This window comes from Xenopus tropicalis, chromosome 6, assembly GCF_000004195.4.
Source record: "Xenopus tropicalis strain Nigerian chromosome 6, UCB_Xtro_10.0, whole genome shotgun sequence".
Taxonomy (NCBI): Eukaryota; Metazoa; Chordata; class Amphibia; order Anura; family Pipidae; genus Xenopus; species Xenopus tropicalis.
In genome coordinates, this window is record NC_030682.2 from 22,716,574 (window position 1) to 22,860,752 (window position 144,179).

General features: G+C 41.3%; 1 protein-coding gene across 1 annotated transcript; it reads left to right on the forward strand.

Annotated features, from left to right (window-relative positions):
- Positions 1–3,067: 3,067 nt before the first annotated feature.
- On the forward strand, positions 3,068–103,463 carry nrp1 (neuropilin 1). The gene is made up of 17 exons (NM_001100222.1): positions 3,068–3,588; positions 6,796–6,970; positions 37,131–37,312; positions 42,440–42,667; positions 55,729–55,884; positions 56,546–56,712; positions 76,205–76,360; positions 78,370–78,514; positions 82,930–83,264; positions 84,123–84,267; positions 87,330–87,434; positions 91,116–91,175; positions 96,519–96,656; positions 98,300–98,571; positions 98,920–99,016; positions 100,214–100,276; positions 100,968–103,463. The coding sequence occupies exons 1-17, from the start codon at positions 3,522–3,524 to the stop codon at positions 101,252–101,254; spliced, it is 2,778 nt and encodes a 925-aa protein (NP_001093692.1). The 5' UTR covers positions 3,068–3,521; the 3' UTR covers positions 101,255–103,463.
- Positions 103,464–144,179: the final 40,716 nt, after the last annotated feature.

The following is a 144,179-nucleotide window of genomic DNA, read 5'->3' on the forward strand; positions in this document are numbered from 1 at the left end:
CCAAGAGTCAGAAACCTGACATTCTTACATGTCACTGAACTACATTTCCCAGAATCCCCTTGACCCTATGCTGGGAATTGTGTTATAAGCCCAGCTGGGCTTTTCTAGTTTACAGCTTCCCCGGCTTAATTTAGAAAAATATAGAAACTGCGCAGTGCGAAGCCCACCGGCCAAAATAAACTGTGGTTAAATCAAATCCTATCCCATGAAAAGTCATGTGGCAGCTATACAGAAATATAGGCACTACTAGACAATGAAGTGTTTCATTAGCAATATGGGTGGGGGGGGATGTAAAAAAAAAATGCCTTTTAGATTTGGAGTGGTGGTTAACCCATCGGGAGCAGATTAGGCGCTAAAATATCATGTTAATAATGAGATCAAGGTTTTGTCAGCTGGCAGGGGTTGAGAAGTGCAAACGTCCTGCATTTTTAGTAGAAATGATATTTTTAGTAGAAATGACAAGGACGGAATTAAGCTCCTCTGCTGTGTGTATCTGGAGGGGCATAACCTGTATTGTCTGTAATCAAACCATGCACAGTTTCATACATGGTATATAGGGCCTATGCCCAACACTGGGCACATATGGCCACTCACACTGTATCCATTTACTCAGGGGGGTACTGACCAGAGTATGGCCATTTTAAGTCGGTGCTGTCCAGTTTACATTTTATTAAGATAATGGTGTCTTACAAAGAAGCCCATGGGCCAATGGGACCATAGGAGTGACACAGAGGGCATATGTGGCCTGGACTCTAAACAGTTGCCAATACCCACTGTTATCTAGCAATGGACATTGTCTGGGCAAGTAATAGTTTACACTGTAATGGCCCAATATCTACTGGTTAGGTTAGAAAATTTAATTGGACCAGGGCCACACCAAGATTCCCCTTTTTTAAATCTGAAAATCTCATTGTTTTAGGTCTAGGGACTTGTGCAGCTAAGAAAGGGTTAATACATTATACCTTTCCAGGATTCTTATCCTATGGGTCCCCCTGAAGTTTAGGGAGGGACACTGTGATCTCTCTGAATACAATGAAATGTATTACTATAATAAGGTATAGCAACCCATTTGTGGGGCCTGAAGCGGGGGCTTTACATTCGGGATATTCGGGTCCCTGAAATATAAGGTTAAGAAACAGTTGCTTATTCTTTCTGTTTATGTGAAGCGCAAAGGACCAATGAAAGTCAATGAGAGATAAGTCCACATATTACAACTTATGTAAGTGCCCTGCGATTCCTTTATTTACTGAACCTTCTGCTAACAAGGGATATCCAGTTCCCAAATAACGTACATACAACAAGGGAAGGAGGCACAGGGTTGTTTATTCAGAGCACAAGGGCGCCCCCCATCTGCCAGAAAGCGCAACAGCATCCAGACGCACATCCAAGCAGTCTTGAAGCTCCGGCGAGGAGGAGGCGATCTGTCAGCCGAAGCGATTAGGTTGCCCGTGTCCTGCTGTCTGTCCCTGACCCCCTGAGTCTAGGCTCTCAATGCCTTTTGTTTTCTCAGATCAATCAATGGGCTACTAGTATACAAAGTAAACAGCTCGCCCCCCAGGCGGTGACCTGGCCAAGCCACAAGGCACAGTACTTCTTTCCTTGGGAGCCTCTTGTGTCTCTGCCCGGTGTTGCCCCGGTCCTGCCCCGGTGTAGCTGCTGCTGTGGCCCCCGGGCCCATACAATCCCATCTCTCTTTGCAGTGAGACGGGCGAGCAGCGGGTTAGTAACGCACAGCCCAACGCATTTCACTTCAAGCAGAAAGAGCTGAGAGAGAAGTGAGTGCTCTTCTTGCACAGTCATCATAAAGGAGAAGATCCAGCCGCCTCCTCCTCCTCCCCGGTGATGGCTCCCCTCCTCCTGCCCTCCCCTCCTTGTACTTCGCACCCTCCTTCCTGATATCATCACACACACAGGCTCTGACACTGAGCCAGGGAGCGCTGCCTTCCCTTCTGTGCTGCTGCTGCTGCTGCTACTGCCGGGGAGCTGGGATCTGTAGCTTCATCCCCCCCTCCAGGAACCACAAACACTGCAGCTCAGCAAAGGGCAAGGCACCCTGTGTAACCATCACACACCCCCTGCCACCCTGTCATGGCACCTTCTTCTCCATAAGGGCACCCTGCTTCACCTGCACAAGGTAAACTGCATTTCTCTCTTTATGTCTCATTGGAATCATCATCAGGCAGCATCTGGTGGCTGTTACCTGCTCCAAAGCCTGGGTACAGAGGATACTACCAATCCCTGAGCCCCCCAGCATCACACTAGTGGGGGGGGTCCAACCAAACTTTATACCTGTTGACTTCTGGTTTGCCCCATTATTTGGGTTAGTGACATAGTTTCCTTATCTTAATCCTAAGGGGGGTGTGACTGTGAGTAGAATCTTGCTGACAGATCAGTGCTCAGAGTGGGTGCTGGGGTTACAGCTGAGAGGGTGCCAGATGCGCCAAGCTCTGCTGCTGTTACTGCTGGGGACACATTTACCTCTCCTGCCTTATTCCTGTGCCTGGTTATGGCAGACTGGGGATTTGGGGACAGGTATCTAGGAGAGGCAGGAATGCAGCAGGATGTGAAATGAAGGTAGGAGCCTTTAATTACAGGAATTGTTACCTGGTACAGATGGGCAGGTCATGCCTTGTCAGTTCCACTTCTGCTCACCTGGCACAGGGGGCCTCCCTTTCCCTTGTTCACAATAATGGGGCTGCTGGCACCGATGCCCACCTTTGCCTGTTAAATAGTTTCAAGAAGGAGGGTTGCCTTTGTGTTGGTCGTTTCACTAGGTTTGGCTAGTGATCCTTGGAGAGGCAAGCTGCTGTACTGACAGCTAATGTAAAAGGGAGGGGAGTCTTTGCCTGGAGGGAATGTGGATCTGCTCCACAAACCAGGGGATAATAGCTGGCACACAAGGGGTTAAAGTATAAGGAATCTCAGAGCACACCTGGCACAGCATCTCTATGAGGAGCAGCCACCATGTGTATGTAGGGAGGGTGGGCACTTGTGATAGGAGCTCAGCATCCCCTCCAGCCCTATATAAGAGAGGAGGGGTGTATGTATATTAGATAGAGATGTAAGGGAGAGAACTCATTGCTTCTCACTTCTCAGGGGGCTCCAGCCTTAGCGGTGCAGCTGCTCCAGGGGGTCTCTGGGCACTTCTGTCCATTCATCATATTTCTGTCCTTCCTTCCTTATTTCTCCAGGAAAGCGAGGGCTCGTCTGGTTTCCTTATCACTTGCCAAAGTGGCTTGAGGAGGAGCCTGTGTGGTTCTGTTATTTCTGGCTGTTTGGGGATGGTAACAGCACAACTGAGCGCAGACACACGGCTCAGGAGTCGGAATCGGCGGAGGAGGGAACCCTAAAGTCAATGCCAGGATATTGGGGACACCAGGAGGCTTCGGTTCCTTCCATCTGGGGCACTGCCACTTGGTCTCTTTGCTGGAGCTGAGCTGTGGGATATACCGTTGGATATATACATTATTTCATTTCTGCCTGCGTTGTCTGTGCGATTGTGTCGCGGCTCCAAGCCCAGGATGCTTCTCCGGCTGCTCTCCTGCTGGCTCCTCTGCAGCCTCCGCTCCTCCTGGGCATCAAGGAACGGTGAGTCCTACTGTCACTTCTGCCCACCTAGAAACCAGCAGGGCAGCTCCATTGCGCACAGCTTGTGCGGAGAACCGCCGGTGTCGGGCACTTGCACTGCTGCTTCTCTTAGTGCTACAGCATCCCAAGCCTCTGCCCTACACTGGATTATTATTATTACATTATTACATATTTGCACAAGTGAACTCACTAGTAACACACACCTAATATTAGTGCTAAAGGGCCAAAGCATAATGGATCCACTAAGGAGGGGAGTTATACTTACAGCGCCCAGTTATTATTATTATTAGTATTATTCCTATTATTCATAATAATATGTCATTATCACCATGACCTTTATGACTGTTTCTGTGAATCTGTTTTTTGCTATTTGAACGATTTCTGGGAAATATCCGTTTATTTGGGAGTAAATAAAGTGACAAGTGTGGAATTGTGCAATGGAAGGCAGAAATGCTGCTGCTCTGTGGGAGTATCTGGAGATATTTGGTTTATATAAAAGTCTGATGGAAGATTTCCTCTGTACATGTGAATTCCATTAGCTTGTCCATATATCACTTTATTGTTTCTTATATTTGGGGGAAGCTGGATAATATATAGAGGCTGTGTATAACATTTGTCCCTGAGCTGAGCACCTTTCAGCAGGGAGGAATTAAGGGGAAAGCGCTGGAAGCAGCCGTTAAGCCTCCGCTGCTGTAGGGACTGATAAACGTTTCGGCCGCTGAATCTTCCCCTGCCAGATGCAGTTTATATAGGCGCATCGCACCTAGAAAAAATGGTATATGGGGCTTATTGACTTTCAGCTCTACAGAAACCGTGTAATAAACATGGAGAAACAATTGCAAGGTTTCCTTTCTTCCATAATAAGCGAATATAGAAAGGAGTGACAGGAGCTGTTTGTTGGAACAGATCTGTATGTGAATAAAATGCATTAGAAGCAGACAGTATTAGCCAGACTGGACCAGTTTAATGACCCTGTTGGAGTCACTGGGGCCATTAACCCAGAGAGCGCAGAGCAGGAAACCCAAGGTACAGTCTCCCAGCTCTCCGGCTCATTCATTAACCTCTCCAGGCCTGGTGGGCTGCACTCATTGGGGGCTGCACTCATTGGGGGCTGCACTCATTGGGAGCTGCACTCATTGGGGGCTGTTTATACTAATCAGAAGGGCTGGGGGCATGTGAGCCTGTGAGTCTGACAAGTCTCTTTATCTTATTATACTGTCACTTTCTAACAAGTCGCAGATTGGTACAGGGATTGTGAAGCGACTCAGTCAAGTGACTGGACGCAAGTCTGTTTTTTGTCGGCCCCTAACAGAAGCCAGATCTTCTATGCCTTGCACTGTGTAGGGATATTGCGTATAACGCTAATATTGCGTTTAAGCGCAGCTGTTTAGACTCAGCTCGGCTTCCCAAAGAGAGTTGCACTTAAGCAAGTTCTGGAGTCTGCATATCCTATAACCCCTTATATAAAACTGCATCTTTTGTTTACATACTCCCCCAAAAAATCAGACTTTTTATCATTCTCAGATCTAGAGAATCAATATTTTAATTGGAAATGGTGCCCCTTTATGCCTCATTAAGGCCCCACTGATTAGATATAGATCAGCACCATCCATAGCAGCAGAAATCTCCCTTTTGTTAATCCAACCTTTCGCCATTCGCGAATTCCCTTCATCAGAATAGTAGCGATCAGGGCCCCCAAGTGCCAGTCAGGCCGGAGCTATCAGAAATAATAACGATTCTCATGTCGTTTCCCATTTTCTCTCCGGCAAGACTCTAACTGCCAGCCCTATGCATATTTCATGCGAATTTCATTTTATTTCCAGTTGACCTGGTTTCTCCTGTAAAGAGAAAATGTACATTTAGGGATACCCCTGAGAGCCTAGAATCCCATTCGCTTTCCCCCTGGGAGTCTATTAAGGTAGCCCACCCCTTCTATCAGCTATCACCCCCTGTATATCAAGCTACACCCCATTCATTATCATTGCGCTTTGCCCAGTCCAGCTGAGCTATAGATTAGTATATTGTACATACCCAGTAACATTCTCTCTCTCCCCCATAACAAATCACTGGAATATGGCAGCCCCCATTGTTAGTGTTCCTTGCTGTAATGGGCTCATTGATGACTTGTGTGTTTACATTCCCAGTCCATGTGTGTAAATGTTCACACCATAAATTCTAGAGTGCAAAGCGGACCTGTAGCTCAGGGAAAAGTGCTGAAAACCTTCTCTGCTGCTCAGCCTGGATTATTTTTCTTTCTACCTTCCCTCAATGCATCATTTCATTTATTTTCGCCTAGATGTCAGCATCCCACCCCTCACAGTTGGAACAGAGGAGGCTGGGGCTGCGCAGAGCAGAACTGATCCCTGGGTGCTCGGCCGAGCCCTGAGCCGTTCCGCTCCCTGTTCCTTTGATCCGCTCAGCTCAGAGACAAGCAGAGAAAACACAATCTGTCCTGTAACTTTTTTTTCTGCCTCACCAAATTGTGCTTAAATCACGTCTAGTCAGTGAACATACAAGTCCACATTGCTGAGATTTATGGGGCAATGAAACAAAAGATGGGTCTGAAACAAACCCTCCTGCCCCGACCTCTGAATGTCTTATCATTCCAAGACTTTGCAGGGGGGCAAGCTGCATGGTTTAGTCTAAAGCCACTTAAAACGTGTTACTTAATAAGATTACACTGCTCAGCAATAATTTGAGACTGCCTGTAGAGCCCAGAGCACACGTTTTGCATTCACTCTGTGGGTTTAATGTGTCTGGAGCTGGGCTCTTTTCTTTCTTTGGGAGATGGAATCCTTATTAAGTCGGAGAGCTGGTTCATTTAGATCACAGGTTCCAATTACACTCAGAAACGAGCTCCCTTCAACGCTGTTATTTTATCACTGACATTTAAATATACCCTATTAACTTTCCCTCTAAAAGACAAGTACAGAATAACAAGTGTGACTGCACTGGTTTCAGAACAGCCCTGTGCCCACATGAAAGTATATGTGTGTGTGATATATAGATATAAATGTAGCTACTTAATAAATAATGTCTATTCAATATCAACGTTTCGGCTGACAGAGTCTTAGTGAGCATGAAGGCTTGCTGTGGTTATTCTATGTCTATATATATATAGCAGTACATGAAATGGTTATGCAAACAGATATTACATTTATCAAAATGCCATCTCTCATGTGTCCCTTTTTTTGTACTTAAATGCAGACAAATGTGGAGATACAATAAAGATCACGAATCCCAGCTACCTTACTTCTACTGGGTACCCTCATTCATATCTGCCATCCCAGAGATGCGAATGGTTAATTCAGGCCCCGGAACAGTATCAGCGGATCATGATCAACTTCAACCCTCACTTTGACTTGGAAGACCGGGAGTGCAAGTAAGTCGCAGATTTTTATAAATCAGGGGCGCCATCTACTGGCCAAGTGTCGGCAACTGCAAGCGTTTTCTGCTTCCGCGGAGCGTTGCCAGTGAGTGTGTGCGTATGTATGTGTGTGTGTGTCTGTATATATGTGTGTGTGTCTGTATCTGTCTGTATATGTGTGTGTGTGTCTATGTGTTTGTGTGTATATGTGTGTGTGTGTGTGTATGTGTGTGTGTGTGTGTGTGTGTGTGTCTGTATATGTGTGTGTGTGTGTGTGTGTGTCTGTATGTTAGTGCGTATATGTGTGTGTGTGTATGTGTGTGTCTGTATGTATGTGTGTGTGTGTGTGTGTCTGTATGTGTGTGTGTGTGTGTGTGTCTGTATGTTAGTGCGTATATGTGTATGTGTGTGTGTCTATGTGTTTGTGTGTATATGTGTGTGTGTCTATGTGTGTGTGTCTGTATGTGTGTGTGTCTGTGTCAATGTGTGTGTGTTTGTGTGTATATGTGTGTGTCTGTATGTGTGTGTGTGTCTGTATGTACGTGTGTGTGTGTCAATGTGTTTGTGTGTATATGTGTGTGTGTATGTGTGTGTGTGTCTGTATGTATGTGTGTATGTGTGTGGGGGGGGTCACTGGCAGACTTCTCCTCATTTGGGGATCGGGGTGTATATCAGATCATTTGCTGAAGGCACTTATACTAAATCTAAACGTTCGCTGGGCTCACACTAACCTGTGTTAATGATGTTGTTAACAGGGCCTGGCCTGGTTTTCATCTCATTTATTGGCCTGTTCCCATTTCTTCCCCCCAAATCCTAGCGCTGAGCCCTATCCAGAGACTGAGTCCATTTCTGCGCTGCCAAATTAGACTGAAAGCTCCATTTACCTACTGAGTCGCTTTTCAGTTCTTTTTATGTATGAAATCTGTGTGCTGAATACACCGGGCTAATGTACAGTGCTGTGATATATATTGGCCATTTATACATATATGTTCAGAACAATAAATCTGATCTACTGGTGGAATTGTTGTACCTTTTGGTGGGAGGGATTTCCCAGGAAATTCCAGGTTACAATATACAGATGGAATTTCTTGTGGCTTCTGGTTTTGGAATGTTAGCCTTTGTGCCAACTCACTGGCTGGGAACATGGTACTGTTGTGCATCAGGTGATCCATAGTGCTCCCATTATCAAATGGCTGTATAGTATCATGGTGCTGTTCTATAGCAGCTTGCAGTTGGTTGCTTCTTTAACTTAAACTGCAACCAAGGTGGCATGCTGGGAGTTGTAGTCCAAGAACAGTGGGGGGGGGGGGAGAGGATGCCCAAGTGCTAGACCTTTATAACAGGCATGATATATATATATATATATATTGTTTATCTTCATGGGGTTTTGTGGCCATTCCTTTCACTTCCAGGCAATTGCTGTGGGTATCCTGTGGGATTTTTGGAATTTCTTTGGTGCTAATGGCTTTCCTTGGTATTCCCAAGGGGATAGGGCTCTTGCTGACTTGTACGGTTCAACCTTAACTCCTTCTGTGCCAGATGAATTGTGTTTAGTCTAAACATTCCAAATTACATTTTAGAGGCAACCTTTAATCCAAAAATGAAATGTTGCCCAATGACAGAAAATATAATTCTTAGTAATTTTCCATGATATATTCATTACACAATGCAATGGATTTAAAGTCATGTGTAAATACAATTGCTATTGAAAGCTGGGTTCCTTTAACCCTTCCTGTTCTCATTTGAAACAATGTAAGGCAGGTCTGTCCCCTGGGTCTGTTAATCAGCTGGCTTCTGCTACAGATTTCAATTGCAACTACAATCACAACTAACGTTAAAAGAATTGAATATTTTTTGAGTTTTGGGGTGGAGTTGCCCTTTAGGGATGTTCCATCATCTGCTGTGAATCTCAGCTCCCAGCATCCTCTGCTAGCCGGGACTACTGGGAATGGTAGCTGAGTGGTTGTGCGTCAATAAACAGATTTGACAGAACCCAGCGAATAGATTGCAAGGCAGGGAGTCATACTAGTGGGTCGGTACTGGGTGGGGAAATTCCAGGCGAGCCGCTGCTTAACTTCTAATTAGCCCCTAATGTTTTCTTTCCTGGAAGTGCTCTATTGGGCAGGAGATTATAGACTTACTCATTTGGGTTTAGTATAACTTGACATAAAAGGAATGGAAGTGAACAAAAAGGGGTCATATAAGCCCCCCCCCTACTGCCCCTCCCCAAATATAATTCCCAGACGTCTGTAATCTGGTTCTGCTGTTTGCTTTTCTGGGTCGGCAGCCAGAACCTAGAATTACGGAGCTTTAATCTACTTACCTTTTGTTTATAATTGCTTGTAATTTAGGGATTGATTCTGAAAGATGTGTTTTTATCTGTTCTGTGCCAGCAGCTAGTGCCATTAGCAACTGCCAATTTACCCCTTTAAAACTGCACACATCCGACCCATATTTTGTATGGCTTACTAGAAATGGATGCATGCTGCAGCCTACACTGATTTCTGGGCTGCCCTGCCTTATGCATTCAATATAATTAGCAGCTATGCAGTTTGATTCTGCTCAATGAACAGGATAACCATAGTCCTTCAACCCAGCTGTTTCAAAACTACGAATCCCAGCATGCTGAGGGGGTCTCTGGAGGTTAGTGGCCAGCGATATATGAAAGTGCATCTCCTTTTTAAGTGTAGCACAACTCGTTTCCAGACTTAGCCACACTTTCAGGGTCAATATTTAGTCAGGGGGCCCCATAGCTGTATCAGCCTTTTGTTTGGTGGCTATATATGTTTGGTACCTTTCTCCTGATATTCCCACCTAAGGTCAAAACCTAGGGTATAGGAGCTGTCAGGGTGAGGACTGCATCACTGAGCCTTGAAAATCAAGCCTGCCCGTTGACATTTGGGGAATTTTCGTGGAGGTCTTTTGAGGTTCCCCATTAGGGCTGGAACTAGGGGTAGGCAGAATAGGCACCTGCATAGGGCACAACAGTGAGGGGGGCTAGGCAAGTACCTCTGTTGCCAACCCCTAGTCCGAGATCTCTTACCCCCTTTGCTCATTTCATGGCTCCCCCACTCCAAGACGTCCCCGCAGTTGTGTGCGTTTGTGCACGACTGGGGGGGGAGCAGTGGGGGCGAGGTGGCCCATCTATGGTCCCCATAGGCAGACAAGTAAACTGCTAAATTTGTCCGAAGGACTTGAGTTGGCAACTTAAATCTGCCGATGAAATCTAACCCTTAGTAACATTTAATGTAGGGAATCCTAAAGAGCCAGTAGGTACTTCCCTTATAAATATCCCCCCCCCCCCCATTGCTCTAGCCACTGTCTAGGACCCCCTCTAGGAAGATTAGCCACACAGTTTATGGGTCACTGATACAAAGTGCTAAAATAAATTCCATAAAACATCTATGGGAGCTACATGTGCCCCCTAAGCCTTCAGTTCATGGGCCCTGCACTGTTACAACATACACATTTTCATCACTAGGAGAGGGCAAGTTTAGTTCACATCCCCTGTAGACCAATTGTAGACCAATTAAATATGTATATGCGTAGCTCACACCTACACGCTTTATGATTAAGCTCCCATTCCCTACGCCCCGGGGCGAGACCGGGCTGGAACATTCACTGTACTAGTTACTAAACATGCACAAAACAGGAGGCGTCTGGCCATCCCAGCTCTTTTACGATCTGCCCTGACAAGCACATTCAGCAGAGACTTTAATCACTTCTATCATGTTTTGGCTTGGAATTCCTCAGCCTTAGCTCATAGGGTGCCCACATAAAGCCTTTCAGCAGGCCCAGCGTGTGAATGGGAGCAAACAGCTGGCAGTAATGAAGTGCAGGCTTTATCCGAGAGTTTCCTCGTCCCTATCAGTGACACAAAGCAAACAGTGTACAAAGTGATGTCACAGCTAAAGATAACACTGGATTTTCTTATCAAAGATACTGGAAAGTGGACTCAAGTATCTGGCTTCTGTGCAGTAATGCCCCCCCCCCCCCCCCATAGAAGATAACATGATCCTTTCCATATGAAGGTTTTTTCCGCGAACTTTGCAATTGCTGGGGGGGGGGCAGGAGTTAATATTTTACTCCTGTATATCGCTCAGGGCCAAGTCAATTCTTCGGGTTAATCATTAAAGAGGCTGTGAGGTTATGAGTTAATATGTCAAATGTTAAGCAATACATGTTAAATAGAATTCCATTTTTTGCAATTTATTTATTATTATTTAATACATTCATTGGATTATTATGTACAGGTATCGGACCCCTTATCCAGAAACCCATTATCCAGAAAGTTCCAAATTGCAGAAAGGCCATCTCCCATAGACTCCATTTTAATCAAATAATTCACATTTTTAAAAATGGTTTCCTTTTTCTCTGTGATAATAAAACTGATCCCAACTAAGATATAATTAATCCTTATTGGAGCCAAAACAATCCTATTGGGTGTAATTACTGTTTAAATAATTTTTTTAGCAGACTTAAGGTAGGAGATCCAAATTATGGAAAGACCACTTATCCGGAAAACCCAAGGTCCCAAGCATTCTGGATAAAGGGTCCCTATATCTGTAAATTAGAAAGCAAAATATTATCATGTTACAAGCAGAGATGACTAGACATTACTTGGGTGTTCTACCAGCCATCCTTGAAATGTCTTCCATGTCGATATCTTTATAAGTTATTCCGATTGGCTCTGACTACTGATATACTCCATAAGTTGGCCCCCACTGCTGATGTTCTCCATTAGCTTTTCTGATTGGTTTCAGTTACTGATGTTCTTCATAAACTAACTTCATTGGCCATGGATTTGTGGTTCATAACATAATCTAGACAAAGGGTCCCCAACCTTTTTTACCCATGATCCACACTCATATGTAAAAGTGTTTGGGAGCCAATCAGGCATTAACAAAGTTTCTAGGGGTTGACAAATAAGAGCTTTGATGGGGTATTTGGTAGTCACATGTGCATTGCCAGCGTTTAGGATATTCTTGGAATAAACCTGTGTCTTAATCCTCCCCAACTTGCCTGCAAGCCAGAAATTTAAAAATAAGCACCTGATTTGAGGCCACATGTTGCTCACGTGTTACTGGCTGGGGGTCTCTGGTAGAGACCATTTGTCTACTTGGAGAAACACCAAAATGGCTGAAACATTACTATGGTTTCTGCCAGGAGCTGCCAGCCTCAGATAGAAATATCTAGTCTTTACTTTTTCACAAGATCATTTTGAAGGTTCTGGAATGGGTTTAGAGTATTAGTTCCCAGATACTGAGGCTGACCCTGTTGGGTTGGCCTGGAGCAGTGGCAAGGGGGGCTAGGGTGAAGGCCAGTTAGGGCGAGATTTGGGGAAAAAAGCCTTTTTGTTGTTCTATATGTTCCTGAAAGCCCAGCATGAAGGTCAGATTGAGTGGGATGTGGAGGCAGCACTTGTTTGCTGGTTTCCAAACTGATGGGCTGACCCTGCTGTGGGGCCTGAAGCAGTTGTTGCAGGGGGGGCTCCGACTGAAGGCCTTTTTGTTCTTCTAGATATTCCTGGAAGTTTAGCATGAAGGTCAGATTGAGTGGGACTTGGAGGTGGAATTTATTTGCTTTAATGAAACTGTGGCTGAATGGCTGATACTCTTTTTATATGTATTTTGATTTAAATGGGCATCACCAAAGTTCTAACCTGCAAGGAGGAGGGCAGCTTGAAATAAAAGCACTAGATGAAAGAGTCAGGGCCATTTTTGAACTTTAATATCCCTTTTTCCCTTTCCCTATGAGGTGGATCTCACTTGTTTGTTCTCTAATCTTTACTACTTTTCTAATTAACAAACTAAATGCAAGTTTCTATAACACAGAAAGAATGTCACAGCCAGCTATAATTTGTAGTGTTTTGTGCCCCTATTGTTCTGCATATCTAAAGCGAGTTTATGGTATGGGGACTGGCAGGACAAAGGAAGCCATAACTGCTTTTTTTTTGTTACTGTAAAAACCAGTCTATGTAAAGAAAACGAACGGTGATGACAATAAGGTCTATTATTAGTATTTTAGCTTCAGAGAACCTTTTATAGGTAAGACGGCCCTCGGCTATGCCCTCACAGCAACTTTTATATAGAGGAGCTGTTCAAGCTGGCCCCAACTGCTACAGTACAGCCAGGCTGCCCCCTGCTGATTTTATTGTGCTTCATCCCGACCTACAACCTGGTATAGCAGGGCTGATTATTTCCATTCCCTTCGGGAAACATGCCTATTTGTTTTGTAACTTTTTCAATGCGACACGGTTATTATCCTGTGAGTGCCAGAGCGCTGCATGCCCCCTCTGGCTTAGAAAAGATATATGAGCCTGCTATTATTTAAGTGTCTAGCTGTGAATGTAGTGCTTGTTCAAAGCAATAAAATATATATATATATCCGTACAATAAACAAGAATGCCCCTGATACCCGAGCTTTGCAGTTATAAAGCTTTCCCGGCAGAGTCAGCTGATGGTGTTTAAGGGCTATGTCACTAAGCAGATAGGATGCGCCGTTACTATCAGATCAGATATCACCATCTAAGGAAATATAAAAATGTCATTGCCGTTGCATTAGAGACGTTGTTGGAGTAAATGTCAAGTTGGTTGTTAAAGTGGCAGAAATATCAGAATATTGAATGGTTTTGTGCAGAGTTTAAGGTGGAAAATAATTGGTGCTACTTGGGGAGGAGGGAGTCAGGCCCCCCTGGAGTGTCTGCCGAAGACCTTGTATTGGAATATAATTCTATATAAATTATAATAAGATAAAAATGATGCTGAGACAACAATGGAGAGTAATAGAAAAGTTGAAGCTCAGGAACTCGATTAACTGTGCCATAATAAATGGGTTCTGCGTTACTCCCAGCAGTTTGTTTGGCTGATATATATAAGCATATACTTTTTCTGAAATTCTGCTTCCCAAACGGGCTCCTGTCATGAATTATAGCACAGATACAGCATTTTTATCTCCCTTCTAGACAGGCATCACAGAACCGTTCCCAGGAGGTGTCATATGCTAGCAGTTATACTTAGCCGGGCAGCCATATCTCTGCCATCTTGATTTGGTGGGTGACAAATGCCTGGGTGCGACAGAGCTTCCTTTCCCCAATCACAAAGCCCAGGCTGATACATTGGTGGACAGAATGCAGCAGTTTCTAGGGCAAAACGACTTGATGTGGTTGCTAAATTTAGCTGTAATTCTCACATTCTGCGCAAGCTAACACTGCATCTGATGAGGCTGCCGAATCGCTTGCTGTTGGATGGAGGCTGGCTGGCAGTTAAATAAAGGGGAAAAATGCCATCTTTTATTTGAATATAAATGCAATGGCACACCAAGAGTTGTGACAGCTGAGGTCTTTTTGATGTTCAGATCGCAGGTGTAAGAGACTCAAGTTGCCTTTGGTATAACCCTTGGGATACTCTCCTGTGTGCCACAGAGAATGTACTCTATAATAAGTCCAGGCATTGTTTTAGCAATTATATTTCCATATGTGTCCGAGAACATTTACATTTATAGATATGACCAGGAGCTGCCATGGTGCCTCTGTAATGAACAGAGATAACAGAAGAGCTTTTGCGTATGGCCACTAGGGGCACTCATGCTGTTAAACATTTGTTCAGGCCCTAATTAGCTTGTAGCAACATTTAGAAACCTGTGGCCACTCTGTTAGTGAGGGCAAGGGCCCAAGGGATGATTATGGGCATTTGACCCTAACAAAAAGATCTCAATATCCTCCTCCATTACTCCCTAAGAGAATAGAGTGAATATGGCTGTATAAATAATTAACAAGCATGTATGTGATTCTCAAAGCAGGGTGACATGGCTGTGTGCCATAGTCCTACCACATATCATTGCTGGATATCCAGAAATGATGCACTTCCATATAGAGTTTAGCAGCCAGTACAGCAATTGGGAACCTCCAGACTTATTGATCCTTCCCCAAAATAGTCACTCGTTAACTGTCTCACTCCGTAGTGACAATCGACTTTGTCTTATTTGTAGACAGTCCCCAGCAGTCTACCATCATGCCTCCCTTCCCTGGAATTTAATGTATGTTGAATCTGGGAACAAATTGCCTATTTCAAATTGCAATCAATTTGAATTAATCCAGACTCTGTAGGTTTACATAAATCATCTCAGACTAAATATATATCTATACACGGGCGCAGGCAACTGTTTACAGCAAAGCAAATTGCGGCGCTCGCTCCATCCATTTATATGAATCACTGGCAGCTACGTGCTATGTAACATCTGTACTCTGTTCTCCCAAAATGCTTATTTTCGAACATTATAATCATAGGCAGCCGCAGAATGGTAAAATCAAGTTACTACAGATATGGTTTATTGAACATCAGGCTTTCCGCCGTGGCTAATGATGTTCACATTCAGATTATAGGCAGCGTGGCCAAGTATTTATTATGAACGCATAGGGAGAGAGTTTTCATGTTGGATAGGAGAATAAGGATGAATAGATAATGTGCATGGGCCGGCCTCCTTGCCAAACCCCACCCCCCATGTTCTGATGACCAGGGAGGGGCGAATTAAGTAGTCCGTATTGGACAAGGGACTGGACCACCAACCACCGCCACTGCGCCCTCGGCACGTGCCTCCCCTGCCTACCCTGGGCTTGAACAATGCAATTTATTTATGACCATTAATTACTTCAATCATTCCCAAGGGTAGATTTCAGCTGAGAGAGCAATATGGCAGCATTCACTACACACAGATATGGAGCGGAAGAATGTATTGTACATTTCTTGTACATCAACATTCTGACCTCCCTATCTCCCCAGTCAGTAATAATCACTTTCCATTTACTTGTACCCGAGGAATCCAGTATGGTCTCTATAAAGAACAGTTGTTGGGTATGGGCAATGCTGATGGCAAAGGCATTTTGGCAGTTAAATGTGATACCTACTGTATTTGTGATACAAATGAACTGCAATGGGACCCAGTGTATAACAGTCCTACACATTCTGCTGCAGTGACTAAATGCAGTTCTGCTGTGCGTAATGGAAGAACTTACTACAGAGCCAATCAGACCTCAGTGGTCAATGATCCAATCTGAAAACAACTATTTACATCACTGCAGGATTTTGAGCCCTTGCCCTTATTGAGCAGAGAGATTCAGAAAGCTTAGCAAGGCAAAGGAAAGAACTCCATGTGAGATTTAAAATGTGATTTATCAAACAATATTTAGTAAGAGAACGCTGCCAGTTAATTAATGAGACGTAAAACATAATTATTTAATAAGGGAAATGTGGGGATAACAGTGTCTCTTTAACTCACTTTTGATAAGTATTGATTAAAGCTGAGTACAAACCCTATTTTAGAATAGTAGATAGAATTTCACATATATTTTTCCCTGGAAACCAATACCGTACGTATGTCACACAACACCACATTCAGCCCAGTTTATACAGTACAAAGGATCAGACAGGATGACCCACTAATATCCGTGGGTCTATTTATAGGTAAACCATTTCCATTTACTGTTCTAATATCCAGTTTGAATGAGATTCAATGATGCTTAGACAAAAGCCAGGTTTATGGCAAAACAGTGGCCCCTTAGGCTAGAGGTGACCACTTCCGCAAGTCCCTTCTCAACTGAATCCGTAATTAAAGAAATTCCCTATAAACACGCTAAACATCCCTTCCTTCGAATAGGATGCCTGGGGTCATTCCAGTTGCTGAACCTCTAGCTTCTCAAGGGAAGACGAAGGGAATGTTCCAGTCTATTACAACAGGACTATTTGCAAGTAAACCAGTCCATAAAGTGGAGTGAAATGGGCATTTACTGTGGCTTTGAAACTGTAGACGGCTTCCTAGGGAGGATGGAGATTTATGAGGAGGTCATGGTGGATCACCAGCATTAGTGACCAGATATCCAGTGTGTGGCAACATTATCCCAATGTAACAGTGAGACCAGGGCTGTATTACGACTCACGTTTTTGTACATTATATTAAAGCCAATTATTTTGGGAAGTTTAATAGTCACTGTGTTGTATCTCAGATTCCCTATGAAGACCTTAAGTCTGCCTTCAAAGAAGAATGTTCAGTAGAAGGCTTGTGCTGGCCTATCATGCATCTCGGGCGCCGTGCCAACTGGAAAGAAAGGGGGGGGGGATTCATTTACCAGTCATAATTAATTACACCGAGTTAACAACAAATCGTTTAAGAGCTATTTATCAAGTGCTAAACTAGTTAAACAATCTAAATAATTAAGACAGGTAACTGTTCAATAAAATATACTGCTTAATGGAGTGAGTTAAATGAACCCTTAATAAACCCAAAGTGTTTTCATTTAAATATTTATCTTTGTAACATGGCTAAAAATGAATCTTTAGATTAAAAGGAAAAATGGATCCAAATGTATTTTTCTATTTTTTGTTTTTTCCTGTTTATTTGCCAGACATTAGCCTTTGAAGACGTAGATACTGTAATTCACACAAAAAACTGCTTGCTAACAACAGCACCTCTTGTGGATATAAATAGGTAGTGCAGCTGTTGCTATAGTCTTGTTACCTCCTATAGAACATTCTGTATCATTGTTACTGGCTATGAAGACATAGGGTGTATTCTATGGTATTGTTACTGCTTGTATAGAAATATGCTATATTCTGTAGGATTGTTACGTCCTTATACAAATAATGCATATCTGTAGGATTGTTACTGGCTATAGAGAAATGGGCTATATGCCATAGAATTGTTACTGCCTGTATACATATAGGGTATATTTCATAGGACTGTTACTGCCTATATATAGAAACAAGTTATCATTTTTAGGAGTCCTGTGACTATGTTATTTGCTTTCACTTGGGAGCCCGGGCTATTTAGACTTTGATGGATGGATGTCAGTTTTTTTGGGAAACAATTAGGCCCTGTTCAAAGGCCAACAGTATTAATGACAGCACTAAAGGGGCGTCTCTTGGGTACTGCTACTATTTGAGTTAATTAGGCCCAATCCATCAAGAAACTTCAGATGTGACCTAAAAGGACACCTTTCCCTTAGAACTGTGCCCCCCTATTGTACAACTATTCTTATTTACAAATGACATGAAAATGTTATTAGCTGTTAATGCATTGATCCCTATGGGTTACTGCTATTCTACCTATTAAAGGGGGCCAGTACTATCCACTTGTTGGATAGATTTCTCTAATTGAGTTTTGATAACGGCAAAGCATAGAAGTTAGCTCCTTGCATTCATTGGTGCACATTGCCCACCAAAGTAGACATTTCTTATTTATTTGTCAAATAATTGTTAGCAGTGTCGGACTGGCCCACCGGAATACCAGGAAAACGCCCGGTGGGCCCAGGTGTAAGTGGGTCCTCCTGCTCCTGACCATTTGGCTTGCTTCATGGTCATTCCCTATTTCTGAATGGGAACAAAGTAGAGAAATAGTTGGAAGAATAAAAGGTTGGGTGAGGAAAGGAGGAAAAATAGTTTGGAGAATGGGCCTAGGGTCTAAGGTTTTCTGGTGGGGCCCTGGGTTCCCAGTCCAACACTGATTGTTAGATATTTACATTTTTGGGGAATGCATTGGCTGGTGCAAGCACTATGGTAGCCCCCACTGGTATATAGAAGAGACTGAATGTTCCTTGCACACAATATACTCTCTCACTTAACTGAAAGCAAAATTAAGGCATATTTCCCCTGTAATACAGATCAGATGTCCCCCCCTTCCTAAGATCAAGAGTATATGTCACTTTCTGTGATTGATCCCTGACTCCCACAGCTACAAAACAGCCCCAGGAGGATAATTGCCCCAAATGTATATGCCCCCTGGCAACTGGGAAACATTCAGCAGTAGCTTTTGTCATTTAGTTAACTCTGTGTAATGTTTCATTAAATCTAGTTATAGTTCGACGACTCCTGTATTGTCTGTGTTTATACAACACGATGTGCTAGGCATTAGTATGCAGTATCCAGTTGCTTTAGGCAGGGAGCCTGAGACTAGATGAAGGGAAAAAAATATGGAAAGATAAGAGCGAAAGAAAAAAAACTTTTAAGGTTATTTTGCTTATTGATCCCATACTTTCATAAATGCCCCATGCTGCTCACAGCGGGGCCTCCTTACAGCTTCCATGTAGCAAAAGCAGCAGGAGCCGACCATAAAGTGGAGAGATCACAGCCATTCATTACTAGGTAGAAGTCTGATCTAAAGGGAAAGTTATTTAAAAGAACAGTTCATTTTCTGACCCAGAACGTGAACTTTCTGTAGACTGTACTCTTCGGGTTCTACGGATGTCCCCAGGCACCCTCCTACTAGCGGAAGGGCTACAATGGAGTATTTAATCATATTAACGGCCTCTTGAAAATCTGTTCTGCAAGGAAACAATATCATCTGCTATTTTGTACATCTTTTCCCTGATATTTCTCCTTATTTGCATTTATTTGCACTTTCTGGAAAGCAGAAGAACATTCCTTAACTTTCAAACTGCAGCACAGACAACTGAAAGTACATTTAGAGACAAAACACACTGGTTCTACAATTATTTCATAGATAATTATTATGTTTTTTGTTGTGAAACAAAGATGCTTTCTGCTCATGGAGCTCCCTTTGATTCTGGAGGACTGGCACAAATCTCCTGCCCGCTGTAGACAGCCAGTCGTGCAGAACAAGGGGCATTAGGGGGCTCTTTGTGGCACAATCAACGGAAATTTCTCTTGCAGCCCTGGATACAGGTAAAGGCATCCAGACCACTGTGGCCATTGGCCGTTTGCCCTCACCTGTCTCCAGGGCTGCAAGAGAAAATTCTGCCAACTGCTTGCCGACCCTTCTCACGCACACTCAAGGCTGTCTACAGTGGCAGAAGGAACAAATCCCCCTTAGGCTGTTTATAATGCTGTCTGCAGTGGAGACCTCCAGATGTTATCAAGCTACCATTGGTTTCTGATGGATGATGGAGAGTCCTAAGTAAGGAGAAGGTGTTACAGACACTATGTCTACTCCATATCTTCAGCCTCTTCCAGTAAAAGATTAATATTTTCAGAGAGTTTCTTTTCAAGAGCAGTTAAACTCTCACTAAAGACATCTGTGGGCATGTTGTACCCATCCCTCTCAATGCCAACAGAGCCGAGTCTAGACGAGCTGTTCCATTAGTGCCCCCGAGTTCCGTATTAGTGTTACGGCATGTAAGCCAGTTAAAGTCAGGCAAACAAATCAGATTTACTGCTTGCACAATGGCAGTTACTTAGCCTTAATATTCAAAGAAAAAGTCATTGTGATCATTAACAAAGTATTCCGTCTTCATCTTGTATCTTTATGAGTATGAACATATTGAATAATTAAAAAGCAGGGTTATTTGCAATTCCCTGTTAAATTGGGTCTAAATGAACCTGGATTCTGAATTATTCCCCTTATGCCATTCTTGTCATCTGTCTACAATAGCTTCCAAATGCTGCCTTTTCTGTCAGAAAAAAATATCCCCATCTGAGCAGACAGCTTGTTTACTGCCGTCTCCAGACAGATTAAAGGAGCTCATTCACTAGATAGCGACTTTCAGCTCGAAATGAAACAAGTCCTCGAGTTCCTTCGGGCGAGGGAATTAGACAAGTTTCTGTTGGAGGCTTAACTACAATTCCCACTGTCCTTGGGAAATCTGGCAATAGTAGAGAGTTTTAGTTCAATCACAGATGGCAAGCAGGGATGTTCAGATTACCAGCCTCTGGCTGTTGCTGTTATACATTTCCCTGCAAATCCCGTGGGAAACTGCAACCAGTGGTTTCAATTCATGTAAATGCACGACGGGTTCAGAAATCCACCTGCTGTTTTAAATGAATTTTTGTGACTATTACTTGAACTAAGTGACCCAGTGTGGCCCGAGCTATCTCCTGTGGGATGGTGACCTGGAGTGGGCAGAAGGAATCTGTTGGTAGACACAACTGTCATCACAGGAAAGTTCACTGCCATAGATTTCAATACTTAGTGCCACCATCACTCATTTGTTTGATGTGCAGTTGTAGCCTTTGACCATCAATGGACATCAATGCCTCAGTGTTTCCAAAAGGCATGTTTTCTAAAGGGCATTTCTTACAACATTCCCAGATCAGAACGCCCAGTAGACTTAAATCAGTGTTCATCATTTTTAATTCCTGGCATGAAGACAAGTTTTGGAGGCATAAAGACACAAATATTCTACCAAGCAAAGCCTCCTGCAGGCTGGCAGTCCACATGGGGCTACCGAAAAGGGAAACATAGGCGTTATTTGGCTACCCCTAGAAACTTTCTATCAATGCTTGTGTGGCTTTTTAACCTTTACATTCAATGTGGCTCACAGGTGAAAAATGGTTGGGTATCCCGGTCCTAGACTGTTTCTTACCAGGAATAAGAGGATTTGTAATCATTGTATGAAAGCACCTTAATTCCCAACCTTCTCCTGTAGGGTGCAATTTTGACTGTAATGACCAAATTGTATTTTTGCCACAATGCATAATTTTTCCCCAGAATTCCAGCACCATTGTGGGTGCAAGTGGGCAGTCTATCTGGTTCAATTTCCAGTGTTTGCTGTTATGGTGTTCGGCTTACAAGTAATGTGTGTGCCATATTCTTTTGCTGTAGCTAAACTGTGGTGATTGATACCTATTGACACAGGGAAACTCTGGAGCTACTGTCACCTCCAGACCAGGGGTAGGTCCAGGGTCCCCCTGCATTAATAGGCACACCAGTATTCAATTCGGAACAGAAGGCAGGAAGGAACACAAAAACACATTTAAGGCCCCCATACACGGGCCGATAGAAGCTGCCGATATCGGTCCCTTGGACCGACTCGGCAGCTTATCGGCCAGTGTAGGAGCAGAAACGAGGGGCCTGGCTGACCGATATATGGCCTGAAATTGGGCAGATCTGGATCGGCCAGATTAGAAAATTTAGTCGGATTGGGGACCGCATCGGCACGTTGATGCGGTCCCTGAACCGACTGCCCCATTGCCGCGTGCAGAATTCACCTACATGCCTCCCCGATATCGCCACCTGTAGGTGGGGATATCGGGTGAAGATCGCACACTTGGCGACATCGCCAAGCGAGCGGATCTGCCCGTGTATGGCCAGCTTTAGTTTTTAACTTAGTACAGGGGAATATGTGAATTCCTAGGTATCCCCTCTACAAATTACATCTCAACGGTATTGTAGAATCTAAAAGCCCTATAGCAGAGACCTTGTGTAATGATAAACATGGCTGGAAATATTATTTCAAGCCACTCACTGCAGGGGTGAGCAAGGTGGTTAGCAAATAATATCAGGCATATGGAACGTACCAGATTCATCGCTCTGGTCTATTCCCATCACCATGACTTCCACAAGACAATTTAATAATGTACAGGTGGAACTGTGATATCTGGGGCTCCTTTAAACTATTGATTCATGTCAATGAGGTGCTAACTGGATTCAGAAGGGCTTTACGGGGCTTTACGCCATTAAAACTCACCTCTGGGATACCTCCTGGGGAAGAACTATGCTTTTGTACAGCTGTTCTCTTCATGCATGAAGCAATAGCCCCTGCCCGTGACAATGGGGTTTAAATGCCAAAAAACCTAGACAAGTAAAGAGGCTTCAAATGCACTTTCCAGATGTTACCATCATCCCTGTTGTTTTAATATTGGCCATATTTAGGGGTGGACAAACTTCCAAACATGGAGAGACTAATAGGACTATCCACTAGGGATCATTTCTCTTCTGGACCTAATAGCAGTAAAAAGGGCAATAATAAACAGCAAGAGTTAAAAAAACTAAGAAATTGATATAATGTTAAGCCAGGGGCCGGTAACCAAAAACATATTCAGAGAGAAACAGCAAGAAGGGAGTAATCGCTGGCTGAGGGCCTCTGGCTGGAATATAAGTTTGGGGAAGGGCGGATTGTTTGATATAAATATAGCAGTATATGATGGACTGGACGTTTGCTAGGTAACATTTCGAGATGTTGAACAGTTCTTGAGTTATGGCTCTCCTGGGGTGAGATCATTACTGTGTTACAGTGCAGTAGAGTCAAGCACAGGCAGAATACTGTGTTGTGGGAGCGTCCGGCATTCACCCTACACACAGGAGATGTCTATCAGGAGGTCATGTTATTTTCCAAAAGTTCTCAGCTCCATCCTCCATATTTCCCAGCTGTTAATAATCAGCCCAAAGCCCAGTATCTGCCAAGGCATACACGGACAATAAACTGCAAGACATTTTTAGGTACTGATTTTTTTTTCATGTACTGTTTGATGTTCTATTGCATCTGATTATCAACTCTGTAGCACTGCTAAGTGCGTCCAAGCTGAAACCTATATATCAAAGTTAATAATATTGTTAGCCAGATATCAGGCCATCAGCTCTTGTTTGTTCAGCTGGTCAGGGTTTATAGATGTTGTAGCTCAACCAAACTGGTGTGTTGCTGTTTGGGCCTCCCTTTCCTCCTAAAGAGGCCAAGTGTTCCCTTCAAAAGTGGGGGCAGATACCTGGATTCTGCCACCAAGAAACTTCAGTCCTGCCATATCAAGAGGTGGTTTTGGGTGTCCAAGCTGTAGCAACTGCCCTGGGCCCAAGTGCCATAAGTTAGACAGACCCATTGTATCTATGTTGTGGGGTGTTCAAAAAAAATCTGTTTTGGCTGATCCCTATTACTTCAATTGGACTTGGACCCATCATTATATATAAAGGCTTCTCTGTATCAGTCAGCTTGGAATTGCATGGTCAAGTATGTACAGTTGATAGAGGCTAGCTGTGAAATATAACCATATTTATGCAGGACTCTTGTTATGAAATAGGCCAAGCAGTGATTTACTGTAAAGAGTTTCATATTCTAAATGGTTACTGCAACCTTTAACAATCCTGTAATAGCCTCATCACTATAATAGACACCAAGGGATACCTCTCTACCTTTGTAATTCCTCCATAGTCTGGACGAAGCATTTATGCTACACATCAACCATTATACGTTCCCTCAGGTCACATCAGTTGTGTTGATTTTCTGGAAATCTAAACATCTGAATCTGCCTGCACTTACTGAAACACCAGCTCTGCTGTGAATTTACTCACAATGCACACTATTGTGTTATGGGCCAAAGTCATAAAAGATATAAAAGGGTTAGAATGCAGTTTGCCATTAAACAACTTCTTTTTACAGCCAATGTACCTGTATATCTAACCCTTGTTGACATGTTGCTTTACTTGATAGCATTAATCTTGTCCCATCATTCAAAAAATTGCATTTATTGGATTGCTACAAGTTTTATCAGGTGCTAATGAACCTGTTTTAATGTTTTTGGAGAGCTGGAGGGCATGGGGAGAATCCTGAAACTTCCCACTGAGCCATCTTGCTGCCCATTTTTTTTAATAGCAATACAAATAATTCTCTACACATGCACTGTATAACCCTCTGATTGGCTAGATGTTGGTCTAGCCCCACCTATTTCAAAGTTGATTACACACTGAGGCACTTACAATAGGCAGTCACCCATAATAAATGCAGGGGTCCCCAACCTTTCTTACTTGTGAGCCACAGTCAAATGTAAAAAGACTTGGAAAGCAACACAAGCATCATAAAAGTTGATGGAGGAGCCAAATAAGGGCTAAGATTGGCTATTAGGGGCCTCTATGCACCCTATCAGCTTACAGGAGGCTTTATTTGGTAGGAAATCTTGTTTTTATTCAACCAAAACTTGCCACCAAGCCATAAATTAAAAAATAACCACCTCCCTGGTGCATTATCCAAAAGGTTGGTGAGTAACCAGTTGCTCACGAGCCATTAGTTGGGCATCACTGCTCTAATGGATGATTTTTAGAATGCGATGCAAGGACAAAGCACATGTTCAAGCCAAGCCATTGCATAACATACAATGATATTATTTTATTTTTGGGTGATTTTCAGAACACTAATCAAAGAGTGGGGAAAAAATGAGCATCTCCAGGGGCTTTCAGCATTAAGCATCGATGTTAGGTTTTAGTAAAACCCAACTCCTTCTCGCTATACTTAATCCTTTTTATTCAATCAATCTGCATTGATTTCTTTGTTTGTTTTAGTCAATTTCATCTCAAAGTAATTTAATTTCACTTTAACAAGTAGCGTGTTCAATAAACCATTGACCTTAAGGGTTTTTCTTCTTCTTTTTTTTTTTTAAAGGGGAATTTATAATAATAATTGTCTTGGTATCACCCTATTGTGTGCAATACACTTCCTTTGGTTTCATTACTTGCCTTTCTTCTACAGCCGACTATTCCAGGTAGTGACAAATGGCAATCCGCTGGGTTTGCTATAGGGAGGGAAGTGCCTGCGCCAGTTTGAAATGATTTCCCTCATAGGGTTACAATAGCTTAGGCTCAAATCCTAATTAGCACGAGGGTAGAATGTCAAATCCACATAACGAAATACAGAAGAATTATTGCTCCGGTAATAGCTAAAAATTTGAACTTGGCAGCTTTATGGATCGCTCGGTGACTAAAGCGCTGCTGGCTTTTAAAAGCTTTGTAAAAAGGTTACTTTCCGTAGTCACCCGTAGAGTGCCTATTTATAAAAACATCCAATCATTTTTTTGTTGCTATAAGTAATATTGGCACGGGGTAAAAATGTAATATTAAATCCATAGCCGTCCATGTACGGTGGAATGTATTGAACTGCAGCTCAGCGAATAAGAATGGCACTGAAGAAAAGCTTTTAGAGAGTGGGGTCTGTGCTCGAATAGTCAGTTGGAAACTTCTTGCTATTTACAGCATAGAGCAGTGGTTGTTGGATTGTTTTAGCTGAAGCCCACCTTGGCGTTGCTTCTCCAAGGTGGACTTGAGCTCAAACCATTTGTTCAGGGCCTCCTTACTGCATAGTAACGTTACAGATATAGGAACATTCTGGCCACTATTCAAGGACAGCAAAGTACATTTTCCCCCTGAATTTTACTCTTTACTGACTTTCAAAAAAGTGTATCAAGAAGACCAAATAGGCATTTCACCCAAGTCTTTTTAACCCCAACTGGCCTTCAGGTTGAGCACCCCTTATGCATGCTCCAAGCCCCCAAGGTGCCAGACCCATAGTTTGGGAACCACTGGCACAAATGGACACTTTCATCGCCTAATCAGCAGCAAGTTTTAGCTTTAGAACAGAAACATAGATCTCAATAAACGCAGTCTTACACCAGCCAATATCTGCCCAAAGCATACTAGGCGCCATACACAATATTGACACATTGATCCTGTTCCGGTCATTTAGACAACAGCCTAAACCAGTGATCCCCAACCAGTGGCTCATAAGCAACATGTTCCTCACCAACTCCTTGAATATAGCTCCCAGTGGCCTCAAAGCAGCTGTTATTTTTTAATTCCTGGCTTGGAGACAAGTTTTAGTTGCATAAAAACCCAGTATCATACCAAAACAAGCCTTCTGTAGGCTGCCAGTTCACATAGGGACTACCAAACAGCCAATCATAGCAGTAAGTGAAGGGGAGCATCGCCTTCTCATCACTTCCCCATCTGCCCATGTACCTATGCACCATAAACTGCCCCTGAACAGACAGTTATTCATAGTACACGGATATCGGTCAAGGCTGAATTTAACCATTTAGCCACCCCTTGCCCCTTGAGTTGTCACCTATGTGATATTATCGTGCTGAACGGGTGGGCCTCCTGCGTCCAGTCTTTGTCCCATATCTGTTCTCATGCTGCATAAAACAGTAATAAAAATATCATGATGTCATTGGAAACCAATTACAACCTCTGCAGGGCAATTAAATCCAAGGAAGAGCAAGCTGTTATGTTCCCGCTGAAAAATATACATGGTGCAAAGTTTTATATATAAATCACTTTAATGAAAATCTCCCTAGGAAGGAAATTGGCAGAACTCTCGGGATAGACTAGTAATTGTTAAGGCTTTGCAATAAATCAGAATTTTTTCTTTTTTTTTTTTTCCCCCAACACAGAAGTCTGCTGGCATTTAATGCTAGAAACTGTACTGTGCTAAGAAGGGCCGATTCTCAGCTCCAATAAAATATTATCTTTATTTGAATTAAGCAAAGTGCAGATTGGGTTTTACATTTCAGGGGAACATGCAGGACTCTATAGAGCCAAGACCTTTTCAGCAAGTTAAAAAGGCGAGTGGGGGCAAAAGGAGGAGGAGGAGGAGGGCGAGGAGGAGTAGGAGGGGAGCATTTGACCTTAAAATTCCCATATGGCACAAGCTAATAAAGACGACATACATTTCAATCATGTAAAGAGGCCTTTTAGCATTTGTAGTATGCCATGAAAGAGGAGGGGATGGTATTTAAAACAAATGGGTTTTTTGCCTGTTGATGTGCAGTGAAAGTGTTTACGTCGAGGCCTTGGCCACGTACAATAGTACAAGACAAGCCTCTTGTTATTCACCAACAGTGGATTCTCTCTCTCACGTCTGCAGGTTAAAATTAACCCATTTTTGCACACACCCTCCAGCGCTAGTCTCCAGTGGCAATAGCAAGATTCCATTCCTTAAAAACCAGTTTCATGCCGATGGATTTTGAATGAGCTTTTTTTTTTTCGGTAAAAAAAAGGCTGAGCGCCGAGGGAGTTGAGAATGAGAACAAGCCATGAAAAACCTATACATCATCTGGACACACAGAATGGAACAGTTCATTAGACAACATTGGCTATCTTCCTCAAAAGCTCATTGCATTACAAAGCTTGTTTGAATAGGGTACATGGCCGGGCGCCAGAATGGGGGGAAACAGAATTCTGACTGTGATTTCCAGTTTTTTTTGTTTTTTTTTACAAAGGGTAATGTGGGACTGGGTGATATAAATATATTATCCTTAGTTAAAAGCAAGGAGTATTAATAATAATAGCTGCACTCAAATACATATAAGTGTTTATTCATTAACCTTGGGCAAACTGCAGGAAAATGCTGCATTCTTTCCCAGCATTCCAGTGTAGTCTCCCAGTCCTAAAGTTGTGCCTGATGCCACTTGCATCTGCAAAATGTGGGCCTTTTTCAGAAATGAGAAGAAAATTGCATGTGGTGATGTTTCCCTGACACGAGATTCATCTGGCTTAGCCGGAAGCACATATTGGGGCACTACTTCTTGTAGATTGTAAGCTCTTTTGGGCAGGGCTCTCTTCACCTCTTGTAACCATATGTTACTCTGTATGTTCAATGTATGAAACCCACTTATTGTTCAGCGCTGCAGAATACGTTGGCGCTTTATAAATAAATGTTAATAATAATAATAATAATACTCAATGGGAGCCTGGTCAAGGCAGTACAGTGCACAAGTGCCCGTTATGTACCTAAATGTTCCAAAACAGAGCACATTGGCACAGAGGGCTAGTGTAGGTGAGCACATACAAGTAGACATTATTCTCATCAGACATTAAGAGTCATAAATAAGTCTATAAAGTTCCAGATACAGTTCTTACAGCATAACCACTTGAGATCCCAGATAGCTTACGTTCACATTTCTGCATATCTATATGTTGCATGGCTAATTATGAGTTAATGCCCACTTCACACTCCATTGGCTCCTATGTAGCTATATAGCATGTCAATGTAAACTGAATGAATTGCTTGAAAAGTATGCAGCATGGGGGTTTTATGGTGTCTGGTTTTATGATGTGGAAAGCCTAGGTGGCTGTCATAGCATCAGGTCCTTCTGTTCTTGTACAAAAAGGAAGCTCTTTCCCTTTCTTCAGTAAGACACCATCCTATTACTGGGGAGGAGGAGGAGGAGGGACTTGACCTAGCCAATTACTTCCCACCAAGCCAAGCTGGAGATCGCCAGTAAAGAGAGAGTTGTTACACATAAAAGACAAGTTACATCATGCTGATGGGCCTATCACTGGGTTCAGCAGTAAGTTCTTCTCCTTAAAGTGTCTCACATTACTGGTTTGTACAGTAAAGGTTAATTACAAGGCCGTGGGCCTACAGAAAATAATAATTGCTGAAATCATTTGAACACCTTGTAATGTGCTAAACCCAAACCTTCTCGTTCCTCTGCCATTGTAAATTCTGTAGTAAATTGGAACGTTTTACTGGTAAGGTCCTTCATATAGAATAGTGATTAATAAACCTCACAGCTCCAACAATTATTACTAATTAATCAGTGGATAAAACCTAGCAAATGGAATGCCCAGAGGCAGTGGCGCTTAATGGCCGCACAAATCAGCTCTCCTATTTCATTGAAATAAAAAAGAATTACAGGATGGTGATATTATTTTAATGCAAACCATTCTCCCATTCCCACATTCACATGGATCCCCATCTCGCTCGCTTATCCTACTAATTAAATTTTTTTTTTTCCGAGATTCAGCATTACGTACTAAAAGCACTAATTCTAATCATTAAATCAGTTGGGTACATCAAAGGAGACACTTAATGGATTTAGATTTTTTTATATCCACAATTAAACGGTTATTCCTGTCTAATTGTGCTAATTACGTTATTTTAGCTGTGTTGGCGCAGGAAATCTCCAGTAGGGGGTTGAAGAAATGAAAGTGCAAACTGGGTGCCAGCTATGGCCGAAGGTGGCAGAGTTGGCATTGGAACAACATTGGCAACTTTATCTTTGAGGTCTAATAAAAGAAATACCTTTGATTTAGCTTAGATTGTATATATATATATGTGTGTGTGTATAAATCCTTATAGACAGGCCCAGATTTGTGGTGAGGCTAGAAAGGCCCTGGCCTAGGACGGCCCAGCCGCACCTGAACTTTGCTCCGCGCTTATGCACAATCCTGAGCGAGGGAAGGGGGACAGGGGAAGGGAGGAGCCTCTGGGCGCCGTAACTAGAAATCCAGCGTTGCTTATAGATAGTAAGCTCTTTTGGACAAGACCCTCTTCACTAGTGATGAGCGAATTGTTTCGCCAGGCATGGATTCTCAGCGAATTTCCGCATTTTGCCATTGATGAATTGTTTTGCGAAACCGTGAAAATTCGCTGCGGAAAAATTTGTTGCGCTAATTTTTTTTGTTGCGCATCAAATTGGGTGGTCAAAAAAGGGTGCGGCGGTGGCAAAAAAGGGCGTGGTCATGCATAAAAGGCGTGGTCATGCAAAAAAGGCGTGGCTGTGTCAAAAATGGGCGTGGTCGTGTAAAAAAAAACCCGGGTGACAAAAAAAAAAATAGCCGCGGGCGGCAAAAAAATTTGCGCCCAAATGCGTTTCGCTAATTTTTTGGCGCTCTATGTTAATGTTTGAGCGGCTAGCACCCAAAATCTACAATATATGGCCATAGTGATTGTACTTATTTTTTTAGAAAAAATTGCATGGGTGAGAAAATCTGTAACTTTGGATCAGAGAAGCGTGTGGGGAGGGAGTTTTGAAAAGACGATGAGCTTTGAGAAAGATTGAATAGAGTTGGGACCCCCAGAATGTTGGGGGGTATACATATACCAGTTTTCTAACGGAGTACAGTTGCTGCGGAGCCTAGAGTTGCTTTGTAAAAGGTTCAACCTGCACCTCAGTGTTCCTTTAGTAGATTAAACCATTTTAATCTGGCATTTAGTATGAGTGGCAGGAAGGAAGTAGATAAATCAAACCGAAAACAGGAAATACATTCCTTAGGACAAGCAGAAAACAATTCTTCACTGTTTTTATAAGCTCATTGATGCTGTTGTGCAGTCGCGACTGTAGTAATACTAAGCATTGATCTAATAAATGACAAATGCTGACTATCCAGCTGCACAAATAGCAAACCTTTGCTAGTTTCAACTTTTGGACCTATCGTTTAATCAAGAGGCAGAAGATCTAAATGACAAAACTTTATTCCGTGGAAGGTTATCGGGAAGGAGTACTTTGGCTTTGAAAGGGAGAGATTTTGCAAATGACTTTATAATACATAGCAGATGGTATATTCTCACTAGGACACTGTACTTACAGGAGTAATGGGGCTTTCCTGCGAGCGCTGTAGATAACAGCTTGATAGCATTATCAATGGGTTTCAAAATTGCATGGTTTAAAGAAAAATTACCATTTGACCCCAGAAAAGGGTCAACTTTGTTCAGGGTGGGGCCAAGGAAAGTATTTGGGGCGCCAATTACTATGGTTCAACCTGCAGTTCTCTAGCTTATATTTAACTCCATCTTTTAATGTTCCCTGATGGCTTTAAACTGCTGGTAGGTGCTGAGAGTAATAGTTTTACAACAGCTGCCTCTGGGTAGCCCTGATGTTAAAGGGGAAGTACTCCTTAGAATCAACTCCTTAGCATGTAGACATTGTTGTGACACAACCTGGAATTTGTGCTTTAAAATGAATTGTCTTTTTTTCCTGCCTGTCATTTTTTCACAGTTTGCACCCCTTAATATATTATAGCTGGTTGCTGGGGTCAGCCATGCCCAGCAACCAGAAAACAATTTTATTCTGATTTAAAAATGTACCTTTATTTTTCTTTTTCTCATTTCTGATAAGACCCTTTCCAATGTATCTTAGAGCCTGTCATGTAAACCACTGCCCGGTTGCTAAGGTAGGCAGCACCCTAGCAGCCGGGTATACAGTTTAAATGCCAAACTGAAGAGCTGCAAAATAAATCTAGAATCTAAAATTACATAAAAATAAAACCAGCTGCAATTTTCCTTGGAAGCATTGGTGTAACTGTAGAGGGCAGCTGACCCTGCTGCCTGGGGGGGACCCACAGAAAGGGCACCCTGTAAAAACTCTGCAGTTTCCCCTTTCCATGCAGGGACACGGCACCCATGGTTATGGGCAGTAGGGTGCTCTGTGGGTGTTGGTGGGGCTCAGGGATTGGGAGTCATGCACCTGCTTAGAATATTGCTGTTAATGGATACTATTGCAGGCAATTCCCTAAAATGAGATGAATTTGTGGGGTGCAATGAAGTTTGCTTACTATCCCACTGCATGCAACACCCCAAGACCCCAGATAGGGTGGGGCATGTATCAGTCGCTTCTGCTTGCCCTCTACTAATGGCAGCCTGACTCTAGAGAATAATAACAATTATATAGAAGTACAGGAAGCAAAGACAATCAGACGTTGAGGCGCATTAGAATCCCTGGAATGTACTGTGTCCCCACTAGGTAGCATCTGATGTTGCATGCTTTCCTTTCATTAAAATGATGATATTTGGTGTTGTCAGTAATGGCAGACATGCTTGTGCAGATGGGGCTGCCAGAGACCCCGTGTTGAACTTCATTATTTATCATAGCAGAATGTGCAGACATATTGTATGTATTGCATGCCTGGCGGAGAGAAGGGAAACACACTTTCTACTCTGGCTCTGGGTTTTCCAAACGAAGCTTTGTCTGAATTCGAATAAAATTATAACTAAACATAATTTCATATGGCAATGAGATCAGGGCTTTTTATCCCGGCTGGGTCATGCCTTTTGTGTTTGTTTAGGTGTTTGGAAAGCAGGAGCCGCGCCGGATTTTGTGAGCGCCGAGGCCTCAAGCATAAAAAGAATAACAGGGCCTTTGCCTTCCAGTCTTAGGCTTTATTTCTAGGGGCTAAAAAATGCCTGAATAGATCAAATACTCTTGCATCAGGAAGACACCAACGCTTGGTTAAACGTTCCAATAATTACTTAACGGAAAATATCCTGTAAGCCTTGGAATAATAATATTTTCCATTTATTTTTCCTTAAAGAGATAAGGGAGAATGAAAGCTCTGCGTATTATCAGCATCGCACATTCCTTCTGCGCATATTTCCATTTGTACCTCAGGTCAGTGGCACGTGGAGAGATAAAATGGATGGAATTGTTTCATGTTGAAGTGCGTGGAAGACATCACGGGGGAAAGCAACTATGCTTCCAAGTTCCTTGGGTTTTATTTCCATTGGCCCCTAGAAAAACACCCTGGGACTTATTTACTGGCACTGAATCAAGTATAGGTTCCCAATGAGAACGCCATCTTCTCTGCTGGTCCTTTATCTGCTCCTGGGTCCTTTTTTGCCTGTGTTTTCCCTATAGAGAAGGATTAAAGAGTTTCTTTCAGCTACAAGACACATAGACAACCCTTTAATGTTTCTCCTGCAGCATTTCTAAGGCCTGATATCCCCCTAAATAAACCTCCCCGTGTTATTAAGCATAGTTTGATGTGCAGAGTCCCTGGGTTTTTTTGCTAAATATACAGCATTGCCTGCCTAGCAGCATCTTATTGTCAGACACAGCTTTGCCATTGGAAATTGCACTGCCGAGCTCACCTGGCATCATTAGCAAAGAGCCGGAGGCTGATACACGGATACAGCCAGAACTCAGGGCTATACGGCAGCCTGTGCCGCTCTGCAAGGGATGGAATCCAGCTCAGCTACTTATAATACAGAAGAATACATTATATTTGGCATTGTTTAGATCGACAGACCTGGCATGACCCTGTTTATTAATAAGAAAATGTGTGAGCTGCCATCGTCTGAAATGGTTTAATTTAATTATAGACTTTTTTTATAAGGCTACTTTTATAATTGATGAAGACCTGACACCTTCCTAACCCGTCTTTTGTTTCAATTTCAATTCAATCCATTAGTCTTCTCCAGGTTTTCATTCCCCATGATACATGCAGCTTGACCCTGAACTACTCCAAAATATGCCAACTTTCAGCCTCAATAGGGGACCGTAGCTAATAACAATAAACAAATAAACATTTCTGCAACACTGTCCCATCTCTACCATCTCACCTGTCATTCTTATTCATCCAGCACTAGAGGAAAGGGGCCCAGGGCCGAACAAGATGGCAGCACAACCCCCCTCTCTTACAAAAAGTCCATCTCCAATTTCTAGCTTGCCGCCCCTGATTAACTGCAACTCCCAGTACACCCTGACAACTAAATTTAGATACTTCAAGTCATAGCAGACTCAGTAAGGGTCAATAAAATAATACATATTAATTGCTTCGTAATGTATTATATATATATGTATTATTTTCTAAGGGTATTACTTATTCTGACAGCAGATTTGCTCTAGCAACTGTGAATTGCTTGGTCCCATAAACTTGCACCCCAAACCCCTCCAGTCTGTGTCTGAAGCTTCTTTCGAGATGGGGTTCCACCATGCAATACAATAGATCTTGCTGCTCAGAACAGAAAAGCCTATGGCTATAAATGTGGGAGCCCATCCATATGGGAGGCACACAGTTTTAACATGTAGAAATATCAGTGATGGTTGAGGGCCCCCCTCAGTGCCTCAGTGCCATTTGGCACATTAGTGTAGGTATGTTCCATGAGAACTTATTGTCTGATCTTTCATTTGGCATGAGTTCTATATATGTAAGGGTTTATTTAGAGTTTTAGCAATATACCAAGTTATTCTGTATTAAACAGAGCAATGTATTTAATAAGACCAGGCATTAATGAGTGTGAACCTACCCAATGAAAGGTGCACAATTTATGCCTCATTCTAGGCTTTTGCCAAAGAGATAGTGGAAAATTGTAGCTTGGCCATTTACTACACACAGTTACAGGAAGCGAGCCTTAAGCCTGCAATCATTCCTCTTTTTATGGGCAGCATGAGTTTATTGAGAAATAATATAAGTGCGGTCCTTATCACTTGAGCAAAAAAATGTTCATTGCATGCAGAAAGTCCTTAATAGTTTTTAACTTCCAACCCATTTTCTATGAATTCGCAATAACACGACATATCTGGCTGGCACAAAGACCAATGGCGGCTATAGAAGTCCCATGTATCAGATAAATTGGAGTGGATTCAATAATCCCACGTATGCTAATGTTTATGACCCCATCAGTGTCACTTTCTTTTCTTTTTGATGCTCAGCAATACTGGAATTGAAATTAACTTGATGAGGTAATGTTTTCTCTTCTTGCTTTTTTTTTTTTTCTCTAACCATAGCCGAAACCATTACCTTTCCACTCTAACCAGTGATATCATCCCCTGCTAGAATCCCACGGGGCGCTGCTAAACATACATCTTGTTTTATTGAGGGACTGGATACAAGATTGCCGAAGAAGGCATTTACCATCATAAATACATTTATTGTCTGGGATGGCAGGAGAGCTGCCTGCGAGGGATGCAATTTTGCTATTATGGAAATAGATTCGGAGCTTGACTTTTACGGCCTTAACTTTGTGCATAAATACGATTCCAGGACTAACGGGGAGGAGGGGGGGGATCCCATTACTCTTTTAACTTGAGACATAAATGGCTTGATTAATTTAATTTTGAAATAGTAGCATTTTTTTAAAGGATGTGTATTCTGGGGAAATGAGATTTTTACATTTTATTTTACATGGCGGTATGGTAACATTCTACATGGATTAACTCGTGAGTAATAGCAACACTTATCCTGTAAAATAATAACATCTTGCCGATTGTAACATCACCACTGTGCGTTTGTGTTCGGTATAACAGTAATATTTATTTATAAGGTTTACAATCAACGTCATCGTTCATTTATTGTAATTAGTACTGCAGGGACATAAATCTTTAAACTAAGAAGGAGGTTTAAAGGCACAGTCCCACATACAGTGGATTAAAGAACCGGTGGTGACTAGGGCCATGATCCTTTGGGAACCATAAGTGTTAGAGAGGCTGAAATGTTACTCTGGGACCCATGGAGCGTAAGTGGCACCACAGGTACAAGAGATTGCAGTTTCATGATACCTGAAATACAGGTATAAGACCCATTATCGGGACCAAGGGTATTCCGGATAAGGGGTCTTTCCATAATTTGGATCTCCATACCTTAAGTCTACTAAAAAATCAATTAAACATTAATTAAACCCAATAGGACTGTACTGCCCCCAATAAGGGGTAATTATATCTTAGTTGGGATCAAGTACAGGTACTGTTTTATTATTACAGAGAAAAGGGAATCATTTAACCATTAAATAAACCCAATAGGGCTGTTCTGCCCCAATAAGGGGTAATTATATCTTAGTTGGGATCAAGTACAGGTACTGTTTTATTATTACAGAGAAAAGGGAATCATTTAACCATTAAATAAACCCAATAGGACTGTTCTGCCCCATTAAGGGGTAATTATATCTTAGTTGGGATCAAGTACAGGTACTGTTTTATTATTACAGAGAAAAGGGAATCATTTAACCATTAAATAAACCCAATAGGGCTGTTCTGCCCCCAATAAGGGGTAATTATATCTTAGTTGGGATCAAGTACAGGTACTGTTTTATTATTATAGAGAAAAGGGAATCATTTAACCATTAAATAAACCCAATAGGGCTGTTCTGCCCCATTAAGGGGTAATTATATCTTAGTTGAGATCAAGTACAGGTACTGTTTTATTATTATAGAGAAAAGGGAATCATTTAACCATTAAATAAACCCAATAGGACTGTTCTGCCCCATTAAGGGGTAATTATATCTTAGTTGAGATCAAGTACAGGTACTGTTTTATTATTATAGAGAAAAGGGAATCATTTAACCATTAAATAAACCCAATAGGGCTGTTCTGCCCCAATAAGGGGTAATTATATCTTAGTTGGGATCAAGTACAGGTACTGTTTTATTATTACAGAGAAAAGGGAATCATTTAACCATTAAATAAACCCAATAGGGCTGTTCTGCCCCCAATAAGGGGTAATTATATCTTAGTTGGGATCAAGTACAGGTACTGTTTTATTATTACAGAGAAAAGGGAATCATTTAACCATTAAATAAACCCAATAGGGCTGTTCTGCCCCCAATAAGGATTAATTATATCTTAGTTGGGATCAAGTACAGGTACTGTTTTATTATTACAGAGAAAAAGGGAATCAGTTTTAAAATTCTTAATTATTTGATTAAAATGGAGTCTAAGGGAGACGGGCTTTCCGTAATTCAGAGCTTTCTGGGTAACGGGTTTCCGGATAAGGGATCCCATACCTGTACCAGGAGATCAACGGGCTTTTAGAGAACAAGCACAGGAGTCAAATTGGTTTCTCTTGTTTTAGAAGCATCTTTCTGTGTGTAGAGATGACACTGTGTCTGAGAATGACTGAGCTTCCTCATCAGGATAAATCACTATTTCTTAACTACAGTTGTTGTGTTCTCACCATGAGTAATTTCCTCATTTTGTGGTCTTATTTAGACCACAAAATGGTCTGCCCCCGTCAACAATGATGTCAACCATCTGTCATTTACACTCTTAAATTTTGAATACTTGTATTCTTCGGCTATTGGGGGTTGCTGGGAACTGCTGTTGACATGATTTTTAGTGCTGCAAGCTTGGAATGGTTGTACATATGTTGCTATACTTACGTATTTACATTTTATCCCCTACCATTCCTTTCCCACCAGTCTCTCTATGTTTTCTCTGTATAAACTCCTGTTATTCTTGTGTTTCTCTGCAGATATGACTATGTAGAAGTGATTGATGGGGACAATGCCAGTGGTCAATTATTAGGAAAATTTTGTGGAAAGATTGCTCCTTCTCCTCTCGTCTCTACTGGACCTTCTATATTCATCCGGTTTGTCTCTGACTACGAAACCCACGGAGCCGGATTTTCAATCCGCTATGAAGTTTTCAAAACAGGTCAGTACAAGAGTAGTCACTGAATGACACAGAATTATATCATCAATATAATCACCAGAGTTTTGGACATGGTTCCTAATCTGTAAGGCTTGGCCCTAGTAAGGGGGGCAGTAGTAGGGGAACCCAGATTGATAGCCAAATAGCCTGAGAAACAGGGTAGGACGTGAGGGTAAATGCTTATTTAGAAGTGGCCATACATCGGAGATTTCAGCTGCCAATCTGAGTTCTTTAGACCGATTCAGCAGTTTATATGCCCAAGTACAGGGGCCCCCTATTGGGCTTCAATGATTGATATGTGACGGAAAATCATCCAGGTGTCGATTGGGCAGGTTTGAATTTCCTGTTGGACTGGGGACGGACTGAGCATCAGCTCATTGATGTGGCCCTCAGTCTGACGGCTCATATGCCCGTCATTGTAATTCAATATCACGGGCCTTAGGTGAGCATATTGGGATAAGATCTGCTCGTTTGGCATGTATGGCCGCCATCAATTGTTGGATATCTCTACAACTATAAAAGAGTGACTTTTATGACCACAGTTTCATAAATTTGTAACCTTGTTAGGACTTATGGGGCCCAACGAAATATTCCATAAACATTACAACAGCGCCTTTTGAGGTCATTCTTTAATTGTATAGTTCTGCTGAAGTCTAAGGAGAATCACCATCTAACTTGTACGAATACATGGATTCTTACCTATTTTTTCCACACCAAGACCTCTTTGACTTATCATATTCAACACCCGGCGCCTGAGCATTAATGATATCTTTACCGAAATTACATCGGGTTATAGGGTTTTCATTATTGTAATGCGTTTTACATTACCCCCAGAGAATAAATATTTACTAGAGCGATTGCAATGCAATTAATCTAAAAGAGGAAACATGTTAAATGGAACATTCTGGTACCAAGCCTTGAGCGCTCTAAACACAATAAACTGCACGTTTCTGTTCAAGGTAAGTAGGCTGTTCTTATAAACAGAGCGTATTGTTCCTTTAAGCAGGGCATTGTGAGGTTACAATAGCTGAAGGTGACGTTAAGACAATTTATTTAATAGATGGCAAGGTGTTATGTGAATGCATTCTAGTGGGAACAATTGCTCCCTAATTAGCCTCTTATTATTTTAAACACTGAGGAAAAAAATAACCTCTAAGTAACTAGGGAATGTTACAGTAGATTGTTATTCTGTAGCGCCACGGAGTGGGGTTGATGCCGGGCCCTGGCCCCATTAGCCGAGGCCGTGATCTAACTGGTTGAACTCTTCTACTGATGCCACAAGGTCACGGCCAATTGCAGAGCATCAACCAGACACAATACAGTAGGAAATAATCTAATATAACTGAAGGGCAGCGTTTCCCAGTCTGCTAACACAACACATGGCCCAACAATTCAGGCTAGAAATAAGGGTAGTGTATTTAGGAGAGGGTTAAATTCAAAGGCAATATGCTGCCAGGTGGGAGAACACACACAGATCTACCATTAGTGAAGGGGTGCTGCAATGGGCACCTTTGATTCTAAATATGATCGTTTTACATGTGCTTACAGTATTTTGCTTATAAACATAATGGAAAAGACAAATTAAAATTACATCTTGCTCTTGGGTGGGAGAAAACAGATCCATATCGTCCAAGGCAGAACTACCATTAGTGTTATACATGAAAGTGAGCTGCAATGGGGATTTAAGCCCCCTAAGTTCTAAATATGGATTTACATGTCCCTTATCCGGTAACCCGTTATCCAGAAAGCTCCGAATTACAGAAAGCCTGTATCCCATAGACTCCATTTTAATCAAATAATTCAGAATTTGAAAACTGATTTCCTTTTTCTCTGTAATAATAAAACAGTACCTTGTAATTGATCCCAACTAAGATATAATTAATCCTTACTGGATGCAAAACAATTCTATTGGGTTTAATAAATGTTTTATTGATTTTTTAGTAGACTTAAGGTATGGAGATCCAAATTATAGAAAGACCCCTTATCTGGAATATCCTTGGTCCCGAGCATTCTGGATAACGGGTCCTGTACCTGTACTGTGAAATGGAGCTGCCTGCTTTCATGTAACATAATAAGTCACCACTCCCGGTGCCCTGTTGTAAGGCTCTTGTAAACCGCAGCATGGTATTGCCGTAAAAGATCCAAAAAGGAGCTTTTATATTTCTCTACCCGTGAATAGGAAAATCAGGGCTGGAGTTAACAGGACAATATGAGCAAGTAAAACTGTGATTGCCTACCTTTATACAGGCAGCCCCGCTGAATTAAACCATAACACGTTTTATGACTGCCCTGTAAATAAACCCCAGTGCAGCTCTGCTTTGTGTGATTGGTATAGCCAAGGTACATCAAGTCTCCTAATAACATTCTGAGCCTGCCCGACTAGCTTCTTAACAGCAGCCTGACAAGACAATCTTGGAAGCTCGTTTCTCAAAGTCGGAGAGATAAGCAGTTCTGCTATTGAGAGATTTCATAAGGAATAATACGAGGAATCCATTATTGCAGCTCTAAACCTGTGGCTCAGAGTCAAGATTGAGTGACAATTAGGCGCTGGATAAAAACAGGCGAGAAATGATTGCCTGGCGCACAGCAAACAAAGCGCTGGTAGGCGAGTAATTGGAATATTCATTGGGAAAATTAGGGGATATCATAAAGGCCGAGAAAAAAATGTAAAAATATACATTCTGTGGGAGAACAAAGGGGAGTTAGAATCCCGGCAGGAAGAGGGTATATTTTCTGTAATTGGGTATATTTTCTGTAATTAAATTTTAATGCTGTGTATGTGTGTCTGTGGGACTTCATCTATTTAAAGCATATATTTACCTTCATTAATTGTTAATACATTATCATGTGAGTGTGACAAGCAAGCAGTAAGTGCAGGCAGCCCTGTTTATGATAAACAGGTGGATTTGTAGGAAATCATTAAAGTTGAGGAGACTGCCTCATACAGATAAAAGTAAACAAAAAGAATTCTGGGAATGAATTCCAAACTCCTAACAAAAAATCCCATTTACATGGGTTTATCCTATAGGCTAAAGCTCACACTCTGGGTTTTAAAGCAGAAGCCAGGACAATAGCTGATCAGATTCCCAACTACAGACTAGTTTCGCCTTTCTTGGGGCTCATCAGTGTAGTGCCTAAGCTGATCAGAAAACCCTGCACTACACTGATGAGCTTTAAGAAAGGTGAAACCGGTCTGTAGTTGGGAATCTGATCAGCTATTATCCTGGCTTCTGCTTTAAACCCAGTGGGTGAGCTTTAGCCGATAGGATAAACCCATGTAAATGGGATTTTTGTTAGGAGTTTAGGAAATGTCATAAAGCATGTCCCATAGTGACTCTGCAGTTGGCTACTTTAGTCTTGACGCAGTCCACTGCAATCCTTAGAATTTCCTTTTTCTCATACATACAGACACCGAGCCCCACCGAATGAACCTGCTAACTCTGCACTCACCCATTATTAATATATATATATATATAAAGTCAAGCTGTGTGTCCGCACTCTAAACCAGTTCGACAGATGGGTGCTGAAGTCAAAATATGTAAATACCTATAAACAGGACCAGCTCACCATTTCACAGCAATTCTTCTATTTATCCATTCACTGTGCGTTCCAACGTTTCGGTCCCTCTTGGGACCTTTATCAAGGACCGAAACATTGGAACGCACGGTGAATGATTAAATCGAAGAATTGCTGTGAAATGGTGTGCTGGTCCTGTTTATATGTATATATTGGTTTGTCCCTGAAGAAGAGTACAGTCATTAAAACTTTTTTCACTAATTGCTAAGTCCTTGTGTGTGCGGCTCTCTGTCCTTATATATATATATATATATACAGAAACAAAAATTTTTTTATACAGACAGTAAGCTGCACACACAGGGACTTTGCAAAAAAATCACAAATTTATTAGAACAAAGAAAAAAGTCCTATATATATATATATGTATAAAGGAGATTAAGACATTCTGTGCATTAGGATACTTAAAAATTCCCTCTCCTGTGAGGTGTAACCCAACTCGAAAAATGCGTTTCTTTCTGTATGTTTCTCTTGCTTTTAAAAAGGGGAAAGTTCTGGAAGCATGACTTGTTAAATTCTTTAACTAGTTAGCGATACCCTAGTAAGTGATGCCTGATGGCGGCTGACTTCATGCCACTCCGTCTGTAATCAGGCCGTTTATCATGTCAGCCCCAACCACCACACTTTACTGCGGCACCTGTGTCAACACCACCCCCTCGAATATACTCCCTCGCCCTGGATACAACTAAGAATTACCTTTCACATTAACTTTTGACAAAGAGGCAGAGGTCACATCTGGCAGTGTTTGCTGCTGTAAGAACATAAAGAAAAATCTTGAACCTCCGAGTCCTCTTTTCCAAAAGATATTTCTTTAATTCCACAGTAAAGTGCTGTCAAGCCGAAGATTTAAAAGATTTAACTTTCAAGGGCCCAATAACTCCTTCTCTGTGGAGATGTCAAGATGTTCTTAACTTACTTTGTTTAGTTGCTCCCATATGACTTCATGTTTGTCACAAGCTTTCAATTGAATCTCTTTTGATGTTGAAATTGGATATGACATTCAACGTGACATTGATTAGCAAATTGGTCAAGGCATATTAATAAAAAACATTGTTTGGTATGTGGGGGAGCAGGAGATTTATATGGTGGTTAATGTCTAAAAATAGTGAGATTCCCTAGTTCCCATGGCATTTGGATAATTAAAGGGGTATGTTCAAATGATGTTGCTCCCAGCGGCCTCAACGTAGGTGCCATTTTTACATTTCTGGCTTGGAGACAAGTTTTGGAAGCCCAGAGACACAGTTTTACTCCAAGCAGAACCTCCAGCAGCCACATGGGGCTACCAAATAGCCAATCACAGCCCTTATTTGGCTCACCAACACTTTTACATCTGAGTGTGGCTCTCAAATAAAAAAGGTTGGGGTTCCCTGACTTAGGGTAAGATATGCAGTGTTATTCAGCGTCCTAGATGATCCCAAACCTCTAGAAGGGTGACTACTGGGAAAGTGCTTTTATGTTTGTAACCCAGTAATGAGCAATGTAGGACCTGACCAAATGTTGAACTACAAGGAATAGCTAAAACCCACTAACCAATGCATTGCTTCTCTGTGTTCTTAGGTCCAGAATGCTCCAGAAATTTTACATCATCCAATGGAGTGATAAAGTCTCCAAAATATCCAGAGAAGTACCCAAACGCTTTGGAATGTACCTATATCATCTTTGCACCCAAGATGCTAGAAATCGTCCTGGAATTTGAAAGCTTTGAATTAGAGCCTGATGCCAATGCACCTGTGGGACAGATGTGCAGATATGACTGGCTGGGAATTTGGGATGGATTCCCAGGTGGTAAGTCAATGAAGCTTGAAATAAATAGGAAGTAGTGGAAGTTAATGTGTGCTTTATGTATGAGCCGTTTTTATGGGTTTTAGGAGAATTATTACCCAAATATAACATTTTCCATAAACAAATATGTTGGATAGCTGGTTGATATTGTGGTTATGAGATAGTATTATGTATTAGTTACGTTGTCACTTCTCTAATATTTTTCCATGATAATTGGCTGGAAAAGGTCTATAAGGTAAAACCAACAAATGTACTGTAGATAGAAAAGCATGATAATGCTTTTATATTATAGTTACATATCTGCCTATGAATGGGAGCTGCATTTAGCTTGCCTTAGCTATCTTATAGGGTAGGGGAAGAAGCCATCAAATTAACAACTGCTATAATTAGAATTGACAAGGGGGCCTCCTGTCAGTTTGATTTTCCAAACATTTCATAGCCAAATACTAAACTAGACTGGTAATGGGTTATTGAAAAAACCAAGAGGATAAAATAACACTAATGGTAGTATCAAAGAACCAGAACATTCCCCGGTCAAGTACACTTGTAAATGTAGATCAATCAGACATCACACAGCAAGTAGCTCTGCAGGATAATGTTCTTATTCAAATAAACAAAACAGTTTAGCAAGTACTTAAACCGGAAGCCTTTATGTCAATTTCACGTGTGCCAGATAAAGGGACCTCAGCTACTAAGACCATCTGTGTAGTGTGTGTCATCTCTGGAACTGCCAAACTGAGCCTGGGTAGTCCTACACATATCCGCCCCAGACACCAATCCCAGTCTGACCCCCTTGGGAACTCCTTTCCAAATTAAACTTGTGTTGCACACGTTGGTAATGTCATTTTGTTGGTACAAAACTTACTAGAAAATAGCGAGAATTTCATTTTGTGGTCAGTTGTAGCAAAGTGAGCCAGGCAGTGATTAATATATGTGGTATTTGACCCCAAGAGTCAATGAAAAGGGGAAATAACATGGAGATGCCCATTTCCTAAACAAGCTGGAAAATATAAACTGTTTCTCAATCAGCCAAGGGCGTTGCACAATCCTACAGAAAGGATGCCATGATCATCCTTATATGATGGCCAGATCTTACTGTGCCTATATGGATGCCTGGACCTTGTGGCTTGTTGTTTTAGGCCTTTGAATGGTTTTTATGTTCTTGATGGTCTAGTCAAAGTTCTACTAATTCTGTGACTGGCTTTAGTTTACTTTAGATTATATGCTGTTGGGCTTCAGATTGGTTTGTCTGTTGGGAGGTTGTAATGCTCTATTTGGCTTCAGTCTGGTTTAGCCATGCAAATAATCTAATGATCTGATTGGTCTAGACATGCAAAACAGTTAATGCTTTGATTGCCCTTAGGCTGGTCTATGTAGGTAAAGGATCTACATTACTGGCTTCAGGGCTAGCCATTTAATGGATCTAATGACCTAACTGATCTGGTCATGCAAAGGTTCTAAAGTTTTGAGTGATTGGATTTCCATTGGTCTAGCCATGCAGAGGTTCTAGTGCAGTTTTAGGCTTTGGGTTGGTTTGTTGATGGGAAGGTTTTATTGCTGCCTTTGGTTTCAGGTTAGCTTGACAGGCAAATGGTTTTATGCTTTGATTGGCTTTAAGTTGCTCTCACCAGGAAAAGGGATCTAATAATCGAATTGGCTTTAGGCTTATCAAGCTATCCAAAGGGTCTAGACATTTCTCCAGGTAGCACTAGGGTATTATGGACCTGTATGTTTGAGAGAGATAGTTGTAGGCCACCTTGGGTTCATGGCAGTTGTTTTCCTCACTCTATTCACTGTTATGCTTGAATAAAATGTGCTTTTAAATAAATAGCAAGCGACTATTTTCATACGTAAAACATTTATTTCCCCCCTCACTATAAGCTTTGCCCAATGGATATACAGTTTGTTTGATCTGCTTAGTAAGCCAAGCCAAGGCATGTGCTCAATATACAGTAGCTGCAGCCTTTCTGTCAGTGTCATATAGGGCCAGATTATCATGTTATATAGTTTTACAATTATCTCCTTTATTGCAATTTAAATATTAGCTCTCATAATATTTGATTGCATTTTAACAACCCTCTTTAACCTTCTACTGCCAATGTTTCCTTCAGATATTAAAGTTTCACTTTTAAATGTAGAGTTTAGGGTTTTTCTGCAGTAATATTTCCTTGTTTTTTTTGGTTAATTCTCAAGATGGGATTCTTTTTGCACATTGGGAATACTGTATGCGCGCTGCCCATCCACTCACTGCATTTGTCTGTAGCAGCTAAAGAGACTTCTCACCTCTGCTCAGAGATTTAATAGATTCGGGAAGAATTCTCTCAGTGAACACAGAATCAGATTGTCGTGCTAATTAGAGCTCCCAGTGATGGAACAGAACCTTTGTCTGTAGCGACTTGCACTTGCATTCTAACAGAGGTGTGAAAAGTAGTTTCAACTTAATGAAATTCTGAAGGGTAACAGGGAAAGTGTTACCAAAATTTTAGAAATGGGATTACTACTTGGCAGCCTGAACATACACACACATATATATCTACATATATAGACAACAGGCAAAACAGTGGTGCGCTTGTACATACATTATAACCCCAGGCAGTGTCGGACTGGGAACCCAAGCGCCCACCCACCTTAGACCCTATGCTCGCTTTCCAAACTATTTTACCTCCTTTCCTCTTTTATTTCCATGCTAGCATCTATTTTCCATCTATTTCTCCTCTTTCTTCCCATTCACAAATAGGGAATGACCATAAACAGGCCAAATGGTCTGGAGCAGGAGGGCCCACTTACACCTGGGCCCACCAGGAGTTTTCCTGGTATTCTGGCGGGCCAGTCCAACACTGACCCCAGGTAGGTCCCATTTCTCCTAAGCTTCTCCGGGCCAAACCTGGTAGCCACAATGTTTTATATACCCACTTCCCTTCCTGCTCCCAGTGACCACTACCTGCCCACAATGACCACCACCCCTAACTAACTTGCCACCCTAGGCAGAGACCAAGAGTCCAAAATAAAATTATGCACTATCAAAGATAATTTAATTCTAAGCAACGTCCCAATATAAATTTGGTGTAAGTGGGCCCTCCTGCTCCTGACCATTTGGCCTGTTTATGGTCATTCCCTATTTGTGAATGGGAAGAAAGAGGAGAAATAGATGGAAAATAGATGCTGGGCTGCTATCGTGGCATACTTTCCAGTGAGAAAAAGTTATCTCATGATTTATCTCGTAAACGAGATTCAATTCTAGGAGAAAAAAACGTTTCTGCTAATTTTTTCCAGCTATTCCCCCAAAACCTTTTTTTCTCACTTAATTGAATCTAGCCCAATGTATGATAATATCAGACCTGTGAAGAAGTGTGCAGAAGTTGCTTTCGGAAATGAAGTCTTGGCTACAGCAGAGATGACTTCTACTTTTGTAACTGATTTTGTGCAGATGTACCTGTATTTGCTATTAAAAGCAGTTTCTTTCTGTTCCTTTCTGCACTGCTGGTTGTGACTACCCAGCAGTGCAGAAAGGAACAGAAAGAAACTGCTTTTAATAGCAAATACATCTGCACATAACCGCTGAATCAATATGCAAAAACATGTTTTGAGGTAGAGTTTCCTTTTAAGCAAGAGTACAGTATGTGATCAGACTGGAAACATATATATTACAAGATAAATATATAAAAACAAAAAACAAAAGTAACACATTTTATTGGCGTAACAATGGCTGCCTGTGTCACATTGCTGGGATCTGCGAGTGACAAACTATTGATGTATTCCTGCTCCGCGGTGAGGTGTGAAACTTTAATCAATGCGCCGGCTGCACATACGCAGCTTTAGTACTGAGCCTGCAGCCGCAGGTGTGAAATCGCATGTGGCTGGATTCACAGAAAGGATTGTTATGTTTCCTACATAAGGTAGCCAGACACCTGCGCACATCTGTTCTGTTTGTGACCCCAAAAAAAGCACCGCAATGGATCATTATGGGTGGGCTTTGCAACAAATAGAGCCAGAGAACTGAAAGAGCAGTCACAATATACACAGAATTGCATTTTCTTTCATTGCATACAATGTCCTTGGGTAAGGAGACATACAGAATGCAACCGCACTCACAGTTTGTGCCTAATCCAATGGCGTAACTACCATACAGGGGCCCAGGCGGTCACTGGTGTCTGCTATATGCACCCACACCACTGCCCCTTGCCATCCTACTGTCCTCTGCAAGGAACTGAACCAGCAAGCGGGGTGACAGGGGGATGACTGAGGGTGTGAGCTGTTCTCTCCCACCCATGTGGTGGGGGACCAGAATTTTTTTTGTGGGGTGTTCAAGTCCAAGGAGAATATATGGAAGACTTGGTTACTTAACCAAATCCTAGCTTTATTTTTGTACACTTGTGGGCCCTACTCTGGGCTAATACACAATTGCTGTCCCTGCCTAATCTCACCCTCCATAGCAACAGTTTCTTTCTCTAGCAAATGGCCGTCTCCCCTCTACTTCCTTTCAGAGTCATCCCTTTATTGAATAACTTTATTAACAACATAGGCATTCTGATCAAAACATACTGTACCACATTACAGGTGGGCCGGCTAATTGTTGCTATACCACAGGCCTAACCATTTTATTTAGCCATAACACAAAACAGCATTTTGGGCTGAGTCCGACTCTGACCCCAGGTAGGTCCCATTTCTCCTGAGCTTCTCTGGGCCAAACCTGGTAGCCACAATCTTTTATATACCCACTGCCCATCCTGCCCCCAGTGACCACCACCTGCCCACAATGACCACGACCCCTAACTAACTTGCCACCCTAGGCAGAGACCAAGGGGCCATCACACAAATCCTGGCCTTCTATATAGGGTATCTATACCCATTCTGAACAAAACATACTGTACCACCCAACAGGTGGGCCGGCTAATTGTTGCTACACCACAGCCTAACCCTTTTATTTAGCCATAACACAACACAGCATTTTGGGGCGATTTGCTTCCCTCTGTCGGAATACTGATGGCAGATATAGGGGGGCAATGTGCTATAATGTATTTAAGTATTGCCAGATCTAAAAATCCCTGGTTAATAATAAGTGGCATTTATTGGTCCGGTCCACGGGGGGATTGTTATAAAAGTTGTTAATGGAAAGAACATGCACAATGCGGAAAACATTTTCCTCTGCAAATACACTGTTTTATTGGAGCATACTACCGCTTAGAACTTTCGCAGACCAGCTTGTATCAGTATTATAATAGAGTGAATAAAACCGACCAACTGCTCCAAGAGCAGCAACAAATTGTATGTTTGCAGTGTCAGTTTGTTATAAATTAGACTCAGAATATTAATCCTCCCTATTCCTAAGCCTGTAACGTTTAGAAAGAGTTGGAAAGGAGATCAGAACATTTAGTGGATATAAAACAGGAATTTGGAGAGAGGCTTTTCTGCCCAATATGTTCTTTAGTCACACAGAAATGCCATAGAAGGGAAAGTATGTGTGTGTAGCTGCGTGCTGATAAGACAAATATCTCTAGCAGCTCCCAATTCAGCATTCCAGGTGCAAGTAACAAAAATGAATGGTGAAAGAATGATAAAGGGCAAGTAGCACTTGGAGGCTTCTGTTCTGCTTTAACACCAATGTAAACAGTTCCCCTGCCCTCTCAAAGCCACCCTGCAAGTCAATTGAGATTGCTGGATATCAGTATCAAGTCAGGCCTGCCAGTTATATACTGCACAGTTGCTTCTCCATACAAAGTGGCGGCAGTCGCTCACTGGGAGATAATAGTTCCAGAGACATTCCCCACTGTAGTGAATCATACTGCTGCCACTGTCTCAGCCACAAGCTTTGCTGCCCCGGAGGACCGAGTGACTGATATTAAGAGTGAAAAGCCATTTGGAGGGGTGTGCATCCAGCCTGCGTACCATTGCCTTGGCAAGACATCAGTGCTTGAGTCAATAAAATAAACACATTTCTGAAGGAAGGAACAAAAAGCAGTGTCTTGCGATAGATGTTAATGTCATAGCGAATTAAACACCCCATTAATCTCTTTTATCTCGGCTTCTTCTGATTCTTGTCTGATCCTCTGCTGTCATTAAAAGGACACAAGCGCCGGAGTTTGCGTTGCTCACACGTGAAAGGGCAATTAATATCCTTTGCAGGGCATCTCTTTGAGACGCTGAAGGAATTTTAGTTTACAAGTACGTGCTCATGTTTTCAAGGATGTCCTTTGGATTATTCTGACCCAGTTTACGGCTACATTACATTAATATTAATTTATAAAGCGCCAACATATTCCGCAGCGCTGTACAATAAGTGGGTTACATACATTGGACATACAGAGTAACATATAAAGCAATCAATAACCGGTACAAGAGGTGAAGAGGGCCCTGCCCAAAAGAGCTTACAATCTACAAGGCTAGCTGAGAATGCTGGGATTTGTTGTTCACTTGGAACATGGAAGCATGGGCGAGGTGTTTAATGATAATGGCACAATAACTATGTTTAAAATGAGCGACAATTAAGAAAAAGAAGCTTATGATATTCCTGTTTCAGGGCTTTCCTTTGATTTTATAAAGGTGCTGTAACTTCTGCCATCAGATATCAGATATAGACCTTCATGTAGAATGTTTATCTCCTTTCCCCCTGACTAATCCAGAGGCCTCCCAAAGAGTTATTTTTATTTTTCATAGCTGTTTGGAATGAGCAGTCTTATGTAATGGAGATGTTTGCCATTCCGAGAAGCTGCTCATTCATGTTATATAAGAGGCACATGGTACATAAAGGGCCATATTCATAAATAAGGCTATCAATAGCCCCATCATTAGACTGATCCAGAGGGTTGGTAAATGTATTTTTGTCCCTACGTTGTGTCCTTTGTGTTTAAAGAACACCTTGTATTACTGATTAATTAGAGGAAGAAGATGTAGAATTGATGGAAGGTTTAGTGTATTCTTAGGGGCACATTTACTAATCCTCGAATCCGAATCCCGAATGGGAAAAAAACGGATTGGAAACTAAAATTTTGCGATTTTTCGTTGCCGTCGCAATTGTTTCGTATTTTGCGCGATTTTTTCGTTGCCACCGCGATTTTTTCATATTGAGCAATTGTAAACGCCGGAAAAACCAATCCGAATTTTCCGCGACAGCGACCAAAAAGTTGCGGAAAATATACGATAAAGTCGTAACGGCGATGAAAAAGTCGCGCAAAATATGAAACAATCGCGACGAAGATGAAAAAATCGCAAAAATACCGATCATTACGAAAAAAACCGCATTCGGGCGCTTTCGGACGTTCGTGGATTAGTAAATGTGCCCCTTAGAGTAATGGCACTTGGATCTACTTTGGACACTTTTTACTTTCAAATAACTTGAAAATAAGGCACTTAAATTGCCCAGTATTATGCCATTATTCTTAGTATCAAAGCAACCTCTCTCTCTTGTAGCAATGGTTCAAATGATGGTGGATTACCACTTTCTTATCTTCTCTCTTAACCCTTTGGAAGTTTTATAATTCCTGTAGGAAATAGTAGACTTGGACGTAACTTATCCCTGGAACTTGGTCTGAAACACTGAGTTTGCTCATAGCCTGAGCCAATGCAAATGCACTATAGCAGCACCGATATTCCCATGTACGGAACCCAAGGCAGCAGTATATGGGGCACCTAATAAGGATTATTACCTTCTTCCATATATATCATATTATAATGTTGACCTCTGCCTGGGCCATGTCAACTTACTTCCAATAAATGCCAAGTTTACATTGGCTTTCACTGTTGGCTACCACAGATAATGATTTAAAGTGGTGGGTTGACCCTAGACATCTATTCTGGCAGTTTATAGGAAGTGGGGCAGGTATATTATTCAACAGTTCATAATTTAAAGCACGGATAAAGGTCTCTAGCTTAGTAGGTCGCAATTTCAAAACAATAACCTATTAGACAAAAAAGGTCAGACAGCAAATGACAATCCCTTGCCGAGATAGTCATAGGTCATAAAACTCCAAGGTTTCTGCTGTCTGCTATCCTTACACTTAACAGCAGCAGATACATAAAATGAAATGCATCATGTGGCACACTAAGGACCAATTATATCCAACGTCATCACTAAACACCATTTATGAGGATATATTTTACCATCAAGGCTTTTGTGTATTATATTCTTATAATCACGTAAATTATTATTTTAGTGAGACATTTCCTCCTTCCATAAATAGAGTATTTCTTTCCTCGGGTACATTGATGGCTAATGAGCTTAAATCCACATGGGTTTTCTCTCTCGACTTAATCTGCCATGGACTCCCCTAGCTGGGGCCTCTCCGACAAATCAGAGTGATAAAGGTCACATAAATATATGTATATGATTAGCTACAGGGAGATAAGCTTGGTTTAATTACTTCCTCTCCTCTACTTGTTGACTAGACATTTGGGCAGCAGTTGTTAATTATAAGCGTTAATAATACATATCCACCAAACTGAAACGGATGATTTGCTCTGCTTCCGAGACGGCATATGCCTGGGAAAAATGAGAAAAAATATTTTCCTTCCAGTATATAAGTCAAATCGGAGCCAAGAAAGGGAATGTACCACCGTTTGTGAGAGCATTGGGCGCTCCCGCCACTATCACGTGTCACTGACCAGTTTGCTAACACTGAGGGATATGTTGAAAGGCCACGCTCAAATCACAGTTATGCTTTGTATGTGGAACGCTGATTAATGATATCTGCGTTGTCCAAGTCCTTTCCAGATCAATATTGCATTAGCTTGTCTGGGTATGCTCTGTACAGAAATTCAATACTCCATTGTATGATATTGTGGCTTCTGAATGCATAGCCTTCTTCTGCTCCACAGATGAGATGTCCAGGGGCAAAATTCAGACAAACTGAACGCAGACATCCCAAATAAATCCTTAAAAAATAATAAGACAGTGAGTCACAGTACTACAAACCCTACAAAGTTCCTCTGTTTGCAGACTCAATGGCCGAACTGTTTGTGTCTTAAAAGTCACCTGAGTTCAAAGAGGAATATTTATTGTTGGTCTTTAAATACCAGTTCATTCGAGTGTGTCGGAGGCATCTCTTTGGTAACCCCATACATTGTCTCTCAGGGGAACACTACACTGAATGGGATGTAGTGGGATCATTTCTTATTAATGAACTATTTCATATAAGAAATATAATTCAATATAGCTTATATGAACAGTAATGAGGGAGTCGGCAGACACATGGAAGCTCCACTACGACTCCACTACAAATAAAGAACAAGAGTATACTGTATGTATCAGTCCCGGACTGGCAGTCTGTGTATTCTGGCAAATGCCAGAGGGGCTGCTGTAAGATGCCATAGACAGTCACTAATTAAACAAGGAAACATGAAGCTTTATCAGAAAGGTCTATGTAAATACAGACATAAGCACTCACAGAAACGCTGCAATGGGTCCTCTATCAAAAGAAACACAGAATTTCTTGTCTCGTTTTCTGTAAACGTGTTCTTAGGGTATCTGAATTCCTCTCTCAGAAAAATCCTTCATTCCTGGGGCCAGAGTCTACTCAGCTCTCTCCTCTCTCCCTTCTCCTGCTCCCCCTCCCATAAGAATTCATAAAACTCACTCCCCCTCCCATCAGAATGTGTGATGTGAGCTATAATGGCTAGAGCTATACAGCAGGAAGCTACAGAGACCAAGCTAAAATGGCAGCTGCTATCTTAAACAAACATAGGGAGCTTCTAGGGCTCCTTACTCTGGTATGGTAAAGCTTTCTGCAGAATAAATATAGCATTCTAGGTGGAACTAATGTGGCAAATCTATAGGCAATAAAGTGCCAAAATTACTTTCCTTCTCCTTCAAGCCTGACGCACCTTGGACACTTAGGATGTTGGGTCAACTCCAGGATATCAGGTCGTGGGCAAGAATGTGGGTGTGATTTTTCAACTCACATCACTATCCCTTTAACAGTAAAATATTTAAAACATTTTTTCTCTTCATACATAGAACTAGAAACCTTGCCCCAGATTTTCTCTATGAAAAGAGTTTGTTTATAGTAGGATCGGACCATGCGCAGGCAATCAAACACTTGCAGTGCATTTTCAAACCATTTCCTATCCCCTCGTATACAAAGAACAAAGAGGAATTCTTTTACTTAACACAACTCTGTTCCCAAAACGTATTTATATGCTAACACTTTCCGCTTTTCCCTGGTTGCTGGTATGAAAGTAAATGCAAAGCTAAAACTTATAAATAAGTCCAATTACCTAGTGAATTGTTTGATTTCCATAGTAACCAAGACCATATTGAGGTAGTTATAAGTAAAGGCAGTTTTGTAAGTGTAATTTGGCTAATTTACATGTCCACTTTGCTTCTTTTTTTTTTTTTCCCATACATAATATATGGGGAAATGCGTTTTAAATTAAGGCATTTCTCCTGATGTGTAACTCTCATTAGAGAATGGAATGAAACAGATGGGCAGAGAAGTAGGTCACGGAATTATTGAAGGGCACGGACTGTACCTGTCGTGTCTAAAGGTCCCCATACACGGGCAGATCCCACTTCGATGTCGCCAAGCGAATGGATCTTCTCCCGATATCTCCCACCTACGGGTGGGCAATATCTGGAGAATCCAGGGTAATTCAATCGTTTGGCCCTGTGGCCAAACCATCGAATTATAATGACGGGCATAGGCAAAGTCGGCCCGGGGACCGCATCAACGAGCTGATGCGGTTCCAGATCCGACTAGATTTTCTAACCTGCCCGATTGAGATCTGCCCGATTTCAGGCCAGATATAGGTCAGGCAGGCCCGTCAGTAGTGCCCATAAACGGGCCGATTAGCTGCCACATTGGTCCAAGGGACCGATATCGGCAGCTACTATCAGCTCATGTATGGGGACCATAAAGAGATACTGACACCAGAAATGAAACCTTTTTTACATCTATCATAACATTGTCTTTACATGCTATTTATAATTTTGCCATAAAAGTATTTGTCAGATGCTTTTACATTCCCTATCTATCTTGTGCAGCTGTAGGCCGTTAGCATTAGAAGCTGTAACTGTCAGGCTAAGAAGGGACAGTCAGGTTGGCAAAACAGTCAGGTTTAGGAACTGCAAGTAACAATTACTTACAGAAGCAGCCCTATCAGCAAAGAATGGTCAACACGACCTATAGGGAACTTTTTATGTACATTCATATTTTAAAAAGTTGTTTTTTTCGTGTCAGTATCAGATTAATACTAAATATGACACTGTCACAATAATATCACTTGCATAAAAGCTAATTCTATTGGAAAGGGTGTTTTAGAATACATGCTGGAAACTGCACATGTTATTATTAGAGAGGAGCTGTAGTTGCACTCTTCACTTCCTGCTCTGCAGAGCAACTTCCTGACTTCCTCTGATGAATCTGGAAAAGAGGCGCTTGCGAGGGGACATGATTACTCTGTACAAGTACATTAGAGGGGATTATAGGCAGTTGGGGGATGTTCTTTTTTCCCATAAAAACAATCAACGCACCAGAGGTCACCCCTATAGATTAGAGGAATGGAGCTTCCATTTGAAGCAGCGTAGGTGGTTTTTCACGGTGAGGGCAGTGAGGTTGGGGAATGCCCTTCCTAGTGATGGGGTAATGGCAGATTCTGTTAATGCCTATAAGAGGGGCCTGGATGAGTTCTTGATCAATCAGAATATCCAAGGCTATTGTGATACTAATATCTACAGTTAGTATTACTGGTTGTATATATATAGTTTATGTATGTGAGTGTATAGATTGGTTAGTATAGGTTGTGTGCTGGGTTTACTCGGATGGGTTGAACTTGATGGACAATGGTCTTTTTTCAACCCTATGTAACTATGTAACTATGTAACTATGAATATATTTTGAGAATACTGTTAGTAAAGTTGCGTTAATAAAACACACTAATGGGCTAGTGTCAAAAAGGAAAAGCTTTCTGTAGCCTTCCTTGTCAGGCCACTGGGTCAGTATACGGAATATGGCAGCGCCAGCTAATGTTAGCTCAGTGAACTGGTGCAACATCTTAGGGGATATTATGTTGAACACAAAGCTCATGTTTGTATCACTGGGCTGATTTAATATCCAATGTAACTTACACCAACACATTTTTAAAATTCCTGAACAGAAATTGTGAATAGGCTCTCTGTAAACAAACTTAAAATAATTATAATGATACTACAACTGCTAATTATGCTAATATTAATAATGATATAGTGAGGTTTCTCACGCTTCCCTGAACTTGGCCCATGCTGAGTTAAGTATTATGTCTCTAGCATTTTTCAATGTTTGACTTTCAAACTGGTAGTCATTTGCTGATAATAATATATTTGTGATTCTGATGTTAGTGACAGTGATAATGATATCACAAGACAATTGTATAAGTGGGGATAGCAGTCTCTGGGAAGGGACTGGGGCTGTGGCATAGCAGGTATAGTAGGGAGAGATGGTGCCTATAGTAGCAGTGGGGGGATAATAGCCTCTGGGAAGGGACTGGGGCTGTGGGATAGCAGGTATAGTAGGGAGAGATGGTGCCTATAGTAGCAGTGGGATAATAGCCTCTGGGAAGGGACTGGGGCTGTGGGATAGCAGGTATAGTAGGGAGAGATGGTGCCTATAGTAGCAGTGGGGGGATAATAGCCTCTGGGAAGGGACTGGGGCTGTGGGATAGCAGGTATAGTAGGGAGAGATGGTGCCTATAGTAGCAGTGGGGGGATAATAGCCTCTGGGAAGGGACTGGGGCTGTGGGATAGCAGGTATAGTAGGGAGAGATGGTGCCTATAGTAGTAGTGAGGGGATAATAGCCTCTGGGAAGGGACTGGGGCTGTGGGATAGCAGGTATAGTAGGGAGAGATGGTGCCTATAGTAGCAGTGGGGGGATAATAGCCTCTGGGAAGGGACTGGGGCTGTGGGATAGCAGGTATAGTAGGGAGAGATGGTGCCTATAGTAGCAGTGGGGGGATAATAGCCTCTGGGAAGGGACTGTGGCTGTAGCATAGCAAGTAGAAACATGTAATTAGAGAAAAATATCAACAATTTCTTGATTTTCTGTAATAATGAGCATGTTTGTCACATTTATATTCATAAACATTGTTTCCCTTGCAGTTGGCCCTCACATTGGCCGTTACTGTGGACAGAACACTCCTGGACGTGTTCGATCTACCACTGGGATCCTCTCGATGATTTTTCACACAGACAGCGCAATAGCGAAGGAAGGATTTTTTGCTAACTTCAGTGTTGTACAGAGTAACACCAATGAAGGTCAGTGGTACCTTGTGAATCAATGTCCTAGATACTTTACATGTTCTACAGCACAGGCAGTCACTTGACACATTGAACTTGACACTTCATAAGATGTTCTAAACTGGAAGATTAAGGTTTAGTTGCATAAAAACCAGGGGTGATGCCAAACTTAAGTCTTCTGTAGGCTGACAGTCAAAATAGGGGTACAAAATAACCAATCAGGGTGCTTATTTGGCACATTTTTGTACATGCTTGTATTGCTCCCCAAATCTTTTTACATTTGATTTTGGCCCATGGGTAGAAAGGGTTGGGGACCCCTGGTCTAGATAGATACATAGGCAGACATAGATTGATACACAGAGAAGAAAGAATAAGGGTGATTAGATCACTTGAAAATTCTGGGACACATCTAATTAATGCATGGTGCGGGGCTGCACTGATTGCATTTAATTACAATCAGTGCAGCCCTTCTAGCTGGTTTTTTTAGACATGTCCCTGAATTTTCAAGTGATCTGGTAACCCTAAGATAGACAGACAGATAGAAGGTTTGGCTTTGGCTCTGCCACAACTAAAGATGGCCTGGCTCTCAGTGAAGAACCTTTCCTATACTAAGATGTGAACATAATATGATTAATAACAGCCACAATAATGACAATAATGGCAAAATATTTCCTTTCAGATTTTCAATGCAAAGAACCACTAGGCATGGAATCAGGGGAAATTCATTTCGACCAAATCTCCGTATCGTCCCAGTACAGCATGAACTGGTCTGCAGAGAGATCACGGCTGAATTATGTAGAGAATGGGTGGACTCCCGGAGAGGACACAGTCAAAGAATGGATACAGGTACTACAAACTGTCTACTTAAACACTGAATAGACAACTCACCCTAATTGCACCCCTTGACCCCCTGCAATTAATGTGATACAGTTGGTGGGTTAGATGACCCTGACAACCATAAAGAAGAATATTCTTTCTGATTGTCCAGGTCTGAAGAAGGGAGGCTTATTTCCCAAAATATTATTTTGTTTTGCCACTTTCTGTGGTTGTTGATGGGTGGTTTAAGCATTGAGGCCATGCTGTCATTGGAGCCAACTCATTTTATCCAATACTTTCCCTTTAAACAAAAGAGATTAAATATACAGTCTTAGTGTTTCCTTCAGGCATGGCACAGAGGATCATTATTCAGCTGAACAAATTTGTATTTTCTGAACAGTAAATTTATGTAGCCCCAACCAGCCTTTGGTAGCTAAACAATTCTATTACACATCCCAGTGCTTTCTGAATATCTGTCAGCACATGCTGAGACGTGTAGTTTTAGGCAATTGTAGTGTGAATATTTGCATATTAAATAATATTTCCAAACTAGAGAATACCACAATTAAGAATTCTAATTTAAAAGGACCCCCTACCGTGGCATTATTGCAGCAGTATCTTTAGAAATCCATATATGCACTGAAGGTTATAAAAGTTTAATTAGGAAAATGGCTTTTCTAATGTTCAGGTTGACTCTCTTCGCTGTTATTGTTAGAGGGACTAATGGTTCTGTTCTGAAGAGCGGTTGGAACAGAGCAGGAGTGCGATGTGTTTTGTAGAACTATAAATGTATATTCGCAGGGCCAGAGGAGAACATAATGAGAACTATAACTCCACTTACAGAACCTGATTGTGATTAAATCAGAATGTGGTGCAACATTAATAACATTAGGCTGATACGTTGCACACAAGTGTGTGGGCAACATGCAGAGACAAAAGCAGTTGGTCCCTGGGGCAATCAAATATCCTACACTTTACCCCTGTGTCCAGCTTTATTCCATCCCCAAAGCTTTAGTTAAGGTAGCCATTCACACACCTATAAAATTGCTTTCCTGTGTATGTTGAGAGACAGTCCCAACTGATATCTCTGTGCCATGGGTATTGCTTGGTTTGTCAATTGGGCAGGTTTGAATTTAATTTGCTGATTTACCATGTTGGCCAGTACATGGCGCATCCCCCAATGATGAAGTAAAGAAGCTGTTGTTATGATTATTACTAACAGAACAATATAAAGGAGGCCATGCTGTGTATGGCTACTTGTACTGTATCCATCCATCCAACCCATGGGCCAATCAGATGGGTACTGATGAGTATTGCCCAGTGCACTGCCACCTTAAGAAAGGATAGAGCTAGTCCACATAGTGGACATCACATTTTAGAATGTAGGTAGAGTCGGGTCAGATCTGGTTGTGGCTGGATGTTACTGTGTGTGGTCTGTAAAGCTTAGGGGTGACCTTAAATGTCTAGATGGAATATACAGAATATGGTAGAATATACCCCCAGCTGTAAATATTAGCATATGAGAATTTACCTACCAGTGCTGAGCCATGTCAATCAGGCGCCCAAGGCACGCAGGTCTGATCACACCAATCCCCACCCACGTGCCCTCACCCAGGGCTACAACTAGGTGTAGCAGCCCCCATCGTTGCACCCTAGACATGTGCTTCTTCTCCCTGCCCATACAAAGCAAGAGCTGCAGCCTAAGTACTTTTATGTAGATCACAAAACTCCAAAGTGACTTTTAAAATCCTTATATTTTTATAGTTGGGGGCTGTGATGTTTGTTATAAAATAAGATATAAATTATTAAATTCACTTCTGCAAAACTATTTTTCTCTGGAGTGGCTTTAGATACTGCTTAATATTTCCACTCTGCCCTGCTCTTGCTTGGCGTTTATTCCCCTTGTTTAATTCATAAAAGAGAAGTTTGCCTCCTTTCCCAGACGTTCAGCAGCTCACCTCCCTGACACGACTGATGAGCAAACAGTTTGGCCTATGACCCGACGCAGTTTCCACTGGGAGGAAATGTCACTTTACAGAAAAATGTAACGGTTTCCTGAAATAGGCAAATCCACAACTGAACGCTAGCTATCCCTGGCATGTTTGTGTATTTGTCATCACCCATATCTTAATTTATTACCTGGACAATATGGAACCAAGCAGTGAATGTTGATGGAAGATATGAGACTCCCGTTCTGGTTGAGGGAACCTCCAGAGTCAGCAGCTTGTAGGGAATGCTGGGAGTTGTATTCAAACAGGGTAGTTATTACTGTATGTATATGCTATAAACTTATTATAGATTGCAATGTTGTATTCCGTGTCTTGGATACTTTGTTGGCTTGCAGATTTTATTCTAAAGGGCAGTTTATATTCCTTTGTTTCTTCTAAAGATGTTCATTTTCCTTACCTTTTATGAAAGTGTAAATGACTTTGAGCTTGAAGTTGCTGTTTCTGGCTGTCTGGCCATATTCTTCTATAGCAACTCATACTGCAATATGGGGGGCATTTCCAAACACAACAGCTGCCAGTGGAGCTTACAATCTAAGGTCCCTATCACATTCACACACGCACTATTGTCAATTGTATTAGGAAACAATTACTCTGCCTGTATGTTTGAGAAGGAAACCCATGTAAAGGTCCCTATACACGGTAAGATCCTTTACGGGTGGGCGATATCGGGGAGCCTGAAGTTAAAAAAAAAAATAATCCGATCGTTTGGCCCTGGGGCCAAACGACCGGATTATGTAGGCGGTAATGGGGCAGTTGGTTCGGGGACCGCATCAACGAGCTGATGCGGCCCCCGATCCAACTGAATCTTTTAACCAGCCAGATCGATATCTGGCCAATTTCAGGCCAGATATCAGTCGGCCAGCCCGCTCGTTTGTGCCCCTACATGGGCAGATAAGCTGCCAAGTCGGTCCAAGGGAACGATATCGGCAGCTTCTATCGGCCCGTGTATGGGGGCCTTAAGCATGGGAACAACACAAAGACTAATGGACCTACGATAGTCTGCACAAGGAGGTATATATAAATCTATACCAGAATAGGTGCCCTACCATCCCAAGACCAATTGCGGAGTACATCGACCCTAATGAAAGTGCATTTCATAGAGCAAGCCTTTTAAAAAAAGCCAGCATTAAAAATGCAAATGCATAAAAATTTAACGCCAATATCCTACTTGGCCTATATCAGAAATGACAGCTAAGCGGTTAAATGAGGAATCAAGGCTGATTGGTCGTGATGGATCTCACTTGGAAAGCTTTCATGCCATGAAACCCCCAAGTGTCTATATAGAGGAAATGTAAACATCAAACTGTGTTGTAAAAAAATATGAATGTTTTAAATAATGGATCAGCAGTCAGTGGAAGTGTAAGGTCCAATTTGCAAATTCCCATCATTGGGAGAGAAAGGCAACATGTCATGGGTTCATAGCAGCAAGCAACAATTATTCAGCAGCACAGCTCAAATGATGAGCATGGGAAGCCGTGGGATGAGGATTGAAGCAGGCTCGCTGAGTTTGTTATTTATGATATGATTCTTCATTGTCAACATCTGCCACTTTATCTCCTCCATAGCCAAATCACTGGCAGGCAACAAAGCACAGATTGTAGCTAGCAAACATGACACCAACTCCCAGTCTGCGGGCTCTGACAGGCCAAAAGAGCTCATGAAACCCATCAGATGTGCATGCTAAGTCCCTCGTTTTCCTGCTGATTTATAGCCTGGGTTTTTAACAGTGTAAAATGATTTTTGGCAGCACACGTTCCAATGCGGTGGTCATAGGCAAAGAATCTATCATCTAATCTATAATTAGAAGTACTCCATTAGAAGGCTTTCTATTGGTAGCCACAACAAACATTTTACTATTGGTAAGGCATTGGAGGTGCTGTTGTTTGTAGGTCTTGGTAAAGCTGTATCCTTAACTGGTCTCTTAGGGCGAAGACACACGGGGCGATTAGTCGCCACACCTTTTTTCCGACGATTTTGCGTGTGACTGTATTCTATGGACGGAAAGTCGCCACGATTAGTAGCTGCGACTGAGTTTATTAAAGTCGCATCAACTAATCGCCCCGTGTGTCTTCGCCCTTAGGGTAAAGACACACAGAGCTACTAGTAGCAGCTACTAAAATAGACAATGCTGATCATTTACTGATAATTGTCTCTATGTGTGTTTTAGCAGAGGCAATTCTCAGTATTGTCTATGGCAGGGTATTTTCTGAAGTTTAGTAGCCGTTGAGAAGTAGCTGCTACTAGTAGCTCCGTGTGTCTTCACCCTTAGATGCTTGTTAAACGTAAACTACAATCAGCTCTCTGCAGAACAGGAAGTGTAACATGCAACTAGTCCCTCCCCTAAAAAACGAGTCCCTCCCCTAGTCCCTGCCTCTGTTCTTTTCTCGTTTCTAATCTAAAATCTCTCAAAATAAATTAATCCAGAACAAAAATAAAGAAATCTGTTTATAAGTGCATGTACACATTTTGGTGCAAAATAATTCAAGGCTTTTTTACCTAAACTTTTTATCGTTTACCTTTATATTAACTTGATGTAGAGAGTGATATTCTGAGACAATTTGCAATTGGTCTTCATTTTTTTTTTATTACTTGTGGTTTGTGTATTATTTAGCTTTTAGTTCAGTATGTCTCCAGTTTGGGATTTCAGCAGCTACCTGGTTGCTATGGTCCCAATTACCCTAGCAACCAGGCAGTGATTAAAATGAGAGACTAAAATATGAATAGGACAGGGTCTGACTTAAAAAAAAAGTAATTACAATACAACTGTAGCAATAGTTATGACCTGTATGATTTATCAATCAGATTTTTTGTGATTTTTGTACAATTTCATGGAATAATGTCATTTTGGTGACGAGTGAGGTTTCTTTCGATGTTTTCCCTGTTTTCTTTTTCTCAATCTCTAAATCTGCCTGCCCAGCTTTGTTTTCTCTGTGTTCATTTAAGGATTAGAGTGTATTCCTATGGGAACGTGAGTCTGAGAACTTTACTTCAACTCTCTTATGAAAAATGACTATAAAAATAGTAAACATTTTTTTAATGTTATAGGTTATATGAAAACTTTAAATTTATAATAAAAAAAAATTTACAATCCAATAAAAATGGCAGCAGATACAGTATTTAAACAATGAATCCAGTTACTGCAGTTACACTGGGGTGAAGGGGATAATAAAAACATGGCCGAATCTTAACATAAAATGACTTTAAAAATGAGACAATGCACAGCTGGATGAAATTTTTCTCTTGTGTCAGTTTATAATACGTAATATTTCTGTTTCATTGCTGGAGATTTACTTTAAAAACAATCTAAAACAGTGTAGCAGTGGTTTCTGGGTTCTCAAGGGACCCACAAGGCCAGTGGCAGAGCCTTAACTGGGTGTGGCTATTGCAGACAGGAGGTGTGGCTTTTTCAGACAATTGGTAAATTTCTTAATTTCTTAATTTTCTAATTTAGGTTGTTCTCTAAGGTGTTTTAAAAATTGTGGCTCGATTGATTTTTCTTTCTCAAACACTAGAATATTTAAGAAAAAAATGAAATCTAAAAAATGAAATCACATGAATTCTCGTGTTTTTGGTTCGTTATGATTAGGAATGCACCGAACCCACTTTTTTGGGTTCGGCCGAACCCCCCGAACCCACCCAGAAGGATTTGGCCGAATCCCAAACCGAATCTGAATCCTTAGCATATACTGATTAGGATTGGAAGGAGTTAAAAATCGCACTGCGTGTGCTGCAATTTTTTTTTCCACTGCCCATTTAACCCTTTCCAAATTCTAATTAGCATATGCTAATTCAGATTCTGTTTGGCCGGGACTGCAGATCCGGCCGAAAATGAATCCTTAAAAAAAAGCCGGGATTTGGCAGAATCCCAAACGGAATCCGGCATTCGGTGCATCCCTAGTTATGATTAAGCATAGTTGCCACCTCTGTCGACTAAAGGTCCCCATACACGGGCCAATTATAGCTTCCGATATGGGTCCCTTGGACCGATTCAGCAGCTTATGGGCCCGTGTAGGGGCAGAACAGAGCGGCCTGGTCGACCGATATCTCGCCTGAAATTGGCCAGATATCGGTCGGCCAGGTTAGAAAATCCAGTTGGATCGGGGGCCGCATCGGCTCGTTGATGCGGTCCCCGAACCGACTGCCCCATTGCCGCGTGTAGAATTCGATTGTTTGGCCCCATGGCCAAACGATTGAATTCGCCTACATGCCTCCTCGATATCGCCACCCGTAGGTTGGAAAATCGGGTGAAGATCCGCTCGCTTGACGATCTGCCCGTGTATGGCCAGCTTAAGAAAGTCGAGCAGGGGGAGGGGGCGAAGTCATGGGCGGGGCAGGGAGGAGAAGGGGTTGTGACATTGCGAGGCGGGGAGGAGGTGAGACCATGACAGTATAGGGCGGAGCTATGACTCTGCGGTTGGCCGATCACTGCGTCAATGCTACTGAGTCCTGCCCGGTTTTTCTAATCAGTGAAACTGGGCAGGGGTTTTGACCTAGGCAGCCCTTCCGAAACCTGGGCTGTCCGGGTCAAAACCGAACAAGTGGCAACCATAATTAAGCATATATTTATTAAACCTATCCACATATGCTAAGCCAGGGAACGTTACATTATCATTCAGCTTTCAAAGCCAAAAACATGCAAAAACAGAATTATGACGGTATTAACATACTTTCAAAATGTTGGCTCCGCACAACGGAACAGGCATTTCTAAATAATCGACATAACTCAAACCAGAGCGGTGGGAACTGGTCACCTGTACAGTATAAACGCTCGTGTCTGCAACTGAGATGTTGGAGCAGATTAGAAACAGCTCCTTAAGGGCCTTTTAAACGATTCTCCAGGGAACCTCTTCCATTGTGTCCTGAGCGAGCTGACAGAGCGTGTTTATTCTTACCATATAAAATAAACATTTTATAAAGCCTATAGCCTTAGGGTAAAAATAACTCCATTAATTATGCTGTTTAATGACAAGTTTTTTTAAGAAATTGCTCTTAAAATATATATAGTCATAAAATATGAAAAAAAAATTCAAGGCAAGGTGGAAATGAAGAGTATAAATAAATAAGCTATGATCCAAGGACCTACATTCACAAACACACTAGGGTCAATTTCAACAGCAGCCAATTACCTTACCTGTCTGGTGTTGGAGTGTGGGAGGAGTCCTACATAGGAACAAAGGCATACAAACTCCTTGCATATAGTGCCCTGGCTGGATTTGAACATAGGACCAGCAATTTGGGGAGTTTTGAGTTCAATTCCCCTTGCAAACTCTCAAAGCCTGGCTGGTAAAACAAAGTTTATTAAGGGGGCTCATAAAAAAGCAGTATGTTTATGACGACGGTGTCCCTCCAATCCGAGTATAGATCTGCCAAACATGCACTTTCTAAGCATTCACAACCTTTTGAACTATTGAATGTTGTTAAGCCATTAAGCAAGTCATTCCATCATTTTTTCGTAGCAAAGGGGCATAAATCTAAGTGGAGTTGCTATAATCACATGCCAATACATGTCTTAAACAATGACCGTCAAATCATTGATTGTCCTTTCCGGCCATCTGTTCTCTTGAATTTCCCTTTTTGTCTTTGATGGAAAATTGCCTTATTGCTCTGTCACAGCAAATAGGAGAGCTTTCTCCTGTAATTTATATCTGCAGTGCATGCAAGTTTAAGGTAAAAAGTGCATAGGGGTCTCAGTTCATTTTTCATAAGGTTGTGCTTTTGGCCGAGATAAATGGCTACTTAAGGAAAAGGCTAGTAGCTTGCTGAATATACACACCTCAGCATGGATTGGAATCAATGGAAAACTGGTATTGTCCCACGTAGAGTTTAGTTGCTTTCGATTTTTAAAAAGCGAGTTCCGGCGACAAGTCGCTCGTTTTGTCTCTACATAGAGAAGAATATAAATGGCCAGTACCTAAACCGACGATAGTACTTCAAATCGCTTATCGCTCCAAATCGCTATGAGACCCTTTGTTGAGCGATTTAACAAAGAAAGTATTGCCATTCAAAACTATTGGAATCACTGAAAGTAAAACCCAGGAAGTCGCTGTGATTTCCCCATTGCACTGAATGTCATTTCTAATTGTGGGCGGGACACCTGGATTTGTGGGAAATAGTCGCTCCGTTATTGAAATCTCTAGTAATCACTTGTTAGGAAAAGACTAAAGACTTGTCGCTGGAACTCACAGCGCCTAAAGGTGGCCATACACGTAAAGATCCGCTCGCCTGGCGAGGTCGCCAAGCAAGCGGATCTTCTCCCGATATCCTCACCTACAGGTGGGCGATATCAGGGGAATTTAGGCTAATTCGGTCGTTTGGCCCTGGGGCCAAACGATCGAATTATAACGACTGGAATAGGTGCAGTCGGTTCGGGGACCACATCAACGTGCCGATGCGGTCCCCGATCCGACTGAATTTTTTAACCTGCCCGATCGATATCAGGCCAGATATCGGTCGGGCATGCCCCTCGTTCCTGTCCCTACACGGGCCAATAAGCTGCCGAATCGGGCCGTGTATGGCAGCCTTTAATCTCCCCGTGGGACATAAGCCTAACTGGTCTTTAGAGTGAGACTCCCATTCACTGTTCCAGGCACCCTTTGGAGAAAGGCAGAAACGTTTGGCCCATAAGATAAAACAGTTATCTACTGTTTAGAGAAGACTTTAATGAGATAAAAAAAAGAATGTTGGAAGTGGGTAAATGCTATGATAAATAAGCCACATGATTACAACTTTTTTTCAGTTCTGCAGAAAAGTTGGGAAAATTTTCAGAATGCCAGAACTGTGTTCTACAGCTCAGAGAATTTTTGAGGTTAGTGTACCTCAAGCACTGTCCTGTAGGCCTCAAATCAAACTGACATTTTAAATGACATCTAAAGTAGTCCCTGGGGGCTAGTCCAGACCACCAAATGGCTAGTCCTGTCACAGACTGAATCCGCTGTATTATAGTACATCCCATATGCTACAGGTGATTACAATCTGCACAATCCACCGTGACAGTAATTTGTAATCTGTACCACTTTGCCTGTCGACCATATTTTACTCTGGATAAAACAAGGCACATTTATTCCAGAGACGCTTTCTAATGTTAGAATGAAATTGTCAAAGTCAAATTGAGAACATCTGTTTCAGAACCTGACAACCAATTAGTACAGGCCTCGTTTTTTGTGCTCTTTAAAGTCTCTTTTTCTGATTTATACAATATGAAAATGATATTTTTTTGATGAAATGTAAAGACAGATCTGAAAAATGGAGCTTGGCTTTTTTTTCTCTACATCCTCCCACCATGGGAAAAAGGGAAAAAAAAAGGCAGGATATCTACAATCTGAACAACAAGCATGTTAATAGCCATCAATTACTGAGCAGTTCCAGGCCTCAAAGCCGATCACCAAACAAGGGGCCACATCTGTTTTCGTGCAAACTATTTCTGCCTGTGGTATTTAAATGTTTGAGAACTTCTGTTATTGTACGGTGCGGAATCCTCGGGGAGTGAAATGTTAATGAAATCCATAACATTCAGAGATTTTATGATTGCAATTTTGAGCCATTCATTCAAAGGCGAGTGGTGATTTCTTCACTGGAAGCCATAATTGTCCTTTCTCTACAGAGAGCATTAGTGCTCACATTTAGTGCTCGTCTTTATGCTGATGCCGGGCGGCCCAAGAAATCACTGGAGTACAATAACTTGCGTGTTTTGCCTTAAAACCCTGCAGGTACAGCATATTTTGGTTATGGAACTTTAACGGGATGTTAACACTTGCCTGCCAGAAATTCCCATAAAGCCTAATACGCAAGTCTACTCTGTATAGTAGAAATAACCGGTGAAATATATCATTATGTAAAAAAGTGATGTCATTAATGCTTTGTGATGTCACTTGTGTCACATGACTCATACTTGTGTCCTGTACACCTGCTTATTTTATTCCGACATAGGGTGCAGAGCACAGAGCGTAGTTTGCAGAAGAGCAAGGGTGATAGAATAGGGAATAAAGCCACTATTTTCTAAAGTGTTTTAAAGTTTAATGTTATTTTGTATTGTCCTAATGGAAATGTTAAGGGAAGAAAGTTATTTTCTACCTATTTCCCCCCTTACATAAAGATGTTGTGGGTTTCACTTGTAGTTTTAGCCTTAACTAAGCTTCAATTTTCTCTCTGCCTGGTTAACCAAATCCTTCCTTTTCACCTCCCATAGAACTCCTATTGTGTTACAATCTGCCTGTATAAAGCTTACATAATTCTCTGTACCAAGCAGTTGTGCTGGAAATATTAGGGTATGGTGGCCCTTTAAAGAGGCTAAAAAACTCACAGTTCCTTTCTCTTTCGCAGGAAATTCAGCAATGACAGGGCTTCCAGTTATATCTATTTATTTTCATTTAAAAATGCTCCTTTTGGCTCAGAGAAAAAAAAAAGCTTATCAATGGCTCTCAAACATAAAGGCTGGGGGAAGATAAAACTGTTTCAATGAAGGAATTATTTTTGCTCTGCAGAGAACCACATTCTGTGAATATTCCCTAGCGCTGGAGGAAAACTCATTATCTTATAGCAGAGTTTAGAAATGGCAGTTCGCAGTACCCGGCGCATTTCGCATGCCATTTCCACACCCAGAAGTGATAGAATTCAAACTGTTGTTCTTATATGAATGTATATTCAACAGACAAGAAAGATTGTAGTTTAACAACAGCAGAATTGTGGTTAAACAGCAGCAGCATTTGCAATTTCCCTTTTGCCAACGCAGGCAGAGGCCCCTGCAGTCCTAAATTATCAGGAGGGGGCCCTTTCTGACAAACTCTATGCTTGCTGATATTATTTTTGGAACCGTTAGTCCAGTTACCAATATATTTATTGCAGAGATTTCAGTGATTAGTGAGGGGCGGGGGGGTGCAGAAAGCTCAGAAGGTTGGGTAATCCCTTGCTATTAGCCACCTGCCATTCAAAATATATATTAGGCAGCTGCTTTGATAATTACAACCTACATACCTGTGCTGTTCCAACGATGCAGGGTCGCCCTTCCTCCAAAATTACAGTTAGGTTGTGTATTTTTCTCTTTTCTTTATGCTGAGCTGCTGTATGCATATTAGCCTACAGTAACCCTATGCAAACAAAGTACAGGTATGGGACTCGTTATCCAAAAAGCTCAGAACCTGGGGTTTTCCGGATAAGGGATCTTTCCATAATTCGAATCTCCTACCTAAAGTCTGCTAAAAACATTATTTAAACAGTAATTAAACCCAATAGGATTGTTTTGCATCCAATAAGGATTAATTATACCTTAGTTGGGATCAAGTACAGGTACTGTTTTATTATTACAGAGAAAAGGGAATCATTTAACCATTAAATAAACCCAATAGGGCTGTTCTGCCCCCAATAAGGGGTAATTATATCTTAGTTGGGATCAAGTACAGGTACTGTTTTATTATTACAGAGAAAAGGGAATCATTTAACCATGAAATAAACCCAATAGGGCTGTTCTGCCCCCAATAAGGGGTAATTATATCTTAGTTGGGATCAAGTACAGGTACTGTTTTATAATTACAGGGAAAAAGGAAATCATTTTTTTTAAAAAATGTTAATTATTTGATTAAAACGGAGTCTATGGGAGATGGCCTTTCCGTAATTCGGAACTTTCTGGATAATGGGTTTCCGGATAAGGGGTCCAATACCTGTAGTGAGCAAAATATTGATCCCCAGTGAGGCAGGAGCATTGCATTTTTGGGGAGAGCTTTTGACAAGATTGGGTATAGAAGGTTAAATTAATCAGGTTGCAAAGGGGCTCCTGTACTTGGAAACTCATACAGCAGCCCTATAGAAGCTTCAGCTACTGCCTTATCCATTTATAACATTAAATTCACATACTCTTGGACTTAGCAATATTGCCAATTCCGAGGATAAGACGACAACCCTAATACCAAGGAACCTCAGAAATTAGTTTGGGCATTAGGTCCTTGTCTATTTTTATAAGCAAGTTCATCTTTGAATGCAGTCTCGCATTTCACTATGTTTCCATCCACTCTTCTGTTTTATGCAGCATTTTCAATTTTGTTGCCCCTTTATTAAAGCTTTTAGTGTGTGCGAGCGTGTGTGGGTCTGTCTATTTATTTTGGAATGCCTCCCTATCAATTCTGCAAACAGCAGAGAGGCCGATCCCGAGGTTAGCCCTCCCAGGGCAAATTAAATTAAGTGAAAAATAATCTAGTCAGGAGAAGTTTTGCTAGGCATTTTTAATAAAGTGCTAGAGATAACATGTTTTTCCCATCTGGCAATTAAATTGTAATTACGTTTGATACTGGAGCTATGAGGCTCATTTTATACTGGCTTTAAAGATATTGGAATGTAAATTGGTTGTCAGTGTGTTATTGCTATTGGAAACAGGTGAATAGTGAGTGCTTATAAATAGCCCCAGTATAAAGGAGATAAGATATGTGAGAAGGGAATTACTACCGGCTTAGAACTGGCAGCCAAGCGCCAACTGTTCCTTCCCTTGTTGGAACAGCCTTCCTACATCGCTGGTACAGGGGGAAAGGTTATGGCTCTACAATGCTACCGATACCCTGAGCAATCAAAGAACACAGGTCTATAATTAATCAAGCAGTTAACATGCCATATGTCTAGGGTCTTGGCTTAGAATCTTGTTTAGTCCACTTTCCCTGCTCAATGTTGAGAAACGTTTGGCTGGAGTTGAAGTGATGACAGTTGCTCAGTTTGCTGCTGTCTCAAGAAGAACTTCTGTGATGCTGGCATCAAAGTCTAATGGGAAGGCACCAACTAGGGCCGACTGTGTCAAAAAATGCATATTTTGCAGTTGTGATGTATGTAAATCGACAGGAAAGAGAAAGATAAGCAGCTCTAGAAAAATTTATCTGATAATCTTATATGATCATTTCATTCTCGGCCTTGATAGTGTCATTGAGTAAAGGTGTCCATACATGGGAACCTTGAGCTAAGAGTTATCAGATTGATCCGAATGTTTGGCCCGAGGGCCAAATGACTGAATAACATTGATGAGATACAGGCCATTGGGATTAGGATAGAGTTAATGCATCCTCATCTCAATGGGATTTTTAAACCTGCCTGATTGACTTCTACCCGATTTTTGGCCAGATATCATTCAGGTAGGCTCGTCTGAGTACTCTGACTGTCGTCAGTTCTTATCGGCCCATATATGACCACCTTTAGTATGATGAGCATGGGTCAGAGGGGGACCCTGAGTAGGAAGTGTGGCACCCCAATCTACAGGGTAAAACCTTGAAAATGTCCAACCTGTGAGTCTTCAGACTGTCCGTGGCATTTTGGGAGATGTTGCCCTATAATGGCCGTAGGATAGAGCACATCAGCTGTTATTGAGCTACATCTCCCAAATGGAATATAGAGAATAACTGTACCTTTATTTTCTTAAAATGCTGGTGTAACTCCTGGGGCTTGGAGTTAATGCCCGCGCTGTCGCACCCCCTGCTTACTGTTCCTGATATTGTCTTTGCATTGCTTTATAAACTCTGCCCATGGTTTCTACACTTCTGAGTCATAAATAATGTTGTTTGCAATGAAATCACTGGCAAATAACTCAATAAAGAAATATTTCATTACAGGATGTTACTACCGCTTCAATGATTTATCCTTCAGATTTATCAATTTAAATCAATTAGCATTAAAAGCAAACCATTAAATCTTTGTTCCATGATATTTAATCAGACTGGATATTATCTCTCGTATCTTAAGTTTAAGGCTTTCATTGGTGGCATGTAGAACAATAAAACTTTCAATCAAACTTTTGTTCTAAAATCTAGTACCGACTGACTCTAGAACGTTGCATTGTGATTGGTGGGACTGGCTGTTGTCTATATAAGGAGCTGTATCTATATGTGTTTTGCCTTCGCTGATCCAATTATACCACATATAATTCAAAGTGAAAAATACTGTGAATAATAGTCATAGTACTTGCATACGTATATATTGTTTTAAATAGACAGGAATGCTATTGATTTACAGGGACAGATGTGGTTAACCCAAATATCTTGAAATAAGATCCCCGCTCACAAAGCTTGGAGATTAATCTAAATCCTCCAATAATTACCCAAACGCCCTCCTTTTCAATAAGGAGCGGCGGTTCAATATGCAGCCTTCAATCTAACAATGATATCCATTGCGTGACTGCAAAAAAAAAATAAAAAGAGCCTGAGAAGCACAGAGAGACGGTAATTATTGCCCGGCCAATATACTCAGGATTCAATGCGGAAGGGAGGCCCTAAATTAAATAACACAGACGTGCCTATTATGACATATATGAATAGCCGGTGTACTTTTATCTGCCGCTGCAAATCATATGTGTTGTTTGCCCTTCTTTTGGCCCGTCGCCACTTTGCAAGCATTGATTTACCTATTTGTGTAATAGCCCTGCTCATTAAAAGTGGTCGCATCGAGAGAGGCAGAGCCTTTGTAGCTGTCTGCGTGATCAACCGCTTCCTGATATTTAATGGATGCATTTTTTTTTTACTTTATGGGCCTAATTGAAGGCAATGGATGAATTTCACTAAAATTACTGCCATTTTACAGCTGGCAGTAATGAATTGCTCCGGCTTTAAGTAGTGGTCAGCGATTAGAGGTTACCCCCGTGCGCTTTTTACCCATTTAGAAAATGGGGACGGGTTGCGGCACTTGGGGGTTTTATTTGGAAATAGAAGGGAAAGTAGAGAGTTCTGCCTAGTGGTGTATACAGACAGAAACAATTAAATCAGCTTTTTCATTAAGGGCATTAGGAAATAATCCACTGGAAAAAAAAAAACAAAGCTAATGGGGAAAAAGCAGTGTCACATACGAGTGCTCCCCATAGGGTTGCGAGAAGTATTTGCTGTAAAAGGAAGGCAGTAAATAAAGCACAGCCGTCGGCGTTTGTTAAATACCAGACTGACTGTGTCATAGGTTTTTGTGTGTTTTTACATGAGTTCCTAATCAGTAGAATTGGCCAAGCTGGAACATAATATTTGACTTTAAAGGGGACATAAATGCTACATAAAAGTTACAGTCTGTTTTTGCTTTAAGTGAGGTCCGCTTCCTTTTTTGTAATGTCGCTTTTGGGGTCCATAGGGACCGAGCTCAGAGACATGGGGGGACTGTGGGCGCACGCCTGCGGTACAATGGAGGACGAGGGCGTACAGTCTGGTTATATCATATGCAGAGTATGCACCCAAAATTCACTACATAGCCAAAAGCCATTCCTTTGTCTTGCTGACTGTGTTCCACTGCTAATAAAATTATTATTATGGTGCAAATCCAGAGCATTAAAGGAACAGTAACACCATAAAATGTAATTGCTTTGAAGTAATCAATATATATATATACACAGGCATGGGATCCCTTATTCGAAAACCCATTATCCAGAAAGTTCCGAATTACGGAAAGGCCATCTCCCATAGACTCCATTATAAGCAAATAATCCTAATTTTTACAAATGATTTCCTTTTTCTCTGTAATAAAAAGTCGCCAAAGCAGTTGGAGCTGCCTCTAAGTTTACAAAATGCTAAAAAGATTTAAAAGAGTTTTTATAGCACGGTGGCTCCATTTGATATATTTCCCCTCCGTCCTTATTATTGGTTATTGATTGGGAGGCACAGAGACAGATGGTTAATTTACAGTCCCAATAAAAGTAATAACTGGCGAACAGTAAGACAAGCGGCATAAATCGATGAAGGAAATGTCTTTTTTTTTCCCCCATGAATTTGGCAGCCGTTCAGTGTTCCCATGGCAACCGGAAAAAAAATTCATGCAAAAATTACAGATTTATTTATTTAAGGGTATTATGGCGCAGGATCCAACGGTGATAAGCAGTTAGACTGCTCCCTTGTGAACTGTCACTTTAAGTGGCATCGATTAAATCCTGTGTTTAAATTCTCGCTGGATTCCATTGGCAAGCCACCGCTGAAACCTGCCCACGCCAACGCGTGAAGTCATTTTATTCTTTCTGTATTTCGTTTCTTGGCCGGGAACTGGTCAGATCACATTTCTAGCAGCCCCTATAATGGGGTAAAGCAACTGCGGTTTCAAGCCGGCAATGATAGAATTAAATTCATTGCTTCTTTATAAAACAATGAAACTTTAACACCGCAATCCTTTGTGACCCTGTGCTTTAGAGCAGGGGTCCCCAACCACCGGGCCAGGCCGTGGGCTGTGCTGAACTGGGCCACCTGTGTCCCAACTCCATGAATCCATGAAACAACTATGCAAACCCAGGAAGCTTTCTACTGATTGCAAAATGGACCAAAGTACTTAAAACTCTATATTAAGTGTCAGGGGATGTCACCACTTAGGTGGGAGTAAGAAGAGCAGAGGGGCTGGGCTGATTTTGTTTATGATGAGCTGTAGTATACCCACCACCCCCGGTCCTCGGAAAATTTGTCTTGCTTGAAACCGGTCCGTGGTGCAAAAGAGGTTGGTGACTACTGCTTTTGAGAACTACATTTCCCATAATCCTAAACGGCTAGCGGTATAACTACAGGGGGTGCAGCCTCACCAGGGCCAAGAGGGGCTCATAAACAATAACATTTGTAAAGGGCTCAATGCATAAAGTCACTAGCAGGGGTGCAAGTTTATGGATGGATATAAATCGAAGCTGGTTATGCACAAGGTAATATTGTGCAATGTGCCCCAGGGGCTATTATTTATGCCACTGTAAACTAGTCATTGGCCAGCATTCAGAGGAGTTACGTAACTGCCTTGTTTTGATGCCCCTATTTTAGGACTTTAGGTCACAAAGCTATTATCAGGTCTGTATACCCAGAGCACCCAGGCAAATATTTGCTTGGTTGGTCACATGAGTTACTAGACTATTAGTCTATCTGTGTGTATCTGTGTGTATGTGAGTATCTGTATGTATGTGTGTATCTGTGTGCACGTGTCGTGGACAGGCTTGCCTTACCATACACACCAGAGCTTCCAATCAAATCTAAAGTGGCACAGAAGCTATGAAGTGGAGCAGCACAGAACATGAGATTTTGAAGAGCTCTTCATGGTGACGAGAGCGTAGGCTTGGACACGAGCTTTGCAAAACACTCTGAAATCACTTGAGGCATAAGGGCTTGCAGGGTGCTTATATTCGTTTTTATGCTGCAGTCATTAAAGTCAGATTGGGGGGAAACTAAGGAAAAAGGCCGGGGTCGGAACTAAAGAGATAGCAAACCCTGCAGTTACAGGGGGGCCCGGGAGTGTAGAGGGCCCCATAAGACCTTAAATAATGAGCAATTTAAATCTATCTTGATAGAATAGGTCAACTTACCAAAGTATTGGGGTCATAAATTGAATTTGTTGTGGGGCCCAGGAAGATCTAGTTCTTCCACTGGAAAATAATAATCTGTTTTTTTAATGTGCATCCTGCAGCCCTCCAGCTATCAGGGAATGCTGGGAATGGAAGTCATATCAACTGGAGGCCAGACATGGCCCTTCTAGAGATTTTTACAGAATGCCCAGAGACCTCTTTGTGGAATATTATTATTTTAAAAAAAGTTGTCCCCCCCAAAAAGTAAGAGAGTGTGTATCTGGCCCACGGCATGGAAAATCTCGGACAATGTGCTACTTCTCAAGTTTCATTTAATGCGAGTATACATTCAGCAACTAATAAGGAGCAGGGATGTCCATTAGCCCGTAACCAATTAACCACGCACGAGTACAGGAGGGGGGAAAAAAATCACAATATTCCTATTTTTTTAGTGCACTTCTATTGCAGATCAGTGGAAGCATAACTAGCAGTTCCACACAGGCCGCCTTTGTCATGCCTCCTTTTCGGGGTCAGAATGAAATTAAGTGTCGGAGGCTGCTTGTGGCTAAACATAAATCTCCTTTATTGACTGGAATGTATGGAATGGCCGTTTCATTGTTTCTTTTGTGCGAGGGGACATATTCCATCTCAGGGGCCAAATGCTGAAAATTAAGTTTCCTGTGAGAGCTGCGTCCTATCTACAAATGTAGCGCCGGGCTGTAGCTATACAACTGACCTTCTCAAAAACTAACAGTGATGTTGTTTTAGATAGAATAGATATTGGCCAATCTAATCTAACCTAATCATGGCTGAGGTTCCTCACAGACAGAAGTGGCCAAGAAATGGTCATTGCTACTTTATCATTGCCCATGGCAATACAGGAGGGCTAGAGACTTTTATCTGATTGGATGGTTATAAAAAACAGGGATGTCTTGTAGATCTCCTCCTGTTTAATTGAAGCTGGAGGACCACAGGTTGGACACCCCATTGTGAACTGATACATCATATAATACGTCCTTTGTATTTTGTTTATGTCATTGTCATAATGGACAACCTCTCCCTATGCAGTACCCTAAAACTGGCTGTTCTTCCCTAAATTTACACCAGGTCTGTAACCATACCAACTAATCAGACTTTTGTTTTCATTACTCCACCAGCCATAAAATCATCTCAGCTCTATGCTGATTGGCTGCAATGACAGAGTTTGTGCAAATTTGCCCTGTGTTTAGCAGTGTCAACTCTTTGACCCCTCCCCCCCTGCCCCAAGAGCAGACATTAAAACAGTGGTTGTTGTAATGTTTCAGTTAAAGCCATATGTGGTGCTCCAACCTTTGGTCAGGCTTTAGGGTCAAGGTTACAGATATATAACAACACTGGTGTATTAGTCATTCAGCCACAGTTTCAAGATACAGGTATGGGACCTCTTATCCAGAATGCTCAGGACCTGGGGTTTTCCGGATAAGGGATCTTTCTGTAATTTGGACTTAAGTCTGCAAAAACACAATAGAATTGTTCTGCCCCCAATAAGGGGTAATTGTATCCTAGTTGGGATCAAGAACAGGTACTGTTTTATTATTACAGAGAAAAGGGAATCATTTAACCATTAAATAAACCCAATAGGGCTGTTCTGTCCCAATAAGGGGTAATTATATCTTAGTTGGGATCAAGTACAGGTACTGTTTTATTATTACAGAGAAAAGGGAATCATTTAACCATTAAATAAACCCAATAGGGCTGTTCTGCCCCAATAAGGGGTAATTATATCTTAGTTGGGATCAAGTACAGGTACTGTTTTATTATTACAGAGAAAAGGGAATCATTTAACCATTAAATAAGCCCAATAGGACTGTTCTGCCCCCAATAAGGGGTAATTATATCTTAGTTGGGATCAAATACAGGTACTGTTTTATTATTACAGAGAAAAGGGAATCATTTAACCATTAAATAAACCCAATAGGACTGTTCTGCCCCCAATAAGGGGTAATTATATCTTAGTTGGGATCAAGTACAAGGACATTTTTAAGAATTAGAATTATTTGTTTATAATGGAGTCTATGGGAGATGGCCTTTCCGTAATTCGGATAACGTGTTTCCAGATAAGGGATCCCATACCTGTATATAGGACACTAAATATGGTGTCACCCTAAATATCACTCTGAATGACCTCCAGTTTGGGAACCATTAGAAACACAACACATGTGGAACTATATAAGAACAATGTACACTTCCCTGGTGGTCTAATAAAACTCTATTTTCCTTTCTGTTTCCCTTTCTGCAGGTAGATCTTGAAAACCTACGCTTTGTCTCTGGAATAGGGACCCAGGGAGCCATCTCTAAAGAAACCAAGAAAAAGTACTTTGTGAAATCCTACAAGGTTGACATTAGCTCCAACGGGGAAGACTGGATTACCCTGAAAGATGGAAACAAACATCTGGTACGTGTCAGAGCGTTCCTTTTTTTTTTTTATTCCTCTAGGTAAATTAAAAATCATAGCAACTCCAAAGAATTTTAAACACGATAATAGCAAATATTAAAATGTCAAGAAAGCAGTTACTGGGCTTATTTTCCTCTGCTGTTTAATTCTCCTCCGAGCGCGGGCAGTGCGCCAGTGTTACTGTGATCCCAAGCAAACCTGGGCAATTTAAAAGGACTTACGAGGCTCATATATTGAATGCAAGAAAAAGGAACCATAAAATCTACAACGGGCCCCTAAACGGCAAAAAAAGAATCCTTTTTTTCTACATAAAAAAAGAAAATTACCTTTACACACATCCTTAATCAGCACTAAGGGGCATATTTAGACATATATTATAGTTTATGCCAAAGTAAAAACAATGGTGTAAAATCAATGGCGAATTTATAAAGCTCAGTTGTAGTCCTTGTGCGTGAATTAACACTGAGCGCAGGCTGGATTCATTACAAACAGCTAATCGGCTTATTTAGAACGGATTGGGATCTCTTTAATGCCAGCCTAACACCAAAAATGACCCCGGTTACTTACACCACCTTTACCTACCTACTTACATGTCCAGTTGAAAAACATGTTTTTTTAGACTATTATTTTGCAAATTGGAAGAAAATAGAATAAATTCCCCAGATCAGGCACCTGCAAGGCTTCTGATTTTTTTATTTACCGTACACTGGCAGGAATGTTGGGAAGTCTGCCAGCACAAATATGATTTAGTAGCTTGATAAACAGAATCCGGATGGTTTCCGAGCTAGAGAAATGTATTTTAAAGGGGAATTGTTACAAAGGTTAAAAAAATATCCTATATTTTTGGAAGCTTAATAAGCAAGTGTTTCAGTATAATTCTGTATGGTTTTACTCTTTGGGTTCCTTTCACCCCATTAGTTGAGTACCAACTGTTTGCCACCTGTAATAGTCATGTTGAAATATACTTGGGCCAGTTCTATGATAGGGCAGAAAGGCCCCAGCATGGGAGCGCCCCCTTGGGGTAAATAAATGTTGATCGAATGGCATTTTTGTTATTATTGTATGTCAGGCTTCAAGCCATTTATCTGTTGTAGAAATACAAGTCCCAGCATCCCAACTGTATAACCATACAAAGCCACTGAGAGAGAGTGCCACACTGCAGTACTTGCTGCTGAAATGTGCTTTATTTACACCAAGCTTATTGTATATAGGTAGGGGATTCCCACTCATTATGGAAAGGTCCAACACATGCTTCCCTGCCCCAACCAGTGTTGAACTGGCCCACCAGGATACTAGGAAAACTCCCAGTGGGGCCAGGGTTCAGTAGGCCCTCCTGCTCCTGACCATTTGGCCAACTTCATGGTCATAGTTACATAGTTACATAGGGTTGAAAAAAGACCAGAGTCCATCAAGTTCAACCCATCCAAGTAAACCCAGCACACACATTCCCTATTTCTGTATGGGAAGAAAGAGGAGAAATAGATGGAAGAATATATGCTAGCATGTAAATAAAAGAGACTTGGAGAACTAAGTGGTTGAGTGAGGAAAGGAGGAAACATAGTTTGGAGAGTGGGCCCATGGTCTAAGGCAGGGGTCCACAATATTTTCTACGCATGAGCCACATTCAAATGGAAAAAGTGTTGGGGAGCAACACAGGCATAAAAAAAAGTTCCAGAGGTGCCAAATAAGAGCTATGATTGGAAATTTTGTATCCCCTATGTGGACTGGCAGCCTACAGAAGGCTCTGTTTGGCAATTACACTAGGTTTTTATACAATCAAAACTTGCCCCCAAGCCAGGAATTAAAAAATAAGCACCTGCTTTGAGGCCACAGGGAGCAACATCCAAGGGGTTGGGGAGCAACATGTTGCCCCTGAGCTACTGGTTGGGGATCACTGGTCTAAGGTTTTCTGGTGCCCCAACCATCAACATAGATGGCTCTGACCATGCTGAGCTCTGGGCATGGATTGTCGTGTTTATCTCCTGATGATTCCTTTTGCCTTTTTGTAGGTTTTTGCGGGAAATACAGACGCAAATGATGTAGTGTATCGAGCATTCCCTAAACCGGTTATCACTCGATTTGTCAGAATCCGTCCTGTTACTTGGGAAAATGGAATATCACTGAGATTTGAACTCTATGGCTGTAAAATCACAGGTAAGATGGGGTAGGAAGAGCCTCAAAGGCAAACTAATGGGTGCAATGGGCAACACCTATAACAGCTTTATGCTGCGGGGCACGTAAACCACTGCCATTCCCTGTGTACTAAAACCCCAAGAAAGAACTTAGTCGGAATCATAGTGGAACAGAGGCAGCTACTAACAAGGGAGCTGCATTATACCCCTAGGTAGGTACCTGCCTACTAGCCTTACTGTGAGCAATAACAGAATTCATTTAAGTTTTCAATGCGCGGCTACAACTAGGGCTGCATCAATATTCTGCACATGATCTGAAGTCTATTGACGTCTTAGACACACGTGCAGGTGATTAAAAACGCAGGACAATCCATCCCCTTCTGTTCATTATAAGGATATTAAAGGTTATCTGTGCAAAGGGATTTAGTGTTTGACCCCGACATCTGCACAAAACAAGAATCGATGCGTCAGTTAATGGAATGTGCGCCGTGGATTATTACTAATTATGATGTCACAATTACCGGAATATATAACAAGGCAGTTTATGCAGATATTATTTGTTCCCTGCTTATTATGTGCAGGTCTGTAGGAATGGGGCGAATAACATCAGAGAATGCAGCCATGGAAGCACAAGGAATATTACCCTGAGGGATGTTTTATGCCTCCCTGTTCCCGCTACGTTAATCTCACTGACACGACCAAGCAGAATTTAATGTAGCCTTTTTGGTTCTTACATTGCATCTGTATTTTGTGTCGACGACACTTTGTTGAGGTTGCACCTTCTTTATTATAAATTGATATGATTACATATGCATAGGAGTACATGCAACATTATTGTTTTGGTTTAACAAGCCAATTTAGCAGCAGCCGCGACTCTTTTGCTGATATTCCGAAGGCCCCAGTGTGTGCAATTAAGCGCTGATTGCACCTGACTCCTACCATCCTGTGTCCCCAGGTATCAATTTAATGTGGAATCAACACCTGAGCACAGCTGTATATCTTCATTTAGTGCCTCGCTGTGCCTCAAAAATAAGGAAATGTTTAGCTTTCTTTACTACGGTCAAAGCAAAACATAACGGCGCCTTTAATAACGTGTCGCCGAGCGGCTCCTAGAACAAAGGGCTCGTTAATATCTGCTTGCCTTTTTTTTTTATAGAGATTCCTTGGTTGCTGAAATGGAGAGTAACTTTAGATAATATACTAGGGCTGGGTTAGATCATCTAAACATATGGTGCGCTCATCAAATTAATAGGGAACGTTGATGTCAGATACGTGAAGAACAACCTCTAGCATTCCAAACAGATGTGGGGCTATGAGGTCAACACTGTAGATGCTGTCATTCTTGAATTCCCCTCTATATTGGGATGCTGTAACTTTAAATATTCCTGCAGAATTGTGGGTAGTACAGAAAATAGCTATACGGGCTATCACTCGCAATGAGTGAATTCAAAGATTTAAACCTTGATGAAGAGCACTATTTGGCTGGTCACACCCAAAGTACGTGAAACCACACCTCCATAGGGTGCTCAGCCATGGCTCCTTCTAGACTTTTATGATAATAAAATTGACAAGCCACCATACCATGTCAAGGTAAACCCCATATGGTGGTCATTCCTTTGTTAGACTGGCACCTACCTGCTTAATTGCATTACTTGGGCCAAGTGTCTACTAACCTGAAGGAGAAAGACCCAAAGGATAGGGCTCCCCTGGAAGACCAGAACAGTGACTGGGAGCCCATGAATAAGGTTGAGGCTGTCAGGGATCTCTTTTATACTCGTGAAAACCCAGTTTAACTGGTCTGTTGTTGGTAGTACATAAAATAGTTATACTGGTATTTCTTTCTATAGGCAATGAGTAAATTCAGAGATTTGACCTGCATGGAGTGCCATTGCAGCCCTATTTGTGTGGCCATGCCCAAATTATATCAAGCCACACCCCCATAGGAAGCTTAGCCATGCCCCCTTTAAGCCTGTTGTCAAGGCAGCGAGTCTATAGGGCTGCTCCCTTAAAAGCCCAACAGTTACTGGGAGCCCATCATGAAGGTTAAGGCTGGCAGGGATTACTCTCATTTAGACCCAGTTTAACTGGTCTGTTGAACACCTATATATTCTTGAAACAATTGCTGATACAACTGCCCTTTCATACATCACAAACATAAGGCTAAGGTTAATAATCCTTCTTTCCTTCTTGTGTTGGAAAGTAAAGGAATTGATCGTTCTCTACAACCTACACCCTCCTAGTTTCTCTTTAAAGGAATACAAATTAAATTTATGAAAAGGGTGTATTTTTCCTGTAAGAAGAGTCTTCATGCAGCGGCATCTCAGTTGATTTAAACTGATTTAGCCGGTTCCTCGGGGAGCCTTCCTGTAATCACCAACCCTTTGAATCTACAGAGCATTCGTGACATCCAGAGCTGAAATTCATTAAAAAAAGAATTGCCTTTAGATTTTAATTTAGGGATGCGGCAGCTCCATTTTAGCTTTGACCTTTGCTACATGTACTACTTCTTCTCCACCCCCCCCCCCCAACCGCGTGACTTTGGCCAAAATGGCTGCCTTGGCCTCCTTGCACAGAAAAGATCTTTAGATTCGCTGATGTCACTTATCTCATTGGCAAATGTAATTGGCATTATCCTGTGCATTTAGAATCAATTTACTATTCATGGCCCCATTAAGATATCTGGTGATTTCATCTTAGCATGTTAAACAGGCAATTTGGCATGCAACATTCAAGTTATATGTCAATTATGTCTTCAATGAATAGACCCTTTAAACGGTTGCCCCTAGAAAGCCACTTAATGTGCTCGAGATGTTATTGCGGCACTGATTTTAGAGCAGAAATACTAAGCAGTCGTCCTCCCAATCTGACTTCAAATCACATAGACTAAAGGCCGAAGGAAGATGATGTACAACTACTGATAAGTAGCTTTTATTTACTTTATCGTGCTTTAGATGAGAGGATATACTGTACACAGTTCACTCCTCTGCTGCATTCTTGGCATTTTCTAACCAGTTTTACAGAACACCAAGAGAAATGCGTGGAGAAGAACTGTTCTGTGTCTATGTACTTAATGTTCTGCCCAGAAACTCTAGATAATGGCATCAATATAACTTCAACTTTTTTAAAATTACCCAAAACCTCAACCTTTCTGCTCCGATTTGCCCCAGAAGTGACACCATTTTCACATAAATTCAATATGGAAGAGGATCATAGCAACTTGCCCTTCATATTAACTATGCATCCACATTGGTGATGGGTACACGACGTGGGGCACACACTGTTTAGCAGTTACCCACAATGGCTCTGGAATCCTGATGAGAAAATGTAGATCTGTAGGTAAAAAAACATGGTATCTGTACCCAAATTCTCTTTTTGTAAAGAGCTATAATGGAGTAAATGAGCCCCTTATAGCTATACATGTGATAGTAAAACTCGGGATTCCTGGTACTGTTCGTTCTGCTGAATAATATTAGGATTTAGCCAATTAGGTGGAATTTCCAGAAACGACAGATTCCCAAGAGGTAAAAGCAGATGTTGCAGAAAGAGCATGTTCCTCATGCATTAAACATTATCTTTCAATTACCTGTAGCTGCCGTACGTTATGTTGTTGTTTTATCGTACCATTACCTTTTATCAGTTGATATTTAAAGTGTGCGGTGATGACATTTTATCCCTCTTTCATTTCATTAGGGATTAATCTGTCTGCCTTGATTTTCACTTGATTTTGCTGAGCTGTTTCTTGGCAGCCCCAGAGCTCCATAGATTTTAAGGGTTTAGCAGTCTCTCTTTCTCCTCCCTTCTAATCATTTTACCAATTCAGCCAAAGCAAATGATTCCCAAAATTTCAGAGGCAATTTAATAAAAGTCACAAAGTTTGTAGCAGGTCTGGAAAGCCTAGGCAACAAGTAGCATTTTGGCTACCAAATGTGATTGATTCCTGTGGGTTACAAGACCTGGTGCAAATTTTATTTATCGTATTACAGTCTCCCCATTGTTGGTTCACTATAAAACCCAAGATGCTAAACCACTTGATTGTATGGCAGAACTTGCTCGGAAAATGTTTGGGAAGCACAGTTATAAAATGATGGTCACTTACAGTCCTTTAGTGGTCTACAAGCCTAGGCAAGGTCCTAACAGACCTTTTTATCAGCGCAGGCTAGGAGAACCTCTACTGGACCCCAAAGCCCCTAGTCTTTTTGTTAATGATTAGAATCCCTTAAATGTCTGTATATATCTAGACATCTAGATTTAATGAACACATACAGACATTTCAGGAATTCCCTAGGCCGATGGCTGTAGTTAGTATGCAGAAGTTGGCCTTCACTAACATGAGTTAAGAATAACTGGCCTAGAATTCATGTTCTCATTTTCACTTGCATCTTCCTAAGATGTTGAGACTAGTGCCATAAAATTCACACTCTTTTCTGTGTCCTACAGATTATCCGTGTTCTAGAATGTTGGGCATGGTGTCCGGACTTATATCTGACTCTCAGATAACAGCATCTAGCCAGGTGGATCGAAACTGGGTTCCTGAACTTGCTCGTCTTGTGACAAGCCGCTCCGGCTGGGCATTGCCCCCCTCAAACACTCATCCCTACACCAAGGAATGGCTTCAGATTGACCTTGCAGAAGAGAAGATAGTGCGTGGGGTCATCATCCAAGGAGGAAAGCATAAGGAAAACAAAGTGTTTATGAGAAAGTTCAAAATTGGATACAGCAATAATGGAACAGAGTGGGAAATGATCATGGATTCCAGCAGGAACAAGCCGAAGGTGAGATGGAATTGATGGTTTGGGCAGAAATACATAAATACTTAGATACATATTAATGAGCAGTATAGTTGGGTGCATGTGTTACATGGGACAGTTTCCACTGTCCCTGGGATCTTTAGCAGAACTTGTCCTTACTGCCTGGACGTTGTTCTATATAGGGACTCACAAGAGGCAAATGCCTGTATATGTTATGTAGAACCAACAGAATCGGTAGGAAGTGGGGCTACAGTATCCTTCCATTTCCCTTTAGACTAAAATCCCCTTTAGTCTGACAGTTCTAGGGGTTGTTTGACAATGGCCCTAGTATAAATAATAAAATGGAATCTCAGGGCTGGTATTATAACCAATCCTGGGGGGGGGGGACCAACATGTACAGTTTCTGCTCTACAAGTCTACTGGTCCATATCAAGAGAAAATATGAAAACTCAAGGACTCATTCAAGTTTCCGTGTGTTCATGAAATATTCACATGAAATGTTCAACACTATTTCCCTTCAAAAATGTAAAGTATTTTAACAGTATTTAATACAAGAGACTTTTTGACATATTTTAAATATTCAGGAACATTTGTCCCACGTGCAGATACCAAGAGATTCAAATCAAACAGCACATCTCATAGCAAACTGCTTCTTAATACTCAGATAAGGCTGCTTATTAAAGGGGGAGTAACTGTTGCCTGTACACAAAGGCACAAGTGATTCCTTTCTTGAAAAAAAGAGAGATTTCATTTCTCCAAAGGGAATATTTCATGTTCTTTTCATCGCTGGGCAATTTTTGTTTACTTGCCTGCCTGCTGCCCCCAAATCTACCAAGAACACTGAACAACTGATATAACGCTAACATCGTTCTTTCTGTTTAGACATTTGAAGGTAATACAAATTACGATACCCCTGAACTACGGACTTTCGCACCCATTACGACCCGCTTCATTCGTATAATTCCTGAAAGGGCATCAGTATCAGGACTGGGTTTGCGTCTGGAACTGCTGGGCTGCGAAGTTGAAAGTACGTATCTCTCTCTCTCATATACATATACAGGTATCGGACCCCTTATCCGGAAACCCGTTATCCAGAAAGCTCCGAATTACGGAATGCCCGTCTCCCATAGACTCCATTTTAATCAAATAATTCAGAATTTTAAAACTGATTTCCTTTTTTTCTGTAGAAATAAAACAGAACCTTGTAATTGATTCCAACTAAGATATAATTAATCCTTATTGAATGCAAAACAATCCTATTGGGTTTAATTAATGTTTTATTGATTTTTTAGTAGACTTAAGGTATGGAGATCCAAATTACGGAAAGAACCCTTATCCGGAATACCCTTGGTCTCGAGCATTCTGGATAATGGGTCCTATACCTATATATATACTGTATATAAAGAACATTTTTAGTTAATTAGGAATCCATGTTAATGCTAGAATTAAGACTGGGCAGAATTGGAAAGCATTCTAACGTTCTATTGATACTGGTGGGAATTCCCTTTCCCCTACTCTCAGGTATGATACTTATTCAAGGTGGTGGCCAGAAAACCAACAGACAACCCCCACCCACATCTTTTTTTGGCCCAGTCGTGCATATTCTTTAAATAAATTCTGCTTACTGCTATTGATTTCAGTTCATTTATGAATTAAGATCTATATATCTAGTGTATTCATTAAAGACAAAGAGGGGGTTACATTATCCCTAATGCTTTTGCATTTAGCCATTGATAATCCATCTAAAGTCTAATCTTCCTCAATCTACTGCATTTAATAGCAAGAATATTAATGTTTGCCACAATGTCCTTACTTTCATATCCTGTTGATGGCCCATTATGGCCATTTGCGACTGTCATTATTGCTAATGTGTATAGTTAGGGCCCTGCATCTAGCCAAGTAAATTGCCATTCTGTGTTCTATACCTAATGGGTTAATAAATCAGTGTCAGCTCCGATGTATCATTAAAATGTGCTGTGATTGGGAAGTCAGTGTTCCTAAAAGCACATTTATGTACCACATGCACAAACGGATGGGCGTGCATTATTTAGAAGGATGTGAAAAATGAGTGTGTCATGTTGTGTTTGTATGTGCTCGCACGTGAGAAACGTGACTAGTAAAACTGGAAACTTAGCTTCTGAACTCATCAGTGATGTCAGGAGTCCCCTTAGCCTTGCTGGAATTCATGGGGAATCCAAAAAAAGATCAAAATAATGACAACAAATTATACAAGTGCCAGTATTACCCACAAAATGGATGTAATATCCCCCCCCCAATAAAGTAACCAATAAGTGTAATGGGTTTATGCAATAAAAGGCACTAAAGTTTGCCTATAGCAACTAATAAGTTGACCAGTAAATGGTACCTGCTGATTGGTTGAGGTGGGTTCCTGCTTCTGGGCAAACCCCATTTGTAACATATTGGGGTAAGTATATTACAAATTATTATTTTAATATAATCTAATCATTTCATTAATAGTTATGATGTCTGGTCAGGGCTGTGCCAGGTATCAATCAGGCTTGATGAAGAACCCTGTCAAGGAAAGTACATTGGGCCGTGAAAGTGTTCCTCTTCCAATGGGTCTACACAGGCCCCCCATGTGATCAGATCATTGGCATGGGTGGGCATATGATTGGTGATCAGATCACTGGCATGGGTGGGCATATGATTGGTGATTAGATCACTGGCATGGGTGGGCATATGATTGGTGATCAGATCATTGGCATGGGTGGGCATATGATTGGTGATCAGATCACTGGCATGGGTGGGCATATGATTGGTGATCAGATCATTGGCATGGGTGGGGATATGATTGGTGATCAGATCATTGGCATGGGTGGGGATATGATTGGTGATCAGATCATTGGCATGGGTGGGCATGATTGGTGATCAGATCATTGGCATGGGTGGGCATGATTGGTGATCAGATCATTGGCATGGGTGGGCATGATTGGTGATCAGATCATTGGCATGGGTGGGCATATGATTTGAACAACCCCCTGGTGGGAAAAGAAAGCAAAGATCTTCCTGTTTGGTGGCCTAGTTGTTTGTGCAGATCTTCTAGTGTATGGCCAGATTTAGGGAGAAGAGACGGGAGCACTTACTGACTTAATCAATAACCTAGGTGTGACAAAAATGAAAATTACCTTTTATAGATGATAGATAGATATAGTTGGATAGATAAAAAGGCATCCACATACCTGTATCTGTTACATGAAAGGATAACATTTTCCCATGATTGTTGCTAGTCCTGTTTTGTATTTGGGTCGGGTGCCTTAGAATGATATTAGATCTGAGTCCCATTATTAATTCAGACCTTGGGGGGAAGCTCTGAATGTTGCCGGTACAAAGGAGAGAGAGGGGTCTCGCATTGCATTAACTTGTATGCGCCGTGCCGCGGTGTCTCTGCTGGGAATCCACCAGCTTACAGGAGATATATGGAAACTTGATTGCTTTCCAGATAAGCACCAGGTCACTCTTTAATGAAGGAAAGGGAACGTATTGGAGCACTTTCAATCTGAAAGGGAAAAAAGAAGTAGAACAAAGGGAAAGAGGCTGCTGGCTGTACATTTTAATTCTTGCACAGACTTTATTGCAGCGGCACATGTAGGGCTCATCAGCTCCCTTTGTGCTGGAGGCTGGGAACAGAGCATTAAGAATATATTTATTGAAAAAAGATTTTCCCATTTACCCTGAAATCGACAATTCAAATCCCTTTGTATATAATATATTTAGACAAGCTATGGAAAAGAGCCACCAAAAAATAAATAAGTTGGTGTTTTGGTGCATCTGCCTTCCTTGATCCTTTTCTTTGGACTCCTTGTTTTTTCTGTTAGTGTTTACTCTATGCTCTGCGTAAGGGAGATTATTAGAAGAAAATGCACTCCCTATGTATAAATGTATATATCTGTGTTCCACTCACATGGAACCAAAACAAGTAACCTCCAATGAAGACCAATATGTGTTCTAAGGTTTGAACAACGCTTACCAATGGGATATGGCAGCACACACAGCTTTATTATCAAACCTGAAAGACTCCATGCCAGATACAAACTATAGTCTCATTATGGTGTTTTATTCACTTTCCAGCACCGACATCCATACCCACTACCCCTGAGGTGAACGGAATGGACGAATGTGAGGACGACCTGGCAAACTGCCACAGTGGCACAGACGAGGGCTTCAAACTAACAGGTGTGGCAATAAGCTCCTTTACACTGCTGGTTCCTACTGCACGAGTATCCATTCCAGGTTTCCTTATGAGAAGTTAATCAGCTGCTATAGAAAGATCTGTCTGCTGATAGGCTGGGAATGTTATGTAATAATCTATCCTATTCACATATATCCCATTAGAAGTCAGGGCGTGTAAACAGCATAGCTTCCAAATTAAAAAACAAACAAACAGGTTTCTGACATTTAAACGCTGTTAATGGGGTCCCCCACCCAAAAACTAGTCAAGAGTCAGAACTAGCAGTGCATAGAATTTAAATAGCCAGACAGATACTGATTTTAATAGTAATTACATTTACAAATAACTTTAAGACAAAGAAACACAGTTTTTGGTGAAATTCCCCTTTAATGAAGCAACTCCTCCCTAAATGGCAAACAGGGAAATAGGCTACCTAATCCCATAGCAGCAGTTTTTTATATGGAAAAGGGAGAATGTACTGGGGAAGTTTAATATTGAGGGGCTTAATGTTATAAGTCCCCTTCTATAATGACAGAGACAAGGGGATCTGCTCTTCCTGTTCTTTAAAGCCAGCTGACAGATTATTTCCAGCCTTTGCTTTCTGTTATAGAGATGCGACTACAGAGAGCACAGGGTGTATTGTCTCTATTATGTCTCCGATGCCTTTTTTATTTTGGCTGGGGATATTAACACCTGGAATATCACATATTATTATTATTATTAGGCAAAAATCACTACAGGAAAATTATATGTATGGTAATGATATGAAGAACCAGAAATAGCACAGGGATAAAATATAATAAAAGGTCATTAAAGTGTTCCACGTGCTCTCTATGTATATTAAAAAACAAATATATGGATGCTATACACACATCCAGTTATTTAAAGAATCAGTTCACATTCAGATTTAGCTTTTAGCATGATGTATTCTAAAACAATTTGCAACTGGTCTTATTTTTTATGCATTTTTTAAACATTTATATTTTTTGTTCAGAAACTGCAAAGTGTGGAAGTTGAACAACCGTCGGGTTGCTAGGGTTTGATTACCCTAGCAATCCTGGCCGCAGACAGGGAGACATAATTAAAGATGAATATTACAGAGCCTGAATAGAAAAAAGAGGCAATTAAATATAAGTATGACAATATAATTAAAGCCTCACAGTTAATCTGTCTGACTAGGTTCATTTATAAAGCACTTAAAGAGGTTGTTCACCTTTAGCATGATGTAGACATTGATAGTCAACTTGCAGTTGGTCTTCGTTTTTTTTAGTTATATAGCTTTTTGTTCAGCAGCTCAACAGTTTGGTATTTCAGCATCTATCTGGTTGTTAGGGGATTATTTACCCTAGCAACCAGGACTATAGGACTATAAATAGAAGAGGGCCTGCATTGAATTGAAGCCTCAGAGAGCAATAGTTTTTTGACTGCCAGGGTCAGTGACCCCCATTTGAAAGCTGGAAAGAGACAGTTGAGGAAGGTAAATACAGTTATGGGATCAATTATACGGAAACCCATTATCCAGAAAGCTCCGAATTACGGTAAACCTGTCTCCCATAGACTCCATTTTAATCAAATAATTCAGATTTTTTAAATTGATTTCATTTTTCTCTGTAAAAATAAAACAGTACCTGTACTTGATCCCAACTAAGATATAATTACCCCTTATTGGGGGCAGAACAGCCCTATTGGGTTTATTTAATGGTTAAATGATTCCCTTTTCTCTGTAATAATAATACAGTACCTGTACTTGATCCCAACTAAGATATAATTACCACTTATTGGGGGCAGAACAGCCCTATTGGGTTTATTTAATGGTTAAATGATTCCCTTTTCTCTGTAATAATAAAACAGTACCTGTACTTGATCCCAACTAAGATATAATTACCCCTTATTGGGGGCAGAACAGCCCTATTGGGTTTATTTAATGGTTAAATGATTCCCTTTTCTCTGTAATAATAAAACAGTACCTGTACTTGATCCCAACTAAGATATAATTACCCCTTATTGGATGCAGAACAGCCCTATTGGGTTTATTTAATGGTTAAATGATTCCCTTTTCTCTGTAATAATAAAACAGTACCTGTACTTGATCCCAACTAAGATATAATTACCCCTTATTGGGGGCAGAACAGCCCTATTGGGTTTATTTAATGGTTAAATGATTCCCTTTTCTCTGTAATAATAAAACAGTACCTGTACTTGATCCCAACTAAGATATAATTAATCCTTATTGGATGTAAAACAAGCCTATTTGGTTTAATTAATTATTTAGATTCTTTAGTAGACTTAAGGTATGGAGATCCAAATTACGAAAAGACCCCTTATCCGGAAAACCCTTAGTCCCGAGCATTCTAGATAATGGGTCCCATACCTGTAATTCAAAAACTATAAAAAAAAAATAATGGAAACCAACTGCAAGTTTCTAGGAATTGGGAATTCTATAACAAACTAAAGGTTAACATAACAGGTGAACCACCCCTTTAAAGTTGGGGGAACTTTCCCTTTAATGTCGGATCTATTGGTGCAAAGGTTTGTTTCTTCTGCCTTTCCGCCATATAGCAAAGGGCATGCAATGAAACCATGCCAAGGTAGCCGACTCCTCCTACATGAGCGCCACACCGGTGGAGAGGTATAAATATTGTTATTGTGCGTCTGTGTGTAATGAGAAATCAGGGACATACAAGTACGAATGTTTGTTTAGCTACCTTTTATTTAGAACGTATTGTTTATTGGAACCAGGTTTTTCGGAATTTCATTCCTCGTAATTGAGCACTCTGTGGCTTTAAATGCGCAAACAAACCCTGTCTCAAAATATACACAATTTAGTACCATTTAATAGGAAACATGTAATAGTGTTAACTTAAACCATATGTTCCCTGTTCTGCATTAACTTTTCTAAGTACGAGAATGGATTTTCTTAAGCTGTTTCTACTACGGTGATAGCAACTTCATTAGAATGCCGTCTCGTACCCGCCATAAAATCTTATGGTAGGGGCAAGAAGGCAAGCGGAACGCTAATAGCAGCGACAGCCAATCAGCAGCCTTTTAGCATTTGTCTGGGGGTGCTGGGATTTGTAGTTGAAGGTCCATATAAAAGTCTATTTCCTCTGGAACTCTATACTAACGCTAAGGACAGCCCTGCGCACCTTTTATTGCTCCCGACAGCCGAAACTAAAATGTGGTTTATTTGTAACCTGATATATTCACAATCAACATATTTAAGATCCTTTGCTCTATTTAGATAATAAATTCAATAAGAAAACACCATATGGCTGGCTTAAGCCCTTGTAATTCTTTACAGCTCCAGGTATATTACATGGGTGAACCCTTTTTAGTTAAGGTCATAATAATTAAAGTTTGTATTTGTGCCCCATAACAACGTGTTGCTATAAAGCCTCAATCACACAATAGACTTGCAATGGAATTCAGGAGAAGCAAGTCACTAATTGAAATAGAGCATATATTAAAGACATTCTATAGCCTTTGCCTTGATATTAGCCAAGGTCCCGTGTACAAGGCTATTGCTGTATAAGGCAGAAGGTGGAACTCAGAACCTAGGGAGAAGGGGCTGAACCAGCTGAATTTCAAACCTGTCAATGAACGACTCAGATTGCCCTTTTAGTTTTTTCAGTCATCAAGTTGTGTTCTTGGGGGTAATTGTTTCCTCTTCTTTTTGTCTTATATAGTTGGCACCACTGCACAGAGTACAGAGACACCAACAGTGGAAGCCAGCCCTGAGGAACCAGGTAAATAATCAATATATTCTTTAAATGGCGGTTTGAACCAAACAGGATGCTCCTTGAATGGATTTATTGATAATGTGTGTAGCACACCCATTGTGTGACTAAATAAGAATTGGCCTTGTTCTTCATGCATTGATCTAAAGTAGATCCACTGTCATCAATGAGATCGGGGTTGGCTTGGCCTGACAGAGTAGCAGACATTCTCCCAGTGGGACCACATCCATAGACAATTCCTATCAAACCTTTATTATTTCATCTATAGCTCTATATGACACCTCTAACATATGGCACTCTCTACATCTAATTGTTGTAACAATATCAGGTTTTCAGGTGGTTCCTAGAAGAACCAGTCCAACAATATATGAGATGATCAGAAAATGAGTTCTTATATTTTCATGTGAGTCATGAAAGTCACGTGACACAGATGGCGTTAATAATCATAACTGATGATTTCACTAAGAATTGTTTATGAACATATAAATATATATAAATTGGCTTTTGAGGATTATACCTGTATGCAATATAATCAGAGAGCGGTGCTAATTAGCTTTTCTGTTGCCTAGGGCTGGTCTTGACTCAAATAGTTAAGAGGCAAAGATCCAACCCTAAATTGAAGCTCCATGGCACTTTCCTCCTCTCTCCCTTTCTTTCCTAAGGCATCTGTTCTTGTTAGCTGCATAAATATTTTTTGTCCCTTTATCCGCATGTAAATTCTCCATGGTGAGGGGAGGAATGTGCCTTGTTTGTGTGAATACCAAACAGAACACAATTTACTATGAGCCTGGCTCAGAAAGCCCCCATTCAGACGGGCACATTAGAGGCTATAGCTTTCCTATTTGCAAACTTAATTAAACAGCATCGCTCAGATGGGCGCGAAGATCAATAGTTTGTTCTGGTGGAAAAATAAAAGGGTTCTTTCTTAAGGTAACGGCCTCCATTCACATGCTAAAGCACTGGTGTTTGCTCCACCTGGATTTCTCAATTACAGTTTTATTACTGGGGAGTATTTTCTCCACTTTAAACAGAATGGGGACTTTTCAAGGCCCATAAGGCAATTATAGAAGTGGCATTAGAGCTAGTTAAACGGGCATTGGAATTTAGCTTAGGTCACAATCGCCTTTTATCCCATAGCATTCCCAGCCAATAGTTTGGAATCAAACAGTGCTGAAGATCAGGTTGGGCAGACTAGAGGATGTCCTAGCGGGCCACAAACTGCTGAAGACCATTATAAAATGATTGTGTTGAAAGGGTGTTTTCCTGGGCCCCTTCACTCGCTTCACATGGTGTAGCTCCCAGCATCCCACCTAGTCCCCCCCCTCCTCAACCCAACGGGGGCCCAAATCTTACTTCATGACCAGAACCCCTATTTTTCTGACTTCAGCCCTGCGTATCGGACCTTTCCTGTAACCAGCAGAATCCGTTCAGTAAACAGCAGCAGGATTAAGACATGGATTTGCCTTGTGTTTTTAAATAAACCAGTGTCATGAGTGATGTGGGCGGCAGCGTTACGGTTAGGGAAACATGTCGTCAAATGCAACTGTTTCCATAATGTTTTCATAATGAGCCTGGGAACAAGACTTGACAACACTTAGGGGAAGATACTATTCCTTGGGGGGGTTGTTTAGTCGCATGGGGGAGCTTTGCTTGGTTTCAGTAACTCATATCAACCAATCAGCTTTGATTAGTCAGCTCGGGAATAGAATAATGGATGCTGACATTTAATTGGTTGCTGGAATGGGTCAAACCTTGTCCATGGAACTACAATCTATATATTCAGTATGACACAGTTCCTATTAATGATTTCAACTAAACCACTTACTGGGAATTCTCGCCAGCTATTATCCCCCCACTAATTGCGCTGAAATCAATCCTCTGTCAATTAAACTTGCCATTTCAAATTCCATCTGGTTGTAATGGTCAGAATTCAGAATGATTGTTATGATAAGTTATTAACACTAAACATTTTCTATTGGACGGCCTTGCAATATGTATTTTCCAGTAAGACATTTAAACCACCTTCTTGATGCTATGGACAGGGTTCATAGCAACCAAATAGCAATCAAATAGCAAATCCATTCCAAGCTGTGTAGGTAGCTCCAAATGGAGACACTGGCAGCAGTGAATAAGCCTGTATAAAGAAGTAGGATGAGATTGGGAGTGAATGTCCCTTTGTTGTCCTAGATATTCCTCTAAACCAGTGCTTCCCAAATGGTAAGGCTAGCTCCCCCATACGAAGGTTGGAGCAGTGGGGGGGCTTCAGGCTGAAGGTTAGTTAGAGTGAGATTTGGTGTGAACGCCTCTTTTATACACCTTGTTATGGGCTAAGGGAGGGCTAACCAAAGGCAGGACTTCTTTGATGAAAAGGTCTGACAACCTAAACCTAGCCTACAGGTCAGTAAGGATATGATTTGTAGAAAACAACTGGCTTCCCTAGATAGTCATGAATCTATAGCAGGGTGACAGATCTATAGCTCTGCTGCGAGCCAAGGGTGGCCACTGACCAAATGAAGAAACGTCTGGAACCCATTGTATTAAACTGGGAAACTTCAAAAGAAAAAAGGACAATATCAAACCAAAAAAATGCAGAGCAAAGTAAAATGTAACACCACTGTCTACATCATGCACACTGAAAAAACAATTGTTATTCCAAATTTGATTGGTCTCCATGGACTGATATTCTTTTCCTCCCATAAATTCCTTCAAAAAAATGTAGTTACTGAAATATCGAGCAGCAAAAACACATTAAAGCTGGGATGTCAGTGACACCTTCCTTTGTATCACCAGGGTGCCTACTAAAAGCTACAGGGGGACTTGTGTGAATGAGGCCAAAGAGACATTTAAACAAACAGTGTATCAAGCAGAAACATAGGCGACCCAATGGCCAGACGCCCTGTCCCCGTGCATTTCTTATATGCTTTCTGGCTGGCCGTCCCTTCAAGTAAAAGCAGAGAATTTGGCATTTTAAAGCAGAAGCAGGGACATTTGGCCATTCCCATGGGCTCATTATCTCACTTTTCAAAGTTCTATATTAACAGGGGATGTGTCAATATTTACCCAACACGGTGGTCAGTTCCATTGCCCCGGGCAGTAGCTGGGCACAAACTGATCCCCGCAGGGTTAAAAGTGCAAGTCTGTGGGAGGTCATTAGGAACCGTATGTAATGAATTAATATCTCTCATCGTGCCCTTTGTACCTGATGAATGAATAATAAAAATAACAAATAAAGTGATCAAAGTGAGGGGGATATAGCTTAATAACTGTGGGCTTCCTGTGAAGCCTCCTTGGTTTATATAGTTATTAAGTGCTGTCTGGGTTTGGATTAATGCTATGTATCCATCAGTGATTAATGGTCTTATTCTTTATAATGACCACTAGGCTTCTATTACAATAGATTTGCTTTTGTGAGATTATTATTACAGGTATATCATCCATTATCCAGAAAGCTCCAAATTACAGGACGGCCATTTTCCATAGACATTATTATTAATTACAATTTTGAATTACAATTTTGAATTACAATTTTGAATTACAATTTCTTTTTTTTCTGTTATAATAAAACAGTACCTCTACTTGATCCCAACTAAGATATAATTACCCCTTATTGGGGGCAGAACAGCCCTATTGGGTTTATTTCATGGTTAAATGATTCCCTTTTCTCTGTAATAATAAAACAGTACCTGTACTTGATCCCAACTAAGATATAATTACCCCTTATTGGGGGCAGAACAGCCCTATTGGGTTTATTTAATGGTTAAATGATTCCCTTTTCTCGAGGTCCCGAGCATTCTGGATAACAGGTCCCATACCTGTATTTATAATCATCCTTTGTTTGTCTAATACCAGTCCCATTCTTAGCTATTAACTGTAAAAAATATGAGTGGGGGCTGCCATATTGCTTATTGTATTCATAACCAGTTAGTACCAAGGCCTTCTCCGCTGAATGCTATAGAACCTACAGTGATCACTGTAGGTTCTATAGTATTCAGCGGAGAAGGCCTTGGTACCGACTGGACTGTCAGAGTATTAAAGAATCAGCAGCCCTTTCTTTTTACCAGCATAGGACTATTATTGTTATTAACATTTATTTATAAAGCGCCAACATATCCCGCAGCGCTGTACAATAAGTGGGTTTCATACATTGGACATACAGAGTATCATATAAAGCAATCAATAACCGATACAAGAGGTGAAGAGGGCCCTGCCCAAAAGAGCTTACAATCTACAAGACTATATAACAGATATATCATGTAGCACTATCATGTAGGTTACATGATTCTGGACTATCCCATGGAAAAAGAAACCATAGGGATGTATGGCCTTGTTCTCACGGAGGGGGCCCTAGATGTCGGGTTCTCTGGGGGTCCCAAAGAGGCAGCGATTTCCGCTCTAAATGACCTGTGCATTCCCAGCATACAGTCTGTAGCAGCTGCATTGTAAGCGGCTCTTCAAGGAACGCAGAAATCCCTATGGGCCTGAATGTCCTTCCTTGCGTGTTTGACGGGAAGTAAAGCACTTACATTGGGAAAGGATTTCCTGCCTGACGCAGTTCAGACTATAGAGAAATTGGCAATGGCCAGAAGGAAACATTCTTATTATTATTTTTTTTTTTTAAAGAATTCCTTTTCTGTCAAAGGAAAATCTAAGAATACATGAAGTACAAAGTACGCGGAGTGGAGGAAGGAAGTCTGCTTTCTAAGTCCTTATATGTCTGTATTCTTAAAAGGAATTGTTTTTCTGCGCTAGGCGGATACTTCCTTCCTCCAGTAAAATACAAGCAAGCCGGGAGCGGAGAGGATGCTGGGGACGCAAGCAGAATGCAATTGGAGTGCGGGCATCAATAGCATAAACAAGATTAGCTTTATCTAGCCCACACATCCTTCTATTCATCTTCCTATGGCTTTAGAAATAATAAATGCAATTACATTCGATAAAGCTACGGAATAAAAAGCCCAAATGTTTTATACAATCTCATAATGTCATCTAATGCCAGTTCCATTGCCATATACAATACTGGCGTTAGAGCCCAGAACTGGCCCGGTGCCCTTGTGAGTTCAGAGACTTTGCTTACAGTGCCACCTTGTGGGCCTTTCCATATAACATTCTGAGGCTCTAGCGGGGGCCATAGCGAATCTTCTTAGTGATATTAGTTTCATTACATTGTGCTCATGTTCATTAGTGGTGCCAAATGTGAAAATGCATTATAAAATATCATTATTATATTGCTCTTTGAAGCTGCAATTCAACAATTGTTGGGGTGCAGCTTCCCAGGCAGGATATATGTATTTAAAAATGAACCCTGATATAATGGATGAGATGATATGATTTCTTTGCTGTTTGTATTTACAGACATGACACACACTGACCTAGACTGCAAGTTTGGCTGGGGATCCCACAAGACCCTCTGTAACTGGGAACACGACATCGGCTCAGACCTAAAGTGGGCAGTGCTCAACAGCAAAACAGGACCAGTGCAGGATCATACAGGTAAATGGCATCAGAAAATATTTGGCATAAAATGGCATAAAATATTTGGTGGAAAGGCCATTGCATTGCTTTGGTATTCCGAAACCGCACAAAGTTTCCCAGGGCTTTCCAACGACAACTCCTATTGTTGCAAAAGGCTAAATATCTCACACATCACCAATGACAAAACATGAAGACCAATTGCAAACAATATCAATTTATATGTTAAGGTGAACACCCATTAAGGTGTAAATGTAATAAAAGTTTGCACCTGGTCTAGTAACCGTCTAACAGATTACCAGTAAGTGCTGAGCGGTTGCTCTGGGTAACAACACCTGCTACAGATGTATTATCACATTAACACTCGGTACCCCATTCAATGGAGACTGTACAGTGGGCAGCTTGCTTCCTGTGAGCGTTTATTTCAGAATGAATGTACTGGAACAGCTGACAGATCTCCAGCTCAGCTGGTTAGCGGCAGGCCAAGCAAATGCAGTTCATCTGTTAGCACAGCACCTCAGGAGCAGGGCCCGACCATATGTAGTAAGCCTGAGAGACTCATTAACAAATACCAGAGCAAGCCCACCATCGCCTGTACATACCATCACTCAGAGCATATAGATACAAACTGCAGCTTATCTGCATGTATGGCATGGCCGGGCTCACACATCTGCCAGCGCTTATGTTCTGGGAACAGCTTCTAAGGTGCCTTTAATCTGCTGGGAAAGGCAACATTCTCAGATATTTGCTGCAGTAGTCGGTGTTTGGTCTGGTGATTACTAAGTCGCAGCAACAATGGCTTCTCATCCTTAACTGTTTCCTTCTTGTATGCAGTCAGGGTTGGACTGGGGTGTGAAGGGCCCATCGGGGCTCCCGTCCCAGGGGCCCTGCAGGTGCACTCAGCCGGGCGCGTCCTCTAATCACCCCCCCCCCGTAGGGGGCCCCCCTAACCCCCCTCGCAGGGCCCCCACCCAACGTCCTCCCCTGAGCGCATAAATTGTCTATGGCAGGAGTGTAGTAGCCTTGTAGTAGCTGCTAATAAGTAGCTCTGTGTGTCTTTGCCCATAGACCCAGGGTCGGACTGGGGGGTAAAGGGCCCACCGGGGCTCCTGCCCCAGGGGCCCTACAGGTACCTCCTCCCCCACGCAGAGGCCCCGCTAACCCCCCTCGCAGGGCCCCCCACCTGACGTCCTCCCCTGAGCACGTACATTTAACGACTCAGGGGAGGAGCGGTCAGGCAGGGGGAGCACCGGCAAGGGTCGGGTTTGGGCTGCCAGGGCCCACCGGGATTTTTCCCGGTGTCCTGCCGGCCCAGTCTGACCCTGTATGCAGTTGCTGCATGGTGATCTCTATACTTAGGTCACAGACTCCTTTGGGTTGGATTTAGACCTTAAGGCCTATGGCATACAGAGGGGTTTAACACTGGAGAAACTAGCTCTCTCTTTCAAACGGGGGTCGCTGACCCCAGCAGGCAAAAACTATTGCTTTGTGAGCTTACAATTTTATTATTTTTACTTATTTATTACTTAAATAACTGAAAAACCACAGTAAAAATGAAAACCAATTGCAACCACTTGCTTAAGGTTCATCTAACAACCCCTTTAATGGTTTGTAGAAAAATCAATTTAATCTCCTAACTCTCCAACTTTTTTTCGGTGTATCAGGAGATGGCAATTTCATCTATTCCGAAGTGGATGAAAGACACGAAGGCAGAACTGCCCGACTGATGAGTCCAGTGGTCTCCTCGGCTCGATCTGCTCATTGCATGACCTTCTGGTACCACATGGACGGATCCCATGTTGGCACCTTGAGTATAAAGCTCAAGTACGAGATGGAAGAAGGCTTTGACCAGACATTATGGACACTCAGCGGCAATCAGGGGGATCAGTGGAAAGAAGCCCGTGTTCTTTTACATAAAACCATGAAACAGTACCGGGTGAGTGTGAGCTCAGTGGGGACCAACTTACTAGGTCGGGCAGAACAACTCAGCTTCATTCAGTATTAACCAGTACAAGCCAGACAACTGGCTGGGAAAAGGCATAGAAACAAACTGTATTGTGGTTATAATAAGGATCCTATACATAAATGATGGTGATGATAATAATCAGTTCCTTTGCCTTCATTATTAACCGATCCCTTGACTCTAACCAACTTACCATTCCTTCTGTGCTATAGCCTAAACATTCCCAGCTCTGATTACATAAATCTCATTATATCACTCTAAACTGTTTGGAAATTTTACGGACACTTTTTAATTATTTCTTTTTTTGCCTCTTTTGTATAGGTTATTGTGGAGGGAACTGTTGGCAAAGGCAGCACTGGTGGCATTGCAGTGGATGATATCATTATTGCAAACCACATTTCAACTTCACACTGCAGAAGTAAGTGATCGGTAATGGCCAGTCACTTAGTGTTTCTCCTGATATAGGGTCTCTGTGCTGGGAAACTCATTGATATGCTTGTTAATTCACACGACGAACCATTATAATTAAAAAAAAAAAAAAAACATATTTATTGATCTGGGTTCTCATTCAGAAAAGCCAGAAATATATAAGGATAGATATAATATTGCAAGCAAGGGTGCCCTCTAGCGTCTGTTTAACATTAACGGATATCAAATGGAATTCCAAATGTTTTTTTTACTATTCAAAGTACTTTTTTAAGTGTTTGCCTGTAATGCGAATGCTTTAGCAAGATGAATGCTGTAACAAAAGCCAGCTTAATTATCCTTAATAGTAATATTAGGCAGCTAAATAATATAAAGTTCATGCAAAGTGAGATGTTTATTACAAATACAGTTCATGGCAAAGGCTGGCAGTGTCTGGGCAATCATGGAATGAACAGCAAAGTTCAAAAAGGCAGGGTTCTAAAAGGACATTTTGCATTAGAGCAGATGGTGTTGTCTTGTCAACATTGTGCTGAAAGCACTACATTGTCACAGTGCTTTCCTATATCTGTCAGAAAGGGCTGAGGAATATTTGCTCTGTACACACTGGCTCACTTGAATCAACAACCATGGTGTGAAGGAACATTGCTACACTTTTAGCCCCGGTTCACAGCGTTTCTCTTACTTGTTTTACAAAGGCCTGACGCATTTCTCATAATGTGCACCAAGGCCTCACAACCTTCTAATGATGTGCACCAAGGCCCCATGCATTTCTCATAATGTGCAACAAGTCCTTGTGCTTTTCCCTTATGTGCACTAAGGCCTCACTCATTTCTCAAAGTGCACCCAGAATTTATGGATTTTCCCTAATGTGCACCCAATTCACTTCTTATACTGTGCACAAAGACACTCACATTTCTTATAATGTGTACCAAGGCCAAAACATTTCTCATGATGTTCAAGCATCACAGATTATACAACAATAAGGTTCTCTGTTTATTTTAAAAAAAAAAATATCTATCCCTGGGTGCACCAGATATGCCTATAGACCGGATGTGGGGAAGGGTAACCATTGGGCACCAAACCATGTTTGAATGACAGTTCAACAACAAATAAAAGGCTACAGAATATTTTGTATCTTGATTTGGTTGACTATTGTTTCTCACATTAAATCGTGGTTTTTTTTTTTTAGCTCCAGAAATAGATGATTCTAGCAATAAAATTATCGAAGAGAATTCTGAAATCGATAAAACAGGTAACCTTCTATCCCTGAGATTTCATTCACTCTATGATCTATTGATGTGCATTAGGTAGTGTTTGTTTATAGTAAAGCTCTACCGTGTGGTTATCTTTTATTCTGTGAGAAATTGGGGGGGGTGGAAGTGAAAAGTGTAAAAAAATATATACCGGACAGTGTGCAGGAATGATCTAATCATCTTAATTGCTTTAACTGAACAATATTATTCCTACTACCCTGTTTCTAGCAGCAGGGCTGCTTATAAGGTTGGGCTGCATTTTGTAGCTATGTGTATCCAAACAGCCATAAAAATAAATCCTCTGCTTTCTTCCATATGAGTATATTAAAGCATTTACCAATATTCTGTGCAAAAATCTACTAAAAAAAAAGTCCATATAACTATCCAATTCATAGCATTTATAAAATCTAAAGTGACCCCTGTGGCTGGTTTAATGCTTCTTAAACTGTATTAGAAGGGGTAAATGTAAGAAAAGACCTAAATACATACATATATATATATCTTAAACTGTATTAGAATGGGTAAGTATCATAGCATCTCCAGTATGTCTGCATCTTTCTCTAATAATGAATAATAACCAATCACATATTGTTCATACTGCACTAAACCAATAAAAGCTAAATGCTGAATGGTTAGCTATTTCCTACACTCACATCAACTTAAAAACTTAACTTTTGTGTCTGTTTCCAGGATCCACACCCAATTACGCTTTAAATGAGTTCAATGAGAGCATCTCCAAGAAGCCAGGAAATGTGCTGAAGACATTAGACCCAATTCTCATCACCATAATAGCAATGAGCGCTTTGGGAGTACTTTTAGGAGCAATCTGCGGCGTAGTCCTTTATTGTGCCTGTTGGCACAACGGGATGTCGGAAAGAAACTTATCAGCGTTAGAAAATTACAATTTTGAACTTGTGGATGGCGTCAAGTTAAAAAAGGACAAATTAAACACACAGAACTCATATTCAGAAGCATGAAGCTACGGAAGGAGAAAGGTTTTTGCCGACACATTAAAAAGACTTCAGTCCATTGGCATCGAGGGCCAGTGATCTCTTACTGTTCAGGCTATAATGTGCGTTGGAGGAACGTGAAGCCAAGCTTTTCTCAGGAGCTTCAGTGAATATACCTGCTAACTATGGACGTATATACAATCTGAATCATTGTACAGATGGCATTTCTGTTTTCGTTTTGTTCTGAATAATCCAATGCTGGTGTTGAGACCAATTACGATCGATTTTATGGTTTGTGATCTATGTTGCGTTCTGTTCCCCTGCTATGGATCACAGAATACCTTGGGTGGGGTTCTTCGGACGGATGTACGGTCTTGTATGTCTGTACCCACAATACCATTGGACATGCAGCACGGAGGTTTCTCCATGTCTCGTGCATATCTGTTTGTGCTGTGTAAAGCAACTATGGGTCAGGGAAACCCAGAACTACCACTATAATATCTCAGACTTTATTTTTCCTGATTTGAATTTTCAAGCAAAGCTCTACTGTACCGTTGCTTTGGGTGTTGTTCCGCAAGCGAGTTGCTTAAGCCGTCTATACGACACATGCACCACCATCCCATACAAGTGGCAATAGAAGGGCCCTGGCTGCCCTTACGGAAATGTTACTGGCACTGGTTAGTGGATGTCCTCTCAAGTGCCTTTTTTCTGTTTGTATTGGGTTTTGACTGTGTTTTTCACAGATTCCAACAATGTTTTTTCTTACAAAGCCCAATTCTGGAACTGCATTAGAGTGGCTAGAAAGGAAAATGTACTTTTTTTGGGTGGGGGGGGGAGTTTGGCCTCTTAGAAGACAAGGTCTAAACGAGTTCTGTCAATGTGGCTGATGAGTTTAATTCTGAGCATATTTTTTGTCTGTTGGTGAGTTTTATTGTAAAAAGCTGCAATATCCTATTTTTTGTTGTTTTTTGTTCTTTTTAGAATGTATTTAACAATCGATACTCGCTCAGAGTAGACTGAGTAAAAGCATTTGCCATAGTGAAACAGGCCGAATGCCGCATCTTGCTGGGAAAGACATAGAAAGGAAAAGGCCTGAAGAAGGGAAAAATCTAGCACTTTCCCTACAAAGTCTAACTTTGGTTTCTATTAGGATGTTGGAAGACGCAGTATCATTTTTTTCTATTACCTAAAATGCATTAAAAAAAAAAATACTGGGGCTTGGAACACATTCAAGTGTTTAAACAACGAAATAAAATGGCCGTAGGCCTGAAATACCATGCTGCCTTGCAACGACTGTCCCCTTAGTAAGTCACTTGAACCTTTGATGTTGGGTTTTGCCAACCACATCTGCAATTTAGTTTCATTTATTATGCTCAGTCTGGGAGATCTTATACAACCAAGATGTGCATAGAACACAGGAACAATTCCTTCCAACATTCCCCTGTAAATTGGGCTGCGGGAATTTCATCACAGCCTGCAAAATATTATGCTTATAAAGCATACTTATTTCATTTAAATTGCTTCAATTTGAACATTATGTGGGATGCTGGGATGGCTACAGGCTGCCCAGGTTTGCAGTAGACCAGGATACCATAGTATATGCCCAGCAGTTTAGCATGACCAGGTCATTGGACAATTCTATAAAATTCACTTAGCAAGACTGAACTGATTTAATTTAATTTAAATGCAATCAATTTCCAATCAGTGCAGCAAAGCAAACTGCATTTTATAGAAATGGCACTGATTCTGCTGGTCATCTGGTCGCCTTATTCTATCGCTGTCTCTGGAGTAGGTGTCAGTAGATGGTAGGAACACGTGATGCTTAACCCAACAGGAGTTTATTGGTTGTATCAGGATTTCCTCCAATCACCTGTCTAGTTTGGGAAGTAGGGAATATATGTGGCCCGTAGGCAAATAGAAAGATTCTCCATGTCCAGAACTTGCAACTAGCTGACTAGTAGGTGCCATGGTGGTTGTCGTCTGGAGAATAAGCAAGTTTTCCTTGACCATATTAAGCAATATGGCTGCTTCTACAACTGTATGTGCAGATAAGGAATATACTTTGGAAACCTTGCTATGCCTTTATACTTTGATGTCTATTAAAGGGATAATGAATTAGAGATGTTTAGCGGGCGGGAAGCACGAATGAAAAAAGGGACAGAGAAGAAATGGTGCTATTTTCTGATCAATTTGATATGATCGCTTGTACGCAAATATTACAAAGGTGCAAAAAAAATACAATACTGTGAGCAGGCATCTGCCTCTTTTTTAGTTGGGGTAAGTCTACCCCTTGAATAAAACTACACTATTTTATACTGATATTTCCTTAAATGCACATAAACATAAGGGCATAGCTCATACTGTACATTCTGTCCAAAATGGTCACCGCCATTTTGCTGGATAGAATATTTTCTTCTATTCTCCGTCAATAAAATGTTAACAAGATGCAGTCAGTGGGGGAAAAGGCGGTTTTAGGGCAGTGCTGAATCACAGACAAAAAAGTTGGGGTGAACAGGGTGGACTGGAGGTGTGGCCTAATATCTACTTTTTTTTGGGGGGTTAAATCAAAATTGGCTCATAAGAGGTTAAGATACTGGTAACGCTCCTTAGCACATTGTACTGAAACACTTACTATGGGACTCTTAACCATTTTCAGGGCATTTGCTTAGTGTATATCTACAGTAGTTCAGTGCGCTTATACTGACTTCTTATAATCATCCATTTCTTCATTTGTATTCGGGTCTTTGCTGGGTCAGGAAGCAGAGCGCTATTTATTTGAAGCCCTATATCACAGAGGTTAGTAGCAGCTACTTGTGGCTGCCTAGAAATAACAGATTTGTACAAGTAGCTGCAACTAATTCTATTATATTTGACCACATTGTGATGTTGGAAATGTTGAACTTGCACGAACGAAGGTAAAGACAGGAAAAAAATGATACTGCGTCTTCTAAAAGCCGAGAGAAAGGAATCTTGCACTGAAATCTATATTTAAAGTTATATGTTAATAAAAGTTATTAACCCCTTTGCTGCCATAGGATACAGCCACACACTCTAAGGCATGGATGAGCCCTTTGGCAGCAAAGAGGATCCTTTGTAAAGGCAGTGTTAAACAAAAATAAAAATGGTTCATTTATATTGTTTTAGATTATTTCATAATTTTTTTAAAAATGTAAAATACCTTTTTTTTGTTTTCTTTTTCAAAAACGTATTAAAAAAAAAAATCTTTTTTCCTTGTAGTAAAATGATTTCATTTTACTTGTATGTTATTATTGCTTCATGTTTTGTACCATCATGAAAATTTGTGCAAATTTTTTTACAGAAATTTTTATTTTCTATGACAATATGACACTTGTAAATTGTTGTTTTGGAATGAACAGCGAAGCCTTAACTTTGAAAGACATTTGTATTCTCGGACACAGAATTGCATAAGATCACACGATAATACCGAATTGTAACTCAAATCCCAAACTATGACTACTACATTCCAAAGATACAGTTGAAATAAACATTTTCATAAGATATTGTATACAATGACTCTCGTGTCATGCATTCTTATTCCTCGCCAGAAGGGGGCAGTGGTTTATATACTGATAGTGAAGCACTGTAGGAGCGGTAGTCATGTTCGGTCATGGTTAGCCCACTTTCATGAAGATAGCCCGGATTAGAAGGCATCTTCTAGAAGGGAATCGCCGAAAAAGACTCGCGAGTCTTTTTCGGCGATTTGCGCGAAATCGCGCCGCCGCGTCTGCCATCCCGCCGGCGACTTACATGTTCGCCGGTGGGATGGCATGGGATGGCAACTCGGGGAGATTAGTCGCCCGCGAACAGGGAGTTTTATCGCGGGCGACTAATCTCCCCCGTGTGCCAGAGCCCTAAATCAGCATCCGGTGCAGCTTGTTGGAGCAGGTAGGAAAACAAACCAAAGAATCAACTACAGAGGTGTAAAGGGTCCTAGCAATTGACTGCACCATCAAGTATGGCGTGGAGTTAAGGTGGCCAATATCATCAATCAGTCTTTGGGTCAATAGTACGGAGACCATAAGAGTGTTTGTTTGTTTAGGCTAAAAGCCTTAACAAACAAAGCAAAGGGAAAGGATAGAAGGAATTCACATCAGCATCAGGTTGAGCTTTTTGGATCAGGTAAACCACAGACAAACCACAACTGTGTTAATGCTAAAATTGAGGAATATTGGCCTAGAACATAATATTTGTAATTGGATAGAGAACTGGCTGAAGGATAGATTACAAAGAGTGGTGGTAAATGGAACATTTTCTAATTGGACCAGTGTGGTTAGTGGAGTACCGCAGGGGTCAGTCCTTGGTCCTTTGCTTTTTAACTTGTTTATTAATGACCTGGAGGTGGGCATAGACAGTACTGTTTCTATTTTTGCTGATGAAACTAAATTGTGCAAAACTATAAGTTCCATGCAGGATGCTGCCGCTTTGCAGAGCGATTTGATTAAATTGGAAAACTGGGCAGCAAACTGGAAAATGAGGTTCAATGTTGATAAGTGCAAAGTTATGGTAGAAATAATATAAACGCAAGTTATACACTAAATGGTAGTGTGTTGGGGGGATCCTTAATGGAGAAGGATCTTGGGGTTTTTGTAGATAACAAGTTGTCTAATTTCAGGCAGTGTCATTCTGTGGCTACTAAAGCAAATAAAGTGCTGTCTTGTATAAAAAAGGGCATTGACTCAAGGGATGAGAACATAATTTTGCCTCTTTATAGGTCCCTGGTAAGGCCTCACCTTGAGTATGGGCAGTTTTGGGCTCCAGTCCTAAAGAAGGATATTAATGAGCTGGAGAGAGTGCAGAGACGTGCAACTAAACTGGTAAAGGGGATGGAAGATTTAAGCTATGAGGTTAGACTGTCAGGGTTGAGGTTGTTTTCTCTGGAAAAGAGGCGCTTGCGAGGGGACATGATTACTCTGTACAAGTACATTAGAGGGGATTATAGACAGATGGGGGATGTTCTTTTTTCCCATAAAAACAATCAATGCACCAGAGCCCCCCCCTTTAGATTAGAGGAACGGAGCATTTGAAGCAGCGCAGGTGGTTTTTCACGGTGAGGGCAGTGAGGTTGGGGAATGCCCTTCCTAGTGATGCTGTAATGGCAGATTCTCTTAATGCCTATAAGAGGTACCAATTTGTTTGGGCAGAGGAACAGCAGGAAAGGAATTGAGTTACCACAGACTGGCCAATGGTGTATCGGTAGATAAATTGGCAAAAACGTCTGACTGATGAACAGGTCAGTATCCACAGTACAAAGATATCAGTCTGGGTCATCTGCCCAACAAAAATGTTTCCTATATATATATATATATATATATATATATATATATATATATATATATATATATATATATATATATATAGTATATGGCAAGCACTTGTCTGATGTGCCATATCAGCCATAGCCATAGACCATCATTGTATAACAGTGCACAGTGTTCAACTGTTGCCCGGTAAATGCCACTGGTGAGTAAAACAACAACGTATCTGGAAACATCTCTAGGAAACATTATAGACTTATTATGTAATATAAGGACACTAAGTTTGCCCAGGAATAGTAAACCATAGCATTTATTCAGCAGGAAGCATTCATGGTCACTTGTTTAAAAACAAACATCTTATTGGATGGTATTGGCTATTGCTCCTGGGCAAACTTAGTAATTTTTATTAAATATAGGGGTAAGTTCAGCTGTTGGTGGTGGGCAAGGAAGGTAAGAGAAGGCTTGCAGTAAATGGCTCTATGCTGGCTGTTTTTTATTGTAACCCAATTAAACTCCCTTGAAACAAGAGATTCAAGCGATAAATATGATGTTTCATACAATTTATAGATGAAACATTGATCTGTTTTATGTTAATTTGATAGGGGCTGCAGTGTGGTGCATAAGCACTCCTTGTGAAATTCAGTCATTGGGCTCAAAAATCAACCAGTGTAATATGAACATTTTTGTGTTTCGCCAAAAACCCATGTCTTGATAAACGGACAATGAAGGTTCCTTACGGTTCACTAATATATCAAGGAAAAGTACAGCTATTTGTTCCAAGCATTAACAAGGAATCCTGGGAATTTCAAACTCAGTGAGATCTTAAATTAATAATTCAGCGCATCCCCAGCTCATTTCACCGAAAGAGGGTTTAACCAATCTGGCATTCTGGAAGTGGCAGTTCTATTAGAGAACACTTTCATCTTCATGTTAGGGTCAAGATATAGCAGGATAAGGACATTCTTGTAGAAGTGATATGTGCATACCTTCTCCAAATGGAAGCGATGCAGGGCAAAGATCAAGTACCAGTTAATCCCAGTGTAAAGTGAGTGCTGGTACCGACAACTTCAATCCCCTTGTTATATTCACTGGTAGGAGAGGGGAATCTAATGCCTACAACTCCTTACTCCATAAATCCTTGTAAAAGTGAAAGCTACTAAACAACTTCTTGTCTTTGCATCGTTATCATGGATTTAATCCAAGCAAGGCTGGTTTGCCCTGGAGTTTCACAGTGGTTTTCCTGGACAAAGTCCAGATCCCTAATAGTTTTAAGCAGATTTTGCTTGACTCTGCTTGTCTATAAATCACTCAACATTTCCCCCATATGAGGACTTAAAGGAGGACTAAATCTTAACTAAAGAAGTGGGCTAGAAACATTGCACATTATATTTGAGCTTCTGTACCAGCCCAAGGCACCCACAGCCCTTTAGCAGGGAAGATCTGTGCCCCCAAAGATGCCCCAGTAGCCCCCCATCTTCTTTTCTGCCGATTCCCTGCTCTGTGCTGCTGGCACTTACCTGAGCTTAGGGACCCACTCACACTATACTGTATATATAGAATATAAATGTCACACTATACTGTATATATAGAGTATAAATGTCACACTATACTGTATATATAGAATATAAATGGCACACTATACTGTATATATAGACTATAAATGGCACACTATACTGTATATATAGACTATAAATGGCACACTATACTGTATATATAGAACATAAATGTCACAACATATGGCTGATAAGTAAATAATTCAGATTATAAGTACATGGCTCAGAAACCAGTGCAGTTAGTATCACCCCTGTAGCATCACCCTCTATGACAGGCCAACCTTATCTCTGCTTGATAATCTGCAACGACCCCTAAGCTTAGCTTCCCTACATCTACCCAGAGCCCACTGAGCATAACAGATTCCACTATGGTGACCTCCTGTGACAACTTTGAAGGAATTGATTATTATCACTAAAGAGATGCTCAACCTTTAGGCTGGTTCAATAAGTTCAATATATAAAATATGTCATTTCTAGCCATATTCATTTTAGAATTTAGTTCTCCTTTAAAAGAAATGGGGTCTATATACCTGTACATTATATAGATGTTCTTGGGCAGTTACCCCTTTACCTTCCCCTTACCTGCCTCTAAGCAGAATATTCCAGATATAGCTTGTACATTCTGCTGCCCAGGAATCCCAATAATCTACCCCCTAAGGTGACACTGCGGCTCTAACATCAGATATACTGTAGTTACTGATAACATTTAACCCTGTCCAATTTTGCCACTCATCATAGCAGCTGTGCCCTAGTATTGCCAACTTTATAAAGTAACTAAATAATGTTTTGCTGTCAGCATCTTCCCTACTGTCAGTATCTACCTATGGCCATTCAACTGATCTTCTACAACATCTCCCACAACTTTTGACAGCCTTTGTAAATCAGTGGGAATCAGTGTTTCATTTTAAAAACTAAAGGGCAACTTTGATATAAAATGTAATTGTTGCTATCTTTCCCCTGCTGTATCCTGCTATCTTTCAATCTCCAACTATTCTCTGTGGAGTGGGCCAAGGGCAGCCATCCTAATAAAAACTGCTTGAGACAATTACCTTCTTTTTCATCCTGGTCACTGGCCTTTAGGAAACAGTACAAAGCTGGCAATGGCGGGTCCCATTCCTGTCACTGTAATTCGTTAGTTTGGCTCAATGGTTAAACAACTGGTTTACTCTGATATCACCCACCATAGTCATTTGGCCACCTTTGGGAAATGGGAAGATTAGTCTCCTGCGATAAATATTCCCTTCTGTGGGCAACCAATCTCCCCAAAATGCTTTTCCAACGGCACTAATGTAAGTTGTCATGGGAATTTACATTTTTCATAGGTACCCAAAGTTTCCTTGCATGGAAACTTCAGGTGACTTCTGAAATAATGAAGAACTGAATATGTAATGCCACAGGCAATTTACATTATTGCGGGTTGAAAAGCATTTTTGAGGGATTAGTCACCTGCAGTAGTGAAGATTTATCTCAAGTGACTAATCTTCTTATGTGCCTTAAGCCTTAGGGCAGTGATTCCCAACCAGTGGCTCAGAAGCAACATGTTGCTCACCCTTGGGTGTTGCATCCAGTGGCCTCAAAGCAGGTGCCCATTTTTAAACTTTTGACATGGAGGCAAGTTTTGGAGGCATAAAGACCATGTGTACTGCCAAACAGAGCCTCCTGTAGGCTGCCAGTCTACATTGGGCCACCAAATAACCAATCACAGCCCTTATTGGTCACCCCCTAGAAAATATTTTCATGCTTGTGTTGCTGAACTCTTTTTAAATATAAATGTTGCTCACGACTAAAACAGGTTGGGATCCCCTGCCTTAGGGCAATGGCCCAAAGGTAGATCACTCACCCAAGGTTAATCTCGCAGGTTACTAATCTTCCCAAAATGCGGCACAATCGTTGCTTTGTTTCCCAAACTAGTGTGAAGTTTCCTCATGCAGAAAATTTTGTGTGACTTCGGAAAACAAAGCAGTGCTTTTGCCTTTCCACCAGTGACTCACTTTAGTCAAAAGGCTTTTCAGAGAGATTAGCTCCATGGTAGCTGAGATTAACCATGAGCGACCAATCTCCCTGTGGGCCATTGCCCTTAGGGCCAGGGCTAGAACTAGAGTCAGGCAGCAGAGGCCTTTGCCTCAGACACAACAGGGTGGGGGTGCAATAAGAGGGGTAACATAGGGCCATGTAGGGTGACCCCTGGTGGAGATTGTCTGTAAGATGGTGGGTGGGAGGTCAAGCAGGCAGGGTGCTGGGCATAATAGTGTTGCCTGGGCACCAATATTAATTGACCCATTCTGTTTAGGGCTATGTATTTGTTGTGGACAAATTATGCTCTTCTTAATACACTCATTGTCATGATAATGGGGAAAAGCACAATTAAAAACAAATAGGAAAAATAAGGAGCACTCACGAATACTTGAATCAACATTACCCAGAGGCCTGTCCCTGCAGAGTGGAATATCAACAACTTATTTGTGATTAAACATGTTTGAACTATACAGCGAAGAGCCAAACAACGTGCAAGGGGTCAGTATGTAATTAAGCTGCCCAAGATTGCCCGCTGCTTCAATTCTCCCTCTCGTATCTGATACTCATTCACATGTATGCTGAATACAGATATAATTACACATATTTTGAACATCTCAATGCAGCCAAAAAAAAAAAAATTAATTAGGTGCTTCTCCCAGCTAGTAACCCCCCCAGTGGTGTCAATCCAATCTGTACCATAGCCAAACAGAATACTAATTCCTTGATTACAAGATTAATAGGTTTGACCCTATGTGGTTCCATATCCGCGGATGTGCGAAAACAAACAAGAGAAAATAAACTGGCATGAAATTTAATGTTGCATCCCGTTATACTGCATCCTTTAATTATTGTGACAATAAAATATAATTACTGTGCACACTGAATAGTAATCTGAGATCTACCCCATTAATCTTAATTACCACAATATTCGACTATGGCATTGCCGCAACGGGCGCTTCTTTGCTGTTTGTTGCATTGGGTGTTTGGGTAGGACATTAAAACATTTTGAACATTAAAAGGGACGGCATTTTAATTAACAACAATCTACCCGACAGAGAACTGTAGATCAATTGTACTATAATTTAATTCTGTAAACACCACAGCTATGGCTAAAAAGATTCATTAAAAACGATTCATCAAGTTCAATATTTTGTTTAAATAGTTCCTACAAAAACGGGTAGATTTGGCCCCTTTAGACCGAGTCAGTAGCTTATCTGCCCATGTATCGGGCCCTGTGACAGGCCCAATTGACCGATATAGGAGCAATGTGGTATATACAATACCCAAGTCCTCAGCGCTCGTTACTGATGATCCGAAAAATGTGAAGTCTAGGGGCACATTTACTAACCCACGAATCCGAATTGGAAAAACTGAAGCTTGAATGAATCCGAATGTTTTGTACTCGGCGCAAAAGCTGCGAAAAAGGCGCGACTTTTCGCGCAAGTTTTAACGCTACGAAAAAATCGCAACATTTTGCGCAACTTTCGCAATGGCTACGAAAAAGGCGCGACTTTTCGCACAAGTTTTAACGCTATGAAAAAATCGCCAGATTTTGCGCAACTTTCGGAATGGCTACGAAAAAGTTGCGACAATTTTCCGCAAAATACCGATCATTACGAAAAAACCACAATCGGACGCATTCGGCCCGTTCGTGGTTTAGTAAATGTGCCCCCTAGTGTTTGTAATCCTGGCCGAAAATCAGCAGGTTTATGGACTGTATCAGCTTGTTGATATGGTCCTTATTTGTCAGCCTCACCAAACAAGAGGATATTTCAATGTATGGGCAGCTTTAGATTTTAACTAATGTAGATGAGCGCTGTCCAGCTTCCATGTAATTGCCCGGTTATTAATTGTACGAGATAGAGACCGAATTATAAAAAAATTATGACATCCTATATAGAACTTACTTGAGCTCTTGGGCAGCCATGAAGGGCCACATCAATCATGTAGGGCCCTAATACAGACCTAGAGGAAGGTGCCTAAGATGCTTCTAATAAAAAATCAAAAAACTGTACAAAAAACAATCCCATAATGAAATTTGTGCTGAAGAGTTTATTAATACAATGAATGGAAGTGCAAGAGACCCAAAGGTCACACAAATAAAACCCTCTTATGACCCATCCACTGAGCACTTGCATTAAGATGATTTGCTGCACTTGGACTGGGCTAAAAATCCTTAACAAAGTGCAGAGTGCAGATTGAATGCAAGGGAGCCCAGGTGCCATTTGCCGTAGGCACGGGGGTAAGTTCGAGGCTCCCTATCACCTTGCTCCCACTATAGATGTCTGAAAGAGTATTAACTCTAGTAGCCTTATACTTTCGCAATCACTAAAAATAACACTTTTTTGAAAATATCAACTGTAGCTGCCAGTCATTCTGTTTCTGGGAGAAAAGTCACAACTTTACAGTTACTGCATATATTGCTTCCAAAAATCTGAAGTATCTGCCCCACCAGCCTTTCTCAAGCTCACCTTCTCATGCACTACTATTTCTCTCTTTTTCTTCTTTACCCTTCCTATTCTTTCTATTACCATATTTTTATCCTAGAAATAAAGTAATAGGAAAGCGATGACAATAATACAGGCTTTCCAGTGTATGGGGAAGGACTGTGCTATGTGTAAGCATGCTAGAAGAAAATGCTCTGTGCTACTGTAATAATCCCCACCCCATTAATCAAGTGGGACTCCTAATCTGTTATTACAAATGGTTTCACAGGGTACAGAGCTGGGACAGGAAGTGAAAATAAAAACTTTCTAGCTTCATTAATTGGGAATGCAATACAGGTATAGGATCCCTTATCCGGAAACCAGTTATCCAGAAAGCTCAGAATAATCGAAAGCCTGTCTCCCATAGACTCCATTTTAATCACATTATTCAGAATTTTAAAACTGATTTCATTTTTCTCTCTAATAATAAAACAGTACCTGTACTTGATCCCAACTAAGATATAATTACCCCTTATTGGGGGCAGAACAGCCCTATTGGGTTTATTTAATGGTTAAATGATTCCCTTTTCTCTGTAATAATAAAACAGTACCTGTACTTGATCCCAACTAAGATATAATTACCCCTTATTGGGGCAGAACAGCCCTATTGGGTTTATTTAATGGTTAAATGATTCCCTTTTCTCTGTAATAATAAAACAGTACCTGTACTTGATCCCAACTAAGATATAATTACCCCTTATTGGGGGCAGAACAGCCCTATTGGGTTTATTTAATGGTTAAATGATTCCCTTTTCTCTGTAATAATAAAACAGTACCTGTACCTGATCCCAACTAAGATATAATTACCCCTTATTGGGGGCAGAACAATCCTATTGGGTTTATTTAATGGTTAAATGATTCCCTTTTCTCTGTAATAATAAAACAGTACCTGTACTTGATCCCAACTAAGATATAATTACCCCTTATTGGGGCAGAACAGCCCTATTGGGTTTATTTAATGGTTAAATGATTCCCTTTTCTCTGTAATAATAAAACAGTACCTGTACTTGATCCCAACTAAGATATAATTACCCCTTATTGGGGGCAGAACAGCCCTATTGGGTTTATTTAATGGTTAAATGATTCCCTTTTCTCTGTAATAATAAAACAGTACCTGTACTTGATCCCAACTAAGATATAATTACCCCTTATTGGGGCAGAACAGCCCTATTGGGTTTATTTAATGGTTAAATGATTCCCTTTTCTCTGTAATAATAAAACAGTACCTGTACTTGATCCCAACTAAGATATAATTACCCCTTATTGGGGCAGAACAGCCCTATTGGGTTTATTTAATGGTTAAATGAATCCCTTTTCTCTGTAATAAAAAAACAGTACCTGTACTTGATCCCAACTAAGATATAATTAATCCTTATTGGAGCCAAAACAATCCTCTTATTGATTTTTTAGTAGACAAGGTATGGAGATCCAAATTACGGAAAGACCCCTTATCCGGAATACCCTTGGTCTCGAGCATTCTGGATAATGGGTCCTATACCTGAATATGCAGAACATGGCATACCCCACTGAAATCAATCCAATACCTGAAAAATAATTCTGGGTGTCCATTTACATAATGTACATGTTATTAAATGCTGCACAGGCTCCTTATATGATTATTATAAGATGGCTGCATAGGTCTATGGGCAAAGTCACACAGAACTACTTAGTAGCAGCTACTTGTCAAGGCTACTACACTCCTGCCATTGACAATACTGAGAATTGCCTCTGCTAAAACACACATAGACAAATATCAGTAAATGATCAGCATTGTCTATTTCTGTAGCTGTGACAAGTAGCTGCTACTAGTAGCTCCGGGTGACTTCACCCTTAAGCATTAATAGGCAATGTGTAGCTTTTTAGATACTGGTTCTGTGGGGTACAACAGGGCCAGACTGGGAGTAAAAAGCAGCCCTTGCAAAAAAATCAAAGCAGCCCACATATAAATATATATCTCCAAACATTACATTATTGGCAAATGAATACGTCTTTATATGGCTGAACAGTATGCATAGATTTACCAAACTGTGGCATATAGAGGCACCAAAATGAAAATAGTGCATATGAATTTTGACGTCTGACACTCACTGGCTGCTGCAATATAAGCACCCGCTACGTTTATTATGGAGACTCTAAAAAACCATATATTTTCCAAAAGTACACATTATGACAAAACCAAAATGGGTAAATAAGTCTTTGTACTGCAGACTACCAAACTACAAGCTATGCTAAACTTTGTGATTTTTATAAAAATGTTAAAAATTGTCACAAAGCTTGCATTTTACCACATTATATACCAAACATTTTGTAATTTTCTAACATAAAACATCCTAAATATAAATACTGGGGGTCTACTGAACAGTTTGATGCACAACATGCATAGATTTACCAAACTATATGGCGTACAGAGGCACCAAAATGTATATATAGCAGGCAAAATTTGGGCAAAAACTAGTAGGAAGAGCAATGCAGAATGCAATAAAATCACTAAAATCCAATAAAACCACTAAAATCAATGTTTTTTTTGCCTAGTGTAATCAGTTATCAGTCTGTATATTTTGCCTTGGCCAAATAAGTTTTACAGACAGAAACAAGCAAACACCACCTATGCAGAATTGAAAATGCAATAAAATGGTTAATGCAACAAAGTGACTAAAAATGCCCAAAAATCACCAAAAATGTAATATACGTAATCACTAAAATAACATTTACTGTAATGTGTATGACCACCTTTAGTACACAGTCTGTATGGTGTCTGGGCTGTGCTACTACTGCAACTCCTCTGGACTAGATACACTCAAATAAAATATTGTCAGATATTCGGAGCATGTATGGTGGGCGATCGATATTGGCAAAAACCTTGGATATTGGTTATCTTGTTGATTAGCCAGTGTGGAAAATTTTAATCAAGCGCCTCTGAAGGTGCAAGAGCACCCATCTGAATCATCAGATAGGGGCAGAATTGGTTTGGTTCTAGCTGCATATCTGACAATTCAGCTCTGAACATCAGTGAAATGGACCAACAACCTTTCCTGCAACCAATGGTTCCAGAGAAGGGGCTTGTACTGCAGCTATAGGATAAAAGCACGTAGTGAGCTTTACAGACTGATAGGTAAGGAAGCTGGGAACACTCACATCAGAACGTGGACAGTTATAATTGCACAGTACCTACGCTATGATTTGTGGCAACCGAGTGGCCCACTAAAATAAAAAATAGAGTGGGCCATTTGCTGCCAGTCTGCGTCTGTGGTAAAATAACTTATTGAATTTAGAGAAATGGAGGGCACTCCTGGCTAGAATATCCTTGCCAAAAATATATATACAAAAAAATCAATAAAGTATAAAGTATCCAGGTGCTAGGGTTTCAAAAATCCCCCCATAAGAGGACTATACACATCAACAAAACCCCACACAAACCCTGCACACCAGAAAAAACTTCCCCAGGGAGGTATTTATAATTAAAAAAACATTTTATTCATCTAAACATGATACAGAAAAATGTATCAACCTTTAAACATTGTACATCCATCAAAAAGCAAATACATACATACCCCCAGTGAAATAACTGAAAAAAAACAATATGAAGGCAGATACTCTGGATGAGAGAATACCCTAACGTTTCGGCTCAAACGCCTTTGTCAAGGGAGCTGTAGTGCCCATGATTAAATCCACAGTTTTTAAACCTTATTTGGCGCCAAAAATCGCCGTCTAAGCGCACGCTCGGGTACCATGACGTCACTTCCGCATATGACGCTTCTGCGAACATTATATTCGCCTCCGCGTCATTGCGCCCCATCTATTGCCTATGTGTGTTTTCGCATATGCGTAACCACGCACGCCTAGACCCATGCGTAGAAATGCACGCACACCATGCGCAAACACGCATCCATTATTAGCTATGTAACCTAGCAGGTGTACCTAGCAACCACCTTTTCTGATTACAGATTTCTTTACAAATATATCACCTTTCCCAAGAAATATATTCACATATAGAGATACAATCAGCATACAGTATATACATATTCTCTATAGAAAACCTTCATTTCACACAAAGAGTGATCATGTGACTAAAGTGCACAAGTGTCATAAAAATATAAATATAATAAGATACAAAGGTATATTAAAATTTGCCAATGTAAGATTACGTGATAGTTGCTAAACTCAATCTTTTTAACTGTGTAATTACATAATAAGCCCAATTTGTTACATAACAGTGTCTATACTCATATTCATAACAAACAATGTTAAATATATTAACCCACAATATAATCAATATTCAATACTGATAAAGTGCTTGTGCATAAACTCATGGATATACACTTACATTGTTAAAACACAAAAAATACACATATTGTCCATTTTAAAACCATTCCCTATCCCCCAGGACCACAGAGAGACCATCAGTATACTCCAAATTTCCAAGTACGTTCTCACAGTTCAATATCATCCTTCTTTATTTCCATATCTTTGCTGTATATGCATCTCTCTCTCCCATGAAGAGGGTCAAACTGGAGGATTAAAGAATACTCATAAATACATACATATAATCATATATAAGTTAAACCCACTAGAGAAAAAAATATTCCCTACTTATACCACAAGCTGAAGTCAAATTAGAGATCCAATAAAGACACCCAAATGCATAGTGATAAAGCTGGCCTTAGATCTCTCAGAAAAATAATGATTATTCCCTATCCTCATTCAGGCCATCAGGTGAAAGGGAATTTAATCTATAAATCCATTTTAATACTCTGTTTTAATAACAATTCCCTATCCCCCCTCTTTTGGGCACATGCACTCTTTCTATACCAATATAGCTGAGCTGACTGACCTGTGAATATATTTCTTGGGAAATGTGATATATTTGCAAAGAAATCTGTAAAAGGTGGTTGCTAGGTACACCTGCTAGGTTACATAGCTAATAATGGATGCGTGTTTGCGCATGGTGCGCGTGCATTTCTACGCATGGGTCTAGGCGTGCGTGGTTACGCATATGCGAAAACATGCATAGGCAATAGATGGAGCGCAATGACGCGGAGGCGAATATAATGTTCGCAGAAGCGTCATATGCGGAAGTGACATCATGGTACCCGAGCGCACACTTAGACGGCGATTTTTGGCGCCAAATAAGGTTTAAAAACTGGATTTAATCCTGGGCACTAGAGCTCCCTTGACAAAGGCGTTTGAGCCGAAACGTTAGGGTATTCTCTCATCCACAGTATCTGCCTTCATATTGTTTTTTTTCAGTTATTACACTGGGGGTATGTATTTATTTGCTTTTTGATGGATGTACAACGTTTAATGGTTGATACCTTTTTCTGTATCATGTTTAGATGAATAAAATGTTTTTTTAATTATAAATACCTCCCTGGGGAAGTTTTTTCTGGTGCGCAGGGTTTGTGTGGGAAAATAACTTATTGAGCCACTCAGTGAAGCCAAACCCTGAGCAGTATTAGTGCCCTGGCATTGATATATATTTTATAGATGGCTGCACTTTAATGAGAGAGAGTAGCTAATCTGTTATTTTGAGCACTGGCCACAAGGTGTCTCTGTGTGAGCGTTTTACACAAACAGAAATTCGTCAAATTAGTTTTCAATTCTATGGCTATTATTTATTATCCTTAATTTATATAGTTCCAACATTATATAGGGCTTAACAGAGATTATTAATCAGTCCCTACGCCCAGTTTAAAAACATACATTTTTGGTAAAAGGAGACCCCCAATAATCTAGCATGAGTCCGATGTAATCTGTCCAGCAACTCTAGGGTGCAATTTCACCTTGAACTTGCCCTTTAATCAAGTCACAGTTCATTATCCAAAGGTGTGTAGGGACCCATAGGGTTAAGCTCCCTATGGCTTTACTTCCCTACTTTTCCTTATCTGTACTGTTATTGGGTAGACCCCCTTTACTCAGGTTACAGTTTCTTAAGCTATCCCTTACAGGTTTAGCCATTTAACCACTCCCCTTGGCAGACTATATAGTGTCTTGCACAAGGAAGTGTTTTCCTCTTTGGCTGCTGATCTGCTACCTGAAGCAGGGCTCCATCGAGCCTGGGTACAGATCTGGCCCAGTAAGCCACATATCCATCCAAATTAAGTCGGGGACAGGGCCCCGTGAATGAGGAAAAGACAGTATAGCAGCATATTTCATAGCACCCTCTAGAAGTGGTGAGTTCAGACAGAATTATACAGAAAGAGCAGCAATTTGCTCCATCCAGGATAATAGCAAAGGAGTAGTCTTCCTAACAGGCATTACTGGCCTTAGATTAGGGACACAGAAGTGCTAGGGAAATAGGTTAGCAAATATGCCTTGCCCTAACCTCCACAAGAGCATGGGACTATGCCGGTGAGCTTTCCTACCTACCACGCTGTTGTTGTTCTACCTGCCCAATCCTCTTGATGAGAAGGGATACCCAGGGGAGCATCATATTTCTGCTATTAATCCATTTTACATCAACTGTATAACTGCATACTGTATACCATCTATTAAGTGAGTATTGAAATACCCTGATTACCTTTGTCTTGGACAAATAAAGTATTATCCAGTTCATTCATAAGAATCCTCTGGCGTCCATATCTATCTATCGCACCACACTACTTCAGCTAGTTGTAGTTCAACAACCCCTCAGCTCCATTATATACCTCCCACGTAGCGGAGGCCCACTCCTGTGCATTAAGGTCGCATGTAACACATGCTCTACAGCACGCTACTAGCCTGGGTTGGCCATATTATAGCCAAATAGGTGTTACATTTGGCGCCCAACGTGCTTTTTGAATCATATTAATTGATTTTTCTAATCCGGAGCCATTGCCTTGAGGGGACTGAGTAGTTGTGTGTGTCACTTTAAATTTTACTGACAGGCTCTGCCGGACGCATTAGGCAAAAGGCGCCGCAGGCCTGATCGTATTTGCAGTGTACTGATTGGCCGTGGGTTCAGGCTTGTGGATTCTCCCCGAGTATTCCCATTGGCCGGTGGACTTGTCCATCAAGTGCTGCTGACTTTGGCGCTCTTTTCCCCGAAATCCCGAGTGAAGCAGACCTGTTTACGAGATTTCGGAGGGGGGAGGAGGGGCCTTACGTCACCAGCGCCATTTTGTGGAGAGCTTTGCAAGGAGTGAGACGTGCGTGTCACTGCGCTACATCCTGCTACCTCAGATAGACCCTGCGGCTGCATCGGGTACTGCTGACACCGCTCCACATATTACCACAGGTGACTGCGCGGCTGCGAGTCACCGCTTCTACTGTGCATCCACACCAGCCTACGCCGCGGACGCGGGTAGAGATTAACGGTAAAAGGGATTGGGATAGTAACCACTGCCTGACCAAGCCGCATAGCGGGGAGGATAATCCGGAGTGGGAAGCCATACCCCTGGGGCACAGTCGGGTGCTGCACCTTGCCCAGACGCGCCTACGCTGGGCACATCACAAATAACTTTTCCATTCTGCTCATATTACCTAGACGCGGCTGCGCTAGGATAAGCTTGCGGGCAGAGCATACATTAAAAGCTCCCTACCGTTTACCCAAACTAAGGGTTAGGATACTGCGGAGCAGGGGAGGCAAGAACTTTCCCCAACATTTGGTGCCATTAGCTACTACCTACACGCGGCTGCGGTAGGATATCACCAGGCACCCAAGCACATTTCCAAGCCGCATAGCGGGGCGGACCCTTTAAGTGTGCGCATTTACCAGTCACCACCACTACCTACACCTAAGATGGCGGATGAGGGGTGGGACGGCTGGCCAGACCCTGAGGCACCGGAGGGGGCCCAGGGCTTAGAGATGGCTGACCTTGTGCCACAAATCAGCAAGGACAGATATATTTGGACCGGGACTTTCTCTAGAAAATCCTTATCAGCCCGCCGCCACGTAATGATCCCCTGTTGTGGCGGGTGTGGGAAAGATTCCGAATGGGTCTTCAGGGAAGCCACCATCAGGTGCCCTGGATGTCTGTTTCCTTGTTGGGCAGGGCCTCTTACAGTAAAAGAGGAAGAACCTGCCATTCCTGTCCAAACTGGGGAGCCTGTACCAGATGATCTCCCCCGGGTGTCATCACCCATACTGCTGGGCCACACTAGAACCTCTTCAGGGCTCACTTCACCTGCAGTCTCAGATTCCCCTAAAGTGGTTGGGGAGGGAGTGCAGGCATTGGCCCAGTTAAAAATATCTACACCCCAAAGCGAGGAGGTCAAGTCTCCACCAAAGGGGAGGGGTCGCGGACGTACCCCAAAACCAGCTACCATGGCTGGGCCTGGACTTGCAGCATCACATAGCAGCTCATGCCAGGAAAGTCAAGCATCGGATGACAACAAGCCCTCCAAACGTTTCCCAAAACCAAATTGGAACGTTATGGAATTTAGTTCTTCTGCAGATAGCCCAGACCCTGAGGATCAGGGAGAGCCATCATCAGTCACTCCACCGCCACCATACCATCCTCAACAAGGAGAGGAGGAATTTTGGGTCATGCCCGGCCGGGCAGATCCCTACAAATCACGGTCGGTGTCCCGGGTACAGCGGGTTATAAACAAGCGTGTCCTCAAGGAGTGGGGGTACTATATGCCGTATGCCCCCGAGTGGGTATACGACGAAGTAGACAAACACCTCCAAGAGTGGCTGTACGGAGAACTGTTAGAAAAAACCGATGTCGGATCGGGTGGCATATTTCATTCAAATGCTGCCAAGAGGCAAAAGGACTTGGAATTCCTTAATGCTACTCTCGCTGAATGGTGGTTCGGGAGAACCGTACTGAAGCACTGTGTCAGAACCAGCGGGAAACTTCAGGAGGACAAGGTCCATAGCATCATGGCCAAGCTCCCTAGTGGCGCAAAGATCAATAAGCCGCATCCATCCTTCTACAGGTCCTACGAGGACATTCGCAAGAAGTTTGGGGAAAAGGAGTGAAGTTCCTCCAGGGTGATCCACTGCTTATTTTGCTGGACCCCTGTCCTAATTTTGGGGGTTGTTCACAAAGAGACTCGCTCCCTGGAGCTAGAGGTGAACTCTACCACTGGTTATTAAGTTGAACAGTTATAACCGGCCCCGGATGTCTAAATTCTCAGTTAAACCCTATATGGTTGAGGGACTGTTTCCCTTGGGGGCACTGCTGAGAACCCTTGTTTTGTTGTAAATAGTTGGGTGAACAACCAAAAAGACTGCTGCGCCCATCCCACTACAACTTCTATTTTCACCTGCCTGAAGGGTAGGACCCCTTGCCTAATCCACACCACGAAGTGCATGTCGAGAGATCCATGAACACTGGGTTTGGGTGGAAGGCCTGGACTTAATAAAGTTGATGGGTGGGATTGTGTCACAGTCTTGAATGTTAACCCAATGCAACATTTCTTTACAGCCAAGTATGGGCCTGGGAACCTGAAACAGCAGGAGTATTTCCCATGTGTGCACCGGAGTGATCCAACCGGACACTCAAGGTGTATGTAAGTCAGTAAAAGTTGCTGTATGTGCCTAACTTTTTCTTCACAGTTATCCAATGTACCCAGGTATACCTCTGGCTAGGATACCAGAAGCGGATGTTGGTACTGTTTATATTTTTGCACTGAATTCTTGCACTATGTTTATTGCTTGAAAGTGTACTTATGGTTATTTACCATTGCCGGGTCGGAATGGATTCTTCCCCGGGTGAATGTAGGGACCCATAGGGTTAAGCTCCCTATGGCTTTACTTCCCTACTTTTCCTTATCTGTACTGTTATAGGGCAGACCCCTCTATACTCAGGTTACAGTTTCTTAAGCTATCCCTTACAGGTTTAGCCCATTTAACCACTCCCCTTGGCAGACTATATAGTGTCTTGCACAAGGAAGTGTTTTCCTCTTTGGCTGCTGATCTGCTACCTGAAGCAGAGCTCCATCGAGCCTGGGTTCAGATCCGGCCCAGTAAGCCACATATCCATCCAAATTAAGTCGGGGACAGGGCCCCGTGAATGAGGAAAAGACAGTATAGCAGCATATTTCATAGCACCCTCTAGAAGTGGTGAGTTCAGACAGAATTATACAGAAAGAGCAGCCATTTGCTCCATCCAGGATAATAGCAAAGGAGTAGTCTTCCTAACAGGCATTACTGGCCTTAGATTAGGGACACAGAAGTGCTAGGGAAATAAGTTAGCAAATATGCCTTGCCCTAACCTCCAAAAGAGCATGGGACTATGCCGGTGAGCTTTCCTACCTATCACGCTGTTGTTGTTCTACCTGCCCAATCCTCTTGATGAGAAGGGATATCCAGAGGAGCATCATATTTCTGCTATTAATCCATTTTACATCAACTGTATAACTGCATACTGTATGCCATCTATTAAGTGAGTATTGATAACCCTGATTACCTTTGTCTTGGACAAATAAAGTAATATCCAGTTCATTCATAAGAATCCTCTGGCGTCCATATCTATCTATTGCACCACACTACTTCAGCTAGTTGTAGTTCAACAACCCCTCAGCTCCATTATATACCTCCCACGTAGCGGAGGCCCACTCCTGTGCATTAAGGTCGCATGTAACACATGCTCTACAGCACGCTACTAGCCTGGGTTGGCCATATTATAGCCAAATAGGTGTTACAGGTGTCTACCCACAAATTGTGAGCAATGAAAAACTCCATCCCTACACTTTCTATTCCTCCTTTGGCTACTAGGTGGAAGCCTGTGTATCCAGTTTAGCTGATTAGTATATGTGTATTATTGGCCCATAGGGTTAGTGAACACTTCCTGTCGGACTGTGATATAGTGATTGGAAATGGGTGGCATTTCCTCTTTGTCCTTCCATTGTTGAACCAGGAGGATGTGTTTGAGGAGCCTGGATTCAACAAGGCCCAGTAAAGCAGGCGGTAGATATCCCCTAGGCTCTGCAAGCCAAAGTGAAAGGCATGTAGTACTGACAAGGAAATCAGCCTATATTCTTCTCCTTGATTCATTACTGCTATAGGGGACCCTGAGTACATTTGCTAGAAACCCTAGAACGGGATCCCCAACCTTTTTACACTTGAGCCATTTAGATGTAAAAAGTGTTGGGGAGCCACACAAGCATGAAGTTCTTTGGGGGTGCCAAATAAGGGCTGTCATTGGCTATTTGGTAGCCCTATGTGGGCTGCTGGCCTGCAGGAGGCTCTGCTTGGAGTAATACTATGTCTCTGGGCTTCCAAAACTTGTTTCCAAGTCAGAAATGTAAATATGGAAGCCAGGGGCAGGCCAAGCTGACCGGGCGCCCTAGGCAACGCAGTTGGCCACTCACCCCCGAACAGCGTATGCGTGCCAAAGCACAAGCGAGGGGGGGGGAGGTGCAGGGGGGGCGTGATCCGAATGGTCATTGCCTCCACTGCTAATGACAAGCAGCGGGGGCAATTACAGAGTAAGAGGACTAGGGGTAGGCAGGAGAGGCTCCTGCCTGGAGCCCCCCAATCATTGCACCCTAGGCAGATGCCTCTTCTGCCTACCCCTAGTTCCGGCCCTGATGGAAGCTACTTTGAGGCCACTGGGAGCAACATCAAAGGTGGTGGCGAGCAACTTGTTGCCCCTGAGCCACTGGTTGGGGTTCACTTTTAAGTTCAGATCAGCGAAGCTGGGGGAGTGGGTCTGCTTCTCTCAGTTGGGAAGAAAACCGCAGGCTGAGAGCAGTGTAGCCAAAACTCTGTGTCCTAGCCCATAACCTGCCAAGCTATCCCCACAGCAGTGTCTCAGGACCTTGCTCTGCCTCTGACTGTACTGACAGTTATCGTCCACTACTAATATTGCCCCATTGCTCACGAGTATTAACCCTGTGGCACTTTGTTACTTTTGTTTTGCAAGAACCTCTGGTGACCTTTATTTTATTTTTGCACAACATCAAGAGAGTTATACGTTAAAAACACCCCCCAAATTGATGAGTTGTGGATGTGAAATAGAGACTTTTTTCAAAAATTCTGCCAGTCTGACCCAGTGTCGGACTGGGACCTCAGGGGCCCACCAGAAAACCCTAGGCCCATTCTCTAAACTATTTTTCCTTCTTTCCTTGCCCAATCTCTTTATTCTCCTAGTCTCTTGTATTTACATGCTAGCATCTATTCTTCCATCTATTTCTCTACTTTGTTCCCATTCAGAAACAGGGAATGATCATGAAGCAGGCCAAATAGTCAGGAGCAGGAGAACCCACTTACACCTGGGCTTATAGCTTAAACTCAATCACAACAGTTACCTGATGCGGGCGCCAATGACCCCAAAACTGCTCAATTCAAAAATTGGTTTTCTATATATATAAACTTGATTTATATATCAGCTTTAATATAATAAAGTAATTTACTAAGAAAAACATAAATCCATATTCATTTCCCTTTCAGTAGAGCAGCCTGCTACCCCTATAAAGATCTGCCTTCTTTTTCCTCCTTTATTCTGTAAAAGCAGATACCAGCATAACTGCCAGTCTCTGTGGGTCTGTGAGTCAGAACTGTCCTGTTTGGATGAATTACAGGCTTTTTTATGTCTCTTCCTTAGTCTTCAGCATCAGATGCTCCTTGCCACAACCCTGATCTGAAGTCTCATCATTCATGAAGCCTCATCTCATATACCACATCAAGGTAAACCCCATATGGTGCTCCTAACTATTTACCTCTGGTCATTTTTCAAAGGCTGGCACTTCCCTGCATAGTAGCATTTCTTGGGATAAGTGTTACTATACAGGGAAATGCCAGTTATAACTAGTGTCATCACTAAGCACCATTTGTAAGGATATAATTTACAGGATATTCACAGCTTTTGTGTATTATAACATATTAATTTTAATTAAATATTCTGAAAAAAAGCATCCATTCATATTGCCTGCTCAACAATTCAGCAGACTAATGCTGGTATTTATGCACACTTTTAAGAGCCAGGGTGGAAAAACAATTCTCAAGACATTAACCATTTCTCCCTGCTAGAGATGTATAATAACCCTTTTTGGCTGCAGCAAATCAATAGCATAGGGGAAGGCTGGGCCGTGCCAGTGTAAATAGGACTTTCCTTCCTTTAGTGAAGTATTGTACAGAGAAGATGAATCAAGGACAGGAAACTGAATCAATTGGCTCTTAACAATAAAGTGAGTGCTGTAAAAGAAAAGGAAATGGAAAAAATGCTTGAATAATAGAAAATTAAATATTAAATTAAATGTCATTGACATTAATGAATGGTTTATGTATATAATACAGAGTGGAAAACTGAATACCCCCCCCCACCACTCTTTATAAATAAGAAGACTTGGGATAGAGACTAATAAAGTGCACCTAACATGGGGCAGACAGAATTCACCAAAACCTTTTGCATGTAGGGAACATGAAGACGGATGTCATAAGGACCTATGTCATTACTATGTCACTACTACAGTGATGCTGAAACTGTAAGCCATTTTAGTCAGGTTATTATATAAAATATGGCATTTCTAGCCATATTCATTTTTAGAGTTTAGTTCTCCTTTAAACCTCTGGCTCCATCCTTAACTCATGGCTGTATTTAGACACGAGGGAATGATAGGGAGTGTCCACAGTGCCATGGGGAGCAGGCCTGGGTTGGCAGGGCCCATGAAGGCTGGGGCCCACTGGGTTTTCACCGGGTGTCCCAGCCAGCCCAGCCTGACCCTGGTACCCTTGCAGACATCCTGAAAAGGTTATAGGGGGTTTAGGCCATGGAGTCCCAAGATGAGACAGTATGGGCCATGTAGCTAAGTCCTAAGATAGGACAGTATAGGCCATGAAGCTTAAGTCAGATATTCTACAAAGACCCAAAGACACAAAACAGCCTTAAAATACCTCCAAGAACTGATTTAATGGGCAAGTACAGAGTCTTAGCTTTGCTTTATAGGCATTCTTACAAAGTAATAGGTGTTGCTTCAATAAGCCCCCTGCATCCCACACTAATGGGCTTAATACTTAAAAACTCATCCACATTCTATTCATTACTATAGGACTTTTTAGCAGCATATTTATCAAGTGATGAGTTCTAATTTTTACGCATCACGTCAAAAAATCCCATAGGAATGAATAGAACATGGGTGAGTTTTTATATATTATACTCTAAACTCACATTTTGATAAAACTGTCCCTATGTCAAGGGTGTAGCAGGTTACTGCATGCACCCTAAAAAGTATATTAAAAAGACTTTTTTGTTTGTTTGTATTTTTTGCATTGTTGGCATTTTTAAAATCAACAAATGAAAACTAAAGGGCAAGATGTGCAAAATCACCTTTCATCGTGAGTTTGTTTAAGAAACACAAAGGCTCCCGGTGCTTAGCAAATAATTTAGCAAACTGGTACCTCTCCTTATATGCCAATAAAGCCCTATGAATAAAAAACCTATTAGGAGATGTATTGTGACTGCAATGCAGAGCCCATGTGTGACTTAAGGAAATAACAGGCTAATGCTTTTGCACTCTGGGAAAATGTATATGCATTATATAGTGGTGGAACCACAAATTGAGTGTGTAGAATTGGGCGAAATGTAAAATCGTTATATGTACAATTGAGGTTTTTACTGTATTTCATGAACAAGCAGTATAATCAGTCCTTGGCCACTAGAGGGCGCGCAAGTCACCAAGGAAACATCTGCAGAACAAATCCAGAAAGCAAAACACTGGCAGACATTTGTTATACATTTGGCATCTACAGCATTTTCCATTGAGGAGAGACTGGAAAATATTACAGTAAAATTATAAATATCTATGACCTACGAGTGATGCTTTTTTGTAGCGCCATTTCATTTGCCAGTCAATAACAATAGCAATGGCTACTTTGTGTCTAACTGGGCTGCACTTGACAAACCCAGCCCCAGGCACTGAGAGTAATTGCTTGGGCCCTATCATTCTGCAACATTGCACCCCTTATTACCCTTACAATTGTGCCCGCAAGTGTCTGACTGGGTTAAAGCACTTCTTTGAAATTGTAAAGTTGAATAGTCTGACCTTATAACAAATACTCTAAACCTTAGGCTATTCACTACTTGAGCCTCATGGCGGGAAGCCCCAGAGTTTGGAAATCTTTTGGTCTAAAGCAGAGGTCCCCAACCTTTTTTACTTGTGAGCCACATTCAAATGTAAAAACAATTTGGGGAGCAACACAAGTATTAAAAATATTCCTGGGGTGCCAAATATATGCTGTGCTTGGCTATTTGGTAGCCCCTATGTGGACTGACAGCCTACAGGAGGCTCTGTTTGGCATTATACTGGGTTTTTATGCAATCAAAACTTGCCCCCAAGCCACAAATTCAAAAATAAGCACCTGCTTTGAGGCCACTGGGAGCAACATCCAAGGGGTTGGGGAGCAACATGTTGCTCATGAGCCACTGGTTGGGATGACTGGTCTAAATGCAAAAACTCTCTATATATGTAGCAAAATGGCACCCATAACCTTACCAAGGTAAACAGGATGGTGAAACATAATGAATTAGGCACTTTATGTTCAGGCTAATTATAAACGGAGTTAACTTGCAATGACATGTAAAGTCTTTTATGTAAAGACACAAGAGCAATGATGCAGGATGACGCTGCATCCCTCCCAGCATTATATATGAGAAAAAGGTTTTTTTCATTAGCTGACGCTTCTATTAAATTTTTGTTTTCATAATAATTCAAAAAGATCATAAAGCACAAAATTGTCTTAGAAAACATTTTATGAGAGATAACTACCACATGCCTTTATATTTCTCTGAAATCTAAAAGGTCAAGTCTCTCAAACATCTCTTTTCTGTAGGTCCATAATAAAAGCCTTCTCTAAAATGTTGAAACAAAAAGTCATAGATAACACCAAACACAAGTGTCAAAACACAAAATGAGCTGTTTTGATTGGCTGCAATAACAAGAGAAACTGAATGCAGACTTGAGTGATAGAAACGAATACTTATTCAACAGATAGTTTATATCATATTAAGTAACCTTTTAAAGAACTGAAATATATGTATATATATCAGTAAATATTTCCCTTTTACATCCTTTCCCTTGAGCCGCCATTTAGTGATGGGCTGTGTGCTCCCTCAGAGATCAGCTGACAGGAAATAATGCAGCTCTAACTGTTGCGTATTGACTGTTAATGTATGAACACTAGATGGTGCTGTTACATGTAGAAACTGATGTGTCATCTGGTTCTGCTAATAATTGTTTCCCCTAGCATTGCCTGTCTATCTTTTCCTTCCTCCCAACTTGTTGGCAGTTCAGCCATGGTTTGTTCTAAGTAAAGCTTGTTCCACTTCCAGCTGCTGTGAACCTCTTTTATAATACTCAGTCCAGAACATAACACCAACTGTAACAGGAAGTAGTGTGGGAGCAAAAGGCAGAACTCTGTCCATTAATTGGCTGATGGGGCCTAGCATGTATGTGCGCCTTGGTTTGTTTGTGTGCACTGTGAATTGTATGATCCCAGGGGGTGGCCCTTAGTACATAAAATGGCAATTTTCTATTTAGGATTACCCAATAGCACATACTACTAAAAAAGTATATTTTTATTAAAACTGTATTTAGATGAAGCAGGGTTTTACATATGAGCTGTTTTATGCGATTTACTTTTATAGAGACCTAAATTGTTTGGTTGTATAGTTTTAGTTTAAATTATTAAAACATAAAATATAAAAACAAATAGTTGCCAATCTTCTTTCATTGTAATTTATTTTATTGGGGATTCTGAGGGATAACTACCATATGCCACAGCCTAGCTAAAATCTAAAATAAAGCCACATATAGATTATATTATGCAATATATCAAATACATCCAGGTTTGTAAATGTTCTCACATTGTGTGTGGCAGTCCCTGACAAGGTCAGTGGAAATGTCCCTTTAACTAGATTAATGTACGTCTTTATTTAGGACAACCATCTCTTTAGTTATTACATTGATCTTCCCTGTTTGAACACAATATAAATCATGCACATATTTTCCAGCCAGTGAATGACTAGCCTATAGCCGTCACAATCCAGGAATATCTCCTATGGACAGTTCAGAAAAAAGAGCGAGTCTTTGAGGCACATTAGCCAGGTTTATACATGAACAATACCTATGAATGTGTGTATTGTCAACACCACAGTTTATTAGGATGAACAGTCACTATTTTATATTTGTCATCACTGTATTCATGGTTTAATCCACTGTATTGTAATTCCTTGGGTTATCACCAGTGTGTTTAGCACTGTGCATAGTGATATATGTCATCATTTATTTAGAAATAAAGCTACACCATTTCCCCCCCCTCTTTTTTCTTTTGGAACACTGTTATTTGGACTGTGAAGCTGTTTTATTCATGTCTGGGAAAATATATAGAAGATAGCTCCTACTAGTAATTAAGTATTCTGCACAAAACTCAGCCATTCCTATTGTCTGCTCAACAATAAGGCAGACTCATTCTGTCAGTATATGCACTGTTTTATGAGCCAGGATGGAAACAATTCTGAAGATGTTAACCATTTATCCGCACCAGAGATGCATAATAACGCTTTCTGGCTGCAGCAAATCAATAGCATAGGGGAAGGCTGGGCCGTGCCAATCTAAATAGGACTTTCCTTCCTTAAGTGAAGTATTGTACAGAGAAGATGAATCAAGGACAGGAAACTGAATCAATTGGCTGAGACTGAACAGAAAAGAGAATGTAAAAGAAAAAAAAAAGAATGAATGATGGGAAACGAAATATACAATTAGATTTTCTTGACAAAGGACAATGAACGTGTTTAATATATAATACAGAGCAGCCAACAGTGTACCCCTAACACCCCCTAACTAATGAAGTGCACCTAACATGGGGCAGTACAGAGTTCAGTACAGGTACTGTTTTATTACTACAGAGAAAAGGGAATCATTTAACCATTAAATAAACCCAATAGGGCTGTTCTGCCCCCAATAAGGGGTAATTATATCTTAGTTGGGATCAAGTACAGGTACTGTTTTATTATTACAGAGAAAAGGGAATCATTTAACCATTAAATAAACCCAATAGGGCTGTTCTGCCCCCAATAAGGGGTAATTATATCTTAGTTGGGATCAAGTACAGGTACTGTTTTATTATTACAGAGAAAAGGGAATCATTTAACCATTAAATAAACCCAATAGGACTGTTCTGCCCCCAATAAGGGGTAATTATATCTTAGTTGGGATCAAGTACAGGTACTGTTATTATTACAGAGAAAAATGAAATCATTTAACCATTAAATAAACCCAATAGGACTGTTCTTCCCCCAATAAGGGGTAATTATATCTTAGTTGGGATCAAGTACAGGTACTGTTTTATTATTACAGAGAAAAGGGAATCATTTAACCATTAAATAAACCCAATAGGGCTGTTCTGCCCACAATAAGGGGTAATTATATCTTAGTTCAAGTTCAAGGTACTGTTTTGTTTTTACAGAGAAAAACTTTTTAGTTCAGTGTTTTATTTTTCCTGTTTTAAAGGACTAACAAATAATTTTGTTAATAATGAGCTCTATATAAACAAAACCTTTCCTTCCCCTAGCGTGGATAAGGATCAGTAAATCATACAGGTAGTATTTTTGTGAATTGTTGATATAATTAATTGCTACTGAAAGCACTTTTACTTTAGGTTTTGTGCTGTTTAATGCAATAACAAAAACTATAGATATTTCCTTATTTAAGCAATAGGCACAAGCCCTGTTTTTCTTTACTCAGACAGTGGAATATGACTGAACTTTTCAGCTCTGTTAGAGACGTCTGCAGTGCACAAACAAAGAATGGTGTAAAGGTATTTATTGGCTACAATAGAATCATCATATCAAGGAGTTCAGTAATACAGACAGCAAAGCATTTATGTGGAATAATATAGTTTTACTGTTTCTTCACACATAACCTCTTGCAAAACCACAAACCAGGCTTATCCTTTGTAGCATTTCCTCCTGGGTCAGTAGCACTGTCACACTACTCCTGATACCAGAGCGCTCATTTATTACAGCACAGGATGCAGAAGAAAAATAATTGCACAGAAATGCTAGAAACCCTAGCAACACAGGTAGCCTGGACCTGGTGGTAATTCCTGGGTTTGCATATTATAATATAATATACTGTTGCCCTGTCCTTGAACATGATCTGTTTGCTTTAGAAACTCTACTATAGTTTATCTAAATACCCTGATGTGTAGTCATAGGGGCAGCCATTCAAGCTGAAAGGAGAAAAGGCACAGGTTACATAGCAGATAACAGATAAGTCCTGTAGAATATAATGGTATTTTATCTATAATCTGCTATGTAACCTGTGCATTTTCTCCTTTTTTGCAGCTTGAATGGCTGCCCCCATGGCTACACATCAGAGTATTCATATAAACTATAGTAGGGTTTCTGAAGTGAACACACAACTTTTTACCAGTGCTGGGCAACTGTGCATTTCATTTTAATTACTTTGATACATTTTCATTTTTTTTGGTATTACTGTTCCTTTAAAGGAGAATGCAAGTCAAACTTTAAAAAGCATACTGCCCAATAGTCCTCCTATTGTTTAGTAAAAACACCACACTTTTGGCTCACCTAATCAAATATTTACTCAGTCACACTTACTTCACATTTTCTAGAACAGGCAGCCATCTCTAAAAAGGTATTCTCCCTTCCTTTCCCTCCTTGCTTCATACTGCACGTGTGTTTCATTCCCTCCCCCCTTCCCTCTGCCAGATCCGCTTCTGATTGGCTGGTGGGCATGTGTAGCTCAGAACAGGAGACAGGATCAAGTTACACACATGCTCAGAGAATAGGAAGGCTGCCGCTGGCACCTACAGGAAGGGGAGAGAGATTTCAGTGATGTCACTGTAGGCTTCACACTGCTGTAGGCTGCCAGCACCATATCTCAGAGAAGCAAGCAGGGATCTGGGAATTTAGATATGCAGTAAGTACTTAAAAAGAATGCCTTTAGACTTACTTTTAATTTATATTAACCTTTCATTGTCCTTTAAAGTATGAAGTTACTGTACGAATGAGTCAGGCTACTGTCAAATATTGCCAGAACATCAATGGAAAGCAGTCTTGTGCTGTTTGAGTTTCATTGCACAAGTACTCCTAAAGGTGGCCATACACTAAGGGGCACATTACTTACCCACGAACGGGCCGAATGCATCCGATTGTGTTTTTTTCGTAATGATCGGTATTTGGCGATTTTTCGGAAAATTGTCGCGACTTTTTCGTTGCCATTCCGAATGTTGCTCAAAATTTGGCGATTTTTTCCGTAGCGTTACTACTTGCGCGAAAAGTCGCGACTTTTTCGTAGCCTTCGCGCCGATTACGAAAGATTTCGGATTCATTCAAGCTTCAGTATGGTGACTTTCCTTGGGCCGGGTTGGAGCTGCAGAGTGCCATTGAGCCCTATGGGAGACTTTCCTTGGGCCGGGTTGAAGCTGCAGAGTGCCATTGAGCCCTATGGGAGACTTTCCTTGGGCCGGGTTGGAGCTGCAGAGTGCCATTGAGCCCTATGGGAGACTTTCCTTGGGCCGGGTTGGAGCTGCAGAGTGCCATTGAGCCCTATGGGAGACTTTCCTTGGGCCGGGTTGGAGCTGCAGAGTGCCATTGAGCCCTATGGGAGACTTTCCTTGGGCCGGGTTGGAGCTGCAGAGTGCCATTGAGCCCTATGGGAGACTTTCCTTGGGCCGGGTTGGAGCTGCAGAGTGCCATTGAGCCCTATGTGAGACTTTCCTTGGGCCGGGTTGGAGCTGCAGAGTGCCATTGAGCCCTATGGGAGACTTTCCTTGGGCCGGGTTGGAGCTGCAGAGTGCCATTGAGCCCTATGGGAGACTTTCCTTGGGCCGGGTTGGAGCTGCAGAGTGCCATTGAGCCCTATGGGAGACTTTCCTTGGGCCGGGTTGGAGCTGCAGAGTGCCATTGAGCCCTATGGGAGACTTTCCTTGGGCCGGGTTGGAGCTGCAGAGTGCCATTGAGCCCTATGGGAGGCTTTCCTTGGGCCGGGTTGGAGCTGCAGAGTGCCATTGAGCCCTATGGGAGACTTTTCTTGGGCCGGGTTGGAGCTGCAGGATGCCATTGGGTCCTATGGGAGGCTTCCAAAATCATGCTAAGTCTGAAAGTTTTGGGCGCCGCTTACGAGCGCTCAATACGAAAAAATCGCGACAAGATACGAGCGCATCGTAATGGCTACGAAAAACTCGCGTTTTTCGCGCAAATCGTATTGGTAACGAAAAAGGCGCGACAATTTCCAAAAAGTCGTAAAGGCGCCGAAAAAATCGCAAAAAATATGAAAAAGTCGCAAAATGTTCGTTTTCCAATCGGAATTTTTCGGATTCGGATTCGTGGGTTAGTAAATGTGCCCCTTAGATTCACTTGTTTGGCAAGATCACCAAGAGAGCAGATCTCCCGATATGCCCAACAAGGGGTGGTCGATATTAGGCTAATTTAGTTGAACAGAATTAAAATAGTGCTGTCAGTTCGAGGACCAGATCAATGTATCCATGCGGTCTCCAATCCGATGGAAAAATCAAACCTGCCCGACTTCAGGTCAGATGTTGGTCGGGGAGGCCCATCATTTGTGCCCATACACGGGCCGATAAGCTGCTGATTTGGTCTAAAGGTCCAATATCTGCAGCTAAAATTGGCCTGTGTATGGCCACCCTAACACTTAGGGGTGGATTTATCAAAATTCCAATTATTTAAAGTTTTCTAAAACTCAAAAATCTCAAATTTGCACTTATGAAACAACTCTAAACCAAATACTTAAAAATGCTTCAAAACAACTAAAATGCAGTGAAATAAGACTATACACTTTATTTTTTTCGGCAATTTTGAACTGATTTTGAAAACTGAAATTGAGAAATAGCTGGAAATTTAAAAAGACAACTCCCATTGACTTCTTTATGAACTCACCAGTTTTTAGATGAAACAGCTTTTTATTATACAGTCACGTTGGGATGAACCCTGCAAACGAACCCCAGTTATTGAAGTCTTCAAGTTTGTTAGGCTTAATAATTTTTAGATTTGAGATCACCACAGACCTATTGATAAGTACACTTCTAAAAATCTCATAGGAATGAATAGAAAGTGGGTGAATTTTACTGTGGTGAGTTGCAATCTCACAGTTTGATAAATCTGCCCCTTGGTCATAAGGTTATCAAAATCACTGGTTAAGTTATTTCAAAGGAGACTGTAATAAAAGATGAATAAGAGATAATAGGGGAGTTATCGGCTGTGTCCTTCTGTGCTGTACTTATTGACTTGGATCCACAGTAGCTGTGAGGTGAGTATGACTTGGTTTATCTATATTTTCCCATATTGTCCCACAATCTACAGAGATTACCTGGGGGGTAACACTTGCCAAAATATATTTGAGATCATTTTTTTAGGCAACCCGGTCAGCCACCCCACCCCTGCACCCCTGGGGGGAGGGGGGAATCATTCAAGTATAGGAACTTCAAGTAACAATTACTTACAAAAGCAGCCATATCTGTGAAAAACGATCAATTTGACCTATAGAGAACTTTAAATGTACATTAATATTTTAAAGAGTAGGTTTTTTTGTGTCAGTATCACTTTAGCAAATAAAAACAAAAAGTTTTTTTGGTCTTTAAAATCCTATGCAGTGTGGGAGCCTTTCAGTAGTTTGTGATGTTCTGAGGCTGAGCTAGTGCTGTATTTCCACTAGATATTCTCCTTCTCAGTGTAAGGCTGCCAGGCCAGTGAGTGGTTTTACAGCTAAAACCCCAGTTTCACTTTGAGTACTGTCTCTGTGGCTTACGAATGTATGGAGTTATAATAGCAGTTTATACACAGTGTAATGGCTGATATAATATATGTTCTGTATACGTTTCTCTACTGAAACAAACAGGGCCATTTCCTGCTCAGAGGAGGGCATTTAAATAGGATATTAACAAAAAATGCCAATATCACCAGCCTCTATGGTTCCCCACTCTTGTAATTACTTCTGAGACCCAGGGACATTAAAATATACAGAGAAAATGAAATAAAAGCTTTTCCAAGCTCTCCATAATCCAGTCACCCCCCCAACTTACATGTCCATAAGATAGGCCAGTATGGCTGACATTGAATAAAATGCCCAACCAAATCTGGCCATCTTGAACCTAGTTGTGAATTCACAGTGATCCCATTGACTGAATGTAAGGAATCCTGGACAGCTTGCAGGACTTTATAGCAATGACTGGCTGTTAAGCCTTTTTAAAAAAGAGAATTCTTTGATTTTGTTAACTGAAAATGAACAAACTAATTTATTTCATTGGATAAATATAGAAAAGGGTCTAAAGCTGGGTAATAATAATACTACAGCTATGGGACCTGTTATTCACAATGATTTAGACCTTAGGTTTCCAGATAAGGATCTTCATAATTTGTCTACTAAAAAAAATCCAATAGGATTGCTTTGCCCCCAATAAGGATGAATTATATCTCAGTTTGGATCAAGTACATATATAGGATCCGTTAATCTGAAACCTATTTTCCAAAAGCTCTGAAATTCTGAAAAACCATCCCCATAAACTTTATTACCATCAAATGATTCAAATGTTTTAAAATAATTTATATTTTATTTGGTGGCAAAACAATCCTATTGGTTTATTTCATGCTAAAATGTTTTTTTAGTAGACTTATAGTATGAAGATTCAAACTGCAGGAGATATCCCTAATCTGGAAACACCCAGGTCCCAAGCATTCTGGATAACAGGTTCCATAGCTGTACAATGTACGGTTTTAATATTACAGAGAAAAAAGTAAAAATCATTTTTAAAACTTCGAATTTTTGGAGTCTATGGGAGAAGGCATTCCAGTGGCATTCCAATTTGGAGGTTTCTGGATAATGTAATCCCATTACTGTACTAAAATCAAACAAATATATTTAAGAGTAATTTTTATTTTCCATTCTTTTTTATAACCTCCGTGATGAGAGTTTTCTTCTCTGTCACTATAATATATGAATCTATAGTATAACTGCAACCAGAATGATTTCTATGATTCAAGCATGTTGTAAAATCATTAACTATTTTCTCGGTGGACTTATATCCGGTATGAGGCACATCCGCCGTCTTGCTGCTCCTTATCAGCGTGACTAAACATCTAAAAACATGTTTGGTCTGAGTGCAGATCCTTATCTGGAACTCCATGAGTCTCTCTCAGCTTCCAGGCTTTATGGTAGGTGCCTGATGTGCTGCATGGATCTAACTGCACAATAATGTATGTACTGTATCATTTAGCACTGTACAAATGAAAACATAACATTTTAAATGGAATCTTTATTTTTCAAACCAAAAAAATGCTGAGCGAATGCTTTCTATGCAAGCGCTGCTGTACTAAGGTGTGGCCCTGTTTAATTGTGGTTAGCAAGCTGGGCATAGCTCCACTACAGAACCTGCGCCCTGGGGCACTGAAATGATTTGTCATGCGGAAAGGCAGAGGAACAAACAAGTTTATGCAAGGGATTATTAGGCAGTCAAGTGTTTTACCCCTGTTTGTAGTGCTGATTTAACAAAAGTTAAGAATATTTAGGATGCAGTGGGGCTGTACAAAGTAGATTTGGATGTATATTAATGTGGCGATGGACTGTTTAATATGTGCACTAAACAGAAGGCCACAGCAAAGTGCTGTTCATCTGTAAGCATTTGGGTGATTGAGCTTAGGGCCGTTAATAAATAAAAGAGCCAACCAGGATAGGGGGCCCACCAGAACACACTTCATCTGGTATAACTTTTGGCAGAAGCATCCAGCAGAAATGGCAGACCCCTCATTTTGAAGAGATCTACAGTATGATTATTTTAAATCAGCGGTTCTCAGCCTGTTGGTCGGGACCCCTTTGGGGGTCGAATTACCCTTTCACAGGGGTTGCCTGAGACCATCGGAAAACATATATTTCTTATGGTCTTAGGAACCGAGACACCGCTCCTCTATCAGTCTCCAGGTGGGTCCGCCCACATACGAGTACCCGGCGTGATGACATCATTGCGCTAACCCCATCACATACACGATTCATAACAGTAGCAAAATTACAGCTATGAAGTAGCAACATAAATAATTTTATGGTTGGGAGTCACCACAACATGAGGAACTGTATTAAAGGGTCGCGGCTTTAGGAATTGTCTTGTGACATTACCATTTTTCATTTATCGGCTACCAGGACTGTTGGTCTTTACTGCCTGCCTTACTATATTGAACTTCATGTGCTTAAGCAAATTTCTTGGGGCGGGGGCCCACCAATTAAATTTTGCCCTGGACCCGCTGATACTTTAAAGCGGCCCTGGTTGAGCTACATATCCCCGGGCCTAAATTTATAATTCTGAGAATTATATTATAAAATGATATCCCTGTATAACGCTCTGGCCTGAATCAAACTTGAGACCTCAGCAGTTAGAAGTGCTGATCACTGAGCCACCATGCTGCTCTAAAGCTGTATAATATGAATTAAGCAGATGGCCGCCAACTGGGGCCCCGTGATGCCTGATGGTAGCCCTAATTAAGCACATCATAAATAAAAAACATTTTTAGCCTCTATAGTATGATTATACATTATATAGATCAGTGGCATAACTTGGGATGTGCAGCCACCCTTGCTATTCACACACAGTCCCCACTCCCACTGTACCAGCAATATATACAGCGGAGGAAATAATTATTTGACCCCTCACTGATTTTGTAAGTTTGTCCAATGACAAAGAAATGAAAAGTCTCAGAACAGTATCATTTCAATGGTAGGTTTATTTTAACAGTGGCAGATAGCACATCAAAAGGAAAATCGAAAAAATAACTTTAAATAAAAGATAGCAACTGATTTGCATTTCATTGAGTGAAATAAGTTTTTGAACCCTCTAACAAAAAAAGACTTAATACTTAGTGGAAAAACCCTTGTTTGCAAGCACAGAGGTCAAACGTTTCTTGTAATTTATGACCAAGTTTGCGCACATTTTAGGAGGAATGTTGGTCCACTCTTCTTTGCAGATCATCTCTAAATCCCTAAGGTTTCGAGGCTGTCTCTGTGCAACTCTGAGCTTGAGCTCCCTCCATAGGTTTTCTATTGGATTAAGGTCCGGAGACTGACTAGGCCACTCCATGACCTTAATGTGCTTCTTCTTGAGCCACTCCTTTGTTGCCTTTGCTGTATGTTTTGGGTCATTGTCGTGCTGGAACACCCATCCACGACCCATTTTCAGTTTCCTGGCAGAGGGAAGGAGGTTGTCGTTCAGGATTTCACGATACATGGCTCCGTCCATTTTCCCGTTAATGCGAATAAGTTATCCTGTGCCCTTAGCAGAAAAACACCCCCAAAGCAAAATGTTTCCACCCCCATGCTTGACGGTGGGGACGGTGTTTTGGGGGTCATAGGCAGCATTTTTCTTCCTCCAAACACAGCGAGTTGAGTTAATGCCAAAGAGCTCTATTTTGGTCTCATCAGACCACAGCACCTTCTCCCAGTCACTCACAGAATCATTCAGGTGTTCATTGGCAAACTTCAGACAGGCCTGCACATGTGCCTTCTTGAGCAGGGGGACCTTGCGAGCCCTGCAGGATTTTAATCCATTGCGGTGTAATGTGTTTCCAATGGTTTTCTTGGTGACTGTGGTCCCTGCTAATTTGAGGTAATTAACTAACTCCTCCCGTGTAGTTCTAGGATGTTTTTTCACCTTTCTCAGAATCATTGACACCCCACGAGGTGAGATCTTGCGTGGAGCCCCAGAGCGAGGTCGATTGATGGTCATTTTGTGCTCCTTCCATTTTCGAACAATCGCACCAACAGTTGTCACCTTCTCTCCCAGCTTCTTGCTAATGGTTTTGTAGCCCATTCCAGCCTTGTGCAGGTCTACAATTTTGTCTCTGACATCCTTGGACAGCTCTTTGGTCTTTCCCATGTTGGAGAGTTTGGAGTCTGCTTGATTGATTGATTCTGTGGACAGGTGTCTTTTATACAGGTGACTAGTTAAGACAGGTGTCCTTAATGAGGTTGACTAATTGAGTAGAAGTGTCTAACCACTCTGTGGGAGCCAGAACTCTTAATGGTTGGTAGGGGTTCAAAAACTTATTTCACTCAATGAAATGCAAATCAGTTGCTATCTTTTATTTAAAGTTATTTTTTCGATTTTCCTTTTGATGTGCTATCTGCCACTGTTAAAATAAACCTACCATTGAAATTATACTGTTCTGAGACTTTTCATTTCTTTGTCATTGGACAAACTTACAAAATCAGTGAGGGGTCAAATAATTATTTCCTCCACTGTATAAGTGTAGCGGGTGGTGGAGGTGGTAGTAAATGAGGACTTCTGGACACCACAGGGCACGAGTTCTTACTGGGAACCCCTCTGTCTGTGTGCTCCTTCATGATAACTGGGTCTTCTTTCCCTAGTTATTCCACTGAGCTGGACACACAGAGGACAAGGTGCATTATCTTCAACCAGTGGTCTCCTGGATATAAGCGAATACATACATCCAGATTTATTCACTGTTCAATGTTGATTGCTCTAAAGTGGCCACGCATGCACAGAAGCTCATAAGATTTAGCCTGGTGGTGTCATTTGGTCAATCATATGTATGGCCACATTGTACAAATGTGTGTCTAGCGCTAAGCCAGCAATGGCTCATATAAAGCTAATTACTTATGTAATTAAAATGACACAGGACAGTTGGAATTCCAATTTTCTATAGATATATATAATATATATATATAGAAGGAGGAGAGATTTTATATAGATATGTAAAATATTGCAGGGATGTGACCCAACACTCAGCCTAGAGAAGCCTGGGTGGAGTACTCCTTTATACAGCTTAATCAGCATTCTACGAATGTCCAGACACTGCAGGTTTTAGAAATATCATACCAACTTACTTCAAATCAGGCCGTCGTTTGGTTTTCGAGGCCCAATAGACATACAGCCCCTATGAACAGAGGAGGTTTATGGCTGAAATGACATTTACAGCCTTGGAGTCTAGTGCATAGTAGCAGCTTATACTGAAAGTGAGTTTCATGGCTGAATGTTAGATAGAATATATAACATATCATGAAATGAGACAAAGGTTGGTTAGGAGGAAACTGCAGGATTTAAGCAGGTTGATATGAGAGACCAATAACTCTTTTTAAAGTTATGTTGGATTTTAAGTGTTTAAGTGTATATCTATGGCAAAGCTCAGGGTTGCCCCAAACATGGCCCCTCAGTTCAACAACCACTAGGACGAGGGGAACGTTGCAATTCCAACTGAGGGCAGTGATCCCAAAAGCTGACAGATGATACATGTGTATATAGCCATGGCTGTAACCCCACAAGGAATCTAGTACTAGCAATTATGACTCCCTAGTTCTGTTTCTGGTCAGAGTAGAACAATCATACTGAAAGGTGGTTTCTGTGCAGTATTTGCATTTGTTTTATTGATGCATGGGACACGACTTCCATGTGTCCTTGACGCAAATATTACAGACCCCCCCCTTTTTTTAATAATGTATGCACTATGTGGAATGTCTTTATGAAAACTACCTTTTAGAAGGCTACCTTTAAGAAAAAACTGCTATTGTTATATTGCCATGGTGCAGGTAGCAAGGACAGAAGGTATAGTTATGCAGCAAGCAAATACAAAAACAATAGGACAAATGGTGTTGCTAATCCAGGTTCATTCTCAGGTATATAGGCAAAGTGTGGATATGCCAAGCTTCAAAATGTACTGACTGTACTGTCCCCTACATGATGTGCATTAAAAGGCAATATTGGCTTCTCTGTGAATAGACCTAGATATTGACAATCCTGATCATTCTTGAGCTTCCCTCAGCCCCCACAAAAATGCTGAAAATGTTCCCATGTTGCCTTATATAGGTGGGAATGTGATTTCAAAATACAGGCAGTGCCATTTTGCATTCCTATTTATTTATGTTACATTTTGTACCCTCGGTACAATTTAATTCTGTTCAGGACAGGAGCTAACAGCTGCCCCCGCCCCCATAAACTGCTCCCCCTGCCAGTGTTGCAGACACAGCACAAATATGAGAGGGTTAACAGACAGATCAATGCAAGTCTGGCCCAGACAGATTCCAATTAACTTAATGATCCCCATAACTCACAGAGGCAACAGCTCAGAACCAGTTTTCTTTATTAAACCAAATCTTTGCTTGGCATCTATGGTGCTGTGCTGCCATTAAGGGGACAGGATGTTTCTTGGGCAAATAAACATGTCAGAAAGCTGATCCAAGGGTAGGGGATAAGCCTTGGCTTGCGTTTATCTGCAGGCCGAGCTCGGCATCAGCCCCATGTGTCAATGCCCCTACAGTAGCTGGCTGCCATCAGACAGTATAAGGGTCACATTGTTATCAGCTTGAATAATTGAGTACAACACACTTACTACCCTCTCTTCTTTATCTTGGTGTAGAGAAAGAAGTCACGCTTTAAGGTGGCCATACACGCACCGATATTATCGTACGAAACCTCGTTTCGTACGATAATCGGTGCGTGTATGGCATGTCAGCGAGCCGACCGATATCGCAGGAAGCTGCTGAAATCGGTCGGCTCGCCGATCGGCCAAGTTAGAAAATTTTGATCGGGCGCCATAGAAGGCGCCTGACCAAAATTCTCCCTTCAGAGCTGAATCGGCAGAAGGAGGTAGAAATCCTATTGTTTCTACCTCCTTACCTGCCGATTCAGCCCTGAATGGTGTGTGGCGGATCTGACGATGTTTCGTGCGACCGACGGTCGTACGAAACATCGTGAGATCGCCACGTGTATGGCCAGCTTTAGCCTATAAACTAGTGCTCCACTGGGCTTTGAATCACAAAGTTAATCTAGCCCTGGGCAGACTGTGGGCAAATTCACTTTTACACTTGCAGTTCTACTTCTCACCAGATTTTGTGGGGGACATATTTCTTTCCATAAGATGGGAGAAACAATAAAACAGGCTATGATTTGTGCAGCCTTATATTATAGATAAAATATCTCAGGGTTATTATTCTAATGAATAATCCCCCCCCCCCCCATTTTAATCAGTTGAAAGGGCATTACATCATGTCTTTCCTCATTTACACAATTGCCCCTTTCATTTATGTAGAAAACTAAACTTGTATCCACTGAACCCCCACGGCAGTGTTGGTTAAACAGTGCCCCTCAAGAGATGTTGCTCAACTATAAAAGCCAACAAGTGCTGGAGGACTGCCAGTCCGTGTCCATGCCTGATTAGTCTTTTTTTCTGTAACAAAGGCTTTTTTATGCTACCATTTAATTCAAAACCCTAGGAAGGAAAAATTACTGCCATGCACTTATGAACAGTGTTCAGCTAATGTACTTTACTGAACGTTTCCTTGGGTCTCCGTAATATCTGGCAAATTGCAAATAACTAGCGCAATTTATTATTATTGTTTTTTTAACCACGATGCATTGGGATATTTCAAGAGTTCCAGCATCTTAAGTACTGTATATACTCGAGTATAAGCCTAGTTTTTCAGCACCCAAAATGTGCTGAAAAAGTCACCTCGAGTACTCGAGTCGGGTGCCTTGGGTCCCTCTAGACTAGCACCCTCCCTCCTTTGTGTGCAAATTAGGCCACCCACAACCAGACCCTCCAGTGCCCTGGCCTAGGCTCCCACTAGCAATACTTATTTCCCCTTACATCTCTTCCGGGACTGGGTCTGCTGCCAGTTTGCCAATGTGCAATGAGCGTGGGGTAGTACTCATTGTTTTTGTTGACCCTCTTCTCCGCTTACAGAGCTAGTTTACTGTTTTTCTTTGAAATAAATATTGAAAAACATATACCCCACTGATGCCTCAATTAATGTAATTTTATTCGTATTTATTTTGATGTTAAAACTTAGCAGTAGCTGCTGCATTTCCCACCCTAGGCTTATAATCGAGTCAATAATTTTTTACAGTTTTCTTTGGTAAAATTAGGTACCTCGGCTTATATTCGGATCGGCTTATACTCGGTAAATGGAGAAATCTAGGCACTAAGTTAGGTTAAGGTGCACCTAATGTGTAACTCTGGGTAATTAGGACACTCACTAAAATTATTTATTTTTTTTTTTTTTTTAATGTTATTTTACTGTTAAAAATTGCCATTTTTAAAACACAACTTAATGATGCCAGGGAGAGTGTGAACTGCAAATATTTTTGACCCGAGTTACATTCACTGGTATATATATAACGCTTACTAGCAGAACTTGGCTATTTTATGCTTTACTTTACATAAAGTCATTTCAAAAGCCTTTTCCATATAGCAAAAGACTGTATAATCAACCAGTTATAAGCTAGGATAACAAATTAAGGTGCCCACAACTATATGACTGGAGATGTGAATTGTAAAACTATAATCTGTAATGTGTGCTAAAGTCTGCTACATTGGGTTTAATGCAAGTGTTCACATGGACTGAGAGATCTCTTTTGGGTGAATGTAAATTTCCTATCTACTATTTCCTTCTCTCCATTACGCTGGCCACCTTATGCACTTTTCTGTCTTTACTCTGAATCTGTCAGCACCTGTGAACCATGCATGTAACTAGCTAGTTTGTGTTAAAAACCTGAAATGTATTTTGTGTTATATTTAAATGTGCAAGATATGCATGTATTGGAAAAGTAATGCATTAGTTAGATGTATTGCTATCAAGGCATTTAAAATACTTAATTACAAGTGCAACTTTAAACTTAAAAGTATTCCCATACCTCTGATCCAGCTGGGTGTGGTGTCTTGCACCTCTAAGAGGCAGGCCAGCAGCACTTCCTGGAATTTAAAGGGAATATTGCAGT

Coding starts and splice junctions, on each gene's coding strand:
- nrp1 (NM_001100222.1), top strand. CDS start 3,522: ATGCTTCTCCGGCTGCTCTCCTGCTGGCTCCTCTGCAGCCTCCGCTCC. Junction 3,589..6,795: donor CTCCTGGGCATCAAGGAACG/GTGAGTCCTACT, acceptor ACTTAAATGCAG/ACAAATGTGGAGATACAATA. Junction 96,657..98,299: donor ACCAGTGCAGGATCATACAG/GTAAATGGCATC, acceptor TCGGTGTATCAG/GAGATGGCAATTTCATCTAT.